The sequence below is a fragment of the Ochlerotatus camptorhynchus genome, unplaced genomic scaffold (genome assembly GCF_037179485.1).
Source record: "Ochlerotatus camptorhynchus isolate MF236.1 unplaced genomic scaffold, CSIRO-AGI_Acam_v1.1 ptg000008l, whole genome shotgun sequence".
NCBI lineage: Eukaryota > Metazoa > Arthropoda > Insecta > Diptera > Culicidae > Ochlerotatus > Ochlerotatus camptorhynchus.
Genome location: NW_027040500.1, coordinates 2,846,815 through 2,990,993, shown reverse-complemented (window position 1 = coordinate 2,990,993; position 144,179 = coordinate 2,846,815). Strand labels below are relative to the sequence as shown.

The 144,179-nt window shown below is 38.7% G+C and overlaps 6 protein-coding genes across 7 annotated transcripts; 2 read left to right on the top strand and 4 right to left on the bottom strand.

Moving 5' to 3' along the window:
• Nucleotides 1–10,391: 10,391 nt before the first annotated feature.
• Nucleotides 10,392–11,564, bottom strand: LOC135698114 (uncharacterized). Its single transcript, XM_065217989.1, has 3 exons — nucleotides 11,189–11,564; nucleotides 10,949–11,114; nucleotides 10,392–10,865 (listed from the first exon to the last, which is right to left on the bottom strand). The coding sequence occupies exons 1-3, from the start codon at nucleotides 11,392–11,394 to the stop codon at nucleotides 10,827–10,829; spliced, it is 411 nt and encodes a 136-aa protein (XP_065074061.1). The 5' UTR covers nucleotides 11,395–11,564; the 3' UTR covers nucleotides 10,392–10,826.
• Nucleotides 11,565–18,090: 6,526 nt separating this feature from the next.
• On the bottom strand, nucleotides 18,091–31,819 carry LOC135698111 (ATP-dependent RNA helicase glh-2-like). Its single transcript, XM_065217973.1, has 7 exons — nucleotides 31,608–31,819; nucleotides 31,442–31,540; nucleotides 21,545–21,667; nucleotides 21,322–21,444; nucleotides 18,816–18,929; nucleotides 18,552–18,755; nucleotides 18,091–18,496 (listed from the first exon to the last, which is right to left on the bottom strand). Exons 1-7 carry the CDS (start codon nucleotides 31,769–31,771, stop codon nucleotides 18,157–18,159), a joined length of 1,167 nt encoding a protein of 388 aa, XP_065074045.1. The 5' UTR covers nucleotides 31,772–31,819; the 3' UTR covers nucleotides 18,091–18,156.
• An 11,445-nt stretch (nucleotides 31,820–43,264) lies between these two features.
• ArfGAP3 (ADP-ribosylation factor GTPase activating protein 3) lies at nucleotides 43,265–52,344 on the bottom strand. Its single transcript, XM_065218756.1, has 7 exons — nucleotides 52,005–52,344; nucleotides 51,693–51,884; nucleotides 51,480–51,611; nucleotides 45,460–45,615; nucleotides 44,617–45,343; nucleotides 44,295–44,534; nucleotides 43,265–44,228 (listed from the first exon to the last, which is right to left on the bottom strand). The coding sequence occupies exons 1-7, from the start codon at nucleotides 52,074–52,076 to the stop codon at nucleotides 44,080–44,082; spliced, it is 1,668 nt and encodes a 555-aa protein (XP_065074828.1). The 5' UTR covers nucleotides 52,077–52,344; the 3' UTR covers nucleotides 43,265–44,079.
• Nucleotides 52,345–54,197: 1,853 nt separating this feature from the next.
• On the top strand, nucleotides 54,198–56,974 carry NUCB1 (Nucleobindin 1). The gene is made up of 6 exons (XM_065217959.1): nucleotides 54,198–54,285; nucleotides 54,446–54,635; nucleotides 54,769–54,873; nucleotides 54,940–55,776; nucleotides 55,843–55,890; nucleotides 55,959–56,974. Exons 2-6 carry the CDS (start codon nucleotides 54,483–54,485, stop codon nucleotides 56,622–56,624), a joined length of 1,809 nt encoding a protein of 602 aa, XP_065074031.1. The 5' UTR covers nucleotides 54,198–54,285; nucleotides 54,446–54,482; the 3' UTR covers nucleotides 56,625–56,974.
• Nucleotides 56,975–65,785: 8,811 nt separating this feature from the next.
• On the bottom strand, nucleotides 65,786–120,755 carry ssp2 (short spindle 2). Of its 2 annotated transcripts, none has more exons than XM_065218383.1 (8): nucleotides 120,630–120,755; nucleotides 97,808–98,165; nucleotides 87,414–87,601; nucleotides 79,578–79,684; nucleotides 77,105–79,504; nucleotides 76,559–76,727; nucleotides 76,238–76,365; nucleotides 65,786–67,412 (listed from the first exon to the last, which is right to left on the bottom strand). In XM_065218383.1, exons 2-8 carry the CDS (start codon nucleotides 97,858–97,860, stop codon nucleotides 67,095–67,097), a joined length of 3,363 nt encoding a protein of 1,120 aa, XP_065074455.1. In that variant the 5' UTR covers nucleotides 97,861–98,165; nucleotides 120,630–120,755; the 3' UTR covers nucleotides 65,786–67,094. The 2 variants fall into 2 exon arrangements, with proteins under 2 accessions (XP_065074455.1, XP_065074459.1); XM_065218387.1 differs by having other exon boundaries at nucleotides 97,808–98,160.
• A 4,467-nt stretch (nucleotides 120,756–125,222) lies between these two features.
• LOC135698093 (CDAN1-interacting nuclease 1) lies at nucleotides 125,223–126,255 on the top strand. Its single transcript, XM_065217949.1, has 2 exons — nucleotides 125,223–126,000; nucleotides 126,063–126,255. Exons 1-2 carry the CDS (start codon nucleotides 125,300–125,302, stop codon nucleotides 126,235–126,237), a joined length of 876 nt encoding a protein of 291 aa, XP_065074021.1. The 5' UTR covers nucleotides 125,223–125,299; the 3' UTR covers nucleotides 126,238–126,255.
• Nucleotides 126,256–144,179: the final 17,924 nt, after the last annotated feature.

The following is a 144,179-nucleotide window of genomic DNA, read 5'->3' as shown; positions in this document are numbered from 1 at the left end:
GATGGTTGGCATAGTTACGATATCTCAAAACCTTCACAATGTGAAATGATAATTCCAAAATTTATTATGGTAAGTTTTAATGACTTTTCATGAGATTTTTGACTTTGAAATTTTAATTTCATTACCACTTTTTAGTGTAGTATTTTTGTTTCTTCAACGCTATTTCGCAAAAACTGAATGACAATCAACATTTTTTATTTTCGTTAATGGTTGACTTCACTTTATGGTTTACACAAAAGCTATGTAAGTTCGGGTAGCTCGATGTTTCCGACAAGTTTTTGCTGTGTACATTCTTTATGCCCAGGACAGTCGAGAAAATGTTCTACCCGAAAGACATTTTCAACCGAATGAGGTTTTATGCTACCTATTTTGAAAACCACCTGTCCGTCTTCGTTGGTTCTGGAAGGGAAAACGGCTACCGATCCAGGCGAAATTTGCCAAGCCGTTATTTATACTGATGTATCGGCAGCATTCGACAAGATTAACCATGGTATCACTATTGCTAAGCTACAGAAACTAGGAGTTAATGGCTTACTTCGGGGATGGTTCAACTCCTATCTAAACGACCGCTGGATGAATGTCACTCACTATCGGCGACTGCCAAACGGACGTTTTCAAGGCTACGTCAGGAATTCCACAAGGTAGTCACCTCGGCCCACTGTTATTTTTGTTGTACTTCAACGATGTGAACCTAGTGCTAAAAGGGCCTCTTCTATCATTTGCCGATGATCTAAAGATTTTTTATCGGATCCGCTCAATTGCCGATGCTCTTTTCTTGCAAAATCAACTAAACTGCTTTACCGGATGGTGCAAACTGAATCGAATGCTAGTCAATCCAAGTAAATGCTCAGTGATTTCATTCTAGCGGGAAAAGGAACCAATTAATTACAAATATACAATCTCGGAAGCGGAAATCGAACGCGTCAGTCATGTTAAGGATCTTGGAGTTATACTGGATACCCAACTTACCTTCAAGCAACACGTATCGTACATCGTTGATAAAGCATCAAGAAAAATGGGCTTCATCATACGCATAGCTAAGAACTTCACCGACGTATACTGTTTAAAATCGCTCTACTGCTCTTTAGTGCGCCCAATTCTAGAGTTCAGCTCTGCAGTGTGAAATCCAGTATACCTCAATGGCTCGGAAAGGATCGAATCTGTACAACGAAGCTTCGTAAGATTTGCCTTGCGTAGGCTACCTTTGCGTGATCCTTATCATCTGCCCAGTTACGAGAGCCACTGCCAGCTTATCAATCTGGAGACCCTGCGGTCTAGACGAAACGTATCCAGATCCTTGTTCGTAGCAGACATTCTTCAGAACAAAATTGATTGCCCCGCCGTTCTGCAGGATATCGTTATAAATGTCCAGCCCAAAGCCCTACGGAACAGTCATATGCTGCGCTTACCTCTACGCCGGACAAATTATGGGATGCATACCGCTATCGATGGCATTCAAAGGACCTTCAATAGAGTCGCCTCGGTATTCGACTATGATATCCCTCGCCTTACGCTACGCCGCCGATTTACTGAGGTCTTTTCTGAAGCGACGAACAATAGATCTAAGATCTTCATTTATTATTATTATTATTATTATTATTATTATTATTATTTTTATTATTATTATTATTATTATTATTATTATTATTATTATTATTATTATTATTATTATTATTATTATTATTATTATTATTATTATTATTATTATTATTATTTTTATTATTATTATTATTATTATTATTATTATTATTATTATTATTATTATTATTATTATTATTATTATTATTATTATTATTATTATTATTATTATTATTATTATTATTATTATTATTATTATTATTATTATTATTATTATTATTATTATTATTATTATTATTATTATTATTATTATTATTATTATTATTATTATTATTATTATTATTATTATTATTATTATTATTATTATTATTTTTTTTTTTTTTTTTTTTTTTTTTTTTTTTTTTTTTTTTTTTTTGGGACTTTAACCGCTGTTACGGTCATTCATCCCATGAAGAAGTAGTGTTTATTTCAATTTAGATCGCTATGTTACAGCAAATTTAATAAATTAGTGTGTCTTAAGAATTTGACTAACTTTTTCTCTTCTCTTTCATCGGGGCTCAGGATATCTCCAATTGTTGATCGAAGGCCGCACTCCTGTCGTTGAACCTCGTATGTTCTGCAATCTAGAAGTATGTGTGACACAGTTACTGCTTCCCCGCATGCTTGACAACGATTACTCTCTTGGTTGAACAAGTGTTGGTGTGTTAGCTTCGTATGACCTATGCGAAGGCGACTGAGTGCTCTCCTTTCGGTCGCCCCGTGTCTGTCCGGCCACTTCAAAGTTGATGATTTTATGGACCTTAGGAATGATGTATTATTGTTTCTCCACTTGTGGTCCCAGTCTTCGCGGATTTTGATTTTACAGCTACGAATAACATCTTCACTTGGCACCTCACTAATCGTTCCACCACCATTTTCTTCCTCCGAGTCTTCTGCTTTGGCTAGTGCATCCGCTTTCTCATTTCCTGCTATTCCTACGTGTCCTGGTATCCAACAAAAGGTCACTGATTTGTTAGCTATACCTTCCTCAATAGCCTGCACCCACGGATGACGGGATTGTCCATTTTGTAGTGCTTGTAGAACGCTGGCGGAGTCCGTGAAAATGACAGCATCTGAGTTTTCCGAACAAAGGTTTGTGACGGCATACAGGATTGCCATGGCTTCTGCCGAAAAGATCGAACATTCCTTTGGAAGGTTTCTGCTAATATTTATATTATCACAGGCGATCCCGAATCCAACGTGTTCATGAGTAACTGACCCATCAGTAAAAATGTGTTGATATGTCATGTACTTTGTTGCGCACGTCGCTAGGAATAGCTGTTGTGCTTTGGCAGGTGCGTCACCAACTTTGTATTACGATTTTATACACCAATCGATGTTGGGACATAGGGCGTTCCACGCTCTATCTCCGATGCGGTGAAGTGTGGCGATTTTCGGGAGCGGTTTACCAGTGAGTTTTGTGTAGGCCGCTGTTGCTCTGTTTATTGATGGAAAACAGCTGTCTGTTGAGTTTTCATTTACGGATGATGGAGGAAAAAGCTTGCTGATTTTTTCTGTCATGCGGACGGTTTTGCTGATAACGTTAAGGACCAATACGTGTTCAAAAGGAAGTTGTCCTGATTCAGCCATAATGGAGTCTATTGGACTAGTTCGGAAAGCCCCAGAGGATTCTCGAATAGCCGTGTTATAGAGAGGTTGCATATTTTGGATGTTTGTGCTACTACCGCCGTTGACAAATGTCATCCCGAAAAGGAGTTTCGGTAGCAGTACCGCATTGGAAATCTGTAGCAAAGTTTTCCTCGTACCACCATTCTTTCTGTTGCCCACAACCTTTAGGAGATTCAAAATGTTTTGCGTGGATCGTCGCATAGATGCTGCATGGCATTTGAAGTTTAGTCTTCTGTCAACGATAACGCCGAGGATTCTGGTATACTGCACTTCAGGTACCTCTGTATTATTGATTAAGACTGGGGGTAATACGGGGTGTTTACGCTTCTTACACAAATGCATGAAGCTTGATTTTTCTGCCGAAATGGACATTTGTGTTTGTTCCGCCCAGATCCCAAGCGATGATGCAGCTTCTTGAAGTTTCCGCCTAGCCTGCCTTGCATCCTCGTCGATAGCCAAAATCAAAACATCGTCAGCGTACACAAAAATTTGTAGCCCTCTAGGTATTTTCTCGAAAACCGATTCCATCAGCACAAGAAACAATGTAACAGAAAGGATTGATCCCTGTGGGACTCCGGTCGCCTGGGTTTTTCGTGACGACAAGCAATCACCTACAGCCACCCGAAAGCACCTGTTGGTTAGGAAATTCATAATGAACTGTAGCATTCGACCTTTGATGCCCCAGTTTACCAAAGTCGTCGTTATTTTATTTCTGTTAGCTTTATCATATGCCTTTTGCAGGTCTATCATCAAGACCTCACAGTGCTTTCCTTCATCAAAAGGTTGACGGATAGTTTTCTCTAGCGAAGCCAGATGGGTATCCACGCCTCTTCCTTTTCGAAAAGCAAATTGATTTTGATTAAAGTGACGGTGTTGCTCGATGTACTCCACCAGCCGTCGGTTGATCATACGCTCCATAGTTTTGCTGAAGCAACTCAACAGCGTGATTGGACGTTGATTGCCTAGTTTTTTAGGATCCTTTCCCAGTTTTGGTAGTGGAACTACTATCCCTTCTTTCCATGATTCTGGGATAGCACCGGAACACCATATTCTATTGATCGCTTCTAACACTTGAATTTTGATACGGAATGGTAAGTGACTGAGCATTTGGTAGCTAATATTGTCCGGTCCTACTGACGTGTTTCCTCCTTTGTCTAGCGCCCAGAAGAATTCCTCCACGCTGAAATCTTTGTTGAATGGATCGTTCTGGTCATTGATGAGGTCTTCATTCACAATTCCATCGACTGATGAACCAGATTCGGGAAATTGAGATACCGATTCAAAGAAACTAGCCAGGTGCTCTGAAATCTGAACGGGATCATCGATTGTATTTTCGTTAACGATTAGCACTGGATTTATGAAGATTCTTCTACCACGTAAAGCGTTCACCTTTCGCCACATTTCACTGCTGGGTGTTTGAGGATTGAAACCAGCTACGAATGTATCCCAAGATGTCTTCTTAGCTTCCTTGACCACTTTTCTCGATGCGTTGCGCGCCATCTGGAACTCCTTCAATGCTTGTTGTTTGCGGGGGTCATCATCGTTGATGCGTTTAAGTGCACGTAGTTTTTTTCGCCTCGTCTTTACCGCTGTTTTGACTTCGTTGTTCCACCAAGGTACTGCTCTGTTGCCTATCCTTCCCGATGTCCTAGGTATTGAATGTTCTGCTGCATAAACGATATTCTCGCTTAGTTCTTCAGCTGAGTAGGTTTGGTTTCGGTGGATACGCTCTAGCAGAATATTCTCATATTCTGGCCAATCAGCTTGTTCGTAGATCCATCGCCTTCGACAACGCGTTTTCGGCATTGTAATTGATGAGCTGACGATCACAGGGAAATGGTCACTCGTCCGGTTATCTGCGTCTACCTGCCACTGTAGTTTTGAAACGATTTCTGGTGATGCGATCGTAAGATCGATTGCGGAGGTAGCACCATTTCTAGGGTCTAGTCGCGTGTGTTCCCCGGTATTGAGGATGGTAAGGTTGTGTTGAGCTGTAATGTTTTCAACAATCGTTCCTTTTGCATCGTTTTTACAGCTGCCCCAAAGCGAGCTATGCGAATTGAAATCACCCATAAGTACAATGGGTGGTGGTAGTTCAGACACAAGACGCTCCAGTTCTATTTCCAACTGTTTAGGGGGCATGTGGCATGGAATGTAGACTGATGCGTACGTGGCTTTGATTGGGTGATCCACTTGGGCAGCTACCGCTTGTAAATCTGCGTTCACTCGAAGAAATTTATGCGGGACTGTGTGATGGACAGCGAGTCCTACTCCGTTCTGTGAGCTGGAAGAAGGTCCTGGTCGGATTGACCACTTATACTCGGCACGATGGAATTTGTTCATAATCTGTACTTTGGTGAGTCGTGTCTCCTGTACGGCGATCACAGTAGGAAGATATTCAGCGACAATTAGCTGCAACTCTGCATAACGTTCCTTAAGGCCGTTGACATTCCATTGTACCGCGATGCAACGTTTTGTGGGATTATCCTCATTGTTTCTTCCCGAGTTTGCAGCGTAGGCACCACTTCTAAGGTGAAGGTTGTTCGAATAGCTGAAACCAGGAAAGGGTGACGCGGTAGTGGTGAAGGGTTGACTGGGGGGTATTGAATTTGAAATGGTACTTGCCTTGGGGGTAGTACGATCCACGTCGACTGCCGCCAGGGGCTCATCGGGTAAGCCCGGAACATCCCTGGTCAGGGTCGACGTGGAAGGCCTCGCGCTTGGCGAATCTGCTGCTTCGTTTGTTTTTGTGGTGTGAAGGTTGTTCGGCTGCTTTCCTATTGGTTGGCTCACAATACTGTTTATTGGTAGATGTGGTTGATGTGGTTCTGCAGTCGTTCCAAAAGTCCTCTGAGCTGATGTATTATCGATGGCTTCAACAGGAAGACCGGAGATGGGATGAGACGTTAGTTTATTGACGGCCTTGTCTACTATCCCCGGTACGACCTCTGCCTGTTCAGGCAGTGGAGGGGCTACTTTCATCTCTTCCCCTCCAAATTGAAGAAACGTATCGTTGGCATGCATTTCGGGAAGAGTGGCACTGTTACGAAATTCCAGATCGATTTCTTCATTTGTTGTTTGATGATTTTGTGTCAGATCCATAAATAGTTACGTAGTGATAGGTAGGGTCATTCCATTGGTGTTGCCAGGGGTCATGTATAGCTTGGTTCACACGTGGTTTAGGCTGTCTAACTGTCTATCTCAGCCATTTCATCGTCTGAAAAGTTTCTCATAGACAAATCGTCAGTTGCGTTAGTATGTAGAGTAGTGTCGCTTTCGTCGTTGCTGAATGATAAATTCAGTTCTTCACTTTTGTGAAGTTTTGGAGGTTTTCCGGAAAGCTTGGGAACGGTTCTTTTCTTATGTGCATTCTGTGAATCTTTTTCGGCATCCTTATTGTTACTTTGCAGTTCGCTTCGCTTTTGTGACCTAGTCGACATACGATGGTTCTCTGTGGAGTTTGTTCCTGACGGCTGTTCCGGGATTTGTTTCTTTGACTGTGATTGGTCACGTAGATTTTTCTCTTGATTATGCTGCTGACTTTGTTGGACATGCTGCCTGAATTGTTCCTGTAACCTCTTTTGACCTTCCAGCACTTGGTTCAATGTTTGTTGAAGTTCTGTAACTTGTTTTCGTAGCTCCTGGTTTTCATTTAGCAGTAATTTATTAGCTTCATCCTTTTGTTTGACAAGATTGGTCAGTGCGATAATTTCGTCATTTTTCGCTTGGGCTTCGGTCAATCTTTGTTGCAGTGCATTTGCATACGTACCCTTAGATTTTGTCACTCTACTCTTGTACGCTTCTTTGGCTTCTGGGTATGTCAGGCCTTCGTCGGTTTTGATTTTTATTATTTCCACCTCAGTCTTATAAGCTGGACAGGAACGGTCGGCGGGCGAATGGTTCTGTTTGCAGTTTTTGCAGTAAGCTGGTTTGTCGCAGATTTCGGTTGATTCGTCTACATTGGAGCAATTTCGACATACGGTATTACCTTTGCACTTAGTTTTGGTATGACCGAAGGAGTAACATCTAAAACAAAGCATGGGTGAAGGGTAGAACACACGGGTTGCAACGCGCAAGGCACCGAACTTGACGTGTTTTGGTGGAACCGTTCCTTTGCACGTTAATATCATTGTTCCAGTGTTGATTAGACCTTCTTGAGTTCGACGAGAGATACGCCGTACATCCACAACACCCTGTTTCTCAAGATATTCCTTAATCTCTTCGATGTCAGTCTCAACCATATCCCAGCAAGTAACGACGCATCGGCATATGTTGCGCGTAGGGTGATAAGTTACCTGAACTGGTGTATCATCAGTTAACTTATTCATGTTGAGCAGCTTTTCGGCCTGGCTTCTGTTACGAACTTGAAGGGTGTATTTCGTCCCGCGAGATTCTGATATGGCTGAAGCAATAGGTCCTCCAGCTGCGAGCTCAATAGATATCCCTATCATGAGAGGTTTTCTTGGGAGTGGAGCATTGTTTATGCCCTGCAGCAACAAATACTCCGCATCGCCGTGCTTGTTATGTCTATCGATCCAGAGAGGCAAGGTACGTCTATCTTTGTTTACATGGCTAGGACCGGGATTGCCTTGTGTGTTTCCCGGGATGTCCGGTGGTTTGGTGATCGATGGATCAGCCATCCAAATCAGAGACTCCTGCTGCTCGCAGCAGCTAGGAGGTTGACTGATTGTTACAATCGAAAGCGAAGTTGAACTCTGCGGTCGTCAATGATGAAACAGGATTGTTGTTATTCTCGGGTGTTTGTTTTTATCTCCTCGTTTAGCTCATACACTATATAGTTTATTCACAGCGGTACACAACGCATACAGTCTTGCAAATCCACTGTGGGGATCGACACACAGATATCCCAGAGGTTTTCCTGTTTATTGTCTATGTACTTCTGAGCACTACAACTATCTTCTGTGTCTAACAATTGTACGATGGACACCAAATTGCAATTATTCAGATCGCATTTACGATAAAACCAGCACGAAATTTCAGTATCATCTAGTTTCGCTTGATAAACGGACCGTAGCTGCAGTTAGTTGGCTCGTACTCGGATTTTATTCTGAACAAGAACGCGGAAAATAATCGAAAATATAGCCGGAGTAAGCGCGCACGAGGTACACTCTGACAATGAATGTCTTTCACGATTATTATTATTATTATTATTATTATTATTATTATTATTTTTATTATTATTATTATTATTATTATTATTATTATTATTATTATTATTATTATTATTATTATTATCAGTGTTCAGGGAGTGTTTAGTTTGTTTTATGTTTTTCTTTTACCACTTAACTTATGAATGTTAGTCTTAAGTAAAACATCATTAGGACCAAATTTGTCTGTTGATTTGGACATCCATCTAAATAAATAAATAAGTAGTATGTGATAGAACTACACGCAAACCAAAAAATTATTACAATGAATGTTAGTTCCACTTCCTACACCCAACCGGGGGATGTAAGATTCGCTTACAATTATGTAGGATTCATCATCAGAGGATGTTAGTGGAGACCGCATGAACCGAGGATGCGATATACCTAGCTGCGGTCCAATGCAAGAAAATTGGAGACCGAAAAATCAGTGTCAACATTTCAAAGGGGCGTAATTGCTTTTGCAAACAATGGCTTCAGACGTCAATTTCTCGCAAATAAACGCTCACCCCTCCAAGTTAACAATGCTAGCTAGTAGAGGAAACATTCATCTACCTGTTGGTGTCATTAATTTTTATGAGTGAGCTTTTATTCGCGAGAAATCGATAGCTAAAGCCATTGTTTACAAATGCAATTACGCCCCTTTGAAATTTTGGCACTGAAATGTAAGTGTATTAGTGAGGTAAATTAGTTATGTCGAAAAAAACTGGAAACAGACTGCCGACTGGACTCGAACCACGAACGTTGTCGATTATCATACCTGTGCTTTCTCCACTGCTTTCTCCATGCCTCTGAACATGGATAGCCTAAAAGCAAACATGAAGCGCTCATTTTCTCGCATACTCGACTTCGTATGCTTTTTCTGCTGGAGAGATTCGAAGCATGTGTGTGCGTCGTTCTACAAGCTTACTGGTATAGTCGAAAGCGTAGATAGAATACGAAATAAAAAAGACAAAAAACCATTACATCGCCTGCATGGTCAATTTCTAACATTCGTTGCGATGTTCATGAACAGAAGATGATAGGAAACGGAACTATCATTCATTGTAATAGCGGATTGGGGAATCAAATTTTGATCGAAAAATAAGCTTGCTTACAAAATTATTTCGTAAAACCAATACCACAGTACAGGATCAAATTTTGCATACTTTTCATTCAAATATGTAATAGAATCTTACATTTCCCGGCTGGGTGTAATAATCACAATTTTGGCGATTTTTCTATACTAACTTCAAGGCCTTAGAGGGACCACTTCCCGTGCATCAAATAGCTTAAACTTTTTAGAGGGCATTTCTGACCACCAAACAATCATTTTACTGGTTTTAAATTCTAGGTTTGATCTGATTTGAGCCACTCTAATACATACGAGGGACTGTCTGAGGAATTTTTGACTCTTTTAGTCCTCTAAAGTAGCAAAAACTGAAAGAGCCGAAAATCCCCAAGACAGTCCCTTCTATACATCAGCTATATACAGCTCTCAAATACTCCTAATATATACATAGTGCTAACATACGAATGCAACAAAAGGTATAGTCGAACACAATTTCTAATTGACAACGGTGGAAGTGCTTAAAGACTAACCTGTGGTCAATTGTAAAGTTCCTGTTAGGGATATAATAGCCATAAAAGAAAAAAGACTGCCCAAATTATATTCGGGTTCACTCCTTCCGAGAAGTTATATAAATTAGTAATCTAACATGATGACACAACATTTAAAATGTGTGGTCCATTTTCGGCGAAACCCTTTCGGTTCTTCCATTTTATTTTTAAGTCACGCCAGATCTGATTAAACATAAGACGAAAAACCCTAAGTTGATTCACACTCAATCGGAACGCGTCTATCAAAAGACTACATGAATCTTATTAGCGTCAGGTGCAGCTCCCTAAAACTAAAGCTGAAGTACGTGCAACAACCCACGTACCTTTTCTGTACTACCGCAAACTGGTGAAACTCGTTCGGAATAATAAGTACACTGCGGCTAAGTTCAGCAGCTAGTAAACAAATCCATTCGCATCGTGTTTGATTTTATTGCTCACTTTTGCTTGTGATATCGCATAAAAAATGAAGAATGAAATCTCCACACCTCTTCTGGCTCCAAGTGTCTTTTGCTATCGGTACACTTTCCAACTACCTACCTACTTAATCACCGCACAATCAACCGGATGTAGAAACTGGGATTCACGTGGGATTTGTCGGCATCGAATGTCGCACGGTTGTCTTTCTCTGTTGGGATGTTTTTTTTTTTGCAAACTTGGAGCTGTTTTCAATCAGAGTTTACAGGTAGTTAGAACTAAGAATAATAACAACAAGTTAAAACTAAAAAGGCTTAACCGCCGAATCTCTTCGGGTTGCGGCCGTGAAGGACAATTTGCATTTCGTTTGGATTGACACGTCCGGACCACATGGCGTTAGGATCAAACAAGTTGATTACCATCCTGTTTCTTCGATGTTACCTACGATGTGGTTTATGGGTGATATGTGTTTGAAATCGAACGTTTTTTTTTTTTGTTAATTATGAATTCATTTGAAGTCATACCGGTTTTTGTTTGTAGAAAGCACGTTGTTCAGCTTTCGATGCGCCATTGTTGAAGCCTTTATCAAAGAATGCTTGGATAAAGCCATCTTTGGATTGCTTTTGGTGACCGGTGGTAGGATTGAGAGCATTCACTTTCAGTTTTGAATCCGCGTGGTCAGTTGAATGGCTGTAAGCATACAAGCAAAAATGGTAGTTACATAACGCGCAAACATGTTATGCTACGCTGACAATTTGGCAGACCTGATATCTCGCCTCTTTCGCGAGGCCCCTTTCTCTTGAACCCTAAGCTGCTGACGTCGTAGTACCGTGCTTGGTCTCCTCACATAGAGCGACGTTTCAACGACCACCTCTTCGAAAGCTGTTCCATTGTTCGGAGTTTGACCATAAACGGTCAGAAAACCGAAAATAAAAATCACCAACACGATTTGCGTGATGAAACCCTTCATTATCAGTGGGGAATTTCAGAACAACAACGATTGAAGTGAACCAACACAATAAATTACGTACTGCCACAGCGCGGGAGATAACTTGCTAATAGAATAATCGTTCGCGCTCGACTGACTCAAATCAAACAAATGTGCATATTAATCGGCATCGGAGACTTGAATGTATGCTTCCTACGAACACTTACTAGGTACTATTTTTTAACAAGAGGTGGTTAATTCACACAGCTGACTCGGTTGAAGAAAGTCGGTAGGGGTAGATGTGAGATAATGAGAATTAGCTGGACCCGGTTCAAACTAATGCTGATGCTGTATGTTCAACTGGTGCATTGGTAGACGAAGGGCATGTTGGCTTCTAATATTTGTATGTTTATATCAAGGCTTTGAACGTTATTTATTAAGAAATTTTAAGAGCCATTGACTAATACATAGGCCTTAGCTACTGCATGACGCATCGGGATATTTGAAAAATTTCACAGACAATCTCGGCAATCTATTCAAATATCAATTTATAACGGACATAGGAGGAGAGGAAGGATTTCAGGTCATTTATGCCTTGTTCATTATTGGAATGCTGGTGAAATTTGACTGAAGCCGTTGATTAAAGGGTGGAACGAGCAAAAATATGTAAGTATAGAATAATAATGTTATTAAATTATTCATCTGATTTGTGTTATTCAGGACGCTTACACGAAGCCCTAATATTGTCGAGATCACTTTATTCATTTCCAAATACAAATTCACGGACTATACAGTTAACCGCACATTTTTGTTTATCTCATTTAATCGACTTTTTAAAACGGGCGTATTTTTTCACAAAAATCATTAACCTTCCAGCAGTCGCACTGGTGCACTGAGTACACGTGCCAAAAAAACACTATTGAATAACGATTTTTTTTAACAATTTCCATGAATATTTTTGAAACGTTTATGCATCGCTTGAAAGAAGAAAATGTTATGTTGTAATACAACCAAAACCCGGATAAATTAGAGTAAATATTCTTTTTCAATTGCTTTCAAAAATACCGCTCATATTTCAGTGAATAGAAGCGATTGCTTTTGAGTTAATAGCGTTACAACTAAATAAACACTTAGTTGCTTTAGCAAAAATGTGTGACATCAAAAGCTGTAAACGTGTTTGAAATAAATAATTTGCGAGATATCAATGCAAAAGTTAGTTAACAATTAAGGTTTTATGGGTTCACCATAGGTTTCTTATACAAATCAGTATAAAACGTGAACCGAAAGAGATAAAACATATTTTTCCTAAGCAAATTTGCTACAAATAAATAGTTCTACAACTTTGTGAAACATGCTTATGGTCTATCTCAAATAATTAAAAAGAGTTTGATACTTTGAACTTAACGATCCTGGGTCCCACCCTATTTTTTATTTAAAATTTCAGATATACCAACACAATTTATGACAAAGTTGTAGAACTAAGCAACTGCAAGCTTCTAGCTCCTTTTCGAGGTATAAATATTTGAAAATAACAATATTTTCATCAAATCGCAATTATAACTTTCCAACAGAAAGAGAGAGGCTTTTTGGACCAAAGCCGTATTTTGCAAGACAAAAATGCTTGCACTTAAGCAATAAGTTTTAGGTAAATAGTAGGTACCTTTCGACCAATGACCAATGAGTATGATTAATGACAAACTCCCATCTAGAGTTATGTACTTTAACTAATAATGTTTGTAACCAACAGAAAGGTAAGTTATATACATTTTATGTTGATAAATATTCTATTTTCAGATGTTAATATCTCAAAAATGAACAAGTTGTTTTAAATACTTAAAGTTACATTTTTTTCCTTGATTTGTTTTCCATCGATCTTGTTTTCCGTGCTACCACCAATGATGCTACCGACGCCAGGGAGGCAGCTCCCACACCTGGACCCTTCCTATCGACCCATCAGCTCATGAACCGGGGACCAACGGCTTTACTTCCCTTGATCAGAGATGTTATGCCTCAGAACATCCCCGCGGTTTCGACTGGGATTGAACCCAGGCCTGCTGGGGTGAGAATTAATCACGCTTACCACTACACCACCGGCGCTGCTATTTTAGTTACATTTGAAAGATTGTGCTTGCATTGATATATTATGTAAAACCAATGATAGCCTTTTCTCATATTATTTACTTCTAAAAAGGACGTATTTTTTTACGAAAATCGTTAAAGACTTTTCAAATAAAAGAGGTAGCACGTTATTTTCTTTTTCAAAAATGTGCTCTAAAAGTTTCTAGAAATTAATCTATAAATATAGTTAATTTCAAACTTTCGATTTTCAGATATTTATTAAAACCAGTATTACTCTCGCACCATTAGAGATGGAAAATTTGTATAAACTGCAAAGTTGCTTCAAATAAATTGTTCTACAACTTTGTGGTTATCTATCTCAAATTGAAAAATCTAAATCTCAACATCTCAAATACGGTTCCATAGAACGCAATTGTATATTTTTTGCAAGCGATCTCCTGGTTCCAGAAATAGTACCAATGTATGTCAGGAACTGAACTGAAACGTGTCAAACACATCATGCGGCACATCAAATCACAAGAGAATACCAAATCAAGTTCAATGTTCGTCGGTGGTCATAACGCAAACGCAATGCAAAGTTCCGTAACATAAGTGAAAAGTCAACTTTTTGCGGTTGCAAACGTTGAGAATTTTTGTATTTATTCGTAATTTTTATCTATTATATCAAAAAAATATGTTAACCATGAAGTCACGTTCACTTATTGTAATATGAAATGCTAGCGAGACGTCATCATTTCGCTATTGAGCAATGCTTACATTAGACAGGTAATAAGAGTCATGCCAAGATAAAAGCCAAATCCACCTTTAACTGTTAAACTTTTTTTCATATTGTTCAAAGTAAATAAACATTATGGCACCTGGTTGTAAACTAGTTGCCAGTAAAGAAGAGTTATTAACTGTATTTAGATGTTTCATAATCCGCCCAGACAACCAGAAGTCGTATAACAATGTACACATAGTATCGTAAATTACTACAGTTTAAGCCAAAATCGCATGAAAGAATGGCATACCTCGCATTATGTTTAAGTTAAATAGTATGGAATGCAAATTTCCGACCTATCTGCGATGACACATTTTTCCGTCGTACTGTATTACAAATTAAATTGAATTACATCGTAAGACTTTTCAAAATGAATTTGTTATTACAGATTAAATCGTATATGATGTTAAATGAATTCGTTTAAAATTAAATTAAAATATGCACGTGTATGGCCTCCACTTTTGTACGTATCAGCCATTCATTTGCATTCTATACGAATTGTTTGTTTGTATATATGTTTGTATATCACGAAAACAACTTTGAATATACGCGCATTCTGGTTGTCTGGGCGGCTCCTTCTTCTTTGGCTTTATTAAGTTTCCACTAGGACTTTACGCCGGCCCTCAACTCAAGTTAGTGTTCCCTGAGCACTCTCACAGTTGTCGAAAGGAGAGCTTTCTAAGCCTATTCCTTTTTGCATTAGTATATATTGTGTGCCAAGTATAATCATACTTTACCGAACCAAGCCGCCTCCGGCATGGATCCTTTACCATCTGAGCTAAGGGAGGCATGAGCATGCGACAAATTAATCTTAAAAAAAATGAGGTCTAAATACTAACCGCCGTGACTAGATCGCATCTTATATAAGACTCTGGAGCTTAATTGATCTTATCTTTGCAAGTCAGAGAGAATTGTGGTCTGGGAACCGGATTTTGGAAGATCCGCATACTAACGTCTTTGACTAAATTACATTTTAGAGGAGCCTTAATTACTCAATGGCACTCATCTTTCAAAATAAAATTGAATTCATGTGTTACACGCACATATTCAAGCAGAGAGAAACAGTACTAAGGGATCGGTTTCGGAAGATTCGGATACTTACCATCTTGTTCACATTATGTCCAGGTACTCCATCACATTCACCTATCAAAATTAGCGTAAATTGATGTATCGCATGCCCATGTTCTGTCGGAGCGAAAAGGGATCCTCAGAACTGGATTTAGGAAGGTCCGGATACTGGCAACTGTGACCAGACTCCGTCTAGAGGAGATCTATGATACTCCATCGTACTTGTCGTACTTGTAAATGAACGCAAATTTATGTGACGCATGCCCATGTGGCCAGATTACGTCTAGGTGGGTTCTCTGGTACTGGTATGTGGCCTAAGTTACGATCTCAATGCTCTTTGGACAGGTTATTTTGAATTTTTTTCAAAAATAATATGATATGATTCATGTTATATCATTCCAGTTCTTCAGAAACATATCGAAACTTGACGAGTTTCCGGATATTGTGAGACTTCAAGATCCAAAATCGGTCAGTCATCGCTTCAATAAATTTCTAATAACTATAAAAAATGTTGAGCATACAATTTCCTATTATGGTATTATGGTATTTCTTTATACATTTTAAACTTCAATTCGGAAAAAAAAAATAAATAAGTAAATATTCACCGACTTGGCTCAAATTTTGAACAAAGCCTAAGGATTGTATAGAGAAAAAGAGGTATTATGGCGAGGGGGAGGATCATGTATCAGTCACCTTAAAAGTTAGAAAACCACATTGTTTTAATAAATCAAATTCAATTAAAAAAATCTCAGCTAATTTCTGCAAAATCACTATAAATGTGTATGTATTTCAAAAGCTCTGATTTTTTGCTTGCCAAAAATTGGATGAGAAATTATTGAGTTACTCTTGATAGTATGCGATCACTAAACCAAAATTGGTTTTTTTTTTACAATAACTTTAAATTATAGGGCTTTTCGAACAATTCCAAATGAATTCTTTTTTATTTGCAACGCTATTTAATTAATATACAACCTATAGAATACCATTTACAAAATCAAAATCGAATCGATAAAACAAACCGGTGGTGCGTATTTTTTGTGAAATTACATAAAGTTCAATATGCATAATAAATACAAAACATATATAATGGCATTTACCGAACCAAAGGACTTGTTTACATGTGTCCAATAATTTTTTTAGGAAATTCCATAAAGTGTATAAGGCATAATAAATGCATTACGTATAGAATGGCCCTCGGAATGGTCTTTACCGGGTCAGACATGAATCGGTAAAATGAACCAGTACACAAAAACCGGTTTATTAGTGTCCACCTGTACTTTTTTGGGAAATTCCAAATTAGCATAATAGCACAGCATAGCATAGCATAGACCAGGTTGAACAATGTCGTAGGTGGTACGAGCTCCAAACTGTTGTTAAGGAGGAGACCCACCTTCATCCGTTGCTGTTGAATAGTAATTTGTGGTTAACCACTACCTCTTAGATACAGTATGAGTCTCCCTCCAACAGACTAGAGCTGTCCTGGCCACGTCCTTGCATCTGGTGGGGATCGGAGAGAGGAATGACACTTACTTAAGAGAAATGAAGAGAACTCTACGACCCCTCATAAGTGTCACGGGAAGGGTGGAAGGGAAATTCCAAATTAGCATAATGAATACAAAACATATAGAACGGCTTTTACCGGTTCAAAAACGAATTGTTAAAGTGAACCGGTTCACCGAAATACATCTTCAAGTGGTACCAGTTTACTTTAACGGTTCCTTATGGGTGCTGGAGGGTTGATAATTCGTCATGAGTTCTGAGTCATGTAAATTTCGACTAAGGTACACATTCACAGAGATTGCTGTCCCCCAAGAGAGGAAGATGATCAAGACAAGATAATATTAACCTCCCACCGCGAGGATTGACGGTGACGAAATTGAGGTGGTAGACGAGTTCGTAGCATTGATAGGGAATCGTGCTTACTTTGGACTCCGAAGGAAGCACCGGTGGAGTAAAGGTCAACGCACCACGAAGTTGACTATCTAACACTTATTAGACCGGTAGTCCTCTACGACCACGAGACATGGATTATGCTCGCGGAGGGTCAACTTGGTGTGTTTGAGTGGAAGGTGTTGTGAACCATCTACGGTGGAGTGCAAATGGAAGACGAAACGTAGAGAAGGTGAATGAACCGCGAATTGCACCAGCTGCTGGGAAAACCACCCGTCGTCCACACCGCAAAAATCGGGTTACTAAGGTGGGCTGGGCACGTTGTAAGAATGTTAGACGGTAGCCCAGTGAAAATGGTTCTCGTTAACGAACCGACTAGAACGAGACGAAGAAGCACGCAGCGGACAAGGTGGAAGGCGGCCTGCGGAGCTTTCGCAGACTGCGAAGCTGGCGACGTGCAGTCATGGAGTACTGTGTACAGCAGAGGACACCGCACCCTTAGCCTGATTGGTAAGGTAAGTAAGTTTATTAGCTGTTTCCCAGGAAAGATAACTAGCTTGATTTTTGGTTAAATTAGTAATTGCCAATATGTCAACGGTATTTCAATAAAACATTCTGTTTTAATCATGTCATTTCTACAAACCCAATCATTGGTTGAAATCATCGCTATCTAATTCGTTGAAATATTTATCTTTGAGTGGCAGATGACGTGATTGTGCCTGTCTCATAGCGGTCGTATGAAAACACGGGAAAGTTGAAAGTCTACTTGATATGTGTCTTCGCTTAGGCCCAAGGGCCACAAACTGATGAACTTATATATATATATATATATATACGTTGTAAGAATACGGCAGAATCGGACGCTTAGCAAAAAACAACAAGAATCATCAAATACTTTGGCGTTTAATTTTATTTTCTAGAGTATCGATTAAGAAATCTCATTTATATTTCTAATATCATACAGATGCCACAGCCTACAGCAATCCGTGTAACTACCACAGTTTCAATCAATTTACCGTAAAAGAATTCCCATTCGCAAACGTATGATTTCCATCTTCTCTCGCAGCGGTCGAAAATCCCGTCGAATATGACAACGTTATATCCTTATGATAGGGAACTCTGTATGTTTGACTTCCGGAAAGAGCTGCTGAACCGGATATACCTCCTGCTCCTACCGAGAATCCTTGCGATTGAGAAGCTGAATTAGATGCCCCAAAGGATCCCAATGGACCACCGCTTTGAAATGTATTAGACTGAGCATTGGCCGCACTACTACCGAAACCATTCGGCCCAAGCCCTTGTGTAAAACTGTTGGCATTCGCATTCGAACTGGATGAACCAAATCCTCTTTAGATGGAAACAAAGTTAGTATGTGTACAATCTATAGTGAAGAACGGCTTACCCAATTTGCTGGCTTATGGAATTTGCATTAGCATTGGATGCTGATACTCCAAACCCTCCTGTATTTATGTTGGCCGTTTGCGCATTAGCAGCAGCTGCGGATCCTCCGATATATCCGTTGTTGCTTCCAAGCCCTACGCCCGAGCCGGATCCAAACCCATGACTTGCAGAGTTGGCACTGGAGCTTGAACCCGTGAAACTGAAGCTGGTAATCATTGAATGAGTTATGATAAATAGACAAATACATTACAATTGCATTACTCACCCTGGGTATCTTGAGTTAAAGCTTGCTGACTGAGCATTAGCTGCTGAAGCGGTGCCCACTCCATTAGCAGAGTTCATGGAATTAGCACTGGCGCCGGAAGCCGATACACTGGCGCTGAAATGAAGTCAATTTATTATTATTTTCATTATTATAACAGTTTACATGACACAATAAGGGAAAGTAAGCTTTTAAAACTAGGATCTTAAAATTTCTAAAAATGGTCACCTTTCCTTACTGATTGAGTAAAATAATCAATTCTATCTTTATCTATTGAGACAGCACGGCAATGCAAGATCTGTAATAAAATGATGTTAGACGAATATTGGATTCCTTTTCCTTTCAATATATCTTTATATATCATTATATTAACATTAAATCTTGTTTTCGACACCGCCTTCAATGAGAGGTTGCACAAACCTAATCCTAATACCCAGTAGTAACCCGAGCAAAGTCGATTAACAAAAAGACAGCAAATCGATATTAAAATTTGCTGATCCTATCATAATATCAAAAATCAATTTTATTTCCAATGTCACGAAATAATTCTGAGCTTTCATTATGCTAACATGCTTTCATTATTTGCTAATTAAGCTTTCATTATGCAGTCAAGAGTTTTTTTTTTAAATTAAATCAGCTTAATTTCAAGTACTGCTGTTAATGTCTTTTTGCAAATTTAATTTAATGTCATCTGTGGTTCAACTAACGATTATTGTTTTATTTATTTTTTTAACAAATTTAAGGTAATTCATGACTAATCCCGGTTAGATTTAAACTCAAGTCTTTCCGATTTTTTTGGGGTGTAGACATTTGAGTTTCGAATCCATTCCCCTCACTTGTCGTTTTGCTCGATCTCTAATACACAACAATTATCGACGATATGTGCTTGTACCGCAAAAAGTTAGATCATAGCAGCAAACTTTGATCAATTTGATCTTCAGCTTTGCTCGGGAATACAGTAAGTAAATTTCATTTTAACCAAAGTTCCACTAACTGGAGTTGGAATCGAGCCCTAACACACCGCTAGCCGCACCACCACACAGCCCACAAGTTGTAAGACGGACAGTTGATTGTTATTGAATAATTGATTTCTGTCACACTCACTTTTAATTTACGATATTTAATGTATTCCAGAATATTCTACTTGTCATGGGAGCTGTCAAATGTAAAAACATAAACAAAAATGAAAAATTTATTCGTCTAGCGACAAAGTGATGTAAATTTCGGTGTGAACTCTCGTATTTGCCGTGAAGTGACACGATGTCCGTCTTACCCCAATTTTCCCTAACAATTTTCGCAACACCTATCATCTTGATTTTTCCAACTTTGCATTCTACATATGTTATATTCTGCATAATATATGAGACATTCTTCGTGACGTTACAACGGGTTAAAACAATGTTTTAGATGAACCGTAACTGTAACTGAAAAAAAAAATAAAAGTAACCCCTAAATATTATTGCAGATTTTAAGTTTGTTAAATTTCCTATAATAATTGATCAAGAGTATCTGATAGATCAAAACATGTTTGAATAGCTGTTAAGGAGTAGTAGTTTAGTAATGCAAAACGTTGTAACGTCACGCAACATAACCGCTCAACAAATCATTTTGAACTACTCAAATCAGAAACTCATGATCAATTCTTACACGAAACTTATAGTACTTCCCACATATGCAATAATGTTTAGGGGTTCTCTTCATTATTTTCAGTTACAATAAAAAAAAATCTATCAACCCCGGCTAAAACGTGGATACATTCTGGTAGAATGTATCATATGTTTAGCTCGATTTACTGATCGAGTTCAAAATTTTAATATATTACCTTAAAAATTAAATCTATTAAAAAATAACTGATTCAAATTTACTTCAAATATTATGCTCTTTTACGAATTAATATCTCTTCTAAGTTTTTATGTGTTTTTAAAACGGATAGATCTGAGGATTTAGTAGTTAGTGTCATTTTGTGTTCTCCCAAGTTGTTAGCTGCCCATCGGTGTACCCCCATGTTTGTCTTTTTCATCAGAGTGTCGCTTAGTTCGAGATCAAGAGCACATTGCTCTTCAAACCTTGTGTTCACAATCCCTACCCTGCCATCCATTTGTTACAATTTGTTGCCCCTAACCTCGAGATAGCCGTGAGTAATCGGTTCCCGCTTTACTAATGTTAGTTTTAATTAATTTTGTAATCTAAACAATGAATATCGGCTCCGCAAAGCTACAGCAAATTAGCCTGGAAAAATAAACGCATTATAAAAAAAAATCTCTTCCAAGTCATAAAAATAATGTGAGAACGATATTCCTAATCTAGAGTTGAAATAGCAATTTCTATTTCCGATTCAAGGCAGGCAAATATATCGTTGAATAAACTAATATCGAAAATAGGCAACCCACTGAAACTAGAAGCTAAAAGCGTAAAACCCCACACATGACAGGAATACCATATTCTACTTTTTACGCACAATTAGACCGTACATGTTGCGCGGCTTTTTTTTTCGAATAGATTTAATTACCCTGGGAATCCACCATTGAAACTTTGCGAATTAGCAGCAGCTCCAGACGCGCCTCCATGAAACCCATTATGACTGCCAGTCGTCAATGAATTAGCATTAGCGCCCGCAGCAGACCCTCCAAAGCTGTAATGCGAATGTGAAAGCGGGACATTAAACGTATATATTTGTAGGTATAAGATATATGAGGATACCGGCTATTCTTTAACTTTTTGTTAATTCTTACCCCGATTGGTGGCCCGTCACGGTGACAGATTGAGCGTTAGCCGCCGCTCCGCTTGCGCCCGTCTGACCATGCTGACCATGCTGAACTGTCTGGGCTCCAGCTCCGGCTGCAGACACCGAAAAGCTGTGAAAAGGAATTAAGGCAAACCTGTATTAACTGGGTATCATTAATGTATTCCAGACTTCTGGGAAGATATTAAAAGCAAAGACAATTGATGGCTTAATGCAATAGGGTTACTATCTCCAGATCTGGCCCTAAGATTGTCATTTGGGATTTATCCAGAGTTAGGATGTTCAAAAACCACGTATACCGTAATGTAGCGAAATCCAGACTCTTAGTTCACAACTCTGGAAACTTTGTCTAGTTAATTATTAAAACCTACCATGCTCAAAATAACACGTACTTTTTATGATGGTAGAGGGAAATAGTGCAAAATGCGCTAGCAGGGCAATATGACAAATAGCAATTTTTTATAGACTTTTCAAACAAAATTTAATCGCTTTTCATCCAAAGCAGCTAGATGGGCTGTTGATCTATCATTTTGTGAAAATTTTTATACGCATTGCTGCTTTAAAAGTACTTGAAAATAGGTCCATGTTTTTGTTCATATGATCTAAAAAAATCAAAAACTTCGGAGTGGCTATTTTTTCCGGAAAATGTTGGATGAAGTTTTGGTCGGAACTTTGAAAATTGATAACTCTTGAAACAAGCATCGCAAAAAGAACGCCGTATAAGAAAATGATAAGGAAATTATCGAAGCAATCAAAAAAATATAAACAGTAAACTTTTTCCATGAAATTTTTTACGGTTGAGGACAATCGCAAGAAAAAACAGGAAAAGCCTTTGCAAGGGAAATAGAAAAAAAAATCTAGTAATTTTCTCTGGTGGATACCGGCCTTTAGTGTGATTAAGAAACCGACGGCCTGGACAGTAACGGTTCAATTCTCTGATTTTTCCAAAAATCACATACTTTGAAAATCTATAAATCAAGAACAGTGCCTAGTTTATGATCCGGAGGGTCCACCAGCTACCCATAGGGGCCCCATATTATTTGCTATCAAAGTTCTAATTTCAAATGCGCGATCGTATTTTTTCTCTGACCATCTTGACATAAAAAATAATAATTTGTTTTTAAAAAAATCAGAAGAAAATCAAATGAATGTATGGAATCTACATTATGGACTACATTTGATCACCGGGTAAAATTGGTTGGTTGGTGATAGATATCAAGAGAAATCTTGATAGCTTTTCATTATGAGCCTCCAATGGTAGATTTGATGAGTTTCTCTTTACAAGAAAGTAGATTTTTCTGCATAATTTTCAATTTTATTTAATTGACGTTCAATAGCATTCAATATCAGGTTTCAATCAACCGAATCATACTGTTGAAACGATTGTTGTCCTTAATTTGAAAGTAGCATTTTTCATTGAACAAAGTTTCAATCAATCTCTTTATTTTTTTTAATATGGTAAAATGTTTCCAATTTATGAAAATAATGATTTTCTGTGAAATAACCCCTGATAAAGAAAAAAATATTTAACCTTAATATTGATTTCTTACCAAATGGTCCAACCAGGGCTGGAGACTGAGTAAATATTTTATGTGTTTTTAAATTTATCATATTATTTCTGCTAAAACAATTTTTTTCATTTTACGTTCAATCATAAAGTTAAGCTCTGAACTCCTGATTTTAATTTTATGCATTGTTCTGCTAATATTTATATCTGAACTTTTTGGTCACCATTTATTGAGTTGAGACAAAAGATCTTTCAGCAAATTAGCTTTGATTAATTTCAAATGAAGGTCATTGATGACATCGATAACTGATGAATGGCTTAGTTTTTTTTTTTTTTGTTGAGCATCTAAAATAATTTTCTTAAGAAGATTGATTTTGGAGCACTGACGCCTACATTGACGCTAAATGTAGGCATCAATGCCTTATGGATGTTTATAATTCTTTTTACTGTTTGGTACTGTTTTTATGTAGCATTGAAACAACGAGAATAAACGAAATTCTAAATTTAATACCGTAATTCGGAGGTAAATTGATCCCATCCCAAGTAACATTTCTGGTTTTATAAGGGTTCTGTAGAGAATGATTTAGACTTGTAGAATGCTTTAAAAGCTCGATAAAACTAGCAATGTTGCTTGGGATAAAACGTAAATATGAAAATGAATGCATACATTAGAGAAAATTGACAAACTCATGATATTAAAATCAATAGGCCATGATAATGCTATAGTTCTGTTTAGTTTTTGGAATCTTTGCAATCTCAAATTGGAAAATATAGTTATTGGGGGAACTTAAATGGCTTTGGAGTAACTTCTAGGAGATATTTTTATCAAATGTGGGTTCCATAAATCGTTGTACGAAATATATTTTAAGTAGATATTAAGGAAAATATAACACTTTTTTATTATCACTGGTAAATTCACAGAAAATCATTATTTTCAAACATTGGAAACATTTTAACATATTTAAAAAGAAATATTGATTGACACTTAGTTCAATGAAAAATAACACTTTCAAATCAAGGACAACAATCGTTCCAACCGTATGATTCATATGTCAGGGCATATGGTAGTGGGTATGTGATGTAATAGTAGTGACTTCAAAACCAAAATAATGAAAATTGTGACCAAATAGTGACTTTCAAACAATAATAAAGTGACCAATAGTGACATTTATTGATCGGAATTGGTCCCAATCTTCCGTTGATTACGATTGCCTTTTCGAGAAATTTTATAAACTCAAAACCCATAATGTGCATTTTTCATGTTCTAAAAAATAAGGTTTGAGGATCTCATAAATTTGTTCTTGAAAAATAAGTATGAATTGAATAAGCAAAAGCACGGTTCAATTCTAACTTCCATTTCCTCACTCTGCACTCTTTTGTCTAACTCGATTTTTTTAAACAAACAATTTACTAAGTTGATATTAGATGCAATTGGTGAGTAAATGGCAAAATTGAGGCACAGAGAAAAATGTTTATATTCAAGGATTTAGACAAATTTTGACAATTTTATGACAGTTAATTTTAAAACATCTAGGGCATAGATGAAGCGAAACGTTTAACAACGTGATTAACTGCAGCCTATAATTAAATGTAGATCTAAGATAGCCATGAGTATTCTAATAAAAACATCGTGCTCTTCTTTGGAGCGCGCAGTCTAAGAAAAAATCTCATTATTATGGAACGAGGAAAATTATCCCAGATGGGAAGATTACGGATCTAAAACAAAATTTGAATGCGTCTAGGACTTAAAATAATCTTTTGGACCATATTTTTAATTTCTGGGACTTAAACATTAAAGATCTCCTAGACATACTTATTAAGAAAATTGTGCAGCCTGAAATAATTTTCTTTATTTTAAACATATAGAATGTAAGTTCACAATTCTTGAACATTTTAAATGCTCTTGCTTGAAACATAGAAAACATTTTATGATCATGGACATAATGTTTTTTTTCCTTAAACAAGGACCCGGAAATTTGTTTCTTTAGTACCAGATAAAAATAAAACAATACAGTTTAATGGAATTGGTACTCTCTATTTTTAATAGCACAGCAAACAAGGAGTAGCAATTTCAAATTTGTATCTTTTGTGGAAGCTAACATTTGCGAGGGGGGCGACACATCTAAATCTCAAGTTAAGATGCTCAACAAATCTCACACTAGCGAATCAGTCTTCGAAAAATCTTCTTTCATTTGTCGCATCTACTTGCATCGAGCATCATCTTTTTGCTGGAAATCTTCAGAATCATCATCAGTCTTCTTTCTATCAACTCAGCGTGCGCGCAGCTAGCCACAGCAAAACACAATCTTTTCTGCTTCGTAGATAGAGTCGTCCCCCTCGAACATTTGTGCCTTTGAAGTTTTACACTAAGGCTTCCTTACACCTTAAAAAGGAACTCAAGATTCTGTGACACGATTTTTTTCTTGGTGTTTGGACAAATACTAAAGCTATCAGGTGTCAATGCTTTTTCAAATATTTGGCCTTTGAACAAATTTCGAGAACTTGAAAATTTTCCTAGACCATTTTTTGAGATTTTAGGCTAGGAAAAAATCAAGATATCAAAGTAAAATAGCCAGAATATTGAGTCTAGAACTTTTTTCGAAACCTTTGACAATTTGTGACAGGTCTATGATGATTTCGAGATAAAAAAAATCAAATATTAGTGATTCCGTCAACATTAATTGAACAGTTAACGTTTCCGTCTGTCCGCAAATCTTCTTGTCAGTCATAATGTACACACTGATTTTTAATTAATCTTTCTAACACAAATTTGTTACTAAATCAAGCTGTGATTTGAGGTGAGTTTTCAAAGTCAAATTATTTACTCTCATTGTTAAAAAAAGACTTAGTGACTAAATATTAAGGAATAGTGACTTAAATGACTTTTTAGTGACTGACTTGAAATTAGTGACCAAGTCAATAAAAAGATATGTTTTAAAACTGATATGGATAGCGGCGCCGGTGGTGTAGTGGTAAGCGTTATTGCCTCTCATCCCCGCAGGCCTGGGTTCAATCCCAGTCGGCGCCGCCGGGATGTTCTGAGGCATAACCACCTCTGATCACGCCTTCCTTCGGATGGGAAGTAAAGCCGTTGGTCCCCGGTTCATGAGTTGATGGGTCGATAGGTAGGGTCCAGGTGTGGGAGCTGCCTCCCTGGCGTCGGTAGCATTGGTGCTCAACACGGAAAACAAGATCGACGGAAAACAAATCAAGGAAAAAAAACTGATATGGAATGCTATTGAACGTCGATTAAATAAAATTGAAAATTATGCAGAAAAATCTACTTTCCTGTAAAGAGAAACTCGTCCAAGCTAACATTGGAGTCTCATAATCAAAAGCTATCAAGATTTCTCTTGATATCTATCACCAACCAACCAATTTTACCCGGTGATAAATATAGGCAAAATGTAGATTCCATATTATTATTTGATTTTCTGATTTTTTTAGTCCAACATCGAGTTTTACATTTAAAAAAAACATTGATTAAAATCGATTTTCATTATTTTAATGGTCTTGGGACACAAGGCACTATTACATGTTACATATTTCTTGAAAATTTGGTCTTACAAAACAAATCAAAACTTTTCAAAAATATTCATTTTTTAATAATTGGCAGGCTTATATAATAATATGTTGAGTATAAAGTTGTCAATGTTTCTCAATGTAAACCCATAAATTAAGTCCATATTCAATTTTTTTTCTTAATACTACACACTTAGAAATAACTACTATTACACGAGACGTAATCCATATTGTACGTAAATCATGGAACGTTAACAAATATTTCGTGTAAAATTACGTGTTCTCAAACCGAAACATAAGCAAATCGACGAAGAAAACGTTTGATTGAATTGATTTTCTTGTTTCTTTCAACTGATTCTTATGACAAAAGGGCCGCTTACATGTGTCGGTCTCAGGGACACATCCTTTTGATTAAAAAAATCGGTTCTGTTGTTCAAAAGTTATGATTGAAAAATAATAAAATTAGGAAAAATACTAAATTTTCAGACTACCCTTTTACGAAATAACAAAATACGGGTTCAATATTTTTCTATAAGGAACAAAATAACCAATTGTTATTAAATTCTAAGATCCACTCTAACTTTTTCTATGGAATTACTTTATTTAGACTTATGTGAATGACCAGGTATTAGTGCAGAACAGTGGGTAATTTCTAAGTATAAGTGAAGTACGGTCTTCTATTTGTTTTCCTTGATGTGTTTGTCTTCCTTCTTGTTTTCCGTACTGAGTGCCAATCTACCGACGCCAGGGAGGCAGCTCCCACACCTGGACCCTACGTTTCGACCCATCAACCATTGGACCGGGACCAACGGCTTACTTCCGTTCCAAACGACAGCATGATCAGAAATTTTATGCCTCAGAAAATCCCGACGGTACCGACTGGCCCTTTGGAATGAGAAGCAGTCACGACCGGCGCCGCTACACGGTACAAAGTCACAGAAGTCTATTTCTCCGGTTTTTATCGTAAGTGATATAATGCAGGGCTGGTAGCGACCACTGCTGCCAGAAATAGTGATTTTAGTGACCATGTTGAATAAATAAGTGACCAAATAGTGACTTACAGTTGTAAAAATAGTGACTAAAAAGTGACCTAAGAGAAGGCGCATCAAATAAATGTTCACCACTGTTCTTCTGTGAAGTTTCCGAAGTTTTTCTAAATTTATAGAACTTTTGTGCTCCTGAAATTTTCATGAAATTAGAACGAAATAATTAATATAGTTCTATGATTTTCACTTAAGTTCTCAAGATTTTTCTGAAGTTCATAAAACTTCCCTTAAATTATCGACACTAATTTAAAACTTCTTCAATAGTCTAGACTTCCTGGTGCCTAAATGATTACTGAATTTCTTTAAAGTTCTCTAGACTGTCCTGAATTTATCAGTATATTTTAAGAACCCGCAACTTTACTGAAATCAATTAATTTGCCTTAGAGTTTCAAAAATGTTCCTTAAGTATTATAACCATTATTAAAACTCGCTTTTCCCTGAACTTATCTATGCTTACCTGAAGTTCTCTAAATTTGTTTAATAATCCAGCAAATTTTTTGATATATATTCATAATTCCCTGACGCTTCTGACATTTTAGGAACAATCATAGAATTCTTGGAATACCCTATAATTCCACGGAACTCCTTGTTAGTCGCTGCAAATTTGCTTAAGTTAATAGGATTATTTTGAAGCTATCTGATCGTCCTCGAAGTACTCGGAACTTCACTGAATATCATTAAACTATTAAAAATATCTATATTTAGTTCTCTGGAATTTCTTGAAGATAACGCTGCTTACTAAAAGTTCTTTGTAGATGTTCTCTAATCAACTAAGCTAAATTTTCGCATTTTTTTAAGTTCTTGAAATCTCCATGATATAACACCCTTAAAATATTCTCATGTTTTCGGGATGTTCATAAAATTTCCAGGAATTCTCTCGGAGCTTTGCTGAAGTTTTTGGAAATTCACTGAGTTTCTCGAAACTTCTTTAAGGGGGTATTCCCGATCTTTTTTTTCAAAAAATCAAATTTTTTTTTCACGTTTTTTTTTGTACTTTAGACTATATACTTTCATCCCCCCAAGCCGTTTTCCGATCAGCGAATTCGGTGTCCAGGCATAGCTGACTAATGGTAAGAACCCCCAAATGGTTTTAACTAAAGTCAAAACTTCAAACGCGTTTTTCTCGAAACCACTTTTTTTTTATCGGGCGAAGATTTTTCTCAGAAACTATAAGAGATATTGACTTGAATCTTTGCGCATTTTGTTCCTTATTAAATTCTTTGGAGCTTCTCCCACTTTCAGCCAAAAATATTAACATTTAACATTGTTTGAAGCACCTTAAAGCTGCAAAAAAGCGGGCTAAAAATCGCCTGTTTTTTCATATGGCCGCCATTTTGTTAATTTGCAAGATTTTTTGCTGCCAACGGGAGAAGCTCCAGAGAATCTTATGCAGATTATTAATTTCATCACGAAACTGTTTCAGATGAAGCCGTTCCAGAGAAAAGTCTTCGCCCGTCCAGGCGTTTGCGGCGAACAGGGGTCTGTTTGCCGCCATTTTGTGACGTCAATAATGTCTTTTTTTATGTCGAAAAAAATTTATTTGTAAACTTTAATGTTCAATAAACAAGAATCCTAAAGAGTTAGGCGCATTACTATTCATTTTCCTTGAAAAAAAATTAATTGAAAAACAGTCCGAAAAAAGGCAAAAGATTGGGAATACCCCCTTAAGGTTTCTAATATTTCCTTGAAATTATTTGGACTGTCCTTTGATTCTCTGACCTGTCTTGATGTTCTCGAAGTTTTCATAAAGCTCTTAGTTCTATTGAAGACCTCGGTTCTGCTAGGAAATAGAATTCTCGTAAACACCTTTAAATTTCCTTGAAATTCTTTGGACTTTTGTAAAGTTTCTGAAATATTTCTGAAGTTTTCATAAATTCTCTGAATGTCTCTTACTTCTCTGAAATTCGCGGAACATCTTAAGGGCTCACGATTTGTTTTTCAGTACATCATTTATCTAAATTTACGATTATAGATTTTTAATCTATCTAGCTTTTATGAGGTGCTTAGAACTTCTTAAAAAAAATTAAAATACCCCTCAAGTTTTCTAAATTTCTTAAGTTCGCTTGACAACTGACGAACTTAATAAAAGTTCCTGAAAAGTCTCGGATGCTAAAAGAACCGCTTTGAGGTTCTGACAGCTTCCAGTAAGTTTCCCATATTTTCAGCGTGTTAACTTCCTTTATGTTCCTGCAGTTTGTTTACAGAGCTTTACTGAAATTTTCAGCATTTCCTTTCATTCCTCAGAACTTCTCCAAACTTCCTACATAAAGTTAAAGTTTAATCTTTCATAAAGTTAATTACGAACTTGAAATAAATCATTTATTTGTTTACTTAATTCTGGCACTTTGAATATTTTCATTATCTTCAACTTGTACATGGAATACGAAACTTCAAGACATTGAAAATGTTTAGACCTTGGACTTACTTACTTGGAAAACTCAGTTAATTTTATCCAGAAAAACTAGTAGACATCCTGTATATAGAGAAAGACGATTAAACGTCACAACGCAAAGAATAATCAATCTTAAAATAAATTCACGCTAAAAAGTTGAAAATAGTGACTTATTACAAGAAAAAGTGACTTTAGTGACTTGGCCTTAAAACTTTTTAGTGACTGACTTAAAAAAAGTGACCAAGTCACTAAAAAGTGACTCGCTACCAGCCCTGTATAATGTACAAAACATATATGCTACACCGTGACAATAAGGACCACGAGGTAAGTGAGAACGGCCATTTAGAAATCTGAAGACTTACGTGGGTGAGATGGAACTGGAAACTCCATAAAACCAATGACTTCATCAGCAGTATTACGCCATTAGCTCTATGCAGTTCCGATTTTTCGAACACTTAACCATTCAGATTTAAAAATGGCCGATCCACTTAACCCGCGGTCCCTCTTGCTCCGGTGTACCTTAGAGCAATTAATATGTTCGCACTTAGAAATAACTAATTTTACACGTGACGGAATCCATATTTGACATAAAGGATCATCCGTAAACAAATATTTCATGTAAAATTAAGTGCTCCGAAACTGAAAATTACGTTACTCGACGAAAGGTGCGTTTGATTGAGTTGAATTTCGTGTCTAATATGACTCTATTTTATGTCAAAATTGACGCTCGTATATGTCAGTCTCAGAGCACCTAAATTTACATGATTTTTTCGAAGTGTGTTTGATTCACTCATGACCATGTGAATATAAAGCCGACGATTTTTATCAAAATAATGTATCTCGCATTCTAGTTACCAAGTTATTTTTTATTTTACATAATCTTCCAGATATTTTTATTTTTATTTTTCAGGGAAAAAATATGAATGGAGAATTTAATCAGCTTGCTGAAAACGGCTTATCTGCGATTCTACAGATATTGGCAGTAGAGGCATGATCAATTGAACCCCAAAACAATAAGTACCCTTAATTCCAACAAATCAAACACATCAAAACTCATTTAAAATTGCCAAAGGATTTACAAAAAAAATTCCCGAAGAATGTATCACTATCCAATTATCTATCATATGTTATTACGTCTTTGGCGTTCCTAGCAGGAGCTTTACGTCTCTCCTCAACTAAATGTTCTTCGAGCACCTCCACAGTTTTTAATAGAGAGCTTTCTGCGCTTGTACCCTTTTTGCTTTCCCTTATTGTGTGACAAGTACAATGATACTCAAAAAATTCTCAACCGAACCGGGTAGCGAACCCTTCACCAGCATTGTCTTGCTGTATCAACTGATCTAAAAAAGGCCCTAATAATCCTATACCGTGTGGTTCAATTATTTTACTCAATGGACGACGCTGCGCAGAATGGCTTACCCATCATTTCCACCTGGAAAATAAATTGGACCATTATTTTCAGGACGCTTGGTCGTAGTCGTTGTGGTGCTTGGAGGCCTACGACGTGAAGGTCTCGCACTGGAAGCAGAATAATAATCCGTAACGCATTTGTATACACGCTGAGTAGTATCACTACAAAACCAACCCGAAAAAGATTCCACTAATCTCCCGGCCGATATTTACTGCACCACGAAGGATAGTTTCATCCAAATCGTCATCCGGATCAGTAAATCTCACTGGAACACCTTGCACACCGGCAAAATACAGGGCACTTAAATATATCACCGGGCACAATATCACACTCTTCATCGTTCACTGGCAAGAAGCAAACTTCCACTTCGAATTCGGTTATTGAATAATACGATTTTATAAGTCTTAACGTTCTAAGCTCCAGTTCCGTTCTGTTTGATAGATCGAAATTTACTAACGGAACAGTTGACAAAACGCGTGGGTATCTTTTGCTAATTCCTTCCCCCTTATTTTTTAAGCTTGTGCTATACTTGATATCATTTTCAAATAAGTACACGTACGCATAACAATCGATCAATATCCTACATCATCGTTGTAGGTTTGCACGTACGATCATATGTACGTTGTTTGAAGGTTTGCCAATCACGATCGATGCTGTCCTTAACCGGCGACAACTACCGGCCGGGCAGTAGCTGTGTAATTCTTGACTGTATGTAATTATAATGGCGTCTAATAGCATAATGGGGAAATCCTGTGATTTTTAGAACTAACTTAGAATGTGTTGTTCAATGTTAGACTAAATTGCGAATTGCATTACACTTGTATTATTTATTTGATGACTTCTCGGGGCGTCAGACAGGCTAGTCAGTTATCAGTTCGATTATCGGTCCGGTCTTAAAAATCTTTCGGGTTGGACATTTTCTTGACTTCCCTGGGCATAGAGTTATCACAGACAAACAGACATAACACATGGAATATTTTTCACTATAAAACATCGGCGCTAAAACGCTACCGCCATCTTTTGAGTATACTGTGATGGGCAGTACGCTGAACAGATGGTGGTAGTGTGTAAACGTCAAACGCAAAGGAATTGACTATGCGCGCCACAGGTGGCGGTGCTACCAAATAAAAAACATTTACATTTACCGTTAAAGGATGATCCATTAATTATGTCACGCAAATTTGGCCCATTTTCAACCCCCCTCCCCCCTTTGTCACATTTTTTGTATGGACGTTATTTTTTTTTTGTATCGCTCGTCACAGTTTTCAAAAACCCCCCTCCCCCCTAAATGTGTGACATAATTAATGGACGACCCCTAAATGCGTATTAGATGAACAACTTGCGAGTGTTATGTATGTTTGTCTGTAGAGTTATTATTGTGCTTGCCACTCAATATACGAATATACTCGACCCTATTCTACCTCAAAATTCCATGAAAGATCTGAAAATTATCTAATTAAGGTATTTTTCATGCATGGGACACCAGTGTAAAATGAGATCGAAACTTGTACCTGTTTTATTTTTTGTCTCTAAACTAGTGTAAACATTTTTCTGAATATTTTTTACACCGTAAATATTGTTTTTTCAAAATGAAGTTAAAAATCCGCTTTTACACATACATGTCATATCGGGCGGCTTATTTGACCCCATATTCTCACATAAATTTCCCAATAGTTTGCCAATGGACACCTATTGAATGTGAAAACATAATTAATAACTTCTACTAAAATTTACTGACCGAATAGTTTATTAAACGCGTTAAAATAAGAATCTTTAATATAATATAATAAAATACACACTTCCCGTAGCGTGCGCAAGCGGAATTTATTCCGTTATTATTCCCATTAAAAAAAAAAACATGTAGTTCATGTACAGTCCATACTTTCCATTTCTCGATTTTCAAGGGACCATCGAGATATGGGAAGATTGAAATTCAGAATAGTAATTTATTAGCCTACAAGTACAATTCTAGTTAGAGGGGGAGAGGTAGCTCATCGATTCTTCCGGTTCGCCTCCTAGCATCGTGCTATAAGGTACCAGGCGATAACCAGGGTAGTTGATCGATAGCTCGATGACGTCATTTCGTTGGCGTCTGCAATGGGAAATTCTCATAGCAGGCGTTGACGATGGGACGTTGTCGAGTTATTGAATAGCAACTATCGTGGAAACTCACCGATTACCTGTCGATCTGCCAAATTTGGAAAGACGTCTGCATTGAATTGTCTCATATAATAATATTCCGCCCACTATATCACAAGAAATTGCGAGTAGCTGAGTGGAATGGAGATAAGTTAAGCATTGGGTACAGGACCAAGTCTCCTCTGGGTGGTGCCAGAAGATGAGCGCAATAGAATCATCAAGTTGCCATAAGGCACGGAATGAGACTATTGCATGGCTGGGTAGTCAAAGTCTTCTATTCGTTAGTCATTTCAGGTGGATTAGAACAGGTTTAGGTTTAGGGTGGGCGTTGGCCAGATTTGGATTTTTCAGATGTAATCCTGGATAGGACCCTGTCATTGAACGTCGCGTGAAAGTGGAACTTAATGAAGGCCTAAGTACTTTTTCGTAGTTTTTAGTTTTCGGATTTGAAAGATCGTCGGTTACAGTGGCCTGCTTACTGAGCAGAAAAACGCGGTCCCAGGTCCTTACATATCAAAGAGATTTATGGTAAAATCGCATGTGTATCGTGTTTTTTGCGAAACTCGTTGTTGTCGTTGGTTCCGGGTTTGAATGGATACACAAATTTGAGCAACGGATTATGTGATATGAGGGGCTCGGTGGCCTTAGAGCAACCGTTTTTGCTTACTGAGCAGAACATCATGAGTCTAATCTCAGGCCCATCCACATTCGTCAATCGTTTTATTTGTTAATGTGACTACATGGTAAAAACAGCAACTCGGTGATTAAAAAGGTGCTCGTCTGCCTAGTGGCAAACGTTTTTGCTTGCTGAGCAGAAGACCGTGGGTTTAGTCCCAAGCTCCTTCGCGTTATATGATCGTTAAGACATCAATTCAGCTTATCGTTTACCAAAACGAACCCTGCTGTAAACCCAACCCTCTTATCCAACATCCCAGTGATTCCTCGTGGAAGTGCAGAGGTGTTCTTGGCTTCCATCAAAGCGAGTGTCATGTCAACACAATCCTTCCCATTCCTTTCTTGACCTGTGTTCGGGTGCGGCCAGCGCTGGTATTGCCTAATTTAAGATCACCAGTTCTTACACATTGAGGATGATTGCTAGTCCCAAGCATCGTCTATTGGTTCTCTGTGTAATTACAGCTGATCTGGCAGTAACAGAGTAGCAACCGTGGATGGTCAATCAAGCTCAAGCTCAAGCTCAAGCTACAAGTACAATTCTAGTTAGAAGCACTTCGGGTTCAACAAGTTTATTTGTTTATCCCGTATCTAAAGTAAAACTCGATCGCTTACTTCAAACGTAGCAAAAATTGGGAACAAGCCAGCACTGTGGTGTAGTGGTAAACGTGACTGCTTCTCACCCCAGTGTGTCTGAGTTCAATCCCAGCTGAGGTCGATGGGATTTTTCTAAGGCATAAAAATCTCTAGTCACGTCTTCTAAAGAAGAATTGAATGCCTAGGTGGTTGTTTACGGCACGAATCGGTTTCGGGGAGCGAAGATAAGGGTTTTACCCTAGTGGTGTAATGACCAATTGTACATAGTAAATATTTTTTACAAATCCAATTTCATTTGATAGCTAAATTCATGCTTCATAATCGTATGCAACAAATTGATGTTATCAGGAGTTATAAATGTAAGCCATTTAATGATCAAATATGGGACTTTGGGAACAAAACTCACTGAAACCCCATCTTTCCGCATTTTTACCAGAACCATTCGATTCCTCCGCGTTTTCCATTTAGAAATGGTATGAGTCATTGAGAACAGCCACCTAGGCATTCAATTCCTCATAAAAATCTGGATATATTGAATTAAATGCCTTTAATTGAAAAATCCAATTGTGCATTTCTGGCAAAGAAAGCTATCAATTAATATCAGTGGAAGTGCTTTTAAGAACGCTGAGTTTAGAGTAGGCACAAGCTCGTGTAAAAGGGTCAATGTCAGGAAGAAGAAGCAGGTGTTTCACGCTTCACAAATAGAATATGGATTTGAAACAAAATAATCACATTGTTAACACCATTCCGGAAAAATCTCAAATCCCAAGGAATCGTTCAAAGTAGACAATTGATGATTAATACTTATATCCATCATCGACCACTGTGTACTAACTGCTGTACGAATTTAATTATGACTCACTTTATGGCGACCTTGAAGACTTCGTCGCTTCTTTTCAATCGTGTAGTTAATGGTTCTTTGTTTGGGTGCGATTATTGTGTTTCGCTTCTGTTCTTCTTGTTCCGCAGCCAGTTGCCATCATGCATTAGATGCACTAACATGAACTAAGAAGCACATAGGTACACACAGTGGTGTCGAGTAGGGTTAGCGTAAAATTTAGGGGTGCAGCTCGAACCCCTAAAATCACCGGTTCAAATCCCGATTTTTCATTTTCAACGTAACATTTGTTTTCTAAATACTGATTCCCGATTACTGAGTTCAACCGTACGCTTATATGTAGATGTACTTAAGACCAATACGCTAGTCAAGTAGTGAGCCAATTTAGTCGTTAGTTTCCACCGGTTGGTTCTACTATCGTTGATGCCATTAGAAGTCGACGACATGCAACATCAGACATTCGAGAACGTGACCCAAGTAACTAAAAAAAGGACCGCTGCACGTTTTATGCATCTACATAAATCCGATTGAATAGTTGAACTCCCAAGAAACATTTTTTGTTTAATGAGGGTTCTGTAGACCACGATTTAAACATGCAGCATGTATTAAATCCTCAATAAAACTTGCAATGCTACTTGGGCTGTACTCTCTAAATATTAATCTAGAAAAATCTCTTGCAGAATTATATATTTTTATGAGACATATAGTTTCAAATCTCGAGAAAATGTTATGACAAATAAATTAATTTTGAAGAATGCTCTCACCGAAAAAAGCTTTAGTTTAGTTTCTATTGGGAACGCACATGTTATTTTTCCAATAACAAAATTAATGATTTTTATCTGAAATTCACATAAGATTCATATGATCACAAGAATTCTATGTGATAATTCACATAAATTCCATTGGACACATAAGGTTCATGTGATTTTGTAGTGCGATTCCCAATTATGAGATCACATGAAAGTTATTTGAAATTCTAATGGATATTTTCCATTGGTAATGTGATTTATTTTTTGAGTACATATACATAAAACTCAAATTTGAAATCAGCGGTTATGCAAGGAAATTCTTTCCACATTGTTGCTATTGACTCATGGAACCAAACCAATTTTTCTGTCAAATAATATATGTTGACTTAAATGAGTATGAGCATGAGTATTAAACACCACCAGCAGATCTTCTTCTTCTTCTTCGCATTTCAAGCTTATTGCATATCGCATATTAGCTTATTGCGTGCTCTCAACTTAGTGTTCTAGATGCACTTCCACAGTTATCAATTGAGAGCTTTCGATGCCTGTAGCATTTTTGCATTAGTATAATTGTGTGGCAAGTCCAATCATACTTCTATGCCCAGGGAAGTCGCGACATTTTCCAACCCGAAAAATTCCTAGACCGGCCCGGGAATCGAACCCAGCCACCTCCAGCATGGTCTTGCTTTGTAGCTGCGCCTTTACTGACTGAGCTAAGGGAGGCCCCGGCAGATGCTACTCTGTTATTGCCAGATCAGCTGAAATTACACAGAGAACCAATAGACGATGCTTGGGACTAGCATTCATCCTCAATGTGTAAAATCTGGTGATCTCAAACTAGGCAATACCAGCGCGTTCAAGAAAGGAATGGGTAGGAATGGTAGGTTTGCATTGATATCCCAACAATCCTATAACGCGAAGGAGCTTGGGATTGAACCCACGGTCTTCCGCTCAGTAAGCTTAAACGTTTGCCAATGATCAATTTGTTGTTATTCCAATGTACAGTCACTCCAGTAGTATGGGTCACCCACAATTTTCTATTCCACTTCTGCACACTTAGAAAAATTGATGTAAATTTAGGTGCTCTGAGACTGACATATACGAGCGTCAATTTTGGCAAAAAATTGAGTCATAGGTAATAGACGCGAAATTCAGCTCAATCAAACGTACTTTTCGTCGAGTAACGAACTGTACAGTCTTGGAGCACTTAATTTTACATGACATGTTTGTTTACGTCTCATCCTTTATGTCAAATATGGATTCCGTCAAGTGTAAGATTAGGTATTTCTAAGTTTGTAGTATTTGATTAACACGCAGAACTGACTGACCCGTATTAGTGACTAGTTGCCCTGCAAAAATAACCATAAACACTACGAAAAAGTCGTGTAAATTTCGGTTCCCTGAGACCGATACATTTAAGCGGCTCATTTGTCATTCATCAATCAAACGTTCTTGCTTATGTTTCAGTTTAGAACACTTAATTTTACGTGAAATGTTTGTTTACGTCCCATGATTTACGTCCAATATGGATTACGTCTCGTGTAAAAGTTGTTATTTCTAAGTGTGTACAATTACCATAAAATAATACAAAATCTCAACAAAATCTATTGCCAACAATCGATCTTATTGTTTGTATATCATACAAGTAAATTTAAAATATTGTTTTTACAATAGATCTAGCATACGTCCCATATAGTATGAATTTTCAACAATAGAAAAACCACAGACAAACAGACGTAACTGTTTGAAAAAGTTTTTCTTGAAGATATAGCACAGACAAACAGACATAACACATTGAATATTTCTCACTGTAAAACATCGTCGCTAAAACATTACTGTCATCTGTTAAGTACACTGTGGTGGGCACTACGCTGAACAGATGGTGGAAAGGAATCGACTATGCGCGCCACAGGTGGCGGTACTACCAACTACGATACTTTTAAGTTGTCCGTTAAATGCTTGTTCGATGAACAACTTTCGAGTGTTATGTCTGTTTGTCTGTGGATATAGTATCTCGAAACATAAGACCTCAGTAACGACATCTCTCGGGCTTCTCGCGGAAAACAAGCTTGCTCGCTAACTCGCAAACAACTCGCCAGCGCTGCGGCGAGTAGTTCGCGGAACTTATAATATTCAAATCAACCGTTAAATGCGTGAATGAAGATACACAATCAAGCGTTACGTCTATTTGTCTGTGGAAAAACAATGGTAAAAAGCTTAAGTTTTTTCGGGAAAAAATGATTTTTTGTACGGTTAAGATGCATAACAACCGAGATAACAACCCCTTTGTTCTATTTTAGATTTCCCCATTTACCATATATTCTATTGTGAAAACAATAAATTGTTCTTTTTTACGGGTGGCCCATAATACCGGGGTGACAGAATTTATATTAACAAATAAAGCGATTAACGAATCTTTAATGTGGAGGGGCTTAACATCAAACTCATGATGATGTGCTTGGTAAGCAAAACCGGTCGCTCTAGGGTCACCCCCTTATATCACATAATTCTAGATAGAGCAGGAATTAGGGCGTAACAGCTTTTGTAAACAATGACTTCTATCGCTGATTTCTAGGAATTCAAGGCACGTCCACGCAGACCAACATAACCATCGGATAGGGGAAGTCTTTCCCTACCCGATGAGGATGTTGGTTTGCGTGGATGAGCCTTAAATTTCTAGAAATCATCAAGAGAAGTCATTGTTTACAAAAGCTGTTAGGCCCTGATTCCAGCTCTATCTAGAATTCTATCTACGATTGCGTTGTTGTTGGTACCATTCAAACCCTGCCCCGAAGGTTACGTCGATGACCATGTCAAGTTTCACAAAACACAAGATAATCAAACGATGTTACCATAAGTCTCCTTAATATGATAGGACCAGGGATTAATCCCACGGTCTTCTGTATGACTGTCTAAGGCAACCTACTCCCTCACATTACAACAAACCACTTGTGATAAAGTTGATGCTATAATACACACTAACACTGGTAAAATTAAAAGTTTGTGTTGGTTCTTTTTGGTAGAAAGTCTTAGTATTCAAAACAAAAGTCACCCAACGGTCAATTCAAAAGTAGCTCGTTCTCTACTTTTAAAAGTTGAAACTTTCAAATTGAATTGTAAAACTATCAATCTAAAAACGGGCTGCATCGATAAGCTTGGGACGGACTGCATCGATTAGCTTGAAACCGAAGATAGTATCAGAGCTGAGCCAAAAAGTTGACCACGTTTCTTCGAGACCTTCTGGTTTTACCAACCAGTGGAAACTATAGATACTATAGATTCCATAGATAAGCGTAAGCACAAAAACCAATGAAAAATAAATGATCTTACTGGCATCCGTGAAAAAAGTTCATGTCATCATAGAGCTCTCAGTTGTGCAATTTTGTTTTGTTTCGTGCGTAAAAGTTCAAAATGAAGTGCAAAGAAAAAATCTAAATTAGTTATTACCCGAGCAAAGTCTGAGATCAAATTGAAATCTAAATTTGATGTTGTGATTTTGCTGATAATATTACACAGGTTGCTGTCGTTTTGGTCGTTTTAACGGTTAAAATATCAAAATTGAGAGCAAAACAAAATCTTCCTGTGACATCACATTGAAAACTATTTCTGCTATCAGTGAGAGCAAACTGAAAACTCAATTTGATATCAATTTTTCCTGTTGATAACAAAACAAGTACACTGGAGTCGCTTTTTACGCGGGGGATACGTGCCGCGTAAAAAAACTACCGAGATTTTGATATTTCACATGCTTAAATATTTTTAAGCATGCATGCTATGGTCCATATAGACATATTTTAAAAATTTCTGTATTTACACAAAAAAATGTGATTTTTTTTAAAAGTATGCCATTCGATTACCTATAGCTTGAAACGGATAATGTGATTGGAATCAAATCGATAGGTTGTATCGTTGTCGAGAAAATGTGGAAAACGTACTGCGTAAATTGCGACACAACACATTGAATATTTCTCACTGCAAAACATCGTCGCTAAAACATTACCGCCATCTGTTGAATACAGTGTGGTGGGTAGTACGCTGAACAGATGGCGGTAGTGTGTAAACGTCAAACACAAGGAAATTGAATATGCGCGCCACAGGTGGCGGTACTACCAACTACGATACTTTTAAATTTACCGTTAAATGCTTGTTTGATGAACAACTTGCGACTGTTATGTCTGTTTGTCTGTGGTATAAGTATTACAGACGAACTGGACGCAATCAATTTTATATCGATTTGTAAATTCAATTCACAGGCAGATTAATATCAATAAATGTTGTAAAACAACACTGTAAGAATCATAATTGTCTTAATTGTGATGTTCATAAAGAAACCTGATTGACTCGTAGGAAGAAAAAATAAAAATAAATGTAGATTTCAAGCACAGACAAACAGACATAACTCTCGCAAGTTGTTCATCGAACAAGCATTTAACGGTCAATTTAAAAGTATCATCACAGACAAACAGACATAACACATTGAATATTTCTCACTGTAAAACATCGTCGTTAAAACATTACCGCCGTCTGTTGAGTACACTGTGGTGGCTAGTACGCTGAACAGATGGCGGTAGTGTGGAAACGTCAAACGCAACGGAATTGACTATGCGCGCCACAGGTGGCGGTACTACCAACTAAGATACTTTTAAATTGACCGATAAATGCTTGTTCAATGAACATCTTGCGAGTGTTATGTCTGTTTGTCTGTGGTATCATAGTTGGTAGTACCGCCACCTGTGGCGCGCATAGTCAATTTCCTTGCGTTTGACGTTTGCACACTACCGCCATCTGTTCAGTGTACTACCCACCACAGTGTACTCAACAAATGGCGGTAATGTTTTAGCGACGATGTTTTACAGTGAGAAATATTCAATGTGTTATGTCTGTTTGTCTGTGTTTCAAGTTTGGATGCGTTTTTTTTTATAAAATATCAAATTTTGTTTTAAATAATATTTTTAGAAATATCAAAACAATATCAAAATATGTTGTTAACATGATTTTAAAAACAAAATTAGATACCATTTTGATAGTATTTTGATATCCGACTTTGCTCGGGTAGACACTACTGTTTATTTCTCTTTGTTTCTCGATACAAGGTTAAAGCTGCTGCTGCTGGGTTGGATTCAAACTTAACTTAAGCCTTAAGTCTTAAGGTTCTACAAAGGGTCAACAATTTGTTTACTTCTTCTTTTTGAAATATTCGACCGTTTACTCGTTGCTGATTGGTCGACGTTTTCTCCTCTCTTTCGGTGGTAGGCGGAACACAATGAAAACAAACCCGCTACAACATATTTTTGAAGAGCAAATGTCAGCAAAATGAAAACAAAATTTGGTATCAAATTTGTCAATTGCATAAACTGCAATCAAATTAGGATTTAAGTTTGATGTTGATGTCAAAACCACATCTATGACACAAACGTCATTCCCATATACTTTGCGTGAAGCCGAAAAATCCTGGTTCTCTGGTTCGATCGAACCAGAGAACCAGGATTTTTCGGCTTCACGCAAAGTATATGGGAATGACGTTTGTGTCATAGATGTGGTCAAAACTTGATTTCAACTTGCTGTCATTTTGACTTGCCTCGGGTATTTTGTTATCCTGATATCATATTTAGCAATCTGAATTTTATTATTATTAAATTTATATTTTAAATGTTTTGATTTTATCATACCGTTACCTCAATGTTATATCACAAACAAACAGACACAACTCATTGAACATTTATCGTTGTAAACCCTACCGCTATCTGTCGTATACACTGTGATGGGCAATACACTCAACAGATGGCTGTAGTGTGTAAACGTCAAACGCGAGGAAATTGATTATGTGCGCCACAAGTGGCGGTACTATCAACTAAGAAACATTTAAATTGACCGTTAAAAGCGATTTCGATGAACATCTTAAGCATGTTGTGTCTGTGTCTGTGATCATGCCTTCACTATCGGGGGCATCCGCGGGTAATCCGCGGTAATCCGTGAAAGTGCTTGTATTTTTCTCAGGCACTTTTGATCTAACTGCAATCACTCTCTCATACTCGAAATGTGCCACGACCAAATTGGCACAACGACGCCTTATACGCTCTCTGACCAAAGCGCAGGGACTATCAAAATATGAATTCAACCGAAATTAAAAAAAAAAAGTATATCAAAATATGTTATGACCATGATTTCAAAAACATAATTTGTTATAATTTTGATAGAATTTTGATATCCGACTTTGCTCGGGTAACTACTTCTGGCGGCTCAACTTAGCCTGGGGTTTTCTTGGGCCTATTAGCCATTGAAACGTCATTGGGATTCTCTTTGGCCTATCGAACTGAAAGAAAAATGAATTCAAGTGCGCCTTTTGTTTGACGTTTGTTCGATACGTTCACCCGGAAATCATAGATAAATTTGATGTGTCGTGCTCGATAGGCTGGGAATTGGTGATTAGACCGAAGTAGATTTTCCCCTACTACTAAGGGGCTGTTCATAAACTACGTAGACAGTTTAGGGGGGGGGGGGGGGGGGGTTGAGAATTATCCACGGCCCATACAAATTTTTAATTTTTTGTATGGACAATTGTCTACGCAGGGGGAGGGGGGGGTGAAGAATCCCAAAAAAACTGTCTACGTAGTTTATGAACAGACCCTAATTTCAAAGATGAACAGCAAAAGGCCAAATCACTTGAAATGTTAAATCAAATGTAGCATCGCAATCAATGGAAATAAAACGTCATTTTACACATGATTGCAAGTACTTTCGCTTAAATTTTGATTTGTGCTTTGCATTTCCTTTGCAATTATATGGCTTCTTTCATCTACCTACTTTATTTAAATAAAAAAAATAAACAACGTGTATTTTTATAACTAAGAAGTATATACTTTATTCATTTTAAAGGATTATGATTTTTACATACAGAGTACGTTTCGTCGCAATCGCAATTTTATACAACAAAATGTATTTTAAAGACCGACCGGTAATTTGTTTCACTCGATTTTCATGAAAGGTAGTTTTATTCAATAGGTTTAAACATGTTTCCTTTGCTATTTTCGTCTTTTCGCTAACATACGTGTATTTAACAAGTGTCCTCTAAGTATACTGCTTTTGACCTTGTGTTTGAGTGTCTTTGTTTGTATTATATAGATTTTTCATTTATTGGGAGTCTAGAAAACCGTCCTAGCATCAAAATACAGATAGTCAGATTATATCCGTTACAGCTTCCACGCTAAAGTGTCACTCATTCCATGATTGTAGTTTTACTGGCGGTCAGGTGATTTTCATTTCCAAGAGAAGGATCGAAGAGGACTTATTCTGAAGGCTGTCTATGTTACTCTTGTCTAACATTATTCGTGAAAACTTACAAATATCAGGCATTCGTTTTCACAAAATATGAGCTTCTAATGTATGTAAGTAACCATTTACATGTTCACCTGTACAAAACATTACAATAATGGAATCGAAACTGTTACTGCATGCACTTGAAATGACAGATACAACAGATACAAAAACAAAAACGGAAGTTATGTGTAAATATTTGTTTGAACTAATTTGGTAAATAGTACAGCACAGATAAAAATAATTAAATTTAAAAAAAATCCTCCATCAGCTGGCAGTAAACTATGGAACATAGGTACTGTAAAATTATAAATAAATTGCTAAAACTGACTTTATTTTAATAACCATATTTATCTTGAATTGATGACATCATATCGTTCGCTAATGTGCTTAACCGTCCGGCAACTTTGGTTACACTCTGGCGCACACTTTCTTTAACGTCATCCAAATCGGGCCCATTGAATTGCATATTCGAACCACCACGACCTGTATAGTTAATGAAAGTTAAGTGTTATAAATGTGGCCGTGCTGAGTTCAAGTGTCAAGTCCTACCAGCGCTACCACTAGGGCTGCCATGGCCGAAGTAATCTGCCGAGGAAATACTATTGGACCCCTGGAATTTAGCCAAGTTTGACGATCGCTCGTATGACGATGTCTCATCACCGAAAAACTGTTGCGACGAAATACCCTTCGCTGTACCGAATTTCTTCTGCGCTACATCGGTTGATTCGTAGTCATTGCTAGCACTGGTTGGAGTTTTCTTGTTTGCGTTCCTGCTGTACGTTGGTTGATCTGCGGGATAGGTTAGTTTTAATAAAAACGTACTTGAATCATGAATGTCGATTAAAGTTTTTTGTTTGTTTGGCATACGTACCACTGATGCTGGTATTCTTCGAAGAACTGGAAGCAGGAGAAAACATTGTCTGGATGTTCTGCTTCGTGTCAAACGGTTCGATGGTTTCGAATCCCATCATCGTGGCATCACTATAGTCTTTCATGGAAGACGAGTTCTTGTTGCCGTTGCTACTACTGCCGCTACCGTACATTGACGTGGCGTAGTCATCGAAAAAGTCATTGTTGGACTCGAAAGCTTTCGAAAGAGAGGACCCACTCTTGCCAGTTGATTCTTGGGTGAGTGTTTTCATGTCCGAAATGGCGGAATGTGAAACTCCACTGCGGGAACCAAGTCCCATGCCAAGGCGCTCGATCTGTTTGGCTTTGTTGGGATCGGTCACCTTCATCTTTTCTTCCTCCTTATGCTGCTTGATCGAAAGGTCATGATAGGCCAAGCGAACGCTGGCAAGAGCCTGTGCTTGATCCTCTTGGCTGACCGCTTTCTCCTGCACCGCCGGTGTCATTTTGAGCTTGTCGGCAAGATTAGCCTTCTCTTCGATCTCGGCAAAGTTTGTCTTTACACGCGTTGCTCCGAGGCCACCCTTCTTCCCACCGAGGCCTGCTTTCTTCGGCTGAATTTTCCTCACTCCGATTGTCGACTTTGGTGCCTCTAATGGAACCGTGGAATTCAGGAAATCAACGCTAGGTCCTTGTAAATTTCCAGAACTATCGGATGTGGTGTTGCTCAAAGAAGCAAGTTTTGGGATCTAGAATATAAGTTCAATTTAGTACAGTAAATTTGGAGTTGGGTAACCAATCGTTTAACAAGGTTTATTATTGCTGCTAAGCGAAGAAACAATTCAAATCCACAAAAAATACTTACGCCGTCCTGGGTAGCTTCCTGTTGTTTCAGGTTGTTGTTGTGGCTGTCCGTGGTGGTCGTGGGAGGGGCCTCAATGTTAGCACAATCGGCGAAAAAGTCGATTTCTTCATTTTTGTTACTCTCGGCATGATGGTAATGCATGCTATCGATGTGGAGCTGATTTGTTGTATTGTTGGGTAATTGTGAATGCGAACCAATCGAAACAAAAACCGGAAAAATAGGGAAACAAATGCCATTGGATAATGCGAGGAATGTATGTGGAAACAAATAGAGCGTTTTTATAGATCAATTACAAGTCGGTTTAATTTCATGCATTAAAATCCAACTGAAATTATTGTTTTTCAGTGAATCTAATTTACGTTCACTGAAAAACAATGGTGGATTATGTTTGCTCTGGTTCATCATATAGACAAAAGACGCTATCAAAACCTACAAAAGCTTTATACATTATTTCACGGAATTCTGTTGATGAAAAAAGTTAGAGGTAAATGAATGTAAATTGCGTAATCCCATTTTTAACTGCGAAGTTTGTTATCCTCACTTTCGCTCCAGCCGAAAATGTTTGTTATAATTGTTATCCTCACGTATCAGAGGGCTACAAAATGGTAAGTGACAATCTGGAAGGACCGATATACCTAGCTCCGGTCCTCACAAGTTCCTACCTCACGCCTCCACGAGTCATATGATCACAAAAGACTGCCAGCTGAAACATGGACACAGCTGGTTGGCGTAGCCTGGGCAAGGTTGTCAATCCGACAATAGCAGAGTGAGGAGGTGCGACGTGAACACTGGCGCGGTAACCATAGCACGGTGATAGAGGAAATGCTTCGCCAACCCGAGCGTCTGTTCACCATTGAGGTGCGGCTCAAACAGCGTCTGACTGGCATCTAGCGGCTGAATAAGAAATGCTCTTCCCCGGAAGCTACACCTAAGACGGCAGCCCGATCACGGCGGATAGGAGACCTTAGGCCAACCACCTACTGTCTCTGAAACCTTTAGCGCAAATCAACGGACACGAATTGGATCATGGAATGTATTGACGTTAGCCCAGCAGGGTAAACTGGCACAACTCGCCAACGAGGCGCGACGCATGAATCCTGGGATTGAGTGAAGTTCGTTGGCCAAACTTTGGAGAACACAAACTGCCGTCGGGACAGGTACTACTATACTCTGGTATTCGAGATGAAAACGCTAACCGCCATCGTGGAGTTGGTCTCCTACTTAGCGTCCAGGCAAGTGCTGCGCTTATCAAGTGGGAGCCTGTTAATGAGAGGATAATCGTTGCCAGATTTAGAACGCGGGTTCGTAACCTTACCATAATCCAATGTTATGCGCCAACCGATGCTGCCGAGCTACAGGACAAGGAGAATTTTTACAGTCAACTGAATGCCGTCGTGGATAAGGTTCCAAAGGGTGACATCAAGATCTAAACTGGCGACTTCAATGCGAAGATCGGCTCCGACAACACAGACTATGAGCGTGTCATGGGACCAGTGATTGAAAAATCAGCAATCAATTGATATTTTTCCGCTCTCATGCGCTTGCAATATCACGCGTGATAATGGAACAAAATATAATGCTTGATGTTGATTTTACAAGCTCCTTTGATATTGCGAGACTATTCTCAACATGCTGAGAGTTGATTCGACACAAAAATGATTCTGTTGCACATCGTTTTCTTAGAAAGAGAAATTATACCAGTTTGCTATCTCTTTTTACTCCTCACCGATGGCAGACACGAAGTGACTGCTGCCAGCCGTTATGGAAGTTCCGGTTGCATTCGGGTGTAAAGCAAAAATCATGAAACTCAATCTCACCACAGTTTGTCGAGATTTGCAGCTGGTGAGTTTTGTTAGCTTGATATTCCGAGCTCCAATATCACAGTTTGCAAATTCAACCGCAGTTGTTTGCTTGTTGATTTTCGTCTACGGAAATCAAGCGTGATCTTGGGCGTTTGTGAGATTTGATTTTTTGATATTTTCCCAACACTGCATGGGACGCCATGGTCTCGGCGAAATGAGCGAGAACGGTGAGCTGTTTGCAGAATTTTGTGGCAATAACGATATGGTGATCGGGGGCTCGCTCTTCCCCCATCGGCCAGTGCACAAAGTGACGTGGGTTTCCCGTGATGGACATACCGAAAATCAGATCGACCACATCTGCATCAGCCGAAAATGGAGACGGAGCCTTCTTGATGTCCGGAATAAATGCAGCGCCGACATCGCGTCTGACCGAAATCCGCCTAAGCATGGCGCAGATCCAGCGACGGGAGGAGAGACTCGGGCGGCGGTTCAACACACGCCGACTTGAAGATCCAACGGTAAAAAGGTCTTGCAGACGGGACAAGCGAGCGTGGGTGAACTCCCTGACCGACGAAGGGGAGAAAGCCCCAAACACTGGTGATATACGCCTCCTCTACGATATCTCACGACGCCTGAGTGGAGCAAGGATGAACCCGAGGATGCCAGTGAAGGACACGACTGGACAGTTGCTTAACTACTCCACTGAGCAGCTGAAAGGCTGGTTTGAGCACTTCGAACCACTTCTTCAAGTTTCGACGGCCAACCAGCCAGCAACATCTCGGCATGATCCGCCTAGGGTGCAGCGCATCACTCGCGTCAATTCCGAGGCCCCATCACTGCAGAGGATTGAAGCATTTTTTTATTTTAATTTTTTTTTATTTTTTTTTATTTGAAATAGGGGAAATGACGGCTTCGGCATGACAGACTATTGTCGGCAACCCAAATTGAAACGCTAATTTCACTGGATTTTCTTAAGAAAACACTTCGCTGAATGCATTCAAATTATTTTTTAGGCTTTCAGCTTCAATTTGATTATATTTTTACTACTGAGAAAAGGCAATCTAGCAGGGTTTTCTTGAAATGAAACACACGCACTACAAAACGCTGCTGATTTCGAGTTGCCGATGAAAGCACAGCTGTTTAACACGCAGCTCAAATAGAAAGGCTGCCGAATAAAAAGAGGTTGCCCGCAATAGTCGCTCTCACTAGAGAATATTGGAGCTTTGTAAAAGTGTGTTAAAACAGTTTTTGACAATTTTTTCGACTGAAATTCTTAGAGCAGCTGGCAGCAAAAGATTGTAAACAAACCAATACTGTATAGGGTAGAGCGCTACTTCGTCGTAATCGCCCATTTCCGTTCTATCGATCAGAAAAGATCAATAGTATCAATGATTTCACCGTGCACAAATCAAGAATAGGTTTGTTCCGATGCGCTAGCTCATTAGCTACAACATAAACCCTGTTAGAGCGCATTGTATGAATATTTACGTTCATTGTTCTCAAAACAAAAGAAGCGCTCCTAGCGAATCCCCTTTTTCTACGTTTATCCGTAGGACGATGAAAATCTAATGGCGTTTCAATGCGTTAAGACGGAATTGAAACTCGTAGAACGAATTTAGAATCAAGAAGCAGTATTCGATTTTAAACAATATCTCAACAATTTGTGACTCTTTAGCTAATCCAACGGTACGTATGGAAAGGTGAATAAATTTAGAAGTCATGTTTGACAGAAATATTCAATTTTTTGTTTAAACTCGTTCAGAAAAGAGAGGTAAAGCGCGGCTTGTGCTTAGTAAGACGGAAATTAGATCAAAAACCCTATGTGTGCGTTCCTTAGAGAAAAAGGCTATAGAAAGATGGTCGCTGCTTAGGTTGCCGAGAATACGTATATTCCCCTATTTATTTTTTATTTTTCATTTTTTTTTTTAATATTTTTTATTCCTAATAGGGGAAATGACGGCTTCGGCATGACAGACTATTTTCGGCAACCCAAATTGAAACACTATTTTCATTGGATTTTCTTACGAAAACACTTCGCTGAATGCATGCAAACGATTCTTTATGCTTTCAGCTTCAATTTGACTATATTTTTACCACTGAGAAAAAGCAATCTAGCAGGGTTTTCTTGAAAGAAAACACACGCACTACAAATTGTAGCTGATTTCGAGTTGCCGATAATAGAACAGCAGATTTACATGCAGTTCAAATGGAACGGTTGCCGAAGAAAAACTGGTTGCCGACAATACTCGCTCTCACTAGAGAAGATTGGAGCGTTTCAAAACAGTTTTTGACAATTCTTTCGACTGAAATTGTTAGAGCAGCTGGCAGCAAAAGATTGTAAACAAACCAATACTGCATATGAGAAAAAGGCTATAGAAAGATGGTCGCTGCTTAGGTTGCCGATAATACGTAAATTCCCCTATTTGTTTTATTTTTAATTTTTTTTTTTTTTAATATTTTTTTTATTTTTCATTTTTTTTTTTTAAGCAAAAAAAACTCAAATGCCAACAACAAATGCTAACAAAACAAGCTACAACGGGCGCCACGGTGTCCACGAACCAACTAATATAACAACCTGGGTGAGCTGCACACTCAAAGGAAAGAGTGGATCACGGATAGAACCTGACGTAAGATTAAGGAGTGAAGAAAAGCAAAAGCCGGAACCCTTTTAAGAAGCGCATAGGATAGCAAAAATCGATCGCATGAAAAAGAGCGGTTGGGAACCGAAACTTATCAACGGAAGTCAAGCGGTCATGTAGACGAACGGGACAAGCGAGAATACGTGAACTTCCTAGTTGCCCAAGGGGAGAAAGTCGCAACAACTGGCGATATTTATTCCTCTGATAGACAATAAGATGATGATCTGATGATCAATGATAGACCCAAGGATCCCTGTGAAATACGCCACTGAGTAGTTGCTTACCGACCCGACTGAACAGCTTAAACGTTGGTTTGACCAGAACAATTCGAACAGTTTCTTCAAGTTTCGACGTTCAACCAGCCATCGGCATTTCAGCAAGATCCGTCAAGGGTACAGGGTACAGCGTACATCATTACAAGAGATATCGTACTTAGAAATGATTACCGATCTTTCAACAGCTGATGAACTGTTCGATAAAAATCAGGCATTTTAATTCAACAATGCTGACAGTGTTTTGAAATTAAAATTGAGTGAAACAGCTTTTGAAATGAAGGTCAAAGTTTTACCGAACGTTCGGTAAAAAATTACCGAAGTCGTAATTTCTAAGTATCTCATGTTGTTTTCGTTGTTGCTGAACTACACTGGTGTAGTGTAAGCAGCAATACGCGCGAATCATCGACAGCTCATCATCATTTGTTTGTAAACAAAGGTGCAACCGATAGCTACACCCTGAATTTTTTCGGCGGTGTAGCAACACCAAAAAATCGAAAACGACATAAGCAACTATCCGAAGCATGAAACCCAACAAAGCTCCCGAGGTCGATCGCATATCAGCAGAGATGCTCCAAGCTGACACCATATGCTATCCGCACAAATGTTGCATCAATTGCATGTTGTCTCTATGTAGGGTACCAATAAGGCTAAGGCCTTGATGTCCTCTGCTGTCCTAAGAAGTCGTCTCCACTCGATACATGGCCACACGTCGCCAGCCTCGTTGTCTGCGAAAGGTCTGTATGTCGCCTTCTACTTGGTTGAACCACCTTGCCGCTGCGCGCTCCATCTTCTTATTCCAGTTGGGTCGCTTTCGAGAACCATTTTCACTAGGTCATCGTCCGGCACACCATAGTCGCCCAATTTTTGCAATGTGGGCGATTGATGGTTAATCCAGAAGCTGGTGCAATTCATGGTTCATTCGCCTCCTTCACGTCTTCCATCCCCACCCGCTGTAGATGGTCCGCAACATCTTCCATTGATCCTCTACCAGCATATTCCAGGTCTTGTGGTCTTGCGGTCTTATCAGATATATTCTAGACATATTAAGAACGCAATTGATCGAAGTCCAATGAAATAAAATACCGACAATAGTTTGATCTATAAAATTTACTCTAGAAAGCATGTTTCTAATCCTTTTATGTTTTACGGCACAACTGGTACATCTAGAGCTTTTAAATTGGGATTACCTACGCAAGCAATAATTTAGTATATTTTTCACCAAAATCAAATAATCAAACGAAGCATTCACATTTTGTATGATTATGAAATAAACCCTGTAAATTTGATATACGTGCAATGCTCACCGTAGTCCCATGCAACTGCAACGATTGTTGCGCCAAATGGGTCAGCTTGTCCTTATACAGCTGCGCCGCACGAGAGGTGTATTTCTGCTGAGCATCGGTTGAATTGCTGTTATGCTGGCGGAAGAACTGAGCCTGAGAAGACACAATGGAAAATAGTACACGTCATTGCATTATACACTACAGTCAAACAGCGCACGGAAGAGAACAACTTACCGCTTTTGCGTTGCCGCCAACCTGCATCTGGCGGATCTGCATCCATGTCCAGTTGGTGTCGAGATTCGTCGACCGCACGAAGGTCAGATGCACACCCAAGCTACGGTGCACTGCCGAGCAATCGATGCAGATGAAAACTCCATACGTCACTGAAGACCAGGTGGGATTCTTCGCTGCACAATCGAAACAACTCTACGGAACAGAGAAGATAATAGTGGTGATTTGCAACTTGTCTTGGTGAATGGTATTCCGATCAAGGTTACGATCGAAAATATTAAAAATCAACCGCGGCAATCTGGCAAGGACACCTACCTTGTTGGTTGGTATCGAGCGTAGTCTGTTGAAAATTGCATCTATATCAGATTTTTCTGGTGCTCCTGCCATCTCTCCTGCCCTTTTTTCCTGCGCGTATTAATTATCCACAATCAACGTTATACAAATTTCGGGTTTTGACCGAGTACCACCAGAAATTCATGCACAAAAACACTACACTATGGTGGCCACTATTACTTCGCACAAAACTAACACAGACGTAGATAATTTTATGGTCGATTCTGGCAAAAAAAACGGAAAATTATCGCAGGATTTTGAAGAAAATATTTTCGACTGGATCGCCACTGTGCTGGATTTTCCTCTTTTTCTGATGACTCTGTTTGACAGCCTGACTGACGTGACACGTTCTGACGTCGCCAGCGGCGTGAAGTGGGCGCCGATGCTGAGGTCACAGATGCTTTGTGCAGATGAAAATGTCAATTATTAAGAGATTTGACGATTCGATTTTACCGATTTTACAGACCCATGATCAAGTATCCACGTACTTTTTGCTTAACACTGGTGCCGAGACAGGTGCACAATAGGCTCTTTCATGCACCATCAATGAAGAGTGCGCTAGCCGATTTTGAGAGGAAATGTCATCCAATCCGTTTGTTTACATCATAATGACGATTTTCAAAACTCAAAATAATGTACATTTTATTGCACAACTTGCAAATTTCTATCGGAAGTGGCTTTATTTTTGGATTATTTACACATCTAAACTGATTAACAGCTGAAATAATCACACATTAAAAATCCGGAAGATCATAACCGCTGAGACTATTTTATAAATCCTAATTTTTCTCATCAAAAATATATATGGATGCCCGCATAAACGCGAACCATAAATTGACCTTACCGATAATGGTTATAAATTGTTTATAATCCCTCCTTAACTTTAACTGAAATGGTTTTGGAACCTTACATGAACGTTTGTGTGATAAAGTTTTAACCACAGACAAACAGACATAACACTCGCAAATTGTTCATCGAACAAGCATTTAACGGTCAAATTAAAAGTATAGTAGTTGGTAGTACCGCCACCTGTGGCGCGCATAGTAATTTCCCTTGGGTTTGACGTTTACACACTACCGCCATCTGTTCAGCGTACTACCCACCACAGTGTACTCAACAGATGGCGGTAATATTTTAGCGACGATGTTTTTCAGTGAGACATATTCAATGTGTTATGTCTGTTTGTCTGTGTTTTAACCTTATGTATTATGGTTTTTAGGAAGCGGACCTTACAAATAATGGGTTGTTAAGAACCATTACCATTTCAAATTCTTGTTTTCTCCATACATATTAGAACGTTTTTACTTATGGTTTGAGAACATTAATGGTTATGGTTATGGTAGTCAGTAAGGCCCATGAATGGTTTTGTAACATCGATCAACTTTATGTGGAATATATCGCGAATTGGTTGCCTGTAAATTAATAATTCAGTGCCAACATTTCAAAGGGGCGTAATTGCTTTTGTAAACAATGGCTTTAGCCGTCGATTTCTCGCAAATAAAAGCCCAACCCTCCAAATTACCAATGCTAGCTGGTACAGGAAATATTCATCTACCTGCTGGTGTCATTCATTTTTATGAGTGAGCTTTCATTCGCGAGAAATCGACGACTAAAACCATTGTTTACAAATGCAATTACGCCCCTTTGAAATGTTGGCACTGAATTATCAGTTCGCGATATATTCCACGTAAAGTTGAGCGAACGATAATACAAAACGATTAATGGACCTTACTGACTACCATAACCATAATCATTAATGTTCTCAAACCATAATTAAAAACGTTCTAATATAGTTCTCTTTCCGAAAATGTATGGAGAAAACAAGAATTTGAAATGGTAATGGTTCTTAACAACCCATTATTTGTAAGGTCCGCTTCCTAAAAACCATAATACATAAGGTTAAAACTTTATCACACAAACGTTCATGTAAGGTTCCAAAACCATTTCAGTTAAAGTTTAGGAGGGATTATAAACAATTTATAACCATTATCGGTAAGGTCAAGTGATGGTTTGCGTTTATGCGGGACATTAAAACAATATTTGAAATTTCATGGAAACATTTTTTGATGATTGACGGACGAGTTGATGGATACCCCTTCTCACTTAAACTATACCGACGCCCATGCGCCGCCAGCACCACGTAGCGAAATGTCACTTTTTCAACAAAACACAAAACAGTCAAACAAATTCCGTCGGGTTTAGTTTCCATTCCATTTTCTCCGCAATTTTATTCCAGATTTTCCCTGCTAAACAACTGATAACGGTAAGTTAAATACGCTTATGCCTTCCCCAATCATTGCAGTTTGTTCGAAGATTGGAAATAAGCAGTTTCTACTCGATGAATCGTCCAATTTTAACCAAAAATTTTCAACGTCAAAATTTCGTCATCAAGCAATGTAACTGTTTTCCTTATCAATTCTCAGTGATTCCCCACGAATCCCGGAAAGTCCCTTTCGAACAATGCTCGAAAAAGGTAAAGTCTCCCTCGTAGGGGTCCTCCTTTTGCTGACGGTGCTTCTCGAGTGTACCTTCAGTCTTCCGGTGGTGACGCAGAAGGCGAAAACGGAGAAGCCAGAAGAGGAGGTCAAGGACAGCAACGTGGAACAGATAGAGGCAAGTGGTTTGGTGATGCAAGTAGAATAGTTATTATTCATTACACGCTTGTAAAATTGCCTAAAGCATTTAGCATGTGTCGATCCAGTTTTCAAGTGACTCTCAATAATCGCCTCTCTTTGTTTCGTTCCAGAATGTTATTGAGTACAATAAGTATTTGCAAGAGGTAGTAAAGGTGCTGGAAAGCGACCCAGTGTTTCGAGAAAAATTAGATAAAGCAGCGGAAAGTGATATTAGAGTATGTTTGAACAGCAGTCACTTATACTAGCAATTGAATAATTACATTTTAAATTCTTACTTGCAGTCTGGTAAAATTGCTCAGGAATTGGAATATGTGAACCATAATGTACGATCCCAATTAGATGAACTGAAGCGGATTGAGCTGCAGCGATTACGTGAACTAGCGACGAGGCAATTTGAACTATCGAATCACATCGATCGAAACCATATGAAAATTGCCGAACATCTCGATCATGAGAATCAACACACTTTTGAAATTGATGACTTGAAGAAGTTGATTCTGAAAACGTCTCAGGATCTGTCGGAAAATGATCGCCGACGCAGGGAGGAATTCAAACAGTACGAACTTCAGAAGGAATTTGAAAAGCAGGAGCAAATGCGCCAGCTGGACGAAGAGCATCGCAAACAGTACGATGAAGAATTGAAGAAACAGCAGGAGAAACATAACAACCATGAGAAGATCCATCATCCTGGAAATAAAGCTCAACTGGAAGAGGTCTGGGAGAAGCAAGATCATATGGATGGACAGGATTTTGATCCGAAAACGTTTTTCATGCTACATGACATCGATGGAAATGGATTCTGGGATGAAAACGAAGTAAAGGTACTTTTCATCAACGAGCTGAATAAAATGTACCAGGCAGGAACGCCCGAAGACGACATGAAGGAGAGAGCTGAAGAAATGGAACGAATGAGGGAGCATGTGTTCCAGGAAGCCGATACCAACAAAGATGGTCTGATCAGTTATGAAGAATTTATTGAGCAAACCAAGCGTGAAGAATTTCAGAAGGACCCCGAATGGGATACTGTCGACCATCAGCCTCAGTTCACACATGAGGAGTATTTGGAATATGAACGACGCAATCAAGAGCAAATTCAGCGGTTGATTGCTGAAGGAAAGGTAGGAATCTATATTTTTTTCTTGATTTTAGTCAGAAGCTCTCACTTGATATATTTCTACTTATAGCTTCCACCGCATCCAAACATGCCACAGGGATATTATCCTGGACCCAACGTAAGTTTTTCTATAGCTTTATGACTATCTTTCATAGTCGCATGCTGATAATTTGTTTATTCTCTCAGACTGGCCCATACCAAGCACACCCCAATGCTATTCCGCAAAACAATCAACCCTATAATCCGCCACAACCGGGACACCCAAACCAAGCACCCCAATATCAAGCTCATCCACAGCAAGCTTACCCGCAACAAGTGAATCTGCACCCGAATCAGGTCTATCAGCATCACCAAGATCCAAACTATCAACAACAAAGTGGTCAACAGTCCAACGTGTACCAGCACCCTCCGCAGTATCAACAGCAACCACAGCAACATCCACTTCCCCAACAGCAGCAGCAGCAATATAATCAACATCCACCACAGAAGCAGCAAGAGCAGTACCAGCAACAACAGGTTCAAAATCCTCCGGTTCATCAAAATCAACAGCCTAAGAACCAACCACAACCTGCTGCCCAACAAGAACAACAACTTTCACCACCTGCTGTACAACAACAGCATCAACAGCCACCGATAATCAAAAACCAAGCACCTCCCCCTCAAAATCAACCACAACTACAACAACAGCAACAACATGCTCAGCACAACGTTCCCAATAGCCAACCCCCAGCTGGACAAGTGCCACCACCACAGCAGCAGCAGCAGCAGCAGCAGCAGCAGCAACAGCAGCAGCAGCAGCATCAACAACAACAACAACGGCCTTCCGTGCAATCACAGCAGCAGAAACACTAAAATTCGATGTGGTGTATAAAACTTCTATAATATTGCTATACTCTAGAAGAACAAAACTTTATAAAAACCTGTGCAGTATATGATGAAACGAGTTTGTGGAATCCAGGCCTATAGATAAAACGAAAAACTGAATTCTAGTAACACTAACGATGAGCACTCGACGGCCAAATGTAACTGGCGATTTTTCCAGTATAAACTTTTCGTTGCATTTTTATACTTTTCCGACGAATCATACAAATAGAAAAGGTCTAGTGATTTTCAAGACTGTTTGGTAAATTTCTAGAATCGTTCAAAAACCTCTAATGTGTATAACTCAACTATTCGAGTAATAAATCTGTCTGAATCTTGTACGTTCTCAACTTAGATTTTTTTATTTTTTCAGTTTGGATCAAGAAATTGATTGCTCTAGATGTTCAGACTGTGTGTACATATCACAAAAAAACCTCTTCAAAATAGTATTATGTCACTACGTTAAGCTCAATTATCAATTCAAGCGAGTCAGCCGTCAATTCTACTTGCATTATCTGCGAGGGATTCAAAGGAAATTCAAGTCGCACCCGAGGTCTTTCTGGAAGTACGTGAAGGAGCAGCGCAAAGAGTCCGGTCTACCATCATCCATGATATTGAACGGAGAAGTCGCTTCCACTCCACAGGAAGTCAGCCGCCTGTTCTCCAACAAGTTTGCAAATGTCTTCTCTGACGAGAGCTTAACCAACGAATACGTGACTCTAGCAGCAAGCCGTTCCACTTTCCGGTCAAGCTCTGAGTGGAATTGTTGTCAACGCTGAAGTGATAACGACTGCCGCACTAAAACTAAAGCCTTCTATCAACCCTGGACCGGATGGTGTCCCTTCAGTCTTTCTGAAGAAGCATATCGCTAAATTACTGTCACATCATGTGACATGGAACATGTACAACATCTGTTCCGATTGTCCATATCGTGTGGCATTTTTCCATCGAACTGGAAATTCGCGCATATGTTCCCTGCGTGGAATCACATCGTGATGCGCAATTTCGAAGTTATTCGAGGTAATCATCATAGAGCCTCTGCTCTCCCATTGCAAGCAGTATCTAAGTGAAGCTCAACATGGCTTCACCTCTGGTCGATCTACTACCACGAATCTACTGCGTCTGACATCGTACATCACGCAAAGTATGGTTGAAAGATCACAAACAGACGTCATCTACACTGACTTGTCTGCTGCCTTCGATAAGATAAATCACGCCATCGCGATCGCCAAATTGGATAGACTTGGGATTAGCGGAAATCTCTTGAGATGGTTTTGCTCATATCTCGCCGATCGTCAGTTGGTGGTAGCCCATGGTGACTGCCAGTCCGACATTTTCGTCAGGAATACCTCAAGGAAGTCATCTGGGACCGTTGATTTTCTTACTCTACTTCAATGACGTGAATTTAGTTATCGAAGGTCCACGACTATCGCATGCAGACGATCTCAAAATCTACTTACGGATCTGCTCGATCGATGATTGTCAATTCCTCCAACGTCAGTTTGAAGCGTTTGCCAGCTGGTGCCATTTGAACCGAATGACAGTAAATCCTGCGAAGTGTTCAGTCATCACTTTTACCCGAAAGAAAGAACCAGTTATTTTTCACTATGCTCTCCGGGACACCATTATTGAACGTGTGAGCCATGTAAAAGATCTAGGTGTCATCCTGGACTCTCAACTTACATATAAGCAACACATCTCGTACGTCGTCGACAAGTCGTCAAGGACGTTGGGCTTTATCTTCAGAACAGCTAAGAATTTCTCCGACATCTATTGCCTCAAGTCACTGTATTGTTCCCTGGTACGTTCCATTCTAGAATATTGTTCTGTGGTTTGGAGTCCGAACCACAACAATGGTACTGAGAGAGTCGAGTCCGTTCAACGCCGCTTTCTGCGATACGCGTTGAGAATGTTACCTTGGAGAGACCCGTTTAATTTGTCCAGCTATGAAAGTCGCTGCCAGCTGATGGACTTGGAGCCTCTTCGCACCAGAAGAGATACTTCAAAAGCCCTGCTTGTCACGGACACGTTACGTAACCTCTCGCGAGCGCAATTCAAAAGATATTAATAACAAACTAATCTAGAACTGGGCTCAAACATATAACACTTTCTAAGACTGATCATGATTAATATAGTATGAATAATGAGAATTGAATGAAGAAAAGACGATCCCAAAAGAAAGTTCCCTAGCAATAAAACTATTACTCTGTGCTAATCTGAGTTATTTCAAAATGGGAATCTGTGGTGGATAGAGTTTATGTGAAATAATAATGATTTAAAAAAAAATTAAAATTAAGTCATGTAATGAAACGCTTAATTTGAGTAAACCCAAATTAGCGTGAATGTGAATAAAATCTAACTATCATTGCTTTATAAGGGCAAATCCCGAGACAGCACTGCTAGCTGTGTAAAAGAGGGAACATTCTTTTGGTATAAATATGGGCTAACTAAGCTCGCAGAAGGCATGATTGCAGTGTTGGTTGCTACTCGAGGAGTTTAAAACTTGACGACCGTCAGTGTCAGAAAAAAAATTTATTCTCTCTCGTTTCGTTCGTTCGTTCGTTCACAAATCGAATTAGCTCCGCGTTGTGTAGTGACGCTCTCGCTGACCCAGCCATGGGTAAGAAATCACGCGGTAACGCGAGTGCCGGTTTACCGGGAAAACAGCCTCTCCCAGGAGACGGCGCGAACTCCGAGCCTGCCCAGAAGAAGCAGAAGAAAACCCCATTGCCCCGACGGGCGTTGCGGACCCGCAGCCGGGGCCTCCCGGAACTAAACGACCCAGAACTGAAGACACAAGTGCCACCGCATCGGCAGCAAAAAAGGTGCTGAGCAACAATCCGTTCTCCGCCCTGCAGAACGGAGCCCAGCCGCAGTCGGACCCTGAGACGGTGCCAAAAAAAGTGAAGTTGCCACCCTTCTATGTGAAGGGCTTCCCTCCCGGGCTATGGGAAAAGCTGGATTACTACATTAAGGAGGGCCTTCGTTGCACCATTCAACGGTGCACGGAAGGCTACAAACTGATGGTCTCGGCCGAAAATCACTACAACGCAGTCCAGGCCCTCTTGGACAGGATGAAGCTGGAGTACTTCTCCCACGACGTCGAGGCCACCAAGCCGCTGAAAGTAGTGCTGCGCGGGCTCCACGACATGGACACCACCACCTTAATGGACGAAATTAAAGCGAACGGCCTCAAGCCGGTTGAAGGCCATCAAGTATCGTGACCAGCTCTACCTGGTCCATCTGCAGAAGAACTCCACAACCGTGAAGGATCTCCAGACGACACGCACACTGTTCCACATCGTAGTGAAGTGGGAGCGGTATAAGCCGACCCACCGTGGCGTCACTCAGTGCTCAAACTGCCTATTGTTCGGGCACGGCACCAGGAACTGCCGCATAATCGACGACTGCGACAGCATCGAGGAAGCCGCTCCCACATGCGCCAACTGCGGTGCCGCCCACAAGGCCACGAGTAAGGCCTCCCTAATAAAAATTGTATGGTTAATTTGCTTAACGACGTGTTCTGGGTATCATCCAAACCATTTGTGGAATAGTTCAATGATTTGGGTTATCGTTCGTTTATGGTTATTTTTATTAGGGCTGTCCGAAGCGGGCCGAATACGCCGGGATCCGGAAGATTCTCCGAAGCATCCGACGATTCTCCGCTGTCAACGGATGAGATCGTCACACTGCTGGCCCAGGCCATCATCATCAAGCGCACCTGCGCTACAAGAACACAACAGCTCCAAGCTATCATCTCCTTCGTCGCTAATTATGGACCGTGAAGCCATAAAGATCGCCAACTGGAACGCTCGCTCCGTAGGGGCGAAAAACATTGAGCTTGCAGACTTCCTCCACAAGCACGACATCGACGTGGGCCTTCTCACCGAGACCCACCTCAAGACCGGTGCTCAGAACGGCCGCCTATTATTCGACCATTCCCAGCATGGTCTCTATTCCGTCTGGTTTCCGGACGAACCAACCTTCACATCACCGGCGGGCAACCCATCGACGCTGGACCTGTTCTTGGCAAACACTGGATTAGCCAAGCCGGTTGCCGTCAACGACCTGAGTTCGGACCACCAACCGGTGCTGACCGAGCTGGGCTACAACGTGGCCCCTGCACCGTGCCTGCGGAAGGACTACCATCGAGTCAACTGGGTCCAGTTTCGGCGCGTGGTCGACCGCCACATCGTCGACAACCCACCGCTCGACACAGTGGAGGACATCGACCGGGCCCTGGAGGGTCTCCATCAAGCCATATCCGTGGCTGACGAAGAGTGCGTTCGACGAGTTCCTGTGAGGGGTAAGTTTCAAGCAATTGATTCCCACACCGAACTCTTGATTCGACTCAGAAATGTTCGTAGACGCCAGTTCCAGCGGACTGGGGATCTGCAGCGTAAATACGAAATGGTCGATCTGAATCGGCAGATCGCTTCCAGAATGGTCTCAATCCGGAACGAGAGTTTCGGGTGGCTCGTTCAGAACCTGGACGACCGTTCCAGACCATTCTGGAAGGTTGCCAAGGTGCTGAAGTCTCACCCCAAGCCCATTCCACCACTTAGAGTCAATGACGAACGGCTTATCACCAACGAAGAGAAAGCCAATGCGATTGGGGAGCACATTGCCCAGTCGCATTTGCTTGACTCCAAAATCCCAAGTCCACTCGAGAACCAGGTTGCGCAGTGCGTCCAGACGTTAGATGCCTCCCCTTGTGCCGTCCCTCCAGAAGAACGGATTACAAAGGAACAAATTTGCTCAGCGCTGAAACACAGTAAGAACATGAAGGCTCCCGGGTTTGACGGAATATTCAACCTAGAGTTGAAAAATCTCAAGGCGAGGGTGCACTCGCTGCTGGCTGCCATCCTCAACAGGTGCCTGGAGCTGCACTACTTTCCAAGCATCTGGAAGGTGGCAAAAATCATCCCGATCCGCAAACCTGGGAAAGACCCTTCACTACCGTCAAGCTACAGACCGATTAGCCTGCTCTCAGCGCTGAGCAAGCTGTTCGAAAAATTGATCCTCAGCCGACTAAACAAGTTTGTGGAGGAACATGACATTCTTCTTCCGGAACAGTTCGGGTTCCGCAAGGGGCATTCCACCAATCATCAGCTAGTGCGGGTGATGAATAACATCCGAAGTAACAAAGCTGTATCCAAGTCCACAACCATGGCCTTGTTAGACGTCGAAAAGGCGTTTGACAATGTCTGGCACGACGGACTTATATACAAGTTTTAACTCTAACTTTCCACCATACCTTGTGAAAATCACCCGTAACTACCTCCAGCAAAGGTCGTTCAGGGTGTCGTTGAATAGTTCCCTTTCGGGACAATTTCCGATCCCAGCAGGTGTTCCGCAAGGGAGTCTGCTGGGACCACTGCTTTACAGCATCTACACGTCGGACATCCCTCCTCTAGGAGACGGTTGCGTGTTCTTCCTGTTCGCAGATGACACCGCGATAGCCGTCAAGGGTAGGATGCCTCGTGAAATTACGAACAAGCTCCAACGATGCCTTGACAACTTTACTGATTATGCCACCACGTGGAAAATCAAAATCAACGCCTCGAAAACCCAAGCGATAATGTTCCTTCACAGACAATCGCCAAAACTTAAACCGTCTCCCTCCTGTACCGTAATAATGGATGGTACAAGGGTCGAGTGGTCCGCTGATGTTACTTATCTCGGGATGTTGTTCGATGAGAAGCTCCTGTTCCGCTCGCACATAGAGAAAACCCTAGTTAAGTGCTCCGCCTTGGTTAGGTGTTTGTATCCGCTCATTTGCCGCAGATCCCGCCTCTCAAGGCAAAACAAACTGGCTGTCTACAAACAGATCATAGCCCCCGCGATCTTCTATGCCGCCCCTGTGTGGGAATCGTGCGCTCAGACCCACAGGAACAAAATCCAGGTTGCACAGAATAGAGTGTTAAGGATGATCCTAGATCGTCCATTCGACACAAGAATAGCAGACCTCCATCAAGAGGCAGAAATTTCCAAAGTAGATTCCAAAATTGAGGATACGACAACCAAATTTATCCAAAAATGCAATCTTTCTGAACATGCTTTAATAAGCAATTTGTACATAGTAGGTTAAGTGTATATAGTAGAGTAGGTTAGTTTTAAGCTGTAAATAGTAGTATTAAGTAGTTTCTCTTCAAATTCTAAAAACAAAACGAACCAATCCCACCAAGGTGGTCGACCGTGTACTAAGTCTAGGACTAATTCTGTAAAACAAATTTTGAATTTTGCCCATACCTAAAGATGAAGAAAGCAATTAAATCACTTAGACAAATGTATATGGTAATCATCCAAGTTGAACTGAAATAAAGATCATTTAAACTAAAAAAACTCGCAGAAGGCATTCTTGTGACGAACGTTGAAGGCGACGGACGAGCAGCAGCAGCAGCACGAACAGCAGGAACAGCAGCAGCAACAGGAATTGAGAAATCCAACTTAAACTCCTGCGCGCTAGGTGGCAGGAATAAGCACTAACCGACGGTGATAAGTTTGTGACAGCCCTTGATGATTTCATAGATTGTTTTCAAAATTGATTAATTTCAATGTAATTTCATGCAAATTTCTATTTAGAATGGATTAATCTTGTACAAAATGCATAAAACTATTTTGTAATGCATTGTCCCTAAATAAAAAGCTACTATAAGACTTATAAATTACAGAAAACATGTTAAGGTTTGAAATCATCTGCCGATTCAACAGAAGACGAAGTCGGCCGACTAAATCCATCGACGAAAAACTATTAAATAGGCCGATTGCTCGGTGTATCATCAAACGAAAAACGATTTAATCTGCTGATTAATACACCAACTAAAATTAATTACAAGTGGCAATAGATTTAGTCGGTTGGCGAATCGGGTGATTTGGATGATGTTTGTTTATTTGGAAGATATTTTCGAAACAAAGCACAATTATATACCATTATTACGAGTACTACTTTTTTGCTCGGATCATGTTTTGACTCCCACAGAAACTCGCTAGAATAAATACAAAATAATAGTTTTTTGGTTGAAATTTCAAAAATGTATTCAGTTTGACACATTATTTCGGACTTATCACCGCTGCGATTGCAGCGCCACGGTGGCCGATTGAAACTTGGATTTGTCAATAGCAGCAGCAACATGAACAACAGGAACAGCAGTGGAAGCTTAGCAGCCGAGATTCGTGTAGCCGTGACCGAAGCACCATACAAACTATAGATTGTACGACGAAAAGGTATCCTCAGCCAGGCATGGCAAATCATTTACATGCATTTCATACATTCATTTACATTCATTTGCCTCTAACTTTTTGCATCAACAGTATTCCGCAAAACGATGTGTAGAGCTTTTGTAGGTTTTGTTATTAGCTACAACTTTTGCTCATAACTCAAATCTGTATCTCTTATGCATCACGAACTAGAGCGGGCAGAACTTGTCACTGTTTTTCAGTGAATGTAGTGGCTTCTGTTCGCTCTGGTTCGATTTGGTTTGTTAACAAAAGTTGTAACTAATAACAAAACCTACAAAAGCTATATATGTACATCATTTTGTGGAATACTGTTGAAGAAAATAGTTAGAGGCAAATGAATGTAAATGAATACACGAAATGAATGTAAATGATTTTCCATGTCTGTCCTCAGCATTGCGTTGTTACGAAGTGCTCGTGGTTGAACGTTAAGGTGATACTCTAAGGAAGCCTTAGCGTGAAACTTCAAAGGTACAAATGTCAGCTTCCACAAAACATACAAATTTGAAATTGCTACTCTCTGTTTGTAGTCGATTTGTTGTAGAATAGAAGGGCATTCGATCCTGCCCTGTAGAATGTCTGCCACAAACAGGGCCCTTGTCGTATCTCTTCGACTCCACAAAGAATCTAGGTGAATTAACTGGCAACGACTTTCGTAGCTTGGAAAGCGATGAGGATCTCTCCAAGGCAATCGTCGAAGGGCAAACTAGATGAATCGTCGTTGAATAGACTCTACTCTTTGTACACTGTTTTGGTAATTGGGATTCCATACAGGGTAGCAGTATTCTAACACCGACCAGACAAGGGAGCAGTAAAGCGACTTCAAACACTAGATGTCCGTGAAACTTTTAGTTATCCTGAAAATGAAGCCGAGCGACATATGATAACCTTCTGTGCTTGAAAATGAAAATGAAATAGGGGAAAAGGATGCCCCTAATTTGGGCCCATACATAAATTCAGCAATCGACTAAATTTTCAATAGCGACCAAAAATATCCATTAGTACCGTCCCAATGACGCGTTCTTCAAGATAAAATTGATAAATAGCAGATTTTTAGCGAAGGAGCCAATCTTAGATCCATAGGCCAATATTAGAGCCATTTCCCCTATTTAAACAAGTTTTTAGACCAGCCAATATGGTCTAGTTGTTGCACTACCAGGAAAAAAGTACTTCAAAGGATGAGTGGAGGCGAACCAGCCCAAGGCTGAAAGCCTCCTTAATAAAGCTAAATAATAATAATACTTCAAAGGATTCTGAACAAAGTTCTGAGGATGATTTTCAAGTTGCCTTCCTGGTACAGTACTACCGAGGTACATAGGATTTCGAATGTTGAGACTAGACAAATGTCCATCAAAATAATTAATAATCCTCAATTGCAACGATTAATTCACTTTATATTTAGATAAGATTTAGTTTTAGTTTTAAGATGACAATTGTGAAAATGACATGTAGGTATAGAAAATCACTTGAAAATACTGAATTGCCAAAGCAGGAAAAATGTAAACACAATTAAGGCTGGTAGGTGTAGTGGTAAGCGTGATTGCCTCTCACCCTAAAGGGCCTGGGTTCAATCCCAGACGGCGCTGCCGGGATTTTCTGAGACATAACATCTCTGATCACGCCGTCGTTCGGAAGGGAAGTAAAGCCGTTGGTCCCCGCTATGAGTTGAAGGGTCATAGGTAGGGTCCAGGTGTGGGAGCTGCCTTTCTGGTGTCGGTAGCATTGGTACTCAGTATGGAAAACAAGATCGACGGAAAGATTAAAATGAAATGTAATTTAATTTGAATTTGGAACTAATAAAGAGTTTTAAAAAAAACTTGATTAGGTTCTAGTATGGCACAGGTTCGTGTTTCTTGCAAGATTCTACAATAGGGATGTGAGATTATCACGTGTAAAAGCACACCATTGCCCGCTACTGATACCTAATCTATAAATATATATATTTCTTTATCAAGATATATATTTATATACAGATCATGATGATCCAACGGATAGCTGGTACATATACGATAGGTTCACTGATTTCTGTAGGTATGTAGTTGTGGTTAGCATTTACGGGTCCATCTTTCCGATTGCGACAACTTTAATCACTTTATATAGAGGAACCGCTCCATTCGTTTCCTTTTTAATTAGTTCATTATATTTAGGCTGTAATGTCAATGTTTGCTTCGTTTTCTTACAATCTCTTATTTTGCTTGTATTTTAGTCTTTTCAGTTCACCAATTCCTACTCGATTACTGCCTTGTAAAGTATAGAACTAATCGAGGGCACTCAAATCCTAGTGATTCAAATTAGGGAATAGTTTCGGGTCGATTTGCGCGTTATCGGATATAGAGGAGTAACGTCAATAATTATTCAATATAGATTTTATTCGTTTTCGGGATCGGCTTATTCTACTCTAATAGCTAAAAATAGCATTAACGGGTTAGGTGTAAAAAAGGAGAGCTCACTTGTATATCACAAGGACAAAGACGAATCGATTCATAACGGTTAAAAAGAATTCGACGACAAATGATAGACAAAAATGCAATGACAGGAATTATCAACGAACTTGCAACAGTGTCAACGAATATGCGTTCAGTTCAAAATTACACAGATGGCAACTAGCGAAACATTTTATGAATCTTTAATAGTGGGTTTTTTTTTAATGGGACATTTATTAGAAAAGTGACAAGTACCTATTAGACTGTGGATAAATAACTTACATACAATGATAAAAAAAATTTGAACGAATTAAAATTCGATTTGATAGGATCATGACTGATACTTATTGAAAGATGAGATTTTGATACAAGATAAAATCTAGTGACCTATTAAGGGTATCTGAAATACAGAACTTATAATAAAATAAACTTGACTGTACAAAACGTATAACAACAGCAAATGCACAGTACTCTCGACATTGTAACTGCGAAAGCTACGGATTTGATTCGGTGTTACGAATGCGCATTGTGAAATAAACTGTTTAATTCGTCGTTTTTTAGCACACGAATCGCATCAGTAGGCTCATTTCGAACGCCCTGAACTTAATTTCACCATATGTTGGATACTTGAAATAATGAATGATTTGCTAGGAAGGCAATAAACTGTTTGTAAGCCTCCTCTCGAAAGAGACCATTCATCTTTGAAAAAAAAATACAATTGCTTCAGAACAAAAATAACATTGAACAGCGCTTCAAAAAATCTATAAAAATTTCTAAGCACTAAAGAAACACGCACAATCTATCTCCTCACGTAACTGGTCGGTCGTGGAAGTCCGCTGCGGGCTGTCGGTGGACGCAGGTTCGATGGTTGCCTTAAGCCAGAGGGTTTCGCACCATTCCCACCGGGCGCTGCTGCACTCTTGATCGGATTCACTGCCGTTCGATTTGGTTCGATTAGATTAGACTTCAGTCCTAGGCTATTACCATTATTTACACTGACACTGCCGCTAATGTCTTCAATACTATGGGTCGCGGAATTTTGTACATTATTAGCTATATTTTGACTATCTACACGATACAAGCTTCCTCTAGAGCTAGCTGATGACGATGATAAACTCTGGATAGGGGAAAAAACGAAAAAAAAAAGAATACAAAACATGTGTGAAACTAGGATCAAAATTCAAACCAACTTTAATATCTCTTGCTAAAATAGAACTGTTTACAAAAATTGTGCCATGAATAATTGAATAAACCTAAAATTTTCCGGTTATCATATCTTCTTTCAGAATTTATAGTGTTTAAATAGACACTGTGAGTTTAGGACGGCCTACGATATTTTGACCCAAACTTTCAGTAAGTGAATAAAAGGTCTCTGGCCGATTGAATGATTGTCTTCGAAAACTGTTCCACAAAATGTAATTCCCCAAATGAACTAGGTACCGTTAGGTCGCCATCCACCGCTCACGTTGTTTCCCTTCACCGCTCACTGTATAATTATTTTTCTCTTAACTTGCACATTATAGTAAATGACGGTCAATGATACTACTGGAATTACTTGTAATTATACTAATGGCATTTGTTGAAATTGTATGTAAATAATGATAATACGTATGCAGGAGCGGTGAAGGGAGCACCGCTACCTTACACTACCTAGTTCTTTAAAAAAAAACTGTTAGAGCGAACAAGAATCCCGTGAGAAAACGTTTAATGATCTCTGAAGTCATCAAAAACTGTTTCAGAAAGTATAATCGGTGACAATTATTGTTCTCGCTAATGCACCGACTGGAACGAGACGAAGAGACGCGCAGCGGGAAAGATAGATTGATTAGGTAGAAGGCGACCTGCGCTTCGCAGACTGCGAGGCTGGCGGCGTGCAGCCATGGATCGAGTGGAATGGAGCCTTAGAAAGTTTGTTTACAAATGCTTTTGTTCCGTTATCAAATGTTATGCCTGATATATCGAATTTGCTCTTGATTCAGTTCCGACCTGGATCGGGTATCCAGATTGAGTCTGGCTGCTTTCTGACTAACGTCAGTTTGATCAAGTTGAGCTTCGCACAGTTCGGTTTCGCACCGGATAGAAAACAAATTCGCTAATAGACTAGTGAAAACAAATTCCATGATACTAGCAGCACTGATACGTTTGCATTGAGTACAAGCAACACTTGCAAGTGTTAGAACAAAGAATGACTATGCTTTTGCTTTTCATTATTTCTGTGGAGTAATAATTTTTGTAAACATAAAACAAGCTGGGTTGAACGGCGCCGGTGGTGTAGTGGTAAACGTGATCGCCTCTCACCCCAAAAGGCCAGGGTTCAATCCCAGTCGGCGCCGTCGGGATTTTCTGAGGCATAACATCTCTGACACGTTTTCCTTCGGAAGGGAAGTAAAGCCAGTAAAGGGTCATGAGTTGATGGGTCGATAGGATAGGATTTATATTTAGCATTATCTCCACAAAACATCAAAATTACCTTGCACGCACCATATTCTGAAGTGTTAAGAACAAGCTTGCAAATGCTCATTACAGCTAAAATGCTATTTTTCTGAGTTATGAAGCTATGAGATGTTTTAATGATAATTCTTATTTACAAGATGCAATAAGAGAAGGTAAAGTATGTGTATTACACATAAAACCTGTCAATTAATCTTTCAGAGTGTCACAATAGCGATTAGCTGTAACGATGAGCAACGCGATGAGCGAGCAATCAGCGATCATAAAATTGCTAATTGTGACCTTCTGAAAGCAAAATCGACAAATTTTATACGTCATACACAAACTTTACCATCTCTTCTTGCTTCTTACATTATCATTATAGTATCCCATAGTTTCATAATTACGAAAACTAGCATTTTAGCTCTAATGAGCAATTGCAAGCCTGGTTAAGAAGATTTCAACGTAATCGGAACTGAATGAAAACAATTTAGCTATTTTAAAATTATTTCTTCTAATAGTCGTGTAGACTGAACATCTTGCCTGTTCATAAACTACGTAGACAGTTTTTTGGGATTCTTGACCCCCCCTCCCCTGCGTAGACAATCGCCCATACAAAAATTTTTAAATTTGTATGGCCCGTAGATAATTGTCAACCCCCCCCCCTAAACTGTCTACGTAGTTTATGGACAGCCCCTAAGTAAAATAGATCTGGATACATAATTAATCAAATTTTATTAAGTGAAAAAAATAAAAAAAACGTCCATGCATTCCATATTTTGAAGATTCGATGCAGAGCTGGTAAATATCATGGCCGTCATGTGATGATGAGAAAACACGCCCCCACACTATCACGAGACGAAACTACTTATCATTAGCTTTCTTGTCATTTTTCATTGATCAAGCACTTATGAGAATAATTCTTATGCGGTTTTGACATCAACATTTCTAACTTATTTAGATGAATTTAAGCAAACAACCGTACGTAATCTGTAGAGTGGATATATTATTAAGATTTCCTCGGTACAAGTAACTTTAATAGCATTAAATGAACTAGTAATTACGATGATTACAACACTGTCACGTTCTGTCATGACAAAAAATTCGATAAGATTTCGAAGAAAATCTCTATCATCGTTTTCTCATCCAATATTACATTTGCCAGCCCTAATTCGATGTTTTGGAAGGGAAGTAAAACCGTTGGTCCTGGCCCATGTGTGTTTGAATCAATGAGGTACAGCAGGTGAAGCAGATCGTGAAATATGGTTGTATTAGTAAACCAAAAAATCAACGTAAACGCAATAAGTGACATCACTAATGGCTTGTACCATACATGGGTTTCACTCACACAACTTAACCGATTGCTTCACCTCGGTAATCCAGCTCATTGTATTTGAATGGGTAAGATATTCTACGTAGATGTGGAAGCTGCCTTCCTGCACATTCGATTGCCGTCAATGGATGGCAATCGATGTCCGTCGGTGATTGGCACTAGATTGCTGAACAGAGACCGACGTTAAATAAAGGAATGAAGATTCGATGTTGAATCTCGCTCGGGAAAGCCTTTCCCGATTTTTTTCTGAGAGATTTTAAAGAAATACTTCACGGTAGCCCTCAATCAAAATGATGTATGTAGATAGGAAAGCTTTTGTTGGTCGAATAATCCAAACCAAAATGAGGTTCTCCTCATTTTCCGGAAAGATTGTTGACTCCCAGGACTTCTTTGCTGACGAGTTCTTTAACTTAAAACTTCAAGTACACATAGTAACAGTAATAGAGTACCACTTTCCGACCATTTTAAGCACCTTTACCAGTTACAAAAAGCCGTAAACTATTCCGGCATACCCGGTATACCCTAATATCAGGAGAAGAGAATATTCCCTTTATTGATAAATATTAAGAGAAGGGAATATTGCTTTCGCTTATTTATGAAGTTCGAAACATTTTCACTATTATTAATTGAAGCCTACCACCAATGCATGATTTTGTAGTGTGTGTGTGTGTTCTGATACCGTATGCCCAGGTAAGTTAAAACAAAATCCTACCTGAATATTTGCTGAACCGGACCGGGAATTGGACCATGGCTGCAGCTGCCATCGGCTTGGTAATACCGTGCCTAATCTGACTAGGCTATTTGAGGCCCCTGACTGATTCACTCTATTTACAGATTAGTAGCATCTCCACAAGTGCCACGGAAAGGATAGTTGTGTTAGTGGGTCAGGTTATCTTTGATTTGGATTCACTGTGGTAAATCATACGATCGCTAAAGCAGATTAATGATTTGTATTAATATTTATATCAAATTGGGACACAATTAAAAAGGAAACATAGTAAGAAATATGATGAAAGGGATTGAAAATCTCAATCTTTTCCTTAGAAAGCAGAAACAATATTCCTTAAGCTAGCGAGACCGTCGATAGGAAATATTTGAGAAAAGTTTAAGTTGGTGAGTCATTCATAAACAAAGCTACATATCATAACACTCAGCTCCCTGGATAGATTGTCAATTAATGTCTTCAGCAATTTTCCGCTGGATCATTGAAGATACCTACTTTACAAATTAAATAATAACACCGTCGAAATAATAACAGCAATATTTTTTATCTAACTATTCAAGGGATTAATGCATACACTGAAAACGCCAAAAGATTGCCAATGTAGGGTAATATGAGGCAAGATGGGTAATCCATTTTTTGTCAACATTAACAGGCTTAATGAAAAACCGATGCTGGTTTGAAAAAGCAAACTATCATTGGGGTTGCATTGAACCAGTTGATACTGACTAACAAACAAATTTATAAATGTACTAAACCACCAATCTTGCAACCCCTTACGCTACTTAAACACTCAATTTTGCGAAATCTCACACGATCACGTTTCGGACCACTGTTATAATTTGACGAGAGACCATCAACATATAATTTTACAGTGCTGTCACCTCTGCAGGGTGTGACAAAACAAAACTAAAGGGTTATGGTCTTCAATGTGTGACGGCCCGACGTATCGGTTACCTCTCACGCAAAAGTCTAGTCTCATCCCCGGACAAGTCACAAGGGTGTTGGTGACCATAATATAAAAAAAAATCAGTTTAAACGATCGTTCACTCAACCTACTTTTCAGCCTTATCCCCTAAAAGTAGGCAAAATTTGGCTAATTACCGTATGTGTGTGAAGTCGAGAGCACGGAAAAAAAACTCACATGATTACCAACCGCATCCGGGAGCTACGAGTCGAACGATGCAAGAAAATCTTTAACTTCCTTAAGCGAAAAAATCCGGTAATCCTGTTCACCGACGAGAGCATGTTTACCGTAGATCCCGAATCAAATTCCAGAACCGACCGGTATATTAATTCTCTTCCGGTAAAAGACGTGGCCGACGAGCACAAGAACGTGTATCTGAGCAAGCATCCTGCTAGCGTTATGGCGTTTGGATTGGTGGCTTTCGATGGCAAAAAAATTGACCCGGTGTTCATTCCAGAAGGCGACAAGGTCAACACGGAGGTTCACATCGGGATTTTAGGTAAGTATGTTCTTCCGTGGATCAAAGAACAGTACGTTCCGTAGCCAAATGTTGTATTTCAACTAGATGGGGCTCCGTGCCACACCTCGAACCGCACTCAGAAGTGGTTGCAGGGACATCTTCCGTTCTGGGCGAAGGATATGTGGCCGCCATCTAGCCCCGATCTTAATCCGCTGGATTACTCAACTGGCCTGTTCTAAACGCCACCCGAGTACAGCAAGCCACAGACAAACATTGACCCGTACCTGGAGAGAAATGGATCCACACTACATTATTAGAACCTGCCGTGCATTCCGGAAGCGTGTGGAGGCCGTAATTGCAGCAAGTGGAAACTCGATCGATGATTAACATAGTTTAAGACTCTGAGAAACATCCCCCCGTTGAATAAATAAAAAAAAAAACTCTAAAACGAAATTTTTGATATTTTTTAAATTTTTACATTGTTTAATCAATGGTGCAAACATCATCACGCATACGGTAAAAGAGAAAAGTCGTAATACCTATGTGTTTGACTCCTTCTAAGTTGAAGAACAAAGCTTTCTTATAAAACCAAAATTGGTGAAGTTATTAAAAAAAAACAATTAATTGCCATAAAAACCGTCCGATATCACAAACACTATAAGTTATAGAGTTTTGAAATATGCGTACCTTAACCCTTTACTTCCCAGAAGGTTTTTCGATGTTTTGAGATGCAAATATGTATTTTTGAAAAAAGTTTTTGTTCAAAATCAATAGTATACTAATTATTTTGCAATAGGTACTCAGTCGAATCCCCAAGAATAAATATGGATGAGAATAATGAATACTAGGAGGAGCTTAAACCAGTACTTAAATAGTTAACTGACATTTTCAATATACAGGGTTCCTTGTACCTTGGTTGAATGTGTTATACACAAATAATCAAAAATATCGCAAAATGACAACAAAAATCATCAACGAGCCAAATGATAACGCATTGTCAGTAAAGGCTACAATAATGTCAATATCCTTTTGCGTTTTTTCATGGCCTATGAATCTAAGATTTTGCCCATCGCTAAACATCTGCTATTTATCAATTTTATCTAGATGAACGCGTCTTTGGGACGGTACTAATGGATATTTTTGGTCGCTATTGAAAATTTAGTCGATTGCTGAATTTATGTATGGGCCCACATTAGGGGCATATAGGCCGATGTCACATCCATTTCCCCTATATACATTTTCAATATGCGACCGTGGGTATTGCGTCAATTAAATCAAATTGAAAAGGTTTCTTATCTCGAAGAAGCGATAAAATTTGTTAAAATCGTTATCTGAGGCATGGCGAAAGTATGTTCATCATTATCTAATCAACACATTCAAGTGGTCCAAAATATGTTCCAAACCTGGTGCAAAATATTTTTCCACAAGCGGCTTCAAGTTGAAAAGATGAGCCAAAATATGTTTTGTGGTGGTCAAAAATAAAATAAAAAGCAGGCTTCAGTATTTGTGATATTTCCTGCTTATTTGTTTGTCAAATTGCAAAGTAGAACGATTAGTTTTAGCAAAAACATTCAGCTCTTTGTAATGAGCTGATGAATTAACCATTTATTGTAACAAAATCATACTTTTTTCGAAAATTGTATGATGGCTTCTAAAATACCTTCGTTACCCTACATATTGATTTCTAGTGTTTCAAACATTGAAATGTTGAAAATCTTTCACCATCAATTCAAGTGTATTGCACATTAAATCACACTAAATACTGTTCGGAGCAGATAGATTTGAAGTGTTTTGCATTTCAAAGCGATGTGAAATTGCTTCACGGAAAAAACGAGTCTATGCATTAAATAAAGGAATGGTTGCTCAATAGACAATCGCGTGACACACATCGAGAGTGGTCTGCTTCTGTCGACAGCCGTGTGAACACTGGGAATTTATTTATTTTATATTTTTAGGAAATAATTATATAAGAAAGAAGTGCAGCTTTTAAAAGAAGGAAAAAATATCTCATGAGAGATTGTATGATGTAAATCTCAGAAGAAATTAGTTTTTTTTTATTTGTTTTCCGTGCTGAGCACCAATGCTATCGACGCCAGGGAGGCAAGCTCACACACCTGGACTCTACTATAGACCCATCAACTCATGAACCGGGGACCAACGGCTTTACTTCCCTACCGAAGGAAGGCGTGATCAGAGATGTTATGAGGCAGAACACCCCGGCGGCGCCGACTGGGATTGAACCCAGGCTTGCTGGGGTGAGAGGTAATCGCACTTACCACTACACTACCGGCGCCGCTAAGAAATTAGCTTGACAAGAAAGATTTTTGATGGCAAAATATCTTTCGGCTAAATGATCTATTTGGCGAAATTACCCATTCGGCGAAATAACCTCCCGTGAAAGGACCTGTTGAAAGAGCATTTAACACCCTGTACATAACATAAATTGGATAGATGTGGCAAGAAGACCATACGGGGCGAGATAACCCACCGTTTGTTTGGGCATATTATCTATTAACAAAATCTCTTTTTTTACAAACTTGTTGCAAATCAGTGCTGCAAAATTTCTATAATACACGACGATATTGACAAAACAGCTTTGGTCGCTCATTGGAGCTAAAAGTCATCTTCGTGGGAAACCATGTCAATTGTTAGTGACAATTCTGTCAGTGACGAACATGTACAGTTTTTGTTATTAGCTGAATTTGTAACTAAATCAAATGAATTAAGCAAAACAATTCCATGGAGCCGTTAAAGGGTTAAAGTGAACAAGGATCTATGTCCTAATAATGTGACACAGAATGTACACGTTTTGTTACCAGGTACACTACCGATCATAAGTTTAAGGACACCCCAAAAAACCATACAAATATGTTTTGTTCAATGATCTCTCATTATACGTTCAATTTTCGATCTCCAAAGGTTATTTGAATGGTATGAATGGTATAACATAAGTGTTCTACTACTACTTTTATTTCAAAATTTGGCCAACCCAATTCTGAGAAAAACAGTCATGATTCTTCAGAGTAAATTATGAAAAAATATTGTAACTTTGGGTGAACTTTTAGCACACAAAATTTGAAAATCATATTGAACAATTTGCCTAGGAAGAAAGTTCCATTCAATACCTTTCAAATGATCTAAAGAGAACGAAAATTGGACGTAACATGACAGAGATATGAACATAACAAATTTGTCATGTTTTTTTTGGGTGTCCTTAGACTTATGATCGGGAGTGTAAATCTTTGTCATTGACGAAGACTGAAGGTATCAGTACACGAGACAAATATTTGTCTTAATTTGACAGATACATTAATTGTATCTGTCAAATTAAGACAAATATTTGTCTCGTGTAATAATACCATGAATGAGATTTTGACGATTGAGATTCTTCTAGACAAAAATAATTTTGTCAATATCGCGTGAAGTCTTTCAATGACAATGACAAATCTCGAAGACCGTCACGAATGTATGTGTTTTTGTTTTTCTCATAATGCTTGTGTGAATTCTGAAAATAGCAAGTAACGGTGTCCTAGTAATAACATTTCCGATCAGAAATGGTTTAATTTACACCAAATTGAGGAATTAGAACGAAATCACACATGTCATATGATAGTTATTTGATAATTTTATTTTTGCTCGAATGTTGTTCTACCGTTTGTGTTGTGTATGAGAGACGACGGTAGAACATGAGAGTACGAAAACAAACAGACTGTCACGCACGACAACGAAGCAAGTGTAGTAAAAACGTCAACAGTTTCAACCCCTGAGTTGTGAGTATGAGAATCTCAAGAGTGAGATTATTTGTTGAGGAGTACTCAATGGAAGAGATTTGAGAATGATTTTTCGAACTCTGAGCATAATATTTAAAAATATCTAGTCGAGTGTTGAGTTGAATATTTAACTGACTAGAAATATTCAACAATAATTTATTAATAAGGCTGGTATCACAACTTCTACAAAATAAATTATAAGGGGACAAACTGATAACAACGAAAACCACTCGAAGATAGAGGCAATTGAGTTATACTTACGTTGATTGATTCGGTGTCTGAATCTACGGATTTCTTGTGGGAACTATAGCTAAAGTAACCGGATGAGGGCCGTACCAGTCCTAGCCGGGAAGCCGCTTTTGGTGCCCGCATCTGCACTCCGGATAGATACAAAAACACATAATCAATGTTATTAACACTAGATAATATGTCATCACTTAAGTCGCAATCAAAGTCAATTTCAAAATTAAAATTCAAGCTAAAATAGTCAAATAAAACACACTAAATCAAACAATTTAGAAACAATGATGACACGGAGGTAAACAAATGATAGTTAATACGGAAACGAGGCAAAACGTACATTAGAATTTGTAGTGGTAATACTGCTTGGGTTCAGTTCTCTGCTCCGGGTATTGATTTCGGGTGCAGAATTTTTCAACGTCGCTGCTATTGTTGTACCGGGTCGCACCAGTGAACTGGCACGGGGCGTTCGCAGTAGATTCAACTGCAACTTGGAAGTGTTATTTTTCAGCTATAAAAACAATATTAACACATATTAGGTTAGTCAACGGAAATGAATGCAACAAATAATCGGTATTCGGTCGAGCGGATGTAGGTGAATAATTTAGATTTTGAGATTGACGTGTACTTTGTAGCGCTGCGTCAGCTTTCCTCATACAATTTTGGAATGGTTTCTAGTAGTTCTTACAGATGCAACGAAATACACAATGAACTAATGTCAGCTAAATGAATCAACAAACTAAATAGCATGCGATGCAATTAATTCATGTTAAAATATGAATGATATTTTTATAATGTTTACCAAAAACAAGTCAAATGATCACGATACAATTCAACTCAAACGTCAATCAATTTTCGAACGATGAACAAACCAACTACTCCACTTACCTCAGTATTGCTATTATTGTGCGAAAGTTTCTGCGCGGACAACCCTAGCGGAGTTGGAATCCTGTTTAAATTACTATTCGATCCTCCGTGATTGCTTTGGTTGTAGTACAGATTATGGTACGACTTTGACTTGGTTCCCATCGGTGATTTTAGGTTTGATTGTACGGAACCTGCTGCACCGATCTTCCTTCCAGTGTCACCACCGCCCAGCCTGTTACCACCCAATGATAACCTTGGCTGCTGGTAGCTCGGTCGATCATTTTCCAAATTATCTGTAGAACTTGATTTTGTCGACAACGGAAGGGATAAATCTTTCCTGGCCAAACCAATGCCGCTTCCAAGACCACCGTAGTATCGTGGCTTTGATAATGATCGTACTTTGCTTTCAGGCTTTGGGATACCTTGCGGTCGTTTGAAAACCACCTCTTCAGTCTTATTCTGTTCATAGCTACTGGCGGAAGAAAAACGCGATTCCTTCGGTGAATTGTAATCCACACGGCTAAAGGCACTGGTTGCCACTACTGGTGAACCGGGCAGCTCTTCTTCCATAAGAAGAGAAGCCGATTCGGGCAGGTTGTCCTCCACTTCCTCGGGACCCGGTACAATGACCATTCCTTCTTCACGTCTCTTGTTGATACGGATCGTTTTGAATCGATCGCGGTTCTTTCTATCACTGCTTCCTACCTCGCTCGCAGTAGGAAGTGGATCTACGCTCTCCGTCGCATTCGGTTCGTTCGTTTGCAGCTCCGGTTCATGTAATGACGTTTCTGCACTTCTAAGTGGCTGCGAATTTTGCTGCTGGGGCGACAAAGTAAGGTGGACGTCATCGTTGTATCTACTCCTACGATTCAACAGTCGTTCACTGCCACCGGACGACGACATACTTCTAATCATCGAGTCCGCCAGCTTATTGTCCATTGGAGAAGATGTGGAGTCATTCATTTCCCCTCGTTTCTTCAGTTCATCTTGTTGCTTCTCGGAATTAATACGCGAATGACGTTTCTTGATATTGTCCAACGATTGGCGAAACTTGACACTATCCACCGATCGTTTTACATCGGTAAGCGAGTTCAACATTTCATCGAAGTCCACACCGTTTTGCTCGCTTTCCATGAAAGACTTTTCAAACTCCTCGAACTGCTGCAGTGATATTCGCTTCTCGTTATCCAAGAAGTGTGAACTATTTTCAGTCTTTGAACTTGGAGTACCCGGAAGTCTGCGGAACTCTACATCGAAATCATCGGTTTCCATGGCGATTTCACTTTCTAGATTCCGGCTAAGTCTTGGGCCCTCCAACCGCCTACCTGTATTGGCAGCGATTGGCGAAACATTCACTTCATACTGACTTATATCACTAATACGCTTCACTCTAGGCACTTGCACAAACGGAGTCGATTGAGCGACACCCATCGAATCCCTGCTTCCCACTTCATTGACTGGTACCTCAAATGTCCCGTTTGGAGTATGATAACTAGCACTACTGATCGGATCTGGACTGGCCACATTTTCAAAGTAGGTTCCATTGCTAGGACTTTCGAATGTTCGATTCACCCCGGTAACACCAGAGGAGTCTTTTTCACAGTATTCGTAAGTTTGATTAAGTTGCTTCTGGACTCCGTTCACTTTGGCCGTTCGATTGAGTGAGAATGTTCCGTTGCAATTGTCCGTCGCACCAAAAGTACCGTCCATCGTTTTATCACTAATACCAGCGTTAAAAGTTTGATTAGCCAGCATTGGTTCTCCGCCATCAACTTTTGGTAGTGTATCAAATGTACTGTTTAGACTAGATTTTGGCTTCCTATAAGTGTCGAAGTTTCGCCTCCTTTCGAATGTACTATTCAACTTTGGCCCAACCACTGGTGCAGTTTCCGTAGGCTCCACCTCAAACGTTACATCCGTTTGTTCATTCCCAAGCACCATCGTTACATCGGATAATCGACCTTCTGCACTTTTTGTTACGCTTTCTAACGAATTCTGCATTGTACTAAGCCCAGACAGATTCTCTTCGATTCCATTCAAATCGGTTTTTGATATCGCCAAGTCTTTAGTCAGCGAATTATCATCGAAACACGACAAATTCTCCAGAAATTTACGATCTTTTATCACATCGGCCAACTTGTAGCCATCGTAATTGCTGTGCGAATTGAGCTGAGTATCGTCGCCTCCGTTCGCATTCAGCAAGTAACTAACGTTGGTGAAGTCTCCACTAGTAATAAGACTACTGCCCATCTTGTCGTTTATCGAAAACTCCATCGAAGACATGATGGACCCTGGTGGGGAGACATCGTTTAGCCAGCTCCTTTGCATCATCTGACTCGTGTTTGCCGTACTACCGGGGGTCATAGTTACTGCACCGCCTATTTGTAGATTCAGTAGCGGAGAGGACACCTTCATGGAGGTCTGAAAATGAGACAGATGGTATTAGAAAGTGTATTAATTGATATTGATTGGGATTCCTGGGGTCATTACTTACTTCTTGCAGTGAGGGCGACAGCTCTGCAGATAAATTGGAGACATTGAATGTAGAGTCCAGTCTTTTCTTTGGTCTCGTGAATGTTCGTGTATCGATGTATTTTGAGCCTGTAGGATAGAATAATTTCTGCATAAGTTATCAAATATTGAGACAGAAAATTAAGCATTAAAAAAATCCAGGTAGATAAACGCTTCCACCACTCAATCGGTTTGGAGTCCAGAAGGACTATCCTATGTTGGCAGCTTCAACACTGGATTCCGTTTGTATTGTTTCAAGATAGTTATGGAAAAAATGCTGTGACGTGTGCGCGAAGATACAAACGCGTAGTAATCCGATTGGGTAAGTAAATCCGTTTCGAACGAAATATCTAAATTCGCACGAATTCCGAACGCGAACCGAAGCGAGAAAAAAGGCTTATTATAATTTAAAGATTACCACCAAAATAAATGTGATAGCCTATGCTTACAAGTTGATTAATTTTGGTTTCCTCCCTAGATATTCTACTTATTTATTACTGAGCTTTGTATCAAATTAGTTAATTTAACGGACGTATCAATCATTTCAAGATTACGCGACCGTACCGAACAAATTCTATACTAGATAAGCTCAAAAGCGTTTGACAAGCTTTACCGCATTGCGTATCAATTCTGCGTAAGCTCCGTAGACGTAAGCGCGCTGAATCCGACAGACGCCAAAGGTTTAACCTGCACCAAAACCGCTTAAGGAACGACCTCGAATCAGTAAAACCGTTTAGAACTAAACATCTAAATTACGTAAGATACGAAAATCGCACAAGTTGCGAACGCTGCGCGAGAAAACCGTAGAGAAAAAATAGCTTATTATCACTTAAAGAATGCCATCAAAATATACGAGATAGCCTATGTTGGCAAGTTGATTAATTTTGGTTTCCTCCCTAGATATTCTACTTATTTGACTATTGAGTTTTTTTTTCAAAATAGTTATTTTACCGCACGTATCAATCAAATTCGCGACGGTACCGAATCAAATTCTAAACTACATAAGCTCAAAAAACTTTTGGTAAGCTCTACCGAATTGCGAATCACTTCTGCGTAAGCTCCGTAAATGTAGGCGCGTTGAATTCAACAGCCGCGAAAAGTTAAACATGCATCAATATCACATAGGGTTAAGTTCATAGAATAACATTGACTGCTGTTTACAAATGTAAGTACTTGAACACTAACAAATAAGTTAACTCAAAAGCTTTAACCGCATATATCAGAGATTTCGCGTATTGAGAGAATAATATAGTAATCGAGTACAATAAACTCAATGGAAAACAATACCTACAAAAGATTAAAAGTTATTAATTGACACATACCTCTAATTTGACTTATTTCCTAAACTATTCCTCTCCTTGTTAATCTGCTTAATGCTATTGGTCTGCTTGCGTTTTCTTATTGAAGTTCAATACTAAATAGGAAGATTTATTCTACAACTTTAAAGTTTAGTTGCCTCCCTAAGCGGACCCCCTGCATCCTAATTCTTTTGTTATTAGACTTTCTGAATTTTCTTATTAAAGTTCATTTGATGATTATGATATCTAATTAGTCTAATTTGATAAATAATTGAAATCTCTGATTCACCTAATCAATCATAACCCATGCTTTATTAAGTACCTGCACTTGTGCTTGCAATCTAAAATTAAACGTGTTTTAAGTATAAAGAGAGAGAGAAAGATTAGTAATTTCCATTTAATTCCACTACCTTATTTGCTTATCCTTGACAGATACGCGTATTTCGTCTACAATGTGCAGACTTCTTCAGTGTCTTGTACTAATACCGTGTTTTAAGTACTTTTGACTTTGACCTATTTATTATATCTTAGTTCGACCCAGGTGACACCTTCTAAAATGCTTCATTTTGAAGTGAATGAAAACAATAATGAAAGCTTGTCACGCAAACAGAAGGAGCACTGCTGGGCACTTTCTGAAATATTTCAATGGTATAATTCCCTTGCAAACCCAAATAAATCTATCTGCGTAAAAATAAATAAGAGTGATTTGCGGAAAAACCCGCCAGTATTGCACCTAACGTCAGTGCCTATACGTAAGCGTACTACAACGCGGCTCTCAAACAAAGGAGTAACAAGTGTGATACTATCACTGCTAGACCAGATCTTTGGTTTTCTCATGCAATGGTTCATCAGAGAGGGGAAGCTTAGTAATCCCGATCGCCTGCCCATGGCGCCATTCTATCGCGGCATGAGCCAGCAACGCCGGCCATAAACCTACCGTCTCAGACACTCCACTATAAAGCATGAAATTAAGCCCGCCCACCAGCAACAAGGTGCAAAAACTAGCCAAGGGGAGGGCATTTTAGATAGTAATTTCAAAAGTACATATATACTAAGGCAAAAATGGTACAGGTTTAGAAAGCCCTGAATTAACAAATTTGGAATTGCTCAAAGAACACTAAGTTGAGCGCCGGCGTAAAGCCCCAGTGAGAACGCAATAAAGCCAAATAAGAAGAAGAAGTTTTGATAATTCGGTCAATAACTTTACAGATTTATGTATAAATTATTAAAAGTTCCTTAAAATATAGCGCGTATAAACCCACTGTAAAGTTATACAATTTATATAAATTTAAGTCTTAATATGGTGACCATCAGTATTTCTTTAGTAGCTGTCCAAACGACCTGATTCGCTAAAGTGAGCTGCTGACCGCAATTATTTTTTTAGGAACCACAGCTCATCATCTCACTTAAGTACATGACAAACCTATACCGTCGTTTATAGCAGGGCTCCACTTTTCAAAAAGGACTGACAAAAAAATTACTTACTGATCAATAGCGTCAATAGTAAAAACAAACTTCCAAACGCAATGTAAACATACACTCAAAAAATTTATCACATATCTAATGAATGAAATCCATGTGAATTTCACATAGCTTTCTTGCGATCACATAGCTGCAAATCTCACCACAAAATCACATGATTATTATGAGGCCGATGAAATTCATATGAAAAATCATATAAAATTAATATGATCGCATAAATGTTATGTGAAATTCAGATGAATTCCATTAATTTTGATTATGGATGAAAATCATGTGCGTTTCCAATGGAAGTTACATGAAAACTATTTTCGGTGTAGCGGCTGTATGGGAGAGAGACAACCTACATATGCAATACGATGGCAGTTAAAAATATCATCTGATTATTTCGAGTAATTTGATCAAGCTATATCCTGCTGTCTATGAGTGTGCATTTTGTCGTGGATAATTCTTATTAATGAGACACATCACAAATCACATCAACTCAATGAATTATGTTCAGAACCACCGTTTCGAAAGAAATTTAACCATTGTGGTATTTTACGGGTGACTGGACGTTGACGAAATAAATTTTGGATTTAATTTATTCAGCTTATTATTGTCAAAAAATAAATAACTAAGACGATACTTAATATTGCTGTGTGCTTAGTGTCATAAAAAACACTCAATCAAACCGCTCCTTATCAGTAACGATTGCGGAAATGCGTTTGATACTTTTTTTCATTAACAAAGTTCCTTGTCTCGTTATTGCACGTACAAGGTAAGAGTAGGTAAACATTCGATTTGCTCTTAGGACTTAATTTACGAAGCGCGTGTGTGTCTACACAATCCAATAAATTGTCTTTACCATATTTGTAACGGCGAGCTCAGTCAAACGCATGACTGAGCTCTCGGTTCTGAACGCTTTGTGTTGTATAGGTATAGGTACCTACAAATCGTAGCACAAAAAACGAACATTCAAAACATACAGCCTCCAAGGAGTACAATAACTGAAGTGGGCAGATTGTAAGCAGTGGCATTGCTGGCGACGACGACGCGCTCGAGTAGGCATTGCAAAACTGGTATCTGGTAGTATAGATACCTTCCGGCCTACATCTGCGAAACCACGACAATAATTTTATTGGCAAAAATAATAAAAAAGCAGCAAACTGGCAAAACGGCATTCATTGAAAGTTGTTGTCCTTCTTCTTTCCAAAATGATAGAGAATTAGTTGAAGACGTAGACGCCGCATGGAGCGTGGTGGTGCGATGATTGAAAAAATGTTTATTGCTTTTGAGGAAGTAATTAATATTATAAGCACGATCAAGGATTTTTAACCCCAAAACTCCCCCACCTAAAACCGTCATTCAGACATTGTTTACGGATGATGCGTTTGATACAACGAGGCAACTGAATTTGAGAAATTAGATACCCGTGTTTTGCTTGGTTTTCTCGGGTACCCAGCATATTTTTCCTGTTCATATAGGTAAACGGCTAAGGCCGATACAAATTTATATTTTACTTTTTGCCCTCCTCCCCTTGCTGGAAAACCAGGGGAAAGAAAAAAGATCTTTATTGACAACAGGTAACACCATTGGCCACTTACTGAATAGACCGTTTTACGAGACGTTCTGATGAGCTGATTTTCCAATTCATGATTGTTGATGGCCAGGGAGGAGTTACCTAACCCCTGCAAGATAAAGCCCTACAGTAAAAGTATGGACACCTGACTTCCAATCGAACTGTCAAAATGCACTGCTTTGCTCGATTGGAACAACTTTTTCCAGTTTTCTGATTTCATCCGTCCATACTTTTCCTGTAGGGTTTTACTACGAGAAACAACATCAATAATACCAGTTCTGTCAGACAAATTGGCTCCTGTCCCACACCCCGACATTGTGCCTATACTGATAATCTGATGAAAATGTCTCCACTAGCTCAACCCTATGCTACCGTCGACATCTTGCAACTATAATATCGAAGACAACAAACCAAGAAGATTGGCAACTCTTCAATTTTCTCATACGAACGCTATGAGACAGGTACACGGAAACAAATCCGATTCCATTTTCATGAATAAAAAATCATGAAATGAAAAAACTTACCGTCCCATTGTAACAATGATTCATGATTTCGTCATGGAAATTCATGATTTCATAATGCAGTGGACTACAAGCGTTACACGTACTTGGCAAACCGTGTTCATAAACCGCACTACATAGGTATCTTTTATACGCCTTTTGTCTTCCTTCTTAAACAAGTGCTGATAGTCTAGTGGTCAAAGTATGGGTTTTAATGATCTCAAGGTTCTTGGTTCGAATCCAGTCTTTTTGCAGTTTGTTAAACCCATGAATTTAGCTCATGATTTCAACTCGGATGATTCATGATTTTGGAAATGTTTGCTGCGTTACGCAAAAGTTGCTCATGATATCATGAATATTATTCATGGTGTATTTTCATAACATAAAAATACGCTGTGTTCATGAAATCATGAGTCATTTTTCTCATTTCGGAGATCGGGTTTTTTTCCCGTGTACAATCGCGTCATCTGCCGCTCAAAGGTAAATGTTTCGAACGAATTTGATAGCAAAGATTACATCCTCAGAAGAAGGGTTTGTGTATTTGCTCATTTTTCTATGCGTTGCTTCCACCTTCACTCAAGCGCAGCGCTACTGTATCTGTCGCTTGGATTCTGGCAAAGTTGCCAGTCTTCTTGATTTGTTGTCTTCGATAATATGTAGGAATGTGCATATAAGCTTATAAGAAATGCTACCAGATTTTTCTGGAGTGCCACCAATTTTAAGAAAATGTTCCATAAAGAAGTAGGGGAATTTACGTATTCTCGGCAACCTAAGCAGCGACCTTCTTTCTATAGCCTTTTTCTCTATGGAACGCACACATATGCAGTATTGGTTTGTTTACAATCTTTTGCTGCCAGCTGCTCTAACAATTTCAGTCGAAAGAATTGTCAAAAACTGTTTTGAAACGCTTTTACAAAGCTCCAATCTTCTCTAGTGAGAGCGAGTATTGTCGGCAACCAGTTTTTCTTCGGCAACCGTTCCATTTGAACTGCATGTAAATCTGCTGTTCTATTATCGGCAACTCGAAATCAGCTACAATTTGTAGTGCGTGTGTTTCATTTCAAGAAAACCTTGCTAGATTGCTTTTTCTCAGTGGTAAAAATATAGTCAAATTGAAGCTGAATGCATAAAGAATCGTTTGCATGCATTCAGCGAAGTGTTTTCGTAAAAAAATCCAGTGAAAATAGTGTTTCAATTTGGGTTGCCGAAAATAGTCTGTCATGCCGAAGCCGTCATTTCCCCTATGTAATACAGATTACAGAATTTATTTTAAATATATATTTTTGTCGAAGAAAGCTAAGTATTGACAACATCTCTGTCAATTCTTCTGTCCATAAATAAAATGTTTTTTTTTATTAATATGCATCCTCAGAAGTGACGATGCCTTTGATGTAAGCTTTCTGAACTGTTAACTAGTGATGCACCGAATAGTGCTAATCGGTATTTAAAACAAAATATTAACTGGTATTAGCTATTTCCCAACTAACAAGTGGCGGACAATGTGTTTGAGCGAAATTTGGAGACTGAAAAGTTTAATATTCGCCTCTATGGCGGCTCGACTATGTCGGCCGAATATTCGGTCAGCCATAATACTGAAACTGTGAAATGCGTGTCAATGCTGTGACACAGCACCCCTGTCTCGTTGCTGAGAAGCGAACTTGTTCACAGCATCGCCAAGCATTTTGCAGGTTCGATTTTGTTTTCCTCTGTTCGGGACCAGTAAATTGATCTATTGTAGTATATCCCGTGTCCTTAGTTTAGTGCATGTCGTATTACTCCATCACTATTGAGAAATGATGAAGTATTCGATTTTTTTTACAGTTGTCATTCGCGCATATATCGCAAGTATCCGACTCTAATTGAAAGGTCCCGCTATTTATACCCTTCGGAGTGTTGAAACACCCTCCAAAGGCGCGCCCCTTTGTCAGTCAAAATTGGATTTCAGGTTCGATATTACGCCAGTTGAAATTGAGTTGTTTATGTCAACGTGCAATGATATGTTATATTAGAACACAAGGAGGCAAAATATACTTTACAATTTGTTTTTCAAACTGGCAAATATTTACTGGATTATAGAGATTTGTGCGCTAATTGTCGTAACACGTAACACAAACCGAAAGTGACTAACTGTTTTGCTTACAGTGTATTTCCAAAACACTCGAAACAGACTTAACACTTGAGCGGCGCCGGTAGTGTAGTGGTAAGCGTGATTACCTCTCACCACAGCAGCCCTGGGTTCAATCCCAGTCAATATCTATCACCGAGATATTCTGAGACATAACATCTCTGATCACGCCTTGCTTCGGGGGTCGGGGGAAGTAAAGCCGTTGGTCACCGGTTCATGAGTTGATGGGCCGATAGGTATGGTCCAGGTGTGGGTACTGCCTTCCTGGCGTCGGTAGCATTGGTGCTCAGCACGGAAAACCAGATCGACGGAGAACAAATCGAGGAAAAAAAGACTTAACACTTACACTGATAGGCAAAATAAAGTGCCCTCCCCATAATTTTTTGAATTTTTTTTTATTTATTTGGATCAAATTAAAGTAAACACACTGTTATTTTTGTTTTGTATCTTATTTTTATATTCTTTTAAAGTTTCACCTATGGAATACAAAAAAAAACTGCCTACTTCAAAAATCGATATGTTTTCAATAAGTTTCTATCGGAATTTCAGGCTCTTCAATATTAATAACATTGGAATGCAATAGTTAGAGCACGTTAGCGGCTCAATTTATTCGAAACCCAAAGATGCATCTTTCGTGCATGATCCGTTACACCAATTTACAGCTTTCAAAACGATGAGACGGTGAGAATTGAGAAACTTTACGAGAGTGAATTAGAGCAAAACAATGCCATCCGAAGATCATAGATAAGTGCAACCATCAATCAGAACTACCTCTGATCCACCCGACGAAACCAAAAATGCAACCGGAATAACTGTCTACTTATGATGTAAACGTTTTTGACATCACGAAACTTACCTTTGCTGTCGCTATTGTTAAAAGTAGCGTTGTGAGTGCTGTAGTGGTGATTGGTACTGCCAGAACCGAAGCTGCTGGAGGCTGGTGGCGTCTGTACTGGAAGGACGCCACCGCTTGACGGGACTGTGCTGCATGATTTCCATTGTTTGAATATTTCCACCACTTCATCGTCCAATCGTTCCGTGTCGCTGCAGATGTTGCAAAAAAAGAGAGAGAGAATGGTAAATTGGTTAGAAAATATTAAAAAATTACGTTACACAGTGATTCGTTGCATGTATATATGGAAGGTAGGCAACATGGAAGCCGTTATTGATGTAGAGGGCGCAAATGAGGCAAACAGAAAGACCGGCAAACGAAACCATATTCTCACTGCTGCGGTTGGCCAGGCTGGAAGGTAATATATTAAGACCATAAGAAGCGCAGAGGATAGCAAAAATCGATCGCATGAAAAAGAGATTAGTGGGCATTTGTATGCAAAATAAGCGGAAAGTGTTGAAACTGACCAGCAGATCCAAACTGTTCAGGGTGAACTACTAATGAAATTGCAAATAAATTCAATCAATATTGCAAAGGCTTTTAACGATTTCAAAGTAAATGTTGTTTTAATGATCTTGGTAATGTTTAAAAACTCTCAAAATTTTGGGAATTAGAAATAACCTGTAAGCATTTATTGTTCAGTCAATATTGAAGTAAAGATGATTTTCGACAACACTAAATTTCTGGGTTCTTCAATTAGGCGCGGAAATATGCCCCATCTATCAACTAACATGCTCCCACAACAACGAGACTGTATGCTCTATTGCTAAACGGATAGTACACCACTTACCAAAAGTGTGACATGCCCCAGAACATTAATTTTAGATGCCTCATACATACAGCACAAAGATGGAATAAACACTTTCTTAAATATGCTTGCCAAAATGGTGTAAAAAACTACACCGAAAGGGTGCTTTTAAAGATGATATTTTTATTATTTAATTACGACAATTGACACGTGTGTAACTTGCACAGCAGAGTTGTCCCATTAAATACTTGGATTGGCTTGGATTGCCCTGTCTTGTAGTTATATTAAGCCTGAATTCGTAGAAATGCAAAGGGAGCATTTTGTCCAGGGGATGTTTTATACCTTCCAACCCTCGACCAAAACTTTACTCATTCTCGGAGTATATTAATAGACTGAGTGAAACCTCTCTCGAATTTCCTCATGTTCAGAAAAAATTTCCTGGAAAATCGAAGAAAATTTTACACAGTCTATGAGTGACCTAAGTTTTTGCAAATTTGAGTATACAGAACTCAAATATCAGTCAGATTCAACGGCCGTGCATTTGAATAAATTTTAGACTGACTAACCTATGTTGGCAGTTTGAGCACTGTTTGCACTAGCGTGCGCAGCGTGCGTTTTAGAAGTCGGAGAAAGGGGGGGGGGGGGGTAAATCCCATGTGTATCAATCGTGGTGCTTCAAAGGCCCAAAAACAGTTATCAAACAAAATAGCTAAGTTAAGGGATCAGTACCATAGTTGTTTGCCATCCCTGTTACGCACGCTAGTGCTGGTTTGTGAATATTGTTTCAAAATAGTAATGGAAAAAATTGCGAACGTGACATTTTCCACTAAAAAAATGTAAATTTTTCCGGACTATTTTTTTATAATGGCGTGTGTATTTTTTTCCCTTGATTTGTTTTCCGTGCTGAGCACCAATGCTACCGACGCTAGGGAGGCAGCTCCCACATCTGGACCCTACACAGCAAAAAATTAATTTTAATATTACATCCAAGAGGATGCACTTCAATCATGTCGAAAATCTCATTTAATTTGTATGGCCACAACAATAAACAAATGCAGTAAAAGCAGCGTAATGTCAGTTCATGCACTGTATTGATGATAATTTTGTCCTTTTTGGCAAGTAATATTACACCATATTTTCGACACGATAGAAGTACATCCACTTTGATGTGATATTAAAATTAATTTTTTGTTGTGTACCTATCGACCCATCGACTCATGAACCGGGGACCAACGGCTTTACTTCCCTTCCGAAGGGAGATAAGAGGAAAGATGGAGGGAAGATGTGATGCCTCAGAACATCCCGGCGGCGCCAACTGGGATTGAACACAGGCCTGCTGGGGTGAGAGGCAATCACGCTTACCACTACACCCTGTCCCTTCTTTTCGTGGCTTTAAAGAATAGGGTGATCCCCGAATTAATTGATATTCAAAAACTAACTTTCTTATATTTGAAAATAAAGACATATACTATTCCGTAAAGTTGTAGCTGAGTTAATTTCAAGCAAACTTGTTGAAAAAACTTATTTATTCTGTCACTTAGCGTTTCAGTTTTACATGATTTTTTTCGGTTTCTGGCTCTACATATTTTGTTTCAAATTTCTCGTGAATGTCATCTTAGAGTACTTTTAGAACTTGTTAAAATACACTTTTTTGTCGAATAAAGTAAATCGATATCTCTTAAAGATCACGCGATATTGAAGCGGTTTTAATTTTAAAATGTGTCCTTTTTAAATGTTAATTATTCAGCATGGGCCACCAAAGAACACCGAAGACACCAAACATCGAAATATATATACAAAAGTTCTAGAGGACTACTTTCCTGCTAAATTTCCATACCGGACCACGTAATTTAATCAAATGTAGTATAATTAATGCATTACCATCCATGCCATCTCTAATATCTAAAGAACGTTCAAGTAAAGAAATAAATTAAATTTGGTGTTCGATGGATTTTATAGAAAGCACTTGTTGCCAGAAACGGGAAGACTAAATCCAGTGATATTATTTTTCGTTGCTTGATACACAATATGCAAAGTAGACTTAGAAAGCCCTCAGCTAAGAAAAACTATAGAACGAAGCGCGTAATGTTCCAATTCAGACGTATGCAGCCAAGAATAATTTATTCAAACAAATCATCACCAACATTGCAGACGATTTAAATTGAGAAGTATTTGTAAATAATGACGACTTCAATCATTACTTTTAATGCTTTTACACCCACGAAATACCAACACTATCAGAGAGGAAAGAATGACTCATTTACCAGTTGGTGTTTGCTAGCGTGGCAGGCATATGCAATCAATTGATGTTATTGTTTACGATAGGAATATCGGTTACTTGAAATGTTGGAGCCTAGAAATGCAGGATAATTAATTAATACGAAGTCTATAAAATACATGTTTGATACTTTCTTTGAGCAACATAAGACTAATCGTGTATAACTATCATATGTGTAGTTTCCTACGTGAACCAAAATATTAGAGGTTGGTAATTGCTCCGGTTTCCCATTCCAATACAGCAATAATTACGGTCTATCGAAAACGAATGTTTGAAAATAAAATATAAAAAAAACTCCAACAGACAGTCATTCACGCATCGAATGAGCGCGTGCGAAGAATATCGAGAATGTTGCCGTTTGTTTCAATGGGAAAACACTCACACAGATAGGCCTAGTGGTAAAAAAATAACATCCTCTCGCACTTGCACTTTGTTGTCTCGCAAACAATCTCAACGCACACTCGAAACAAAGCTAAGAGAAAGAGCACTTTTTAATTGCCATTTTGGATGGCTACTTGATGACAGCTCTCGTCGTCTTCCTCTTGGTTTATCACCTTCTAGTATACTATGTTACTAGCGTAATGATACTCTACAAAACGGGAAGACAAGATAATTTGCAGACCCAAAAAGACACTTAGATTTAACTTATAATATTAAGCTTTATATTTGCATAACTTTACTCATCTTTAGTAGAACATTAAAATTAATTTATTATTAGAATACAGCTGGCATTGAGTAAACATAAAAACTACGGAAACAAATTAAAAAAGTTTCACATTCAAAATCGTCAAAAAAAAATCCTGAAATTAACCACCTATGGTGAGATTTGACCCTTCTTACTTATTTAAATTCGGACAAAATTGCATAAGTCCGCATTCAGGGAAGAGAAGTAAGATAATTTCAAAATGATATGAGGGTGTGTTCGATTGTTCTTGCGAATCGTTAGACTCATGGCGATCACAAGGATCACTTGGAACCTGCCCGGTGCAAATGATCATATATTTGAATGTTGATGTAATTTTAATTTAATTTACTTTGATTGAAAAATCACGGACCTAGACAATTGTGTATGTGTCTAGGTCTTCAACCTAGACATGGCTTCAAAGGTTTGTAAATTTAATGTCTTTGAAAAAATGGCGAGAGCTTGAAAATTTTCCAAGACCATTTTTCGACATCTTAGGCTAGGAAAACTTTCAAGATCACGAAGTAGAAAAGCCTGCATATTGGGTTTAGAGATTTTTTCGAAACCTCAGATAATTTTTTATAGGACTTTGAAAATGTCGCGATCACAGGAAAGGGAAAAAAAAATTAAATTTTATAAACTAGACAAATTTTGAAGAAAAATATTGACGATTCAGTCAGCATCAATTGGACAATCAACGTTCCAGTCTGTTCGCAACTCTTTTGCTCAGACTTTACACGCTGATTTTTAATTAATCTTTCTAACAAAAAATGTTTGCCAAATCAATGTGATTTTTTAAAGGAAAATTCTTTATTCTCAACATTGGTCGGAAAAAAGTTACTTTAGTGTCTTTTTAAGAAATAGTGACTTGAGTGTCATTTTGGTGAAAAAGTGAGTCTTTAGTGACTGACATGAAGATAGTGACCTGCTACCAGCCCTGCACATGATGCACATGTAAACCCTATGATTAATTGAATGAAATTAGTCTTGTTCAAGCATACTCGTCTTACAATGTGCTCTTCGACTGTATCCAGCCCACGGATACCACATGCCGAAAGCAATCCTTAGCCGATGTGCTCTTGGACCGTTTTCCAGTTTTCCAGATACCACTGATGGTTATCGGCTAAGTCCGCCTAGAACATTCCGCTTCTGGAAGATTTCTACCTCGTGAATCGTGATAGAATGAAATGATCAAAGTGAGTATTAGTAACTGAATTTTTTTTTTTTTTTTTTTTTTCCTTTGGTTTGTTTTCCGTCGATCTTGTTTTCCGTGCTGAGCACCAATGCTACCGACGCCAGGAAGGCAGCTCCCACACCTGGACCCTACCTATCGACCCATCAACTCATGAACCGGGGACCAACGGCTTTACTTCCCATCCGAAGGAAGGCGTGATCAGAGATGTTATGCCTCAGGACATCTCGGCGGCGCCGACTGGGATTGAACCCAGGCCTGCTGGGGTGAGAGGTAATCACGCTTACCACTACACCACCGGCGCCGCTATAGTAACTGAATTGGTGTTCTTAAAAATAATCGGATGCAATGATCCAATAATAGTAAGCTAAAAATTGAGAAAATTGCTGAATGAGGCGGAGATCACATCTATTCAAAGATATGTCTTAAATCTCCTTGACGCAGTGCATACCCTTCTTTGTACACATTGCAGATTTCGCACCTCATTAGACTCTTGCGATAAAAAAAACTGTACAGTAATATTTTCGCACTGGTTATAAAGTTTAAATATTAACCTTTTTAAAGTTTCCTGCAGCTTGAATTCATTAGTGTAGCTTGTCAGTACTATTCTGAAGCTGTTGCCTGTGCAAAAAAGATTACTGTGCATTTATGTGTTGCACAGGAGTCTAAAGTGGTGAAAAGTGCGCAATAAGAAAGGTAAAAACCATTAGCTACGAATTCAGCTACTGCGAAAAATACCCTCCCCGCACAGTGGGACGAAATAAAAAAAATAAGACATGGCTTGCGAAAGTATTAAGTGTAACATTCTTGTCTTCAACATTCGTTACCGACGCCCGCCACGATACAATCTGGAGCGACTGAAGCTGCCCGAAGTCGAAACTGAGTACGTGCAACGCCTCGACGCAGTGTTGCCGGATGAGGGAGAGCAACGTTAAAGCAGCCAGCTGATGGCGCCGTTGGGTTCGTGGAGCGGAATCGACGGAACGATTGGTTCGACGAAGAGTGTCACACGGTTTTGGACGAGAAGAACGCAGCGCGGGCGGCGATGCTACAGCAAGGAACCCGTCATAATGTGGAGCGATATAAACAGAAGCGATGACAGCAAACCCATCTTTTCCGGGATAAGAAGCGCCGCCTGGAAGAGCTGGAGTGCGAAGAAATGGAGCAGCTGTATCGTTCTCAAGAAACTCAACGCATCCCGCCAAGGCTTTGTGCCGCGAGCCGAAATGTGTCGGGATAAGGAAGGGGGTATCTTAACGGACGAACGTGAGGTGATTGAAAGGTGGAAGCAGAACTACGATGAGCATCTGAACGGCGCAGAGGCGGAGGACCAAGGCGGCAAGAGGAATGGCTTTGTCGGTACAGCGGATGAGGGGGACATGCCAGCTCCCCGAGCAAAGCTGAAGATCAAATTGAAATCAAAATTTGCTGTTATGATATAACTTATTTTGAATACTCCAGTTGATCTCATTTTGGTTGACTTAACGGTTAACACAGCAAAAATGAGAGCAAAATGTTACACTGTTGAATCAAACGGAAAAGTAATCCTGCTATCAATGAAATCAATTTGATTACTGATTTTGCATTCATGTTTAACTGAATACTTGCCTGGCGTAAATGGTTAGTATCCATGCTTCTCACGTTGAAAGACTTGAGCTCAAATCTCACCCCGAGCAAAACACGAATGACCTCAAATGTGTTATACAAAACAAATAAACAATAATCGTTATAAAGAGCTTTGAGTGTGTTGGTTTATTTCCTTTAAATTCCGTTATAATCACCCCTATTCTGTATTTCGTTTCGAACGAAATTCTCATACAAAAAAAAAATATTTTTTTGAATGAGAATTTCGTTCGAAACGAAATACAGAATAGGGGTGAATATCTTATCTTTTGACAGATACACGTATTTCGTCTACTACTTGCAGACTTCGTCAGTGCCAAGTACTCAACACCACTTGAGTACTTGGCACTAATGAAGTCTGCAAGTATAGTAGACGAAATACGCGTATCTGTCAAAATATAAGCAATTATAACGGAATTTAAAGGAAATAAACCAACACACTCAAAGCTCTTCATAAAAGGATTCCGTTAAATTAAAAAAATAATAATCGTTAGTTCAACAACATGAACTTAAATAAAATTTTAAACAATACGTTAACAGCAGAACTTCAAGTTAAGTTGTTTAAGGTTTTTCCTTGTAGAGTCCATTTTTCCATAACACCTCGCAATATGTGAAATTGCGAAGTGTAATACGAAAAAGGACGCTACAGGGAATCACCTTAAGTTATTTAAAAAGTCTTGACTGCATAATGAAAGCACAATATGATATCAGACTTCTGTCGCGGCAATTGAAATCAAAATTAGTTTTCATTATGATAGGAACTGCAAACTTTAATATCGATTTGCTTTCATTTTGTTAACCGACTTTGCTCGGGTCCCACGATAGGTGAAGTTAAGAATGCTATCCGACAGCTTAAGAACAACAAAGCAGCTGGGAAAGATGGTATCGGAGCGGAACTCATCAAAATGGGCCCGGATAAGTTGGGCACTTGTCTGCACCGAATGATAGTCAGGATCTGGGATACAGAACAGCTACCGGAGGAGTGGAAAGAGGGAGTAAAATGCCCAGTAAAAAAGGCGACAAACTAGAATATGAGAACTATCGAGCGATCACTATTCTTAACGCGGCCTACAAAGTGCTTTCCCAGATCATCTTTCGCTGTTTATCGCCGCTAGCAAGCAGATTTGTGGGAACTTATCAAGCCGGTTTTGTGGACGGGCGATCAACAACGGACCAAATCTTTACGTTTTTTGGAGGCGAACCAGCCTAAGGCTGAAAGCCTCCTAAATAAAGCTAAATAATAATAATAATAATCTTTACGTTGCGGAAGATCCTCCAAAAGTGTCGTGAATATCAAGTCCCTACGCACCACCTATTTATCGATTTCAAGGCTCCTCATGATTCTGTTGACCGTGAAGAGCTATGAAAGATTATGGACGAGAACGGTTTTCCCGGGAAGCTGACCGACTCATCAGGGCTACGATGGATGGTGTACAGTGCTGCGTGAAGATATCGGGTGCGTTATCGGACTCGTTTGAAACTCGCAAAGGACTTCGACAAGACGATGGTCTTTCCTGCCTCATGTTTAACATTGCGCTAGAAGGTGTTATGAAACGTGCGGCCTTTAACATGCGAGCACGATCTTCAATAAGTCCAGCCAGTTCATCTGCTTCGCTGACGACGTGGACATTGTCGGAAGAACGTTTCAGGCCGTGGCGGAGCAGTACACCAGGCTGAAACGTGAAGCAGAGAAGGTTGTATTAAAGGTGAATACGTCGAAGACAAAGTAGGGTAAATGGCTCTAATATTGGCCTATGGATCCTAAGATTGGGCCCATCGCTAAAAATCTGCTATTTATCAATTTTATCTAGATGAACGCGTCATTGGGACGCAGCTTATGGATATTTTTGGAGGCTATTGAAAATTTAGTCGATTGCTGAATGTATGTATTTGCCCAAATTAGGCTGTTCGCTGGAGGAACCGAGCGGGATAGGGCTCGCATAGGCAGAAGCGTGACAATCGACGGAGATGATTTCGAGGTGGTGGATGAATTTGTGTACCTCGGATCATTGGTGACGTCGGAAGTCGTGCTTACTACGGACTCCACAAGACCCTGAAGTCGGGTAAACTTTACCTCCGTACTAAATGTATCATGTACAAGACCCTGATAAGACCTCTACGGGCACGAGACGTGGACGATGCTCGAGGAGGACCTGCAAGCACTGGGTGTTTTCGAACGACGAGTGCTTAGGACCATCTTTTACGGGGCATGTGAGAACGGTGTATGGAGGCGAAGGATGAACGCGCAACTCTATGGCGAACCCTGTATCCAGAAAGTTACAAAAGCTGCGGAACGGGTAGGATGGGTGGGACACGTTTTAAGAACGCCGGGCAATAATCCCGCAAAAATGGTGTTTGCCTCGAATCCGGCCGGTACAAGACGAAGAGGAGCACAGCGAGCAAGGTGATTAGACCAAGTGGAGCAGGATCTTGGAAGTGTGGGACGGTCAAGAAATTGGAGACAAGCAGCCACGGACCGAGTGATATGGCGTAACGTTGTGGGTGGCTGTATATAGCCAAAAAGGCGAAATAACGTGCCTATGGTTACTTGGGCAGGATAAGTAAAAAATTCTGATTTCGAGCAGGTGGATATACAGATGGATATACAAAAAAATATGTTGTTTATGTCTTGTTAAAATTAGTGAACATCTATGGAAACATTGTAGATGAAGTCATTTTAAGAAACCTTATCGAATACGAAAATTTCCTATCTCTCAAGTGGACGAAGATATAGGGTGAAAATGGAGTACAAACGGTAGTAACCCCTTAAAAAAACGTTCATTAGCATAACTTTTTTGTTTGAATTTTTCTATTTTTTTAAAGTTCTACAAAGTTGTAAGTGCTTTGGAAATGCAGTTTGCAGTCTTAGAGAAAGTTGTTTTGTGTACTATTTTCAATCTAAGTTCAAAATTTGGTAAAGTTTGAACAATATTTGGATTTTTGTTCAAATTGTGCACAGTTGTTTGGACTTCAATACGCATTGAAAGAGCAGTGGGGAACAGGGGGATGTAAACTTGACAATTGTATGTGTAACAGTAGGGTATAAGTGGCTGACCTAAATCACGTTGAGATTAGCTGCTAATAACTGCTTATCTGCAAGATAGTATTAAAAATATAAAAACGGGCGTAAATCTCTTTAAAACAAAGAGATAGCAATTTGTTTTTAAAGCACTTACAACTTAGTAGAACATTTAAAAACTGGAAAAATAAAAAAATAAATTATGGTAAAAAAACGTTTTTAAGGGGGTATTACCGTTTGTACTCCATTTTCACCCTATTACCACCGACAAACCGACATGACACTTAATTCTGACTTATGCCCGAAAATCGTAAACGGTCGATTTAAATGTGCAGTGATCCGAACTGTCAAAAACATAGGATTTTTTAATCTAGATAAAAATAATTTGCCCAGAATAGATCAAACACGAACCAATTCATAACTTTTGCATGGGGGTTCATGGCTTAGCTAAATATTTCCCGTCAACCCGGAGCCAGATGTCATGAGTGTGCTTTGGTCAGAAATTTTATTGTTTTTGCTAAGGTCTTTCATGTCGGTTTGCTTCGTCCACTTGAGAGATAGAATTTTTTGTCTTCGACAGAGTTTCTAAAAATGAATTTATCGACAATTTCCATAGATGTTCATCAGTTTTAACAAGACATAAAATAGATTTTTTATCTTTTAAGCAAAAATGTTTACTACTCAAATTAAGTACTGAAAAAAAATGAAGTACATTCTAGAAGACATCAAAATGCTACACTCAATAGTTTCGTCAAAAACGTTTTTTGATTTCGTCCCACAGTGGATTGAATAAAATAAAAACATAGCGAAACTTACCAAATGAATGAGTCGTCTACGAGCACTTCTTCTACGTCGATGATAATATCCATAGCTTGGTAGTGTCCGACGGGGTGGTAGGAGCGGCCACCTCAGAATAGGATTACAGTGAATGATCAAATAAAGCTGCTTTGACAGCCCAATGCGTTCAGTGAAAAGCAAACGATGATGAAATTTTATTCAAACTATTCACAGCAGACAGCTTTCCAAGGAGTAATTCTTCGTCGCCTACTCAACTTCTTCATTATCTTCACATGATTGTAGGAAAACACAATTTGCTTCTTCAATTCGGATTTACCACACCTTGTTATCACCCCTGCAATCAATCTGCTATTTTTTCTTCACTTCCTTCACTGCACTTTTTTTTCAGTTCGATGGATGGACGGAGAAGAGATGATATAAAAATAAACATGAAAAAATAAGTCTGATCCGATGTTAGCAATCAAACATCACTTAAATCAACACGATATTTTCTCAATTACAGGTGCTGCTGCCGCTACTGCTGTTGGTGATCAGTGTAGCGAATGATGTTTGGCTAAATTTCTTATTAGAATAAGATATCCGCTGTTTTTGATATTTTTTTTTTCACAATATGCTTCTCACATGAAATCACTCTGCTGTTGTTTTTTCGGCTGTGTAAATTCTTCTCTAAAATGCCAAGCCAACCTGTGGGGTTTTTTCTATTCTCTTCTTTCTTCCTTAATCTTAATTTACACTTGAATTCTTCACGCACATTGACCGCTCGCTTTGCTTGGTGTACATTATATATTTTTGGGTGTATACAACTGAATTGTCACTATCACATCTGAGATAATTACCTACTGGTAAACATTTTTGAGACGAAAACATCTATTGAATTTGAATCGACATTGTATTAATCTATCGATGAATTTTTGTGGTGTTCTCGGTATCAAGAAATTAATAGTTCGATGCCAACATTTTATTAGTCATTGTCAACAATGGCTTCAATTGCCGATTTCTCGTAAATAACTCCTGCAAATTAACGATGCCAGCTGGTAGAGGAAACATTCATCTGCCTGATGATGTCGTTAGTTTGCATGTGTGAGCTTGTTTCGCCCTTTTGAAATGTTGATGAAGAGTTCTATATTTAGTGAAACTAATCTCCAACCACCGCGGTGTGCATTCTGCTATCATTTGAACCGGTGCGTCTTGCAATCAATATCTCGCTCAAAGACGAGAAGAAGAATTTCTAGACAACCTCTGTTTAATTTGGATTCGAACCGATGCAGAAACGTTTGGTGTCACTTAGCATATCTGCTTTTGGGTTGCTAGAAGGTCACACTGCCCTAAATAATTGTAGTAGGTATTCGACATTTTCAAAACATTGTTACAACGCTTACGACCTCCTTTTTTAGCAAATCGTTTTCAAACTTGCGAATGGTTGTGTATACTATGCGACCAAGGGTTCATAGAAAATGCTGCCATACCACCTTTTTCACTAATTATGACTACATGACTCAAACTTCAAACCCAAACCGCTGGCTGGTTGGCTGCTACTGAGAAATCGTCTGAAGTTGATGACTATAACACTTCCATAGTTTTTTTTTTCTCGCGAACCTTCCGTCACGTAGGTACCTACATTTCAGATTGCTATCCGTTGCGACCGTACGGTGCTATATCCAAGAAAGACGCCCGACCGAAGACGACGATGAATGAGAAACGAGAGATTTAGCTTCGCGATGCGTCTTCTTAATGCAACGATTTTTCACATAATTTTCTCGATTCTCTTCCGATTGCTGCACCGATCGACTGCGTTGTTATATGTACCACCATCGCTTGTCGAAGGAGCACAGCACACGCAAACGAGACATGAGAATTCATTCAACTTTTCCGCTCACGTCGCCATCACCGGTTGTGGTGTGCATTGCGTAGTCGTCGTCGCCGGTGGGACTTCAAACCCTAAGCCCAGAAAAAGACCACGCGATGACTCGGGCAGCTTATTGTTGGCCGTGTCGGTTTGTCCCAGGTGGGAGCTATCCCAACCTCAGTTTTAACGCCATACTTTGAATCGAAATATTGCATCATGGCAGTTGTAGTTGTATACAGCTAGTCGTTTCATCAATGCTATTTGCACTGGTTGTAAAAACTACATTGGACCAAGCTCCATCCTAGTGACCAGTATAGTCATAAGCGTTCGTATTTATGGAAATAACGGAGCCACCGACAATGGTGACTAACTGGGCTTCTGAATGTTCACTATGCTGTTGTAGAGAACGGTATGTTTGCTTGTTTCGGCCATGAGATGGTGAAGCTGAGTGTCTTTGAGATTTTCGTCAGGGAAACTTCCAACGGAGCACCGGTTGAGCAACAACAAAAGCGATACGGAGAAAATTATGAAATTACATGTCAGTGGAATGAACGCTCGATTGGGGATAGCAGAACATTGTGAACAGCTGTTAGATGAAATTCTACTCCAGACCACAATCGTTTCTCCACATCTCTATAAAGGCTAGAGAGGTGTACTGAGAAAACAATCGACATATGCAGAAAAGTTACCACATATCAAGATGTGGAGAGTTGACTGTAGAAAGGTTTGTTGAAAAGAAGGACTGCTTCAACTATACAGATTCACAAAAATGCTCAAACTTCTTAATACATACAGTGTCTTTTGGTATTACACATGGCACTATTAAGTTCATCGCTCAAATAAGAGTAACATTATGTTACAATGAATTAGAGCAGTTTAAAATAACGTTTCCAACCATTCAAACTTTACAAAACGCATGTGTAGACTGTAGATTGCTAGTGCGAAGTAAATTGCTTGATATTGAAACTTAAAATCAGTTCAATTAAACCGTTTGGAAAAAAAATATAGATTCATAAAAATTTCCATGCATAAAAGGCTACCTCTTCAGCTTCGAATACATTAGTTCCAGTCAATTTCAGCCGCAAAAATGAACAAACTTCTGCCTGCTAGTGTCCTCCGCCACTCTGTGCATTGTGGTCTGCCTTGCACACGATGGCCGTCCGAATGGTGTCGCAAACCCAAGCGGAGCCGGAGGTAAACATGGAAAACCCGATGGTGTAGGCAAGGATCATCGCGGTAAGCCTGATGGAGTTGGAAAACCAGCAGGAGTTGGTAAACCTGACGGAGTCGGAAAACCACAACGGGTAGAAAATCCTTAAAAATATTCAAGATGGATGGCCGTTCGCCAGTTTGTTCTCCAGATTAGAAATGCTGTTGTAAAAGCTTATGAAAGGCCACCCATGTAACCACTAAGCATTAGAATTAGTAGTATATCAACCTCATATTTGCATTGCAGATGCTTCATGCTGTATATAAGTATTTTAAATGCATATCTGTCGCGACCATATTCGAAAAAAATGAGACACACAAAAATGGTCGCCAAAAGTTCTGTTTAAGTCTGATTCTCTTTAAACTCTCAGGAAATAAAGTTTAACATTATGGCTATGTTTCAACATCATTACTTTAATTTAGCTAATTTACATAGTTGGAGATGCTTAACGTCAGATATCAGACTTAAAGTGGTCATTTTATACGATACATGAGGAGATGAAAGTATAGAGTTGATAGTTCCGTTAGAGTACGGCAGTGTGAAAATTGTATATAGAGAGTAAAAGCGAGCAAGCGAGTAAAGATCAATTTTGAAGAAGGCACGAATCGGGTTGATCATCTCCTTTACCAAACTTCCCTGTTGGGAAGGGATGGTGAGGGGTATCTCATCATCCATTCAAACAGGGAATCTCCGATTTGCTCACGTACCTTCGATGTGCGGAAAGAGTTCTATCGATTGTTTATATTGTTGCCTCTGGGGCAACTCTTGCTTCAACTATAGACGTAGTCAGAGATTCAAGAGTATAATTAACATCATCTTTGGTTTGCAAATGAATATTTGGAACAAAGTTATATTCCATAAATGTTCAATATTGCTCCCAAGCTCTATGGTAATTGAAAATAGAGCTGTTGGGATTAGAAAACATAATTTCTTGGGATATTTCAAAAGTTACTGGAAGATGGTCAGAACCGAAGTCAGCGTGGGTAACCAAATGGCTACAAAGTTGGCATGAATCAGTTAAGGCTAAATCGATAGTTAACGGATTTCTTGCTGAAGAAAAGCATGTTGGGCTATTTGGATATTGAATAGTGTAATAACCTGCAGAACAAAACAGAAGCAAACAGAATATTACCATTGGGATTGATTTGAGCATTATTCCATAAGCGGTATTTTGCATTAAAATCACCAATAATGAAGAATTTAGACCGATGACGGGTAAGTTTCTGAAGGTCACCCTTGAGAAAATTCTGTTGCTGGCCAACGCATTGGAATGGCAAATAGGCAGCTATAGACGTAAGTTTTCCAAATTGTGTTCCGAAAGTTTCAAAACCTGTGGTTTCAAATGAAGAAAGGATTTGATGGTTGATACGTCTATGAACAATGATGGCACCGGCTCCATCAACGGTCATTTCGATAAATGAAATAATTTGCGTCCCTTTTAACCTTATGGTCCGGTTTAAAGAACGTTTCAGGCAATATTCACGTTATGAACTCTCAAAAAGTCAAATAGCTCATTATCTTTAAGAGATCGAGCATTCCAATTCAAAATATTTAATGATTAAAAAATCATTACTGAATTTCAAATTATTCTTAAATTGGCAAAAATATGAAATCCATTATATCAATAATTACCTTGGTTTCATGATAGAGGGCCAGAAACAGCGGTTCATATAAATTTAAAAAAAAAACTATATGGACGATTATTCACGCTGGGAGAGGGGGTCTCAAGTCCATAAGTTTATTAGAAAATGTATATTAGTATTAATCTAATCCTAATGCAAGCCCAATCATTGATAATTGTGTATCGTGAAACAATGCATGTTTTTTTTTACAAAGGGAAGTTAAGAAATGTAGGGATTTTGAAAGAATCCAGAGAGCAGAGGAAATAAAAAATACGGATGGGTTCGATGGTTAAGTACGCCAAGTGTCTGCTCAGAGAGCAGAAGATCGTGGGTTCAATCCCAGGCTCATTCACTTGAAATATTTGTAGCTTGGTTAAATTTCCGTAACCATTATGGCGAAAGGCTTGAACGAGGAGAACAAAAAATTGTTTGCTTTTCCCATGTAATTCAAAGAGGCCAGTGCAGTATGAGATCGCAACCAATATTTTTTCATGAGTTTAAATTTTGGGAGAATGATCAGAACCTGATTTAGAATCGAATTAGCTAGGCGGAACAACCCTACTATCGTATTTTATGGCGAACTCTCCCTATTAATTGAATACCAACCCTCCCGTGTCAATTATGAGGAGTCATCATAGAGTTCCATGCATCTCTCTTAAGTGTCCTACTAACAATCCTTTCTATCCCCATGTCGGCATTTACTTTCGTTGACATCTTTGCGAATATCTGTTTGTTAGCTGAGATCTTCATAGGAACATAGGAACACTGTAATTTGTTAGCTGATTCAATTGTTTTACTGAATGTAATTGCAATAAAATAAATTGAAGAACTGCTCGGCTGTTGAAATCTCGGCAAACACATTAATGTGTGTATGAACGGACCTTGCTTAGCTCCGTCGGTAAAAGCACAGCTACGAAACAAGACAATACTTTAGGCGGCTTATGCAAGTAGAGAAACCAAATAGTGTTGCTAAAACGGGAGGGCACTGTAGTTAAATGTTTCACATGAATTTTTGACAAAACACATTTGTCATGACTTTACTTTCCTATTATGGTGTGTCCCTATTATGGTACCAGCCTGGCATTTGTGATCGGGATTTAATCTGAGGATGATTTCGACTGTAGCTTACCTTAATTAATAAACATTGGCTCAAAATGATATTCATATGCTAATTTTGCTTTTCTGTAACATGGAAAGCGAAACATCGGAACCAGTGCTGCAAAATCTCGACAGTACACGGTGATATTGACAATTCTGATTTGGTCACTCATTGGAGCTAGCAGTCATAGTCAAGGCAAACCATGTCAATTGTCAATGCCAATTCTGTCAGTGACGAACATGTGCAGATTTATTTATTAGCTAAATTTTTAACGAAATTAAATGACTTGAGCAAAACAATTACATGGATCCATTTTAGTGAATAAGTATCTACGTCCTGAGCTACTTGGATAACAATAATGTGACACAGAATGTACTAAATTACACTTTTTGTTACCTGGCGAATCTTTGTCATTGACGAAAAAATGAATGAGATTTTGACGAAGGTTTTTTTGAGGATCAAGTCTGTCAGTGACTATGTGACGAACAATTTAGTCAATATCGCGCGAAAGTCTGTCAGTGACAATGACAAATCTCAGCACTGATCGGAACATCTGCTCTGCATCTATGATGCATTGTATAGGCATAGATTAAAATTTCTTAGTGTTTATGTACAGCCTATTATCATTATTATATTTTTACTATTCGTGATTAAGGCCCAGTGAGATTTGTTCTACTAATCCTGGAAAGGTTATATTATATATTATTATACATAGAGGAAATGAATGTAATGTCGGCCTAAATGTCCCTAATTTGGGCCCATACATAAATTCAGCAATCGACTAAATTTCCAATGGCAACCAAAAATATCCATTAGTACCGTCCCAATGACGCGTTCATCTAGATAAAATTGATAAATAGCAGGTTTTTACCGATGGGCCCAATCTTAGATCCATAGGCCAACATTAGAGCCATTTCCCCTATAATAATAAAAAGGGATGCAAAAGAAACAACTATCGCGGCATCACATCGTTGTGTGCGATATCTAAGCTGTTCGAGTTGGTCGTTATGGAACCATTAGTCTCTCACTTCAAGCAGCACTTGAGCAAAGACCAGCATGGTTTCATGGCAGGGTGGTCGACTACTTCCAACCTTCTGTGTCTCACCTCGTACATTACGGAGAGTATGACAGACCATATGCAAATAGATGTCATCTACACGCCTTCGACAAGTTGCTTATTGCGTGCTCTCAACTTAATGTTCTAAATGCACTTCCACAGTTATTAATTGAGAGCTTTCGATGCCAATACCAATGCATGAATTTGTATATTATGTGGCAGGCACAATTATACTCTATATGCCCAGGGATGTCGAGAAAATTTCCAACCCTAAAGATTGTCTCGATCGAACCGGGAATCGAACCCGCCGCCTCCGGCTTGGTAATAACGTGCCTTTACTGACTAGGCTATGAGGCCCCACCTGTCAACTCACATACAGCCAGCATATCTCGTACGTGATCGACAAGGCATCCAGAACGCTCGGCTTTATTTTCAGGATAGCTAAAAGTTTCACTGTTTGAAGTCGCTTTACTGCTCCCTCGTCCGGTCGGTGTTAGAATACTGCTGCCCTGTATGGAATCCCAATTACCAAAACAGTGTACAAAGAGTAGAGTCTATTCAACGACGATTAATCTGGTTTGCCCTTCAACGATTACCTTGGAGGGATCCTCATCGCCTTCCAAGCTACGAAAGTCGGTGCCAGTTAATTTACCTGGATCCTTTGTGGAGTCGAAGAGGGCCCTGTTTGTGGCAGACATTCTACAGGGCAAAATCGATTGTCCTTCTATTCAACAACAAATCGACGTTAACGTTCAATCACGAGCACTCCGTAAAAACGCAATGTTGAGGATACCTTTTTGTCGTACAAACTATAGTTCGCATGGTGCTATCAATGGGCTACAAAGCATTTTCAATCGTGTTGCTTCCTTATTTGATTTTTACTTGGCACGCGAGGGATGCCGTAATACATTTTTAAGAATTAGGAATTAAGTTGGACTTCACGGCCTTTGCAACTTGTTACTTCTTAACTATATTGTATTTCCTAGTATTGCTTAATCCATCATTAGGACTAAACCCAGTCTGTTGATGTAGAACCAAATAATCAAATACCTGACAGGTAGGCGCAGCTAGCTAAGTGGTTAGATCAAAATGAACAAGATCTAGGAATGGTATGATCTAATCGATTGACACAGTTATTTAACTATCCCAAAAACAACAACACAAAGTGTGAAACATTGTTGTATGACGTTTCAAAAAAGTTTTAAATTTCGTATCTATTGTCAGCAACCTGCTTCTTTTAGGCAACCTTACTTTTTAAAGTAAAATCAACTCTGCCTTACTCGATATTTAAGGGTCCATCGACTTGGGCAGGTAGTGGTTTCCTGAACACCAGAAAAAAAAATTGATTAATCAATTATTTGATTATCTATTTGACTGTGATTTGGTTGAATAATATTCAGTGTTTTATGTATTCGTAACATTATCGTGTTCAATACTTTACAGTAGATTACAATTAAGCTTTATTTTGAATCACTATGATTAATTATAATGCTACGGCTTTATCTAAAATTATCGGAACAAAATAATACGAGATCGACATAAGGAGGCAAAATTGGGATTTTGATTAACTTCGAATACCGTATGCGTAATAATGTTTGCACCATTGAGCAAGGTAAAAATTTAAAAAAATCTCAAAAATTTCGTTTCCGAGTTTTTTTTTATTTATTCATGATGGGGGATGTTTCTCAGAGTCTTAAACTATGTTAATCATCGATCGAGTTTCCACTTGCTGCAATTACGGCATCCACACGCTTTCGGAATGCACGGCAGGTTCAAATAATGTAGTCTGGATCCATTTCTCTGCAGGTACGAGTCAATGTTTGTCTGAGGCTTGCTGTACTCGGGTGGCGTTTAGAACAGGCCTTGGCCTTCATGACGCGCCATATTGAGTAATCCAGCGGATTAAGATCGAGGCTGGATGGGGGCCACATATCCTTCGCCCAGAACGGAAGATGTTCCTGCAACCACTTCTGAGTGCGGTTCGAGGTATGGCACGGAGCCCCATCTTGTTGAAATACAACATTTGGCTTCGGACCGTACTGTTCTTTGATCCACGGAAGAACATACTTACTTAAAATTCCGATGTAGACCTCCGTGTTGACCTTGTCGCCTTCTGGAATGAACACCGGGTCCATTTTTTTTGCCATCGGAAGCCACCAATCCAAACACCATAACGCTAGCAGGATGCTTGCACAGATACACGTTCTTGTGCTCGTCGGCCACGTTTTTTTACCGGAAGAGAACTAATATACCGGTCGGTTCTGGAATTTGATACGGGATCGACGGTAAACATGCTCTCGTCGGTGAACAGGATTGCCGGATTTTTTCGCTTAAGGAAGTTCAAGATTTTCTTGCATCGTTCGACTCGTAGCTCCCGGATGCGGTAGGTAATCATGTGAGTTTTTTTCCGTGCCCTCGACTTCGCCACGCAATCTTCCTTTACGATCTTCCTCTGTCACTGATCCCGTGATCCTTTGCCATTTTCCTTATTGAACGCACTGGGATTCACCCGAATATTCCTTTTGATAGCAGCGATAACCCTCGGAACCCGAGCTGACCTCGGACGACCTGTGGCCACCTTCGCGGATAGTTGTCTTTTCTTTTCTCGGTATAAAACCCTTTTGACGGTCCACCGGGACACTCCCACGGCGATTGATATGTCTTTTTGCGAGATTTACGCGTGGGACAAATCACGAATACGCTGCCACTTCGTCATGGTGCAACTGTCAAACTAAATAAATCATTTTCTTTAATACACAGCCTACTACGGTATGAGCTAGCCCCGTAACGTGGGTAGATCACCTTTTCGTGGTACGTTACGGGATGTAAGATCTACCACCGATTCCTAGTCCTAACTTCTTCAAACTAGGGGAACAGGATTTTTCAGTAATCAAAGGAACACATCTTAGTCCTTGTTACTTTTTATGCCTTGTTGATAGTGATAAGTCCTCGGGTTGCCTGGACCGAGGATGATCTTGAAACAAGGAAAAAATGAGTTAGTTAGTCTTCACCTATGTGATTCCTAATCTTCTAATCGTTGTTCCCTAGTTTGAAGTGGTTAAGACTAGGGTTCTGATACATGGTCATTATCGGTGTCATAGCTTGTTTTTGTTGTTAAGGAATCCAATTTTGACTGACAAAGGGGCGCGCCTTTGGAGGTTGTTCCAACTCCGAAAGGTATAAATAGCGGAACCTTTCAGTTAGAATCGATTCCTTGCGATGAAGGCAAGAATGACAACTGTATCAAAACCGAATACTTCATCATTTCTCAATAGTGATGGAGTAATACGACATGCACTAAACTAAGGACACGGGATATACTACAATAGATCAAATTACTGGTCGCAGTAGTTTTATGTCCCGAACAGAGGAAAAAAAAACGGTATGAGCTATAGGTTACGTGCATGCAAAGAAAACCATACAGGTGAAACGGGATGGTGTACGATGGTGCATACATTATCACGCATACGGTAAAGAAGGCAGCGAGTTAGTGAAATATCGAATTGGGAAGAGAGTAATGCTAAAAAAAAATAAAGAGACTTTAAAAACCGTCGATTTAGGGAAAATATCGAATTACAGAATATTTAGTAGGGAAGAGTTGACTGTATATGCCAAAGAGCTGTACAATTATTGACAACTTAAAATGAGCAGCACTTATGATTAGTTTCAAGGAAAAGGCTATGCAAATGAATTTATTTAAAGCAACACTAAGAGATCGTGTTCATTCATTCAATGAAATTGACAAATTTATGTTGGTCTCCGAAAAAAGTCTCTGCCTGCCAAATCAAATGACGGCTTCAAAGCATAGTCTGGATTTATCCAGCTTGAAATACAAACTCTTGGGCTAAACTATGCATATTAAATTACTCAAACATCATTACAGATGTTTACGATAATAGGTAATTAGTTAGTTAGTTAGTTATCTTTATTAAGGAGACTTTCAGCCGAACGCTGGTTCGTCTCCGGGATAATAGGTAATGGTATTGCCGAGGCCGTCATTTACTCTACCTATGTATCTTAAATCCATGATGTTATTGCGCTATCATGAATAATTGACGAGTGCACGGATGAATTTGAGTTCACTCACTCGACAAAAAGTGACACAACAGCGGGGCCCTGTTTACTAAAAATGAACACATGTGTTCATTTTTAGTAAACAGGGCCCCGCTGTTGTGTCACTTTTTGTCGAGTGAGTGAACTCAAATCCATCCGTGCACTCGTCAATATCTGTATTGAGAGCTAGAAAAATATTTTTTAAAAATTCGTTAAGTAGGCGTTGCTAACATTTTGAATTGAAATTCACTCTGAAAAATTCGTACGCTAATTTTACGGACAAATAGATTTTTGGTTGCGCAAGTACTGCACGAAACCGACGATATGGTTCATATGAAGAAAGACAACCTTGACATTCTTAAAGCAAACACCTCCTAGAAAAGTCAAAATTGATGACCGCATTGTACAGATACATACTGAGTGCAGAATAAATATTTTCATCAATCACCTTTTTATCACAAACATTGTTGGGAGTTGTTGACTCATTGTGCCTCACTGATAGTAATGCCACTCTCACTCTTGTTTCTGATTGCGTTCCGCATATGTTGTTGCACAACGATTCGTGACATTCGTTCGTCAAACTTTGTCGTCATCATCGTCAGCCACTGACTTCACATTTTATTTCGTCTGTTTGGCACTTCCGTCATTGTAATGTTTCTTACAAGTGATTTCGGATCAACAACTTTTCATAACCCACGTCGGAGTTTAAATTAATTTGTCAGCCGCCCACTCATCACAAACTTGAATTTCTTCCTGAAATGGTAGCAAGTAATTGCACGGAAACTTCAACAAGCGAGTACCAATACCGAAGACCCATCTTCCTAATAGAAATAGTAACCATTCGCGTCACACATCCGCGTGTGGTAGGTGTCTGTGGCAAAGCGCAGCACAATTGTTTCACCTCACGGTTATGTGATGATATACATAAATCGCCAACCTAAGACAACGGCTGGACGAACCAAAAAAAGGCCTATGCTTTACAATGTTTCAATAGGGCCAATGGAAAGTGTGGCGTGTTATGCTTTTTTCTTCAACCGACAACCACACACTTTGCGGTGATCAATAGCATAATAAAAGCTCAGAGCGGGCGGTGAATAGGGAATAGGAAAATAATCACACATTCACAAACTTTATTGATTATAAAAAAAGTGGCGCAGTGAAAATTAAAAGTGTTGAAGGCAAAATTACGTGCTAAATGGGGAGCCCATGAATAAGCGGTATCCGCGATGTTTTCATCATTGCATCATGTGGTAGATTTTATGGAGGTGGGTGATGCATTTACTATTAGGTATACGAAGTGAGATCTTATCTTGAAGCTCGGCGGTTTGCCAAAACGATTCGCAACTTCATGGACACAAATCACTAATGACCCATTCCAGATGACGTGACACGCAGATTTTCGGTCCGTGTTTACACTTTTCGTTTCAAACATATAATAAACTTAACAAATGGCAATGTTATGTGCATTAATAGAAACATGATTAACATTGTTTTCCCATCAAAAGTTATGAATACAGTAACTAATAAATAAATGCTACTAGAAGTAAAAGACTTTGTGACAACGTAAACTAAAACTAGCTTTTTTCGACTGTACATCTGTTTAACTTTAGAATTGCCTGAAGTTTGGAAGGACGGGGCAAGATGAGCACCCTTCAATTTTACATTATCAGCTGATTGCAGTGGTCAATGTTCCCAACAGGGAAAAAAGTGCGTAAATTAGAAATTAAATCAAACTCGAATCTTCAGAAAAGTTAAATGTTGGATAAAGCGCACCTATTGAAGGGTTCCTTCTGCTTCCTGCTACACGACCTTATGCTTGCACTCCACTTAGTGTTATTTGAAGCACTTCCTCAGTTATTAAATACATAATGCTGTGTTAGCTCGAACTCGGATTAACTGTTAATACTGGTCCTGGTTGGAAAACCTGCCAAATGTTTGCATACGATCGTATTGATTGAACCCTAAAGGACATCTTTGACCTGAGCCCAGGTTAAAGTAAAGCAAGGAGCCGGCCAGAATGGAAGTCTTGCACGTTAGCTCTTTGCACCACTGGAGGTGCTCAAGATACATAACTAAGTAATTGATTATTGATTAACATTGATTGTCATCATCAAAGTAGTCGTGATTGGGATTTAATCTGAGGATAGTACCGGAGGAGCTTTTTCTCCTTTGTTCGGGACATAACACCACTGCGACCAATAATTTGATCTATTGTAGTATATCCCGTGTCCTTAGTTTATTGTATGTCGTATTACTCCATCACTATTGAGAAATTATGAAGTATTCGGCTTTAAAACAGTTGGCATTCTTGCCTTCATTGCAAGGCATCGATTCTAATTGAAAGGTCTCGCTATTTATACCCTTCGAAGAGTGAGAACACCCTCCAAAGACGCGCCCCTCTGTCAGTCAAAATTGGATTCCTTAGCAACAAAATTAAGCAATGACACCGACAATCGCCATACATCAGAACCCTAATCCTAACCACTTCAAACTAGGGAACAACGAATAGAAGATTAGGACTCACATAGATGAAGACTACCCAACAAACAATCGTCTATTGAAGAAACGACTTCTTGGCCATTTTATTCAACTGCGTGCTTAATAGTACTTGTACTATTTTTAATAATAACTTCTGTTCAGGCTTTATTCACACAAATTTGGAGAATTTATTCAACCACAACATTGAACTACTGGTGTTGTATAAGGTATGTAAAGAAGCTTTTATTCGACTTATATGAGTTGTAACAGAGTTTATACGATAACATTTTTGATTATTCAGCGTTTATTATACATCACTGCTTCCTTAAAACAGTGATGCTCTGTATACGCTTGATTCTCATGTGAAGTAACGTTTGATTAGACATTATTATACATTTATTAAACGATTATTCAACTGTGGGAAAATTAACCCGAAAATAAAAGGACGGGGGCAGGGAAGGGTGTGTTTTCTTAAGTGTATTGTAGTATTTCATTATTTCTGACGTGGCTCGCACCACACAGATATTAGAAAATTTATTAAATACTTATACATGTCAGATCACCAGCCGCTTGCCTTGTCATCTTAGCTATCCTAGAATTCATCATATGGTAACTCAATAATCTATAAAAGCTTGCATGAAAGGAAATACCTATCAGCACTCCCGATCGCAACTCTAGCTCCTTCAAGGCCCTGTGGGAATAATTAATTCATTCATCGTTGTTTTAAATGAGACCAATGTTGCCTCTTCACATCTCCAAGTCGAAAGAAAGGATGCTCGGTTATATTTTAAACTAGACCATAATGCATTCATTATCGTGAGTCATGTGATCGACGATTACTATTTAAATTAATTATGTTCTACACAAATAAAAAAAGGGTTGAGCTTGGGATTGAACTCACGACCTTCTAATTGGAAAGCGGAAACGGTAACCACTACTCTATCGATTTCGCTTTGTTGTAAGACTGAATCAGTGTTGTCGAATAATGAATCTAATACGTCGTTTATAAAGCATTTACAAATCATGTGATTACAACATGGACGCATAGTGGTATAAAGGGTGATACGGTCAAAATTTGGTCAATATCAACTTGACGTATTTCTTTCAATTATGCATTTAAAAAACCTGAACACCCCTCATTTTGAAGGTGTGTGTGTGTAGAATGTTGCTCCTATTTTGATTTTGGAATTCACTCTCCAGTTGTCAAAATGCCGTCCAAGCAAGAAGAGCAGCGTATCAAAATTTTGCTCGCGCATCGCGAAAATCCGAGCTACTCGCACGCAAAGTTGGCAAAATCGCTAAAAGTTGCCAAATCAACCGTTACAAATGTAATTAAAGTGTTTGGGGAACGTTTGTCGACAGCCAGGAAGTCTGGATCGGGGGGAAATCGAAAACCGGAAGCCGCTGAGACGACAAAGAGACTTGCCGGTAGTTTCAACCAAAACCCTAACCTCTCTCTCCGAGATGCCGCAAATTAGTTGGGTGTATCGTCTACAACCGTGCATCGAGCCAAAAAACGAGCCGGACTATCGACTTACAAGAAGGTAGTGACTCCAAATCGCGATGATAAACAAAATACGACGGCCAAAGCGCGATCCCGGAGGCTGTACACGACGATGCTGACGAAGTTTGACTGCGTGGTAATGGACGACGAAACCTACGTCAAAGCCGACTACAAGCAGCTTCCGGGACAGGAGTTTTATACGGCAAAAGGAAGGGGAAAGGTAGCAGATGTTTTCAAGCACATGAAACTGTCAAAGTTCGCAAAGAAATATCTGGTTTGGCAAGCCATCTGTACCTGTGGCTTGAAAAGCAGCATTTTCATAGCTTCCGGGACTGTCAACCAAGAAATTTACGTGAAAGAGTGTTTGAATAAACGTCTGCTGCCTTTCCTGAAGAAACACGGTTGTTCCGTACTGTTTTGGCCGGATTTGGCATCTTGCCATTACGGTAAAAAGGCCATGGAGTGGTACGCCGCCAACAACGTGCAGGTGGTTCCCAAGGACAAGAACCCTCCCAACACGCCAGAGCTCCGCCCAATTGAGAAATACTGGGCTATTGTCAAGCGGAACCTAAAGAAGACCAAAAAAACTGCTAAGGGCGAGCAGCAGTTCAAGGCAAACTGGCTTTCTGCGGCGAAGAAGGCGGACAAGGTGGCTGTACAAAATCTGATGGCAGGGGTCAAGCGTAAGGCCCGGCAATTCGGATTTGGAAAAGCGGAAGCCTAACTGAATATTTTTCCAGAATTTTATACTAATTGAACTTGAAAAAGAAATTCAATTTGATTTTTTAAATAAACGATTTCACCGATTTACACGCGTTTTCCCTTGACCAAATTTTGACCGTATCACCCTTTAAGAGCTATTATGCTGACTGTATTCACCTTTGTATACAGCATTTATTCAATATATATGCTTATTTGTGATTTTGAATTGTTTGTTGGGTGGTATAAGAGCTAGAAAACATTTAAAGCATTTTATTCAATCAATTGAAAACATTCGAATAAAAGCGACAATGTATGTGCAAATTACACTTATTCAGTTTGTTATTAGATCAAACTTCTGGTTCTGAATAAGAAAGACAGTCAACGTTCATAAAGCTTTTAATAAGGAAATTGATAATATCAGAGCAAACGGCGGAATAAAGGCGCATCTATCGATCTCAATGAGCTTTTTTCAGCACATAATTTGACATCCTGTTTTATTCAGCATTGTGCACTGTTAAACAGCATTTATTCAATGCGTATGTTTATTTGTGACTTTGAATTGTTTGTTGGGATAACTAACTTATTTTTTCCAAGTCCAAGTTTTCAAAGTCCAGCAAGGACTAAGATGTGTTCCTTTGATTACTGAAAATCCTGTTCTTCTAGTTTGAAATAGTCAGGACTAGGAATCGGTGGTAGATCTTACATCCTGTAACGTACCACTAAAAGATGATCTCCCCACGTTACGGGGCACCGGTTGGAGCTTACCACAATAAGAACTTTTGCCTATCAACACATTCAGAAATAATTACGGAATTTTCTACCATAATTTCAACAGCTGAACGTTTTGTAAAACTCTGAACTACACACATCCCAAGATTCCCAAGTAACCAAAAGTTCTGATAAAAGGCTATTTGTGGCTTAAGCAGCTTGGTTGAAGGTGGTCTATAAAATTCTCAGGAGCCTCATTTTTAAGTCGTTATAAGAACTTGAAAGTTCCGTTATCATAATTTTTAGAAAATAAATTAAAAAAGGTTTTTGTGCTCTACACCAATTCTATATTTAGTTCACACTTTTATAAAAGTAATTTCTAAAGGCAGGTTATTAATGTGTATTGATTTATCAGCATTAGTAGTAGAATCGGAGCTGTTTGAAGAATTAAACCCAGTCCTTCTGCGTGAGAGGCCCAGCACGAACCGCTACGTCATCTGAGATATATTAATGTGAGCTGTTGTCCCGCCTACTGTTGGAGTTTTCACTGCCAGCTGGCTGACTTGAATACGAAACCAACACCTTGATGAATTTTAAATTGGTGTTTGACCGCATGGTATTCCAACACACTTGTGGCGCAGTGGTTAGCGTTCGTAGATCGCATGCCGAATACACGGGTTCGAATCCAGGAAATTACTCTTTATTTTTTTATGTTTGGAGAGAATGTTGATGCACTGCATAAATATAAGAATTATGATTTATTCATATTTACGTACATTAAATTTTGTTACTAATAAAGACTTGTGCGGATTGCTTCATGTGGCTTGAAAGTTCTGTCGGAACTTTGTTTGAACTTTATCGAACTTGAAGGTTCGGTCGGAACTTTGTTTGAACTTTATGGAACTTGAAGGTTCGGTCGGAACTTTATTTGAACTTTATGGAACTTGGAAGTGATTTTAATCGTTGAATGCGGAACTTTTGGTAACTTGGGATGTTTTGTTTTCCGCAGCTCGCACTGATTGCTCGCTTAATACATTTTTTTTTACCGACATTTGCAGCCACACATTTCTCGATTAATTTTTCGAAGGGACGTATCAGTTTCTGTAAACAATGCATTTGATCGTTGATTTGGCGTAACTGGTAGCTCTTCCACACATACTAACACCACTATCAGGTACGGGAAAATTTCCCCTATCTGATGGTAATGTTAGCATGCGCGGGCGAGCTATCTGTTACGCAAAATCGACGATCAAATGCATTGTTTACAAAAGCTGATACGTCCCTTCGAAAAAGTAATCGAGATTTTACTGATATTTCAGCCAAAGTAACGTTTGCATGTTGATTCAGCAAAACTTGTTCCGAGAAATGAGGTGCAGTCATACAAAATGAAGAACATATTGCCAATTTAGAGAAAAATAGCATTCGACGCCAGATTTTCCAACCAAAATTAACAACCGCCCCTGATGTTGCCAATCCATAGAAAAATTAGCATTCCATTTGAAAACCGCAGCATACGAACGAAAGCTTTAGAAATTATAGAACACTGAACCAAAATCATGTTTTATAAGGTGGTGATGATTAAAAATCCCCAGCGAGACATGTTCATGGTGACCAGCAAATCCCAATGAGTAATTTCCCGGATGTTAAATTTTCCGGTTACGCGATATTATATTAAGTATAAAACCGAATGAGATTGAGCTGAAGGGATTTCTAGGCTGAGCTCTATCATCGATGAAGCCACTATAAATGTAAATTCGAGCACGTAAATGGAGGTGGGTCAGTCAGAACGAAATCAGCAAGCAGAAGCCCAGCAGGAAATCGCAGCAGAGGCACACCCAGGGGCTCAAAGCGACGGAGCTTTAACAAGGAAATCAAGCAAGTTGATAGAATTTGATCTGGGCTCAGGTTAATGCAAAAGCAAGCAGCCGTCCAAGATTGAAGTGTTTTATGGTGGCGCTTTGCATCACTGAAGGTACGCAGAAATCCTGCGGCAGAATAAATGACTTATTCACAGTTTATGGAAATCTGTTGTTGTGATTCGTTCTGTTGGCGATCTTCGTATGCTAAATTATAGAGAATTATAGAAGTCTTACAAAAATTGCAAAACATTATTTGGTGTTGACTTGTCAAAAATCGAAATTACTTAGGTACTTATAATAATCTAGCATCATAAAAGAATGTTTTTTGAATTTCCGAATATATTTTTTTTTCAAATTCTTGAATTAAGACATCCGTATTAATGATTGATTGAAACATTAATAACAAAGAATTGGTAGAAATTTTGTATAATTGGCCAGAAATTATCTTCTTATAAATAAACCTCAGACGGGCCAAGAGTTCCACCCCTACGTTTATGAAGGAAATACGCTTTGTTTCGACTTCCCCAATGAGGCTCCAGACTCGGGATATTTCATGCGAGGGTCCGGAAGCCTTCGAGTGTAAAACTTCTGTAGCCATTATTACGTCCATCATTACTCCACAAAGCAGCAGGATGAGTTTTAAAGTGATGCAGGCAGGGTGACCAATAGACTGATGCAAAATTTGAAACGATTCCAAATTGAAACACACAAATTATTAATGATTCAAGTCACTGTTGTCTTATGATTATGCTCAATCAACTATTCAGCAGGCAACATTGGTGTTATGTCGCGTAGAATAGAGGACAAACATCATGGCTACTATGTCACACTGCAGAATACAGTGTTGCCCACAATACAGTTGCTTAATCTTGCCATTAGATTATCAAGCTTTTAAACAATTAATAACTATTTAATTTGACGTTTGGCTGAAAAACGATTTTCTGCAAAGTTGTGGCTGAAAAAAATAGCAATATAGAATTTGTTAATAGTAGATACAATATGTAAAAAGGCTATAAGACAATGAACAAAAAGTTTTGTTTTCCCATAGTAATTGCCATATAAACTTCAAATGGTTTTTGCCGAGTCAGTTAATTATCAAATGAGTTTAAACTTTCGGAGGCTAATCAGGACCCGATTTGAAACCGTTTGAACACTATGGAGCGAAAATTTCAAGTGACCAAAGAACAGGGAAAATCAGGAATTTAAATGATAAATCGGGAAAAATACATACTTCGTCCCCTCTTCGAGAAAAAAAAACCTAGGATTTTGGACTTTATAAAAATGCCAAGATCCTTGGACTGGACTAGATTTTTACTTGTGTGATTTATGTCGATTTTGAAGATTTCCTGCAAAAAGATGAAGTAGATGCGAGAAATGAAAGATGATTTTTCGAAGATTGATTCGTTTGTGTGAGACTTTTTGAGCATCTAGAATTGAGATTTAGATATGTCACCCCCCTCGGGTATTTCAGAGAAAATTTCCAAGGGAGTTTTGGGAAAACTCTAAGAGAGTTTTGACTAGAACTCCATGTCAATTATGAGAGTACACAGTAACAATTTTAACTAGCTCTGTGGAAAATTTCATGATGATTGTGAAGAGGATTACAGGATCCGTTAAAAATATCAAGGGAATCAAGGAATTTTTCGAAGAGCTTTAAGGGAATTCTGAGGATAATTCCAAAGGCATCTCGAAAACAGTGGTTAGATAATTTAAGCACAATTCCAAGTGAATTTAAATAAGAATTTAGAGGAGAACTCCAAGATAATTCGGAGCAAAATTTGAAACACACTTTGAGGTGAATTGCATGAGAATTATAGGGAGAATACAAGCAAATGAAAAAAATAGAATAAAGAAACTTCAGTAAATTCTTAGAAGAAAAAAAAACATTAAAAGTCAATGAGAATCTAAGGACGAATCTATTTTTTTTTGTGTTATGCAGACAATTTCTGTACTCTTATAAATAAATTGTTAAGAGATTCCCAGAGAGAATCTCAAATTTATTTTAGAAGAATTCTTAAAAGAACTCTGGGAAGGGAAATGCTTCTAAAGGAAATGCTTGAGGATATCCAATAAAAACCTGTACAATGCCCCAGGGTGTTGGGATTTTTCTGAGACAAAAACATCTCTGGTCCCGCCTTCCTTCACCGTTCGTCCCGGCCAATGTGTTGATGGGTGCGATATCTACCAGGTGTAGAAGCCGCCGCCTCCTTGGCATTCGTCTATGGATGGCAATCGATGCGGGTCAATGGTTGACATTAAATAAAGGAATTAAGAAGAAGAAGAACGAGAAGACTTCGAACGCAAAACAAAATTCATGATTTTGAAAAATGCTGCCGTCTTAGTAATGATCCATTTTACCGTGTGATCTCTTCGGCTCCATCGAATTCAATTTGATGCTCAATTTAAAAGTATATCAAACAATCGGAAAAAAATCAAAACATTTCAGGAACAATCGGGATAACACCGGGAAATTGCTAATCAGCGTTTGCTGGTACCGTGCCAGCACCATATTTGACGCGTCCCTAATGATGACGCACTCGTCTAATTTTTATCGCATCTCGATTTTGACAAGATATTTTTCAAAACTTTGTTACACCATCATCCCTAGAGCACAGGAACTAATATTTGCAGAAGTAACATTTCAAAAATAATGACTGAAAATAGTCGAACATTATTGAGTACGTCAATTTAGGAACCGCTTCGAATATGGTGCCTCCACGGTACCCATGCACAGGGATGTGTTTAGGAGATTTTAAATGAGGACTTTAAAGCACGTTTAGTGGGAGCAAGGGGCAAGACCACTTAGATATATTTGGAAACATCATCAAATAATTCTAAATATCAACAAAAACAATTAAATATTTTCGAAAACTAACGCAAAGATAGAGCTTTTTGTGCTGAACAATGTTTGTTACGGATACTTTTGTTTTTAAGTCTAAATCAAGATAATTAAAATATCAAAATATATTTTGATATATTCCCTCGCTATGGCTAGTTTTTGCACCTTGACGTTGGTGGGAGGGCTTTATCATGTCATAATGGAGCGTTGGAGACGGTTGGTTTATGGCCGATATATCTAGCTCTTGTCGTGACAGTGTGCCGTCATGGGCGGGCGTTGTGGATTACTGAGCCTTCCGTCTCTGATGAAACATGACTTGAGAAAACCAAAGTGCTAGCCGCTAGTGACAGTATCTGTATATACGCAATTTTACCTAGTGTCTCACTTTCCGGCAGGTGCTTCTAAAAATTTGATACTTTGTAATCGTAAAATTGAACATATTTGTAGTTCTGTGGCGAACGTTTCAGCTCAATTGATGTTAAGAGAACAAAGTTACAACTTGTGTCGATTAAAGGATTTTTTTTTTGCTTTTAATGTTATTTCGATGTTGAAAGTTTACCCGGCCTCGGTATGTTTTATAGTTTCGTCGTTTTGAGGTTTTAATACTACTTTGTCGTTTTGATACTACGCAAATGTTTCAATTACTTTTTAAGATAATTTCAGGGCTATTTTGTGGTTCACAAGTTGTTTCAAAGCCATTCTGTTATTGTTATTGGGTTTCAGGTAATCCTGCACTTTCAAGCAATTTGTTTACATTTTAAAGTCATTTTGGATCATCCGTATTTAAAATTGGTGGGTCGCAAGCTTATGGAATGTTCCATAGTGGGTCGCAATTGGCAAAAGTTTGACCACCGCTGCATTATATGATAACTAAAGTTTGTTGCACAACATACCTAATCGCCTTCATTTGAGCTTTATCTTAGTTCCTAAAGAAAAACAACCCAAAATTTGGGTTGGTTTTCTTTATTTAATGTAGCAAACTCAGCTACCCGGATGGATTACTCACAAGAGTTGATTTACCTTACTCATCCGCCACCCGATCACAACCACTGAAAGCGATGGATACACAACAACAACAACAACAACAACAACAACAACAACAACGAAGGCTGCCCAAGATAACCAAGAAGAAAACGACAACGACGTCTGCGTGACGTTCTCTTTCTCCCTCTCTGGGTGCACTTTAGCATCTAGCTTGTTCGTTCACTTCTCAGCCTTTTTTCAGCAGCTCCACCATCCATAGCCTAACTGCATGCACATATTTTCAAGCCCCCTTTCTCGACCAAGTAGTTGGGGTAAAAAATAGACATGAGTAATATTTTCTTCAATTTTGACACATGCAAATTGGCTGGTCCGTTTCCCGTTTTTCCTTTTCCGATTTGGTTACTAAGGAACTACCTGGCGGCGCACCGGAACACCACACTCAATCCACAACGACGACAGATAGGTATCCAAAAAGCCACCATGGTAAAGAAAATTTCTTTTCCTTTAAATTTTCCTACACTACCTTTTGGCTTGCATTTTGGTTTTGTTATTTTGTCCGCTAGATACGGCCAAAACTTAAACCCGAGGAACGGGGTGCGGTTTCTTCGTTATAATTTTGCCTCACCAATCACTATTTGCTCGACTGTCCTCTTTCCTGCCTTCGACGAAAATAGGCCTAACGTAGTCGCTAGTGATGAGAAAAGCCAGAGCAATTCACAGACATGACATCCATTAGCGACTTTTTCTTCTACTTCTCACAAACATCATCAGCACCAGCACCAGCACCAGCAGCACCAGTCACCCATCACAGCGAAGAACACCAAATTTAGAGGACGGAACATAGGAGCACACGAATTGGCACTAGCATTAAATTTTCACCTTTTCACGGTTAATCCCTTTTTGCTCGTCTTGGAAACGCACTACACAATTGCTATTGTCGGTTTTGAGAAAAAAAAAACAATTTTGTTGGAAAAATTACTGCACTCGCGCGCGGACTACGCTCCACTCGTTACAAACTAAAATGAAAGAATGAGCCAATTTCAGGACAGACAAACGTAAAGCAAAAGCAATTCGAGTTCGCACGAAAAACGTTTTTTGACAGATAATACGCAAAAGGCGAAAAAACGCTCTGAAGTACTAGACTACACGCTTTAGTGTGTTTTATGCACACTCAAGCGATAATCAATCAAAATAGATTAAAAGTTACGCTAAATCGCGACTCTCCTGACTGACGCATACATTCACTAATCGGTGGAAACTAATTGGCTCACTACTTGACTAGCCTATTGGTCCCAAGCAAATCGATCAACGTACCCCATTCTAGTCAAATTTCTAGTACTACACTATGTTTGTTTTGATTCGCTATGAAAATTTGACAGATAAAATGAAGGGTTCGTGGAGTTTCCTATGTTTCCAGGGGTGCATCGATTAGCTTGGGACCAAAGACAGTACCAGAGCTGAGCCAAAAAGTTGAGCACGTTTCTTGGGGACCTACACGAAACGAAAATCAATTATTTAATTCATGTGTTTCACTTATACATTTTTGCCAAAGAATCAGCCTTATACCATAGAGGTAACTCTAAGACTAGAAGGTCCCGAAATAACGTGCTCAACTTTTTGGCTCAGCTCTGGTACTCTCTTCGGTCCCAAGCTAATCGATTCACCCCTCGAAACATAGGAAAAACCAATAACCCCTCATTTTAACTGTCAAACTTTCATAGCGAATCAAAACAAACATTGCGTAGTACTAGAATTTCGACTACAATGGGGTACGTTAATCGTTTGCTTGGGACTAATAGGCTAGTCAAGTAGTGAGCCAATTTAAAATCGTTAGTTTCGTATTGATTGTTGCTTATACCAACAATCAATACGAAACTAACGATTTTAAATTGGCTCACCACTTTAGTAGCCTATTGGTCCCAAGCAAACGATTAACGTACCCTATTCTAGTTGAAATTCTATTACTACACTATGTTTGTTTTGATTCGCTATGAAAGTTTGACAGATAACATCAGGGGTGTGTGGATTCATGCAGAACATGCAGGGGTGAGTGAAATAGCTTGGGACTGCTTGGGACCGTTGTTCTGGTACTGAGTGAGCCAAAAATAATAATGATTTTCTTCGGGACCCAGTGGTCTTAGAGTTACCTCTATGCTTATACATTCCATAAGACAAACCACATAGGTCCTATTAGAATGCATAAAAGGTATGTGTGACTGCTTATACATTTCATTTGACACATGATCTTTATTAACTTTTTGCAAGGCGTCTGCTTATTAGTTGACTTATACAATTTATGAATAATCAGCAATGGAAATTTGCCAAAAGGTATAAGGAGATTTCTATCCGTGTACTAGCATAGAGGTAACTCTAAGACTAGAAGTTCCCGAAGAAACGTGTTCAACTTTTTGGCTCAGCTCTGGTACTCTCTTCGGTCCCAAACTAATCGATTCACCCCTCGAAACATAGGAAAATCCACGAACCCCTCATTTTATCTGTAAAACTTTCATAACAAATCAAAACAAACATAGTGTTGTACTAGAATTTCGACTAGAATGGGGTACGCTTATCCAGCTTTCCATGCTCGGTAATGGCGGCCTGTTTGTATCAATTGATTGATTGATTTATCTTTATTAATGAGGTTTTCAGCGTGAGGCTGGTTCGCCTCCACGTTTGTATGAATAAATGTATCCTTCACTGTGCTTTTTGACACTACCTGGTGGGCTCGCTGGAGGGCGTATGTTATTCCATTTTCTTCTGTTCCTGGGAGAGGGAAAAGGAAGGGTCAAAATCCGAACCTCCAGATAGTGTCAAAAAGGATACATTTAGCCATTCAAACAGGCCGTCATTACCGAGCATGGAAAGCTGGATAGATGTACTTGGGACTAATAGACGAACTGACGTGACAGCTCATATAAGCAGCATACAAATTCTTGCCAAAGACGCCATATTTAAAAGACGTTAAACACTACGGCCATCTACTCATCGGATCGCGTCATATAATCAGCAAGGACACAAACAGGCGTACAATTAATATTGACTTGGTTTGCACCTCATCTCGTTTGACATATCTGATCGCCCGCTTGGCAGGTCAAACCGCTCATTTGACAAATCAAACTGCGGACAAACGAAAAGCCAATTTAAAATCGTTAGGTTCCACCGGTTGAAGGCACTTAAAGCACGCCGTGGACCCTATTTTCCATTTTTCCTTTCGCAAATATAAACAACTAACAACACAATTGACGTCAACATTGCTTTCGGCATCACTGCTAGTCAGATTGATGTCATCCTTCTGTCCTTTTTATTCCACGATTGCTACTATCAAATCGACCAATCAGCAACTGGCTCTGATTTGACAGCAAATTGGCTCGAAATCGCTACCCGATTGTCAAGTCCTGTCCTACACGGTAACCAGCGTAAACACATTAATGTGTAAAATTTCACACATTTCGCGAAAAAAGGGGCCTACTCCTCGGCCTACTCATAAAATGTGTAAACTGCGTTTACACATTTATGTGTAAACCCAGCAAACGTCAAAAGAAGTGTATTTTACACATTTTTCAAGAACGGTTTTTACAGCAAAATGTGTAAAAAGTAATCATTTCTAGAATTAAATATAATGGGTACGCATGGTTTTTTATTAACTTCGGAATTTTCTTATTTGTGTCAATGGTAAAATAAAGATTGCTCGATTATTGTATACACGCTCAGATCAGTTTACCCAGACGGTACAAAGAGATTACCGAGCTTGGCCGTAAATTGCACAAACTCACATATGGGTAATTTTTTTAACCCAATTATGGGATCTTATGCTCCATAAATGATTTATCTTTATGCAAATTTGACTTAAATTTACCCATATTCTGGTTAAAAATTTTACCCATATCTGAGTTTGTGCAGTTTACGCCTGATTTGGGTAAAGTAAACCTACATTTGGGTTATCTGACCTTAGCGTGTATATTTTATTTAAAAAGAAATGTCATCAACAGAAATAAGTAGCGGCACCGGAGGTGTACCCGCATAAGCGCGAACCATAACATAAACCTTACCTAAAATAGTTTAAAATTGTTTATAATCCCTACTAAACTTCAACTGAAATGGTTATGGAACTTTACATGAACGTTTAATGATAAAGTTTTAACCTTATGTATTATAGTTATTTGGAAGTGGACCTTACAAATAATGGGTTGTTAAGAACCATTACCATTCAAAATTCTTGTTTTCTCCATACATTTTCGGAAAGAGAACTATATTAGAACGTTTTTACTTATGGTTTGAGAACATTAATGATTATGGTTATGGTAGTCAGTAAAGTCCATGAATGGTTTTGTAACATCGATCAACTTTATGTGGAATATATCGCGAATTGGTTGCCTGTAAATTACTGATTACCAATTCACGATATATTTCACGAAAAGTTGAGTGATAATGATAATTTTTTGACTGGTACTGCATTCTTAAAATGTGTATTTTTTTACACATTTTAGGGTCTTCAAATTTACACATTTTTTGACAGCTGCATATAAATATAAAAAATGTTTATTTTTTTACTCATTTATGTGTTTACGCTGGTTACAGTGCACGGTGTTTCGCAAAAACCCATTAATGTGTATAAAAACACCCATTTTCGCTAAAAGTGCCCCTCCTCATTTAATGGGTAATTTATGGTTTACTCATTAATGGGTAAAAGGGGGATCTGTCAATAAATGGGTGTTTTTTTTACCCATCTTCTTATATTATGTTTTTCGTAAAATGGGTAAAAAAATAACCATTTCTTCAAATGGAGGATGCTGGTGCTGGGTTATTTGTCCTCGTTGATATAAAAAACTTTCTAATATTTACATTGAAAATAAATGCAGGTGTAGCGCAAAAAAATATTACAACAGATATTATAGTACCATATTGGATAAAACTGTATAGACTTATCCGTAAGTCTCTCCAATGTTTCGGAATCTAGCCTTTTCCAGAGATTGTCCATTTTTGCTAAAAAAAAAAGCGGACAGAAACTGTTTGCATTCCCAATGGTCGGTGACGGAATGAGACGATAAAATTTCCAAGTGTTTTTTCACCCATTAGTGGGTAAAAAATATACCCATTATGTAATCGTGAACTGATTCTTTAAATGGGTATTTTTTCACCCACTTAAGATTTTCAAATTCCCCCATTTTTTGACAGCTGCATACATGGTTTGAAAATGGGTATTTTTTTTACCCATAAATGGGTTTTCACGAAACACCGTGTGTAGATACTTTCTATCTCGATTTTGACATGTTTCGTATTTCCGTGTACCGTGTATCAGGTGGAAAAACAGTTCCAAAATATAGCTTTTATTGGCAGCACTTTCATTCTTCTAGTACCTCGCTGTGGTTTGACATTATTTTCTTCGCATGTGTTTTTGTTTTTTGTTTTGTTTATTGAAAACAGCAGATAACAACAGTTTTTATTTTGTTCGTGATCTAAATTAAAGATTTATACATAACTATACATATTTAAAGAACAAAGTGATTAGTTTACGCATTGCGTTTAAATATAGCTTATTATTTTATAAAATGGTGATTTTAAATTATGACCAGTACAGTGAAATCCAGCTATTCATACACAAATTTAAAGGTTTGTCCATCGACTGCAATCGTGAGCTGATTAAAAAGTTCCCTCAGCATAAGCCCGAAATGTTGGGAAGCATTTTATCACGGGAAGTCCAGCAACGATTGAAACAGACCCATGCCAAAATCAGTGCACGCGCAGAAGACCTACTAGGAGACTACTATAGGAAGGTCAAATCCAGCGGGGACTTGGATGTCTTGCTGAGAATGTCCATATCACTGAGAATCCCTCCACTATCGCTGTGCCGAATCATCCTTCTGAAGAAGTACTCTGACAAAACGAGATCTGAAGTCAGCGAAATGATTAAAAACCCGGACATAATTTCTGAATCCTTATTGGGAGCTAATGTGAGCTACTGTTTGTTCAACGAAAACATGGAAGGTCCCATTACAGACACTATTCGAAGGTGCATCGGAGAGGAGTACGAGGTCAAGTTGAAGCAGATGGCTCGTGACATGGGAATGGTTTTCTACGATGAAGGTGACCTAAGGAGGACTGGCTATGATAAAACACCGGATCTGAAGCTGGCAATTCCTTGCATGTACAAGGGACGGGTGGTCAATTGGATCGAAAGCAAAGCTTCATTCGGAGACATGGACTCGCACCTGAAATACGTGAGGGACCAGTTAATAAGCTATGGGAACAGGTCAGTAGTTTAGTGTTGTTGATCAAATCATAGAGGACCTAAATGGAACATTTTTCTTGTAGGTTTGGTAGCGGCATTGTAATTTACTGGTTTGGCTACCTAGATATGATAGCAGATTGTGCGGAAAACGGTGATTCTGTAACGGTAATAGACAGATTTCCGGAGCCAGAAGAGTTTGAGTTTCTCAAATTTAATGTTCCTGAGTCCTGTAATGAAATGTTGGATAAAAATAGCTAGTATTTGTATTACTTCGAATTGTGCAATGAAATTTGTAGATTTTTTATTTGTCATGGAAGGAAAGTCCTTTAACACGCTTTATGTAAGTTTCCTTTATTCTGCGCCACGAGTGAGGTGAGGTGCCTCGATCTGTCTACTGAAGATACCTGTTTTCTCGTAGCATTGACGTTAACATTATTTTGAGTGTAGGTCCTAAGCAACAATGACAGATTTTCTTCGTGGACTTTCCCTTTGTATCCCCACAGCCATGTAAAGACATTCCCAGGTATACACAGATCGATAAAGAAGCTTTTATCTAGCATCTAATATGACAAACACAACAAAAAACGGTTATGTGCTCAAGTTATTAACGAAAGAGAAAGTCGACAAAGAGAATCTATCGATGTTACTTAGGACGAGACTTAGGACCTAATGCAATTAGTCTGTGATAAAATGTTCAGCCATTATACAAACATGCACATTGTGTACCATTATGTGTGAGGCATTCATTTATTTTTTCGTATGTGAAAATCAAGTGGCGTTTCATTAAAAAACAACCTAGTGACTTTAATGGACTTCCCGTTGATACATATCAAGCTGAATATTGCATTGGTCGATTTTCTCTTTTGTTGAGCACATCAGAGTCGATGTTATAATAGGAGTCCCACGCCCACCAAAAGAAAATGTTGCGAACAATCAGCACTGTTTGTGATTTATTTTTTGTCAGAGTAAACGGCAACCAGATTTTTTGCGTTAGCATCGGATGACTTTCATTCAGAAGTGAAAAATTTCATGTCGATAACGGAGCTTCTGGGAGACAAAAACAATTATAGAACCTGAAAAAAATGTTCAAATAAGCGCTTGGTATAACTTTCTTTTTCCTTGATTTGTTTTCCGTGCTGAGCGCCAATGCAACCGACGCCAGGGAGCCAGCTCCCACACCTTTACCCTACCTATCGACTCATCAATTCATGAACCGGGGACCAACGGCTTTACTTCCCTTCCGAAGGAAGGCGTGATCAGAGATGTTATGCCTCAGAACATCCCGGCGGCGCCGACTGGGATTGAACTCAGGCCTGCTGGGGTGAGAGGTAATCACACTTACCACTACACCACCGGCGCCGCTTCTTGGTATAACTTATAAATACCACTATGTACTAAATAATCTAAAATTACTAAAATGTTGTCAAGTAATGAATGCAATACTTTTAGTTCACTGGCTGTGGAACAATAATGTTTATTTACTTTGCTTGTTCGGTAATTCGCTTGATAGATTGGTACTTTACCGTGGAAAATACAAAACTGTTTGCAGCCTTTTCTCGTGAATTGGAGCTTGTCTACTCAAACCAACAGCACTATCTGATAGGGGAAGCTTTTCCTTACCTGATGCATGATAGTGGTTTACCACCCACGGAAACGAAGTCCGATAGCAGTGGGCTCTCTTCTCTGTTTGTCTTGATCAAGTTTAATGACCTCTGATTGTCCTCAACATGTCGCTGTATGAAGGGCCAAAAACGGATTGGGTGGATCGATAGGCAAAATCGCCTATACGCATCTACGCACAATTGGTCAAAAAGACGAGCTCTCAAACAGGAAGATGCCCCAATAAATGGGGAGAAGAGCCAACCCTTTATCAACAGGGAGTTGGCATTCCCCTTCTGCCCGTCCAAATCGCTTCAATCGGATGCCCTGTTGGACCCGCCCTCCCCTGTTGTATATGTATTTAAAAGTTTATGTTATGTAAATGAATCATCACTTATGCGAGTCGATTGTTATGATTATTGTCAATAATACTTACATTTCGATGAAGATGATGCAACCTATTTTACCTTTTATGTGATACTTATCATCACAGAATCCAACTTTGAATCGTAGACCAGGTCCATTAACAATAAACTCGTTCCGAGAAGGGGCTCATGGTACCACTCATCCTGTAGTCTTCTTCAGGTTCGCTCACCACCCGGAATGAACGCTCGGTGCGGTTAGTAATATCAAATAGTGTTAAGATGATTAGTTTTTGTAAAGTATGTATTAGTTACATTTAAAATTATTTTGTTCAACAACGCCCAACTATGGACAGCTCAATGCTTATCCCATTTACTCTTTCAATCAGCGAACACCAGCATGATTATCTGCTAGGAAACACAAAATAATATATAGAGATAAAGCTCAAAAATACAGTTTTAACTGATAGTACTTTATAAACATCAAGCTATCCCATATTGGACCCTACCAACCCACGGCACCTGCACGGTAATGTGGGCCATCATAATGGTTCATCGGCTGTGATACATTTCTCAATGTTTCAACTTTATTCGAACGTGAACTTAATATTATCACCCATATGCTCGTACACACCCGAAACCCATCCCTATACAAAATCCAAGATTAACGAGAATATGGGTATACATCTTCACTATCGCAACTACGGGTAATCATCGAAGGTACTAGCATTTTACTCAGGCACTTTTGAGCAAACTGCATGGCACATGGCACAACGATGCCTTCTAAGCTCTCTGATCAAAGCGCAGGGGGATGCTTTTCCCTACCTGATGGTGAAAATACTGGCTTTGCTTAAGTCAGCTCCGATTCACGAAAAAAAGGCCGCAAGATTTGTTTACATAAGCTAATGACGCCTTTCCAATTGCTGATCTGTCGAACTCAAGAACTCAGGTTTTTTTTTTTAATTTATTGGATCATTGAACTACGAAAAGTTTCGTCTAAACTAAACATACAAATTCAGTCTTGATTCTTTCAATCTTTACGTCTACAATCTGCTTTTGGTGACCTAATGGACCATTGTTACCTGATCAAGACCAAATTGTTCGTTCTACCTTTTCTCCCTCGTGAACAAAGCTAGTTGCATATCCTTAGGCATCAGCGTTGAACGCCTACGGTAGAGGCAATATAAGTGAGAATCCTCAAAAAGCTGCACCATATACATTTCGGCCGCTTCTTGGATAGCCTTTAGGGCATCCACTGTAATTCGATAACCGGTAAAGCAGTACCGCAACATCGCTTGCCGAATGGCACGGCCAAAGGAAAGCTTCGGTATAAGCTGCGTCGTTCCTTGAAGCTGGTGCAGTTCCCAAAGTGATTTTACATTTCCTTCCGAATGGTACCGTTTCCTGTAGGATCGTTTATTATCGATGGTATAACGCGATTCAGAACGCGATCGTCTGGTGGAAGCGATCAATTTGGCAGGCGCTTCACGCTTGGAGCTTGGTCCGTCGCCTTTAATATCGTCTTCTTGCTGCTCAGCTCCCAAACCTCTAGGATTTCGTTTTGGCGTACGAACTCGACGAGGCATTATGCTGGCTTATAAAATCAACGGACTCCACACAACGTATTTTTCTTTGATTTAATCTGATGAACAAGGATCAACCGCAATTTGTGTTCTTCGTCTGGTGTGTCATGCCATCCTGGGTTGCCAAGTTATTTAAAAAAAAATCAAGCTGTTGAAGAAAAAATGAATTTCAAGCTGAACAATGTATTAGGTCCTAATACCCCGTACAAACTATGGCTTATATCGTGTAATATAGGCTGTCTTGCAATGAGCACTCATACATAGGATTTCCAGTGAAAACTAGATGTATGAGTGCTCATTGCAAGACTATGCTCTAATGTTGGCCTATGGATCTAAGATTGGGCCCATCGCTAAAAATCTACTATTTATCAATTGTATCTAGATGAACGCGTCATTGGGACGGTACTAATGGATATTTTTGGTTGCTATTGAAAATTTAGTCGATTGCTGAATTTATGTATGGGCCCAAATTAGGGACACTTAGGCCGACATTACATACATTTCCCCTACATGATATAAGCCATAGTCTGTCTGGGGTATAACATTGATAGAGATTATCTTTGCATCCTCATGACCAGCTATTTGCGGTACACAGATCGCTGAAAGAAGCTATTACATGTTATTAACGAAAGAGAAAATCTATCAATGTTACTTAATGCATTCAGCTTGATTTTTCTGGATGTTCTTGATAAGCAACATCAAACCAGCTCGTCATTTCGTTAAATGGATTATTATAGCCTATTTTGCAAAATGACAGTAGCTGGTTTATCTGACAGAATTCAATATTATGGATATTGCTTCTCACAGCCTATCCAGTTTTCCACGCTTGTTAATGGGTTTTAAAACCCCGTATAAGGTGGTAGCCAGGGTAAACGCGACACGCGACCAATTCAAAACAATCTTATTTCTTGCGTGAGTCTCATCGCGTCGCGTCTACCCTGGCCGCGGCCTAAGCCGCCATTACCGAGCGGGGATGGCTAAAGTCCTCCTATATAAAAGTATGGACGTCTGCCAAATGTTGTTCCAATCGAACCGGCAAAATGCACCGCTTTTTCGAATGCAACTACTTTTTTCAGTTTTGCTGACAGCCGTCCATACTTTTATTAGAGTGCTTTAGGGAAGGCTGGACAGGAAACTGCCTCCTGCCAAAGTTCATTCTTGCATGAATGAACTTTGACCGAAGGCGGAAGTTCCGTAAAATGCTTTGACGCTTTTTAATGTACAATATAATAAAAAGCGTCATAGTATATTTTACGACTAAATAATTGCGCAAAACGATTTCTATAGGCGAAGAACCGCCCCAACCGATACAACTTACCACGGTGACGTCCTAAGAGAGAAAGAGGATGAATTCTGGACTGGTGTGTGGTGTGTTAACATCGTGCCGAAGTGGCCGGAGTCGGTTGAGGGGAATCTCGTACAGTGTTCCCAACAGCAACGGTTGAATATTTGTGTAACGCTGATAACGCATATTATGTTTGGAGTCACTAAACGGTAACCAGCTTAAACACATTAATGTGTAAAATTTCACAAATTTCGTGAAATAAGGGGCCTACTCATAAAATGTGTAAACTGCGTTTCCACATTTATGTGTAGACCCAGCAAACGTCAATAGAAGTGTATTTTTTACACATTTTTCAAGAACAGTTTTTACAGCAAAATGTGTAAAAAGTAATCATTTCTAGAACTTAAATATAATGGGTTAATATGGTTCTTTATTAACTTCGGAATTTTCTTATTTGTGTCAATGATAAAATAAAGATTGCTCGAATACAATAATATTTTATTAAAAAAAGGAATCCCATAAAAAAAATCAGTAGCGGCGCCGGTGGTGTAGTGATAAGCATGATTACCTCTTACCCCAGCAGGCCTGATTTCAATCCCAGTTGGCACCGCTGGGATGTTCTGAGGCATAACATCTATGATCACGCCGAGATTCACGCCATTGGTCCCCGGTTCATGAGTTGATGGATCGATAGGTAGGATCCAGGTGTGGGAGCTGCCTTCCTGGCGTAAGTAGCATTGGTGCTCAGCACGGAAAAAAAAATCAAGAAAAAAACAAAAATCAGTATGAAGCAACCCAGAAGGAAAAATGTTAGCGTTAGACCAACGTTAGACGTTACCACGATGATCGATCTGCATGACTCGGGTCGAAATTATGCTCGGGCTGCATGACTCGAGTCGGCTTAAGCTCGACTCGAGTTTGTTCGCAGCTGTCATTGGCTTTGACGGTGTCACTGTAACTCTCTCCTAGAAATCCATCCGAGTATTTCTACTCTTTACTCCTATGGTCAAATCCCAAAAGCAAACGTCAGTCTGTGAGTGAAACATGGTGGACTTCGTACTATCCTTTCACTCAACTGGAAATTCCCATAACGATAGAAGAGGATTTTTCCACGGAACCGTCAACACCAATTCGATTGCTATTTAGTTTTCGAAGTAGTTTCCCGCGAGTGCATCCTTTTGTCCTCGGTTGTGGACAGCTGATCGATCCTGTGAGGATCAACGATTTATGGAAGCTGTACAACGAATCGAAGCCGAAATGGTTTTTTCGCTGCTGGATTAAGATGTGTTCCTTTTAATAGTGAAAACTGTTGTTCCGCTAAGTAGTCAGGCAGGACTAGGGTTCGGTTGATGAAATAACTACCCGTGTTTCAGGGAATGTGCATCAGTTACTTCCTCGGTTGATTTTACCGTCGTAGCACTAAAATTTTGGTTTAGGCAGGTGATCTTTTCGGGGAATATGCATCAGTTGTTTCCTCGGTTGCTTTTACTTTACCGTGGTAGCAATAAAATTTTGGATTAGGCTGGGATTGGTGTGAAAGTGCATGCGAAGTCTTGTTTTTTCTTCAATGTTACTAATGTAATGAAAACATGTAAATCTCATTACGTTCCTTAGACGATTGGTCTATCGAGGGGACGTAATGAGAGTTACATCTTTGTTTTGGTTGCATGCTGCATCCACTTTCAAACCAATCCCAGCCTAATCCAACATTTTATTGCCACCGCGGTAAAGTAAAAGCAACCGAGGAAACAACTGATGCACATTCACCGAAACGCGGGTAGATCACCTCTCCAACCGAATCCATGACCAATTAGTAGAACAGGAGTTTTCCCTAATCAAAAGAACACAGTCACAAGTCTGGTTGCCCACCGAGGATAATATCATAGAGGTAACTCTAAGACTAGAAGGTCCCGAAATAACGTGCTCAACTTTTTGGCTCAGCTCTGGTACTCTCTTCGGTCCCAAGCTAATCGATTCACCCCTCGAAACATAGGAAAAACCAATAACCCCTCATTTTATCTGTCAAACTTTCATAGCGAATCAAAACAAACATTGCGTAGTACTAGAATTTCGACAAGAATAGGGTACGTTAATCGTTTGCTTGGGACCAATAGGCTACTAAAGTGGTGAGCCAATTTAAAATCGTTAGTTTCGTATTGATTGTTGATAATATTGAAAAGAAAAGGATATGTGGGTAGGTCTTATATGTGATTTCTAATCTTCTATTCGTTGTTTTAATGTTTGAAGTAGTTAAGATTAAGATTCTGATGCATGGTCAATATAGATGACACTGCCTGATTTTGTCTCCAAGGATTCCGATTTTGCTTCCCTAATAATATTTGTATGGTTATTGTGGTTAATGTCGTGTTTGTGGTATCATCCAAAAAATCTGTGGAATAGCTATACAATTTGAGTTATTATCAATTTATGGTACTTGTTAATTAGGGTTAGCAAAAGGCAGACCTTTGAGGGGACTTCCATATTTCGAAGTTCGTAAATAAATAGCAGGACATAACAATTGAATTGATTCCTTTGATATAAGGGCAAGAATGACAACTGAATTAAAACCAAACTAAGTAACTACTTCGTCATTTTTCAATAATGATGGAGTAATACAACATACACTAAACTAAGGATACGGGATAAACTACAATAGATCAAGCTAAAGGAGTGGGTAAACTTGTAACAAAACTGTCACGAAGGGGTAGATGGATGTATGAAGTGCAAATTTTTAAGTTATTCAATTTATGAATGGGATTTAATTATTTTAATTATTCTCATATGTTATGGCCAGGGGGAACGACACTCATTTGGATGTATTTTTTCAGTCTAGTAATTACTTGGGATTTTCGGGGAAAAACATAATTGATGGGATTTTTTTGAGTGTGTCGTGTTGACGAAAATAGAGCAGGGATAGAAAAAATAGATGGGAATAGATCAGGCAATTGATGTGATGTGAGGGATGTTAAAAAATTTCAGAGGGATACGAGTCTGAACGCGAAGAGGATAGGTGTAAAAAGAAGAAAAATTTGCTGCAATGAAGCGTCCATGAATTACGTAACGCTTATAGGGGGAGAGGGGGTCACCTATATCGTTACGAATTATACATAAAGGAGGAGTAGTAAAGCTTTGCGTTGCGTAAAAAGAGAACATTTTGTTTTTTTTCGTTTCTTGATGTAAAGTTTGAAAATACAGGTCTTTTTTGACGCTTTTGGCAACGACAACGAAGGCTATCATCACTAAATCTTGCTTTACAAAATGGATCTGTTTTAATTTTATAAATTGAGATTTTTGCTATCTTGAACTTTTGAAAAGGAGGTACACGATGGTACGCTGATCTTTTGTTTTTGTTTTGAATATTAATAATATAATTAATTACCTAAAAATAAAAAAATACAAAACGAAATCATACATTAATTAAATGAAAAGGCGGGGGAGGGGGGTTTATTTAGCGTTGCGTAATAAATAGAGGGGGGTCATTTTCAGTGTACCGTTTTGTTCCAAAGGGGGGGGTCAAACATATTGATTTTTAGTGAAACGGAATTAATGGACACCGCTCGGGACACCGCCCAACTATAATAATCAAAGCTCACAGCTCAAGTGCAGAAAATGGTTCCGCACCGAAAAGGTCGAAACTGCACAGTAGGATGAACGGGTGATGGCGATGGTTTACAAGGTTCCAGTTAATATTCCCAGCTGTATTTGGACGGGAATTTGATCCGCAATATTCTCGCACAGAAATACATCACCCGGTGGGTGTCTTACTTCACTATTAGCTCTTTCTTATCCGAACCCTTGACCAGCAGCAGAGACGAACGCGCGGGCCGAGTGGAAAAAACGACCTGAATTCCTTTTCCACCTGCTTGTCGTAGGGGGTTTCATTGGTAGAATCAGCAGTTCGAACGAAATAAACAGTTGCTTCGCGCCTGTTCGGTAACTTCCATGATACAACACACAGAGACCCGGGCTCTTATCCGTCGAGTTCGATCGGTTTGAGTCCGGGAAATGGATGTGCGTTGCCGTCTCCTCCGTGATGCACTTGATGTTTTTTGCCCCCGAGACCGATTATAGACGAATGGTCCGTCATCTTTTTTTTAGTTTTCGCACCGATTTTTTACCGGCATGGTCAGCTGACATACGTGGTGTTTGTTGTGGAGAGTGTTGTAAACTGACAGTGAGTATGGCAGAGTGCTTCGCGGTCGACCTGAAAACTTCGAGAAACTGCACGGCTTGCTTGACAATTTGTGTGCATGCAGAAGGGATAAGTTGGGAATAGAAAGAATAGATAGGATGGATTGACATTTTGTGCACGTTGAAAATTATATGAGAGGTTTGGGTAAAAATGGGATAATCCTGAAGTGTCGTTCCCCCTGGTTATGGCTAATACACTGCCGGTCATAGCAATTCCCGCCCATAGCACAAATCAGCAAGCCAAGGAAAATGCTTATTTAATATTACCATAGAGGTAACTCTAAGACCACTGGGTCCCAAAGAAAATCATTATTATTTTTGGCTCACTCAGTACCAGAACAACAGTCCCAAGCAGTCCCAAGCTATTTCACTCACCCCTGCATGTTCTGCATGAATCCACACACCCCTGATGTTATCTGTCAAACTTTCATAGCGAATCAAAACAAACATAGTGTAGTAATAGAATTTCAACTAGAATAGGGTACGTTAATCGTTTGCTTGGGACCAATAGGCTACTAAAGTGGTGAGCCAATTTAAAATCGTTAGTTTCGTATTGATTGTTGATATTACTTCGTATCATTGCTTCTTATGTAAGAGGACAACCCGTTTGGCTGTTTTCCATTTTTTTTTTCGTCATTTGAGTTCATCCAGTATGGATATGTGGATAATTAACTACCATTTCCATTGAAAAAAGTCAGTTTAAAAAAAATGGAAGCGGCTTGAAATGAGTGGCAGTATAGAGCATTTTTGAAGTTTTGATTTGATTCTGCGTTTCGTTTTGCAATGTTCCATTCCGCTTTACTCCATTCCATGAGATCAGTGACGTTAGAGAAATTAATCAATTAATAGAGCAATTACTGGGGGAAGTATATTAAATTGATTAATATTTTTAAATCCTGAAATAATCTGTTTGCTTTTTTATATAAAAATATCAACTTTATTTGTATGTATTTTAGGGGTGTAATGGGTTATTTAATTAGAAATGTAAAGTTATTTTTATTTCAAAGTCATTAATATTTTAGAATTTTTTTTCTGGGATTATATGACATATACCTGTAATTTCTACAATTTGTGTTATTAAATGACTATTGATTTAAGGAATATATTGATACAAAAGTTTAGATCAAGGATGAAATGAATATCTTGGAGGTCAGATATTATACAAACGATAAAAAAATTATTAAATGTTATATATTATGAGTAATTATGATGCTAATAATAATGTTATTTTTAAAATAAAAACAAATAAATAGCTTATATTTTGAACATGACTTTAAATAAGTTAGGGAAATTATATTCTTTTTAAATAACTGTATATATATATATCTATATATATATATATGTGTGTATTGTTTCCAGATAGTTAAAGATAAAATCATAGAGGTAACTCTAAGACTAGAAGGTCCCGAAATAACGTGCTCAACTTTTTGGCTCAGCTCTGGTACTCTCTTCGGTCCCAAGCTAGTCGGTTCACCCCTCAAAACATAGGAAAATCCACTAACCCCTCATTTTATCTGTCAAACTTTCATAGCAAATCAAAACAAACATAGTGTAGTACTAGAATTCCGACTAGGATGGGGTACGTTAATCGTTTGCTTGGGACCAATAGGCTAGGCTAGTCAAGTAGTGAGCCAATTTAAAATCGATAGTTTCGTATTGATTGTTGATAAAATGCTGTGACGTGTGCACGTAGATACATCCACGTAGTAATCCGATTGAATAAGTATATATGGCTATCATTGCAACTAATTCAATTAGGCATATTCAATTGACCCGCATTGGGTTATTGTTTTACAGGCAATGATATGAGAAAAGGGGGGACGTACGATTCAGCATGGTGAGTGTATGGGAGCCGTTCTAGGGGTTGGTTGAGGCATAATACCAACAATCAATACGAAACTAACGATTTTAAATTGGCTCACCACTTTAGTAGCCTATTGGTCCCAAGCAAACGATTAACGTACCCTATTCTAGTCGAAATTCTAGTACCACAAACGAAGTGACAGACGACTAACTGGCGAAGAAATCCATTAAAATAATGTGGTTCACTGTAATAGAATTTTCTTGGAAGCTTGTGCCATCATCCACCAGATGGGTTAGTTTTTTTGTTTTGATTTGAACAAAGTTGATTTTGTGTACAATGATTCTTTGACAGTGTGCAAAGAGTGCGTATCATTTTGTCATTTTTTTATGCATTTCAGTTTTGAGTAGAGTGAATGAGATAGAACCAAAACATTCTAGTACATTTGGTGAAAATGCTAGTTCAATCTAATAGTAGTGTTGCCATGTGGTACAATCCAGTAGTAGTGGTGTTGCCATGTGGTACACTGAAAAATTGCAATAGAAGGTTAGTCACCAAACTTTTCGAGCCGCTCCGTCTGTCACTTCGTTTGTGCTAGTACTACGCAATGTTTGTTTTGATTCGCTATGAAAGTTTGACAGATAAAATGAGGGGTTATTGGTTTTTCCTATGTTTCGAGGGGTGAATCGATTAGCTTGGGACCGAAGAGAGTACCAGAGCTGAGCCAAAAAGTTGAGCACGTTATTTCGGGACCTTCTAGTCTTAGAGTTACCTCTATGATAATACCCCGTTCACATTACAGCGTATATCACGTGATATACGCTGTCTTGCAATGAGCACTCATACATCTAGTTTTCACTGGAAATCCTGTGCATGAGTGCTCATTGCAAGACAGCCTATATTACGTGATATAGGCTGTAATGTGAACGGGGTATAAGGTTCATTTTAGTCATTATAGTTTGACGTGATAACCAAGTTTCACTCACGTTGTGTCTTGAGACTTGAGATCTGGCCTTCATAAGACCCCCTCTGTCTCGCAAAAATAAACGTGAAAAACTTTTGTTGTCAAAGTGAAGAAACATAAATTTGTTAATTTTAATCATGTTTCTCATTTTTAAAACAAAAAAAAACAATTTTTAAACTATTTTAGTAGGGGAAAAGTTGGCTTCGGCAATACCTTAACCTATTATCGTTAGGGGGGTAAACCTCGGGGTAAACAACGTCGTTGAGAGTTCAATTTTGGCATGTGGATACACTGTGTTTCAGAGCAACTATTGGCCAAATTTGAGTGCTCTAGGACTTTGTTTACCCCCTGACGATAATAGGTTTAGGTATTGCCGAAGCCAAAATTTCCCCTATTTGAAAGCGCGAAAAAGATAAAGAAAACGGATAGCATATAAATAGAAGAAAGTATAGATACTATAGATTCCATAGACGACTCAGTCTCACGTTTTCCGAGGAATAGCTTGAGTCAATTTCTGCCGAATGTAAACAAGGCAGGACACGCTTAAAATCGTTTACCCAAATCCTATATTTTTGAAATAAGCATGCATTTGAATTTAATCTAAAAATAAATATTTTTGTTTCAAACATGTTTCAAATTTACTCTCATATGTTTATATAATGAACTATAATATTTTTGATTTAAATGAACAAAATTTGGTTTCCTGTAGTTAATGATATAATAATTTTTTTATACTAATTTTGTTTAGTCCTTGTGATTGGAAGTCACATATATTTTATAAATTAAATACCTCATCATTACATTGAAATATATAATAATAATCAAACTACATACACAAAATGTCACCATCAAGCTGCAGCTTCAAATCCGAAATGATGACTACTTGAAAAATGGTAATTTATATGTCGAATTAAGCAAATTAATAAAAAAGAAGTTCCCCGCATAAACGCGAACCATCACATGACCTTACCGATAATGGTTATAAATTGTTTATAATCCCTGCTAAACTTCAACTGAAATGGTTATGGAACTTTACATGAACGTTTGTGTGATAAAGTTTTAACCTTATGTATTATGGTTTTTTGGAAGCGGACCTTACAAATAATGGGTTGTTAAGAACCATTACCATTCCAAATTCTTGTTTTCTCCATACATTTTCGGAAAGAGAACTATATTAGAACGTTTTTACTTATGGTTTGAGAACATTAATGGTTATGGTTATGGTAGTCAGTAAGGTCCATTAATGGTTTTGTATTATCGCTCAACTTTACGTGAAATATATCGTGAATTGGTAATCAGTAATTTACAGGCAACCAATTCGCGATATATTCCACATAAAGTTGATCGATGTTACAAAACCATTCATGGACCTTACTGGTTACCATAACCATTACCATTAATGTTCTCAAACCATAAGTTAAAAGGTTTTAGTATAGTTTTATTTCCGAAAATGTATGGAGAAAACAAGAATTTTGAATGGTAATGGTTCTTAACAACCCATTATTTGTAAGGTCCATTTCCAAAAAACTATAATACTTAAGGTTAAAACTTTATCATTAAACGTTCATGTAAAGTTCCATAACCATTTCAGTTGAAGTTTAGCAAGGATTATAAACAATTTATAACCATTTTAGGTAAGGTCAATTTATGGTTCGCGCTTATGCGGGTCCAATTAAAACATGAAGTCCATGGAATCCAGTTGCTACAAAAAATTTCGGCCATTAACATTATCTGAATTGTAAATGGAGCTTCAATATATGCTGGTAAAATAGAAAAGTAAATTCCTAATAGAGCAGTAAAAATAAACTTTGTATAGTTTGAGTGTAATTATTTTATATTAAACTATGATAATCTAAAGTAACTGTTGCAGATGTTAATAAAATAGCTGTATTTAATAGAATAATTTGAAAAGGACTAAAAGCAATATTTCCTACTGTTGGTTGTATTAAACCTACTTCAATGTTGAGGATAACCTTTTATGGAAAAAGCTAAAAATAAAAAAAAATACCATTAGATCCTAATAAAGTTTTAAACTTTTTATGAAGAGTTAATAAAATATTATAAAATCGATTGTGTATTAATCAATATGTCGAAGGAATAATTTAAAGTCCTAAGAAAGTACTTGATCAATTTAAAGAAAGATTTCAAATAGGAAGGATCAAATACAGAGAATGGATATGTTATCATATTCAATTTATTTTATGTTGTTTAATATTTAAATTTTGGAAAGATTAATTCGAATTTTATAAGAAAAACCAGTATAATTTTTAGTAATAAAATTTTTCTAAAGTAATATAGGTCATCATCTAATAAGGGCTATTTGATTAATTAAAAAATATTAGATTAATACAGTTTCTTAGTTTGACATACTAAGCTTTTTAGAAAACTATTTTAATGTCGTTTAACCATTAAAAGTAAATGTTTATTTACTATAATATGATTTAGGAGATAATTACTTGTTTTCAGTCATCGAATAAATTTATTTGGGAAGAAATTCATTTAATGGAATAATTTATAAGAATTCTTTCAATAAAAATATGATTTGCTCCTCAAATTTCTGAACATTGACCATAAATAATCCTAGTTGAATAATGAATAAAAATGTCTGATTTAATCAAACAGGTGTTGCATAAATTTTTACTCTAAGAGAAGGAATATTTCATGAATAAAGGACATCAAGTTATTCATTTATATAAAATCCATTTGCAGGAATTATGTATGAATCAAACTCTAAGTTTAAAAAATTAGCATTATCATAGCTTCAATATCATTGACGACCAAAAGCCTTTGATGTAATTAAAGGAGAATTAATTTCATATTTTAAATATAATAGACCTTATGAGAGAAAGGCAATAAATATTCAAATTACTGCTGGTAGATTTGTTTAATTAATTTCAATTGTTTGTCCATGAAGTAAATATCAATTGATATTTTTTTCAAAAAATAATATAAATATAATATAAGCAACTAATACCACAAACGAAGTGACTCGAAAACTTTGGTGACTAACCTGCTATTGCAATTTTTCAGTGTACCACATGGCAACACCACTACTACTGGATTGTACCACATGGCAACACTACTACTAGATTGAACTAGCATTTTCACCAAATGTACTAGAATGTTTTGGTTCTATCTCTTTCGCTCTATTCAAAACTGAAATGCATAAAAAAATGACAAAATGATACGCACTCTTTGCACACTGTCAAAGAATCATTGTACACAAAATCAACTTTGTTCAAATCAAAACAAAAAAACTAACCCATCTGGTGGATGATGGCACAAGCTTCCAAGAAAATTCTATTACAGTGAACCACGTTATTTAAATGGATTTCTTCCCCGCATAAACTCAAACCATCACTTGACCTTACCGATAATGGTTATAAATTTTTTATAATCCCTCCTAAACTTTAACTGAAATGGTTTTGGAACCTTACATGAACGTTTGTGTGATAAAGTTTTAACCTTATGTATTATGGTTTTTAGGAAGCGGACCTTACAAATAATGGGTCGTTAAGAATCATTACCATTCCAAATTCTTGTTTTCTTCATACATTTTCGGAAAGAGAACTATATTAGAACGTTTTTACTTATGGTTTGAGAACATTAATGATTATGGTTATGGTAGTCAGTAAGGTCCATTAATCGTTTTGTATTATCGCTCAACTTTACGTGGAATATATCGTGAACTGATAATTATTAATTTACAGGCAACCAATTCGCGATATATTCCACATAAAGTTGATCGATGTTACAAAATCATTCATGGGCCTTAAAAATGTGCAACAACTAATATGTATCATGCAATACAATATCAATTGAAGAATTACCAGGAACTACTCCTGTTCATATAACAATTACGATGTAGGTACCTACGCGAATCCATTTATTCACTACTGCTGCTGCCCCGAATAAATCACTCTAGTGTGGGTGAGCCTTGAAGCTTGCCTTTGGATCCCTTATCGTTATGGTGTATAATTTATATATGTACTAGCTGAGTGTGCCCGGTCTTGCTCGGGATTCAATATTAGCTTGAGTTTATGCGCCGATTAAAAAAAAGCATGCTATATTGTACGTAGCCCTCCCCCCCCTATTATCTAAGGGGCTACCCTCTATGATTATCTCCTTATACCCCCACACTCGCCCCCACATGCCTAATTTGGTTCCATTTGCTTGATTAGTTCTCGAGTTATGCAGAAATTTCTGTTTCATTTGTATGGGAGCCCCCCCTTACAGAAGGGGGAGGGGTCTCGAACCATCATAAAAACCTTCCACGGCCCCAAAAACCCCTGTATACAAATTTTCACGCCAATCGGTTCAGTAGTTTCCGAGTCTATAAGGGTCAGACAGACAGACAGACAGACAGACAGACAGAAATTCATTTTTATATATATAGATAGATTACCAATTGCATCTGAAACTGGACTGCCACAAAAATTAAAAAAATGTGATAAAAGTGCACGTTTCCGTCAAATTGTTTTTAGTGTCTTCAGCGTACCTATTGCTTGCATTATAAGGAATAAGTGTACAGAAAACACCAAGACAATTAGACGGAAACTCGCAATTTTATCACACTTCTTAATAGTTTCCAGTTTGGTGTAAAATATGAACTATGCTAGCTTGGAATGTTTTCAACCTCTCTGTGCTAATCTAATAGTCCTTAACTAACTATTATCGGTACAGCTCAAAACCGGAATAACCCACTAGCGACAATCGAATTTACTCTCGTTCTATTCATTATACATAGTATCGGAAGTTATAGCACATCATTATGCGATTACAGTGCCCTACTTCCGACACTTTGTAAAGTACAAAACTAGTTCCGGTTTTCAGCTGTACCGATAATATTGTACATTTTCTTCACCGTCGTTTGTTACCCAGCAAAATAAACACGCCGGTTCCAAATCCTCAATATTAATACCACATAACCGACAGATTCCCACTCCCAGGATCCACAAAATAGATACGCTAATCAGCAGTATCGCCACCACGATTATCTGTCAGCGCAATCCGCCCTGGGAGGCCAACTCGATGAAAGAGGCTGTCATTTCCTCTTAATACTTAACTTTCCCAACTCCGGTTACTGTGCCATACAATCCTCCGGTCCACTTCGCGATTCTCATGTGGATGTGGATGTGTTTTGATTCTCGGGGAATTTGCGTTTAAAGCCATTCTTGAAGTTTGGTTGTTCCGCCTATTTCAATTGTTGGTCTAGAAATGCTCGTTTGTATACACTCTGCGATCGGAGCGCGAAGTTTGACGCTTGATGCTCTAGCAGAGTGTAAGCGAACAAGCATACAATTTTTATGCTTGTTCGCTTACTCTGCTAGAACCGTCAAGTGTCAAGTGTCAAACTTCGTGCTCGGATGGCAGAGTGTAAATAAACGAGCATAAATTCCACCACAGAGATGGTCTAACGACGTCTAACCAGCCATACAAAAAAACGTCTAACGTTAGTCTCACGTTAGACTAACATGTTAGATCGAAAAGAGCTGTAACGTCTAACATAATGTGTCATATCAGTCTAATATTAGACGAACATTAGACTAACGTTAGACCAAATGTTAGTCTAATGGTCTAACGTGTTAGACTAACGTTAGACTCATGTTAGACTAACCTTCCGTGCTGGGAAGCAAGCGAGACACCGGACATTGATTATGATTTTTTTTTTCCAAAACTTAACTATGAAAATAGTATAAATCACCTATATTTGTCTCAACGATCTTTTACTCATATAGTGAAAACAAATTATTATTATTATTATTATTTAGCTTTATTAAGGAGGCTTTCAGCCTTAGGCTGGTTCGCCTCCATGAAAACAAATTCAATTTACTGAATTTAATAGTTTAAGCAGCAAATTGCTGCCAAATGTCAGAATTTTGAATTGCTGAAAGATCAGTAAAGAAATATTGCTGATTTTAAGTAAAAAGTTATCATTTTGACACAAGTTGGAATTGCTGAAAAATTCAGCAGCATAATCTTGCTGAAACGTTTGCTGATCTTTCACCAAGTCTAAAATCAGCAAAATTTTGCTGATTTACAGCGATTTTAATTTGGTGTGTAGGTAAGGATGGATTGAAATTTTGTGCACGTATAAAATTATAGGAGTGATTTGATTAAAATATTGTTATGTGAAAAATAACATAAAATTAATGTGATCGCATAAGTTTTATGTGAAATTCAGATGAATTCCATCAATTTTGATTATGGATGAAAATCATGTGCGGTTCCAATCTCGGTTCCAATAGAAGCTAAATAAAAACTATTTTCGGTGTGAAGTATCGTTCAGGGGGCACGGTGTTTCGTGAAAACCCATTTATGGGTAAAAAAATACCCATTTTCAAACCATGTATATGCCTTTTTAATGCAACACCAACGTAGAGTGCACCACGCGAGTTCGAGAAAAAACGTCAAC

Bases quoted from the DNA above. Each gene is read 5' to 3' on its own strand.
- NUCB1 (XM_065217959.1), top strand. From the start codon at position 54,483: ATGCTCGAAAAAGGTAAAGTCTCCCTCGTAGGGGTCCTCCTTTTGCTG. The intron at 55,777-55,842 runs GTAGGAATCTAT...TTCTACTTATAG, and splicing joins GGTTGATTGCTGAAGGAAAG to CTTCCACCGCATCCAAACAT. The intron at 55,891-55,958 runs GTAAGTTTTTCT...TTATTCTCTCAG, and splicing joins GATATTATCCTGGACCCAAC to ACTGGCCCATACCAAGCACA.
- LOC135698093 (XM_065217949.1), top strand. From the start codon at position 125,300: ATGGTGATTTTAAATTATGACCAGTACAGTGAAATCCAGCTATTCATA. The intron at 126,001-126,062 runs GTCAGTAGTTTA...TTTTTCTTGTAG, and splicing joins TTAATAAGCTATGGGAACAG to GTTTGGTAGCGGCATTGTAA.
- LOC135698111 (XM_065217973.1), bottom strand. From the start codon at position 31,771: ATGAAGAGTGTGATATTGTGCCCGGTGATATATTTAAGTGCCCTGTAT. The intron at 31,541-31,607 runs GTTGGTTTTGTA...TTCTGCTTCCAG, and splicing joins ATTAGTGGAATCTTTTTCGG to TGCGAGACCTTCACGTCGTA. The intron at 21,668-31,441 runs GTAAGCCATTCT...TCCTTTTCACAG, and splicing joins TTTCCAGGTGGAAATGATGG to CTTTTCGGTGTCTGCAGCCG.
- ArfGAP3 (XM_065218756.1), bottom strand. From the start codon at position 52,076: ATGGCAGGAGCACCAGAAAAATCTGATATAGATGCAATTTTCAACAGA. The intron at 45,616-51,479 runs GTGAGCATTGCA...ACAACAAATCAG, and splicing joins TGCAGTTGCATGGGACTACG to CTCCACATCGATAGCATGCA. The intron at 44,535-44,616 runs GTACGTATGCCA...CCTATCCCGCAG, and splicing joins GAAGAATACCAGCATCAGTG to ATCAACCAACGTACAGCAGG.
- ssp2 (XM_065218383.1), bottom strand. From the start codon at position 97,860: ATGGATATTATCATCGACGTAGAAGAAGTGCTCGTAGACGACTCATTC. The intron at 79,505-79,577 runs GTAAGTAATGAC...TCTCATTTTCAG, and splicing joins TGTCGCCCTCACTGCAAGAA to ACCTCCATGAAGGTGTCCTC. The intron at 76,366-76,558 runs ATGTACGTTTTG...ATGTGTTTTTGT, and splicing joins TATTACCACTACAAATTCTA to ATCTATCCGGAGTGCAGATG.
- LOC135698114 (XM_065217989.1), bottom strand. From the start codon at position 11,394: ATGAAGGGTTTCATCACGCAAATCGTGTTGGTGATTTTTATTTTCGGT. The intron at 11,115-11,188 runs GTCTGCCAAATT...GTATGCTTACAG, and splicing joins CGAAAGAGGCGAGATATCAG to CCATTCAACTGACCACGCGG. The intron at 10,866-10,948 runs GTATGACTTCAA...ACCACATCGTAG, and splicing joins CTTTCTACAAACAAAAACCG to GTAACATCGAAGAAACAGGA.